General features: G+C 43.7%; 1 protein-coding gene across 1 annotated transcript; it reads left to right on the forward strand.

Annotated features, from left to right (window-relative positions):
- The first annotated feature begins 2,085 nt into the window (after positions 1-2,085).
- On the forward strand, positions 2,086-94,437 carry LOC120844229. Its single transcript, XM_042286290.1, has 5 exons — positions 2,086-2,217; positions 64,166-64,307; positions 65,753-65,970; positions 83,072-83,207; positions 94,013-94,437. The coding sequence occupies exons 1-5, from the start codon at positions 2,086-2,088 to the stop codon at positions 94,435-94,437; spliced, it is 1,053 nt and encodes a 350-aa protein (XP_042142224.1).
- The last annotated feature ends 49,742 nt before the right edge of the window (positions 94,438-144,179 follow it).

A 144,179-nucleotide genomic window follows, 5' to 3' on the forward strand; every position in this document is an offset into this window, starting at 1 on the left:
AAAACAAGGAAGCGCCCGAGTTGGGGACAAAACATTCCGCCGCACCCTCCTGGAGAGGCGACCTCTCCCGCTGTTCCTAATTAGCGGGAGCCGCGATACAGCACAAGCCGATGGCCCCAGCTCTCCCGCTCAACCCGTGGGGCAAGGGGCGGTCGACGACCGGGTGCGCTTCCTAACGAAATAGCCGAATTCTGTAACAACGTGGTTCAGCGAGTGGCAATCGGTGAAGCTGCAACTGTTTCTTTTTAAGCACCGGACTGCAGAAACTGTAATTCCGGCACTTCGGGTACACTGCGGTCTTTCGGCATAGCCACCGAGCGATCGATCACAAACAACGTAAACACTACTCGAGCAGCCAGAAAACGTAAGTCTGCTCCGCGAAGGAAGCGCGGCGAGGAGCAAACCCGTTCAGCAGACGACGCTCGGAGATTGACTATGCAGGCGTAGTAGTTTTTTTTTTTTCTTGCCTCGTTTACCACACGATAGATGGCGCTTGGCTCTGAGAATTATCTGAGAATTATCAACAATGTGGCAGATATGAAGGTATTGTTGACAACCTGCGAAGCAGAAGCGGCTCAGCTTCGACTGCATTTCAATGCCAGTAAGTCAGCCGTGGTGCTGTTTTCCGGTCAGGGCGAGGTCCTTGATCCCCTTTCCATCCAGGATAAAGCACTTCCTCTGAGTACCCGATACAGATACCTTGGTGTTACACTGACCTGTTCCGAAGATTATCTAAAAGAACACAATGAAAATCTCAAGGCATCGGCACTAAGAAAGCGAAACATGCTGCGTCGAAAAAGTCTTTGGAGCTGTGACCGGTATCTAGTGACTTGAGAACTTTGGAAAGCGGTCGCGGTACCAGGATTGACTTTCGCCAATAGTGTTACGTGTACACCCAGCGAGATCCGGGAATACATTGAAAGACGACAACGAGAGATTGGACGCCAGGCACTAGGATGCCACAGCAGGGTGGCCAATCAACTTGTTCAAGGAGATCTCGGATGGTCCTCTTTCGAGGCACGTGAAGCCAGCAGCAAACTCGAATATTATGCCCGACTTTGACATATGAATGGAGACTGCTGGGCGAGGAGAATTTTCGTATACCTGCATCTAAAAAACGTGCACACAACGTGGAGGCGTCGAGTCATTCGACTTGGAACAAAGTATGGTGCCTTCTCAAAGACCGACGAGCCATCTACAAAGAAACACTGGGTAGCCAAGGTTAGAGGGCAGATAAAGACTGTCGAGGCAGACCGCTGGAGGGCAGACATGCAAGAACATTTAAGTATGCACCTCTACGCGTCTTACAAGACCGACATCGCTCCTATCCACTGGTGTGGAAATACGTTGGGAAGTCGGCTCCTCGCCGAGGCCCGCAGTGGTGCCTTGCGTACCCGTCTGTACAGAAGAAGATATGACACCAACGTAGCGGACGTGCTGTGCAGTGCATGTGGTGATGCGGACGAAACTGTACAACATTTGCTTCTCGAGTGTCCAGCACTGGAACCTGTAGCAGGCGTCGGTACTTGCATTGAGCAAGCTCTTGGATTTACAGAAGAAACCAATTTTGTGGCGTGCGCGAAGCGGAGGCTCGAGGCTTGGTGGGCGATTCACCTGTAACGCTCGCCGAGAAGGCATTGCTGGAGACGCTGCTGCGAGACTCGTGCCAACAGATCGACTACTCCGACAAGGAGCGGGAGGCTCTGCTTAGGGTGAACGAGCGAATGGCAGGCAAGATAACTTCAATGCACATCACCATTCATGGTTTAGAAGATGCTTCCCGACGTAGCGCCATTGCTGCTTCCGAGGCAAACAAGGTGGCGGAGAAGGGGAAGGCGTTGGCAGAGGAGATGGGGGCATACCTGCTGGAGGAAGAGGAGAAACACAGGCAGGCCCCAGAGAAAATGTGGCAGGAGCTTGAGGAGAAGCTACACTTGTCAAACGAAGCACCTCTTGTTGAGCAAGAGCGTGCGACGAAGGTGACAGAGAACGAAGCGGCGCTGACGCTATACAAGCGTCTGCTGCCCACTATGAAGAAGAAGGTGCTTCAGCGCAAGCAAGGCTGAGGCACAGGAACGCGTGGACATGCTACAGAAAGCCATTGAGGAGTCCAAAGATGACCTGGAGCAGTGCAAAGCAAGGCAACGTTCGGACGTATGCGCAAAGCTCAAGGCGCAGCTGGACGATGCCGTAAAGGATCTCACCATCCATCTGGAGGTGTCAAACAACCAGAAGTGAGATTTTGAGAGAAAGCAAAGATGCTGAAGCACAGAGCACAGGACAACATCGAGGAGTGCAAGATGCAGGACAAGAGAGGATTGTCTAGGGTGAAGGAGTTGAAGAGGCAGTTCCAGACGGAAAGAAGACGGGCAGACAAGCTTCAGGAGAGACTTCAGGAAGTTCTCAACGGCACGAGTCTCGGGAGATCTGACGAGCTGTTTCGGTCCATTAACTACGAGGAGCGCCAGTGCGGTGACTCCAGCAGCAACAATACTCCAATTTCTTCTTTTTTACTGGGGGGGCGGGGGGGGGGGGGGGCCGTGTCTGTTTTGCAGACGCTCGTTGCAAAGAGCAAGCGCCGCATAAATACATACATACATACATACATATCACATTCGGCAATTTTCGTCATCTCTCTAATTATGCTACAAGATGTGGATCTGAATATTCTTTCACGAAACCTTTAGGAAACATTCGCCAGCTATTTATTGTTTATGATCGCGGTGCTGGTGAGTTAGGCTCTTACCCAATAGGCGACGTGAATTTGCCTGACGTGCTGCGGTTTCGCTGATGCATCGGTGTGAAAAGGCAGAGAGCTTTCCAAGGAAAGAAGGACCGAAAGAGTCCGGTTTTCTTTTATACGTTCTATAGCGAAGAATGTTTTTGTGGCTCCCCCTTTTGTGTTTTTGTGTTTCTTTCCACACCTTTTACGACATGCGGTGGATGAAATTCGATTTCAAAATCGCTTCATGGTGCCTTTAAGTGAATTATACATGCAGGTACATATAAAAGTATGGAATGCAAATTGTACCGGTAATACATTTTATTCAGAATTTCGATTGAAGAAAGATTAAAACAAAAATAAATGCCAGGTTCCATCACTGCACGCTGTAAACCGAACAGGAACTTGATGAGATTCCATGCCGAGGCCCGAGCACAGGGATTTGAGAAAGACAGAATCCTGGGCCTGAATTCAGGTGAAGGGTTTCCGATGTCACATCTCTACCGGTTCCTACTAGGTTACCTCATACTACTATCACCTAAAATATTATTTTGCCTTTTATCTTCAGTCACTGTCAGTTTTGTCTTACGCATGTCAATAATGACGATCAAAATAAAATATAGCTTCTATATTCATCGCCATTTAATAACTAGTCAATTAATCAGTTCACTCCTAAAAATCTCAAAAAGGCCCACGGACTTCTTTTTTTTTTTACTTTTCCATAAAGGAACTTCACCGATAAAACTAGAAGTTAGGACACTTTCTTTAGAGCGAATTTTTTTGTATTTTTTGTATACAATAAACATGATAATTTTAGGAGACAAGAGCACTGTCTTTTAGAATAAATAAATGCGCAGGTAAGACACCCGGGCGAGCTTGCTAAAATCAGCGTCTTAGCTGAGACTCCGTGAAGAAAAGCTATCCAGATGCCAGCGCACGAGAGGAGCGGCACGTGAATCATCTACAACAGGGGTGGCCAAGCTGACCTGGCCTAAGAGCCGCAAACAAAACCACGATACTTCCAAGGGCCGCGGCGGGGGGGGGGGGGGGGTACGTTTTTCTAGATCAATAAACTCGAACTACTTTTAACCTATCCGAGTCAAAAGCAGTCCAACTGTACATATAGTAGCAGTAGCACAAGACTACCAAACCGCTATCTGTCTTTCGATTTAGGACGCGTTCCACTTCTCTTTTTGGGAAAGTGCTCCTGTGAGCGGGAGGAAGACGGGGGAGAGGGCGGAGGGAGCCGGAAGCCGCACTTTAACACGCGAAAAGCTGCACTCAGCTCGCAGCTTGGCCACCCCCGATCTATAATGTATAAACATTTGGAATAAAACAAACGCCTAACCTTTCATGAAAACACGACATTGACACCACTGCCGCAGAAGCCTCTCAGGCAGTCGGAGACATGAAACATAATTTACGTGACGCACTTTCTGATGTCCAAAAGGTTACCTAGTCAGCCCGAAATTGAACTTCCCGATTCATCTTATCATCGTATCCCTACTCCACTAGTATTTCGATTCTAGACAATCAACTTATAATTCCATATCTTCAAAATGCGAGGAAGCTCTCTCAACTTTACATTCTGCATAAAATTTACTACCATTGCTCATAACTAAAGAGAGCCCTCCTATCACCCACAAATACAATAGCATCCCTCCTAATTAACTATTGGCCAGGCAAAAACAATTACGGTAAAGCTAAGGCAATTTACTAATCACTACTTCCTTATGCTGTCGCTGAACGTAACCAACTGCCAGCCTCCATCGTTAGCGCCACTGATGCAACACAGGTTTATTATCTCATATTAACTCGTTTATATTTAGTGGATGTGTGGCTTCCGCTGTTTTCATTTTTTATTGTTGACTTATGTGTCTCTATTGCATTGTTCAATGCATCGCCCTTTCCACTATGTCGTGCCCCGAACCGGGTCTTTATTAATGAATATTTTAAATTCAATTCAGTTAAATTAAAGGTGGGAGAAGGTATGTGCAACACAACTCATGCTGAGTCGACGCGAGCGGACATAATTTCATGGTTTGTGTCATATTCTCATCAAGAAAAAAGCTCTTCGTGCAATAGCCAATGTTCCTACGACCTCACCATTATTTCCTCTCTTTGATAAATTTTCCATAACCGACGTGTCAAAACTTTAGAGTCAACGCTTAATATTAACGTACCAATCGGCCCTAAAAGGTAAATCCGAAACATTTCTGAACCTCGCTGACCTTCATTTGCAAATTCCAATTTATCAAACCCGTCACATACATCCATGGGAAATACCAAGATCACGCACGAATTTTGGACATCAAAGAATTAAACATGCACTTCCTCACTTACTAAATCATATCGCATCGCTAGAAATTGATATCCCTTCACTTAATAAAAATAGCATCGTTAACATTTAATAAAAAAATGCACATTCTATGATTTATTAACATTGTATAAAAATGCACATTGTATTGTTTTTCTAGATTTATTTGTTTATTAAATGATCTCTTGTTGCGTTGTCTACCATGTAGGGGTGCCAGGGGCTCGTTAAGCTGCATATAAGCAGCTGTTCAGAAGATTATTTACGACAAAGCATAAATACTTTTTCATGCTACAGTATTTCGTTTGCGCAATAAAACCCTGACCGCTCCTTGGCGGCGTTAGAAGGTTCAGAAGCTTGTATTTTGAATTGCGTGTCAGGAATGCTGTCCTGAAAATTCATCGTTCAATCTGCGATAACGTAAGCCCTCAGTTTTAGCACTATCCTGCCCTAATGGTTTTCTTACCCTATTATAAAACTACCTTATTAAACATACAATTTCCAACTAAGCTGAATTGGGGGCTCTTTTTTTTTCATTCTCAGTATACAAAGTGCTACATGTAGTTATGTGAAAAAAAAATCAACTAAATATTTAGAACCTGCTTCTTTAATTTCGTGCATAATTTTGTGTGTTCCTATATGCTATACACGTTTCAGATTACATCCACGTAAAAACTCTGAGTACCAATTTTTTTCCATGCTGAACGTCGGGATAGAGGGGAGCGGTGTCTTCGTTGTGTCCTGATAACTTCTAGGGACCGGTTTTCTATTTCATTTATTTAATATATTCAGGAGACTGACTAGATCTTCGCATTGTTCTATCTTGCCTAATGGTCCGGCTAACTTCTGAGCGTGAGCGAATGCGGCTTGTTAATAGCGCCTTTGAAACACTTTTTTTTTTCCTGTTACTTCAAACGTTTGTCATTGCATTCCAGGAAATGAAGTTTGCGTACTGAAAGCTTTAACAAAGCTTTCAGTACGCAAAGATGTCTCTTCGCGCCCGCAGATTGAAAGCTAGTGCTTTGTGCAAAAACAAAAGAAACAAAAAAAAATCATGCAGGGTTTTTGCTTACCAATAAAATCAGAACCAAGAAACAAAACAAAAAGGATTGGTTACCATGGAATACGGAAATTTTCTCAGTTCCAAGAACAGTGCCCATGCCTATTCCACCCAACGAATATTTCAGCTATGCAGCGCAGAGTTGGCTGGGTAAAGAAGTAAGTATCCCGAAACATGTTAATATGACATTTCAAAACAACAGCCATACTTGCTAGCCTAGAAAGGTTTACATGGCATCAATATTTAGGTGGATTACGCGGAACACGTCCAGGCGATTTTCGGTGGTAATGAAGTAAACCCTATGTTCACTACTGGGCTTTTCCATGTTGAGCGAGAAATAAAAGAAAAATAATCATATGTTCGTTGCCGGACTTTTGTATGTGCACAGGCAAATACACTTGACAGTGCGATTTGCTTTTGGTAGAGAAAATGGCAACTTTGTATCCACTATCCCATACGTTTTTATTTAGGATATTTATAAACGCAATGACTTGTTGTGTATTGAAAGTGTCCAATTTGGGAAATATTTATTAAAGTAAATGGTTTCCGGGTTGTATATTTTATATTTTAGGAAAGGCATGTAATTAATTTTAATGCTAAACTTTCTCCCATTAAAAACATTATATGAATCAAGGTATAGGTTACGCTATGTCTTTTTTACAGCGAAGCTGTTAAGTGCTAGGTTCCCCAGAATCGTGTCCGGTATGTAGACACAAACTTACCTGGACAGCTACCACCATCTATAAGCGACGGCGGCAAGCACACAACCAGTTTGGTTGCCGCCGTCGCTCGTAGATGGCGCGAACCTTTCCAGCTATAATAAAAGAATGGATACTTGTGCGCGTTGGTGGGAATTCATCGCAGGAAACAGCGCGAAAAACAGACGACGACGAAGAAGAAGCACACAGTGTATCGAGTACAGCTCCGCTGGTCTTCCTTCTTCACGACAATGGAAAGGCTGAACGATTTTTTGTTTGTTTAGAGACACAATAATTTTAGAACTGCTTGGGACGGTTCGGATATTATAAAACATTGGGTCACGGTGCTCCCCTAACTTAGGAATTATCTCCCCCCTACATTTGGCTGAAAAATGTTTTATGCATTTTTTCGTTAAGTCCAGCAGGAAACATTACCCCCCCCCCCCCCCATTCCTAAATTTAGCAAGTCGATCACCACGGCGATCGGACTCAGCCAATCATTTTATTATTCATTCAATCAGAAACGTAAACAGTAAATAAATGTGTAAGCGATGTTGGATCTTTCGAACACTTAACCACCTGACGAAAAAGAGTGGAGCTTCTGACTTTAGTTCTTGTCGTTTTCTTTTAACACGGACCGTCGTAATATAGTGTCGTAAAAAAATTTATAAAAGTGAGTTTTCGCACATTATGTAGCACCTGCGGCTACGCTCTCCGAAACGAAGGGGCCGCCACTGTGCATAGTTTTCGTTAACCTCGTCTGTTTAATTCCGGAGCGTAAAGCGGGTTGCGTGGTGCATTGCGGGGCAGCGGATACGAACTGCGAAACCTCCTTGATGTGTTTGCATACGCATATACATTTGGAATGGTGGTGAAGTACGTCTGTGTGCCACGGGATTGTGGGGGGTGTAGGCAAAAACCACTAATTTTCGTTTAAACCAATGGCGTGCTAGCCTATTCCCGGAAGTTCTTGTGCACTTGGAGCCATCTTGCTTTAACCTTTTCCCGAAGTGCCCGTTGCAGTTAAACCGGGGTCAAATAAGCCAATTTAAATAACGCCCGCTTACATAACACCCCGTTTGCTAACAATCTTCCGCATTCTATACCGTTTGTGTGAAACCTTTTCCTCTTACAAGCGTTTTGAAAGTTTTTCTTTGGTTTTTGATTGCATTTCTAAAGCAGGAGCTTCTCTTAGTTCTGTGACGACGCAAGGTACTTCAACCTTAGAAACCTTTTTAAACAAACTATTCAAAATGAGGTCTCAAACACGCTTCTTTCGAAAGGTCATTCGCAGAAAGGAAAGTTTTTTCCTGGGGTGAAATAAAACAACGAAGAGAGAGAGGTTTGCGATTATGACTTTATCATCACTCTACATGTTCAGGCAGACATACAATCTCTATACCAAAAAAAAATTGAATACCTTAAATTGTTTTAGCGTTTTTCAGAATTTCAAACAAAAAAATCATAGCGCCAGAACCCAGATACTTCAGTTCAGACAGTTCGCGATATTGGCTGGTGTATTTGTGCCACTAGCCCGCAACTCACCAACGTTTGCATGTTGCAGCAAAAATATATTTCTCAATGCCTCATTCTTCTTCACCAAGTCTATAAAAGTGTAAACGTTCGCGTTGGCTTTCCTTGACATCGCGTTGATCTTTCGGTGTCACAATTAAATGAGGTTGTTGGCCCGTGGTCCTCGTTTTTTTTTGTGATTTGATAGTTCAATTGCAAGATGTGTGTCCATTCTGGTTCCATTAGATTACTGGAGCGCAGGGGTGATACCTGAAACACAAAGATAGGTACCTTTTTGGCGCAAAGAGCCGACCTCGCCAAAAGGTAAAAAATACGACGAACAACAGTGGCACAGCTTTTGTAGTCAGTGACGTCGTGTACAGTCCTGCGCTTACGCCCTCTGCAGACTGGCTGTTTGCACTGCTGCCCACACTCGCTTCGTGAAAGGGAAAGGCCAAGCATGATGGATGGATGTCGGAAAACCGGCTGCCCCGTGGCGTAGCCAGGATTTTATTTCGGAGGGGGTTCAACGGCATTATCCCCCCCCCCCCCTTTACCCAGTGACGAAGCAGTGTGAACTCGGTTGTACGGACGCTCACTAAAATATTAGCGAGGCGCTGCAGATGGAACGGGTAAAGTTGCATTGTCATTTTTGAAAACGGAGCAGGCTTCATTTAGAAGAATACGGGCGTGGTGGCTCACTGTTCTACCGTTGCCGTAATTGAGACCCTCCAACCTTAAAAGCTTCCTCACAGCACACAACTCCCTCCGCGTTTTGAGGTAGCACTGCATTACCAACGCGTGCCGGCCAGTCAAACCAAAAGAATAGCTATACGGTCACAAAAAATAAACAGCAACACATGCCGAAGAAGGAAAAGAAAACGACGCTGAACAATTAGAGCAAGCATTTACCCACAAACATTAGGCAATATTCCAAGCCGCCATTAAAATGGCCGAGACAGCGGAAGTTGAATTTCACATGCCGCGAGTAACAAGTCGGCAACATCACCGCTCTAACATTCCCGCTGGAAGCACGAAAGAGCATTTTAAGCGCTCCGTGTTCCTCCTTTTTTACCTGATCACACAGTTACATGGGACATTTTTGAAAGAACCGGCGTACGTTGTAATTAGTTTCGACGCTTCTGCCTGCAAAGATCTTGGAAAGCTGGGCAGCTCGCGGCGGTGAAGAGTTTGGAGCTCTTTTCAGGCCTGGTTTCAGTTCCTGTACTCCCATGCGAGCAGCTTATTTGGGCTGCAGAATTTGTAAGGGAGAAATGTGAAACGCCCGTCACATCTGCGCTACGGGCGGTCGCCCTCTGTCCGGAGGCCCTATTCCCAAACCTCCATCGTCTCCTCAAGATCTTATATACTCTGCCCGTAAGAACGGCGGAAACTAATCGCTCGTTCTCTCCACTGCGACGGTTGAAAACATACCTGAGAGCGTGCACTTCGAATGAGCGACTGTACGGTCTATCACTTTTGAATCTTTACCGCGACATTGAAGTTCATGCGGAGGACGTCCGTGAACGCAGGCGGCTGCATCTTAATGTGTAGGCGCTTGGCATAAAGGAGATGATCAAGAGAGCCTGTAAATTGCTTTTTGAAATAACTAGTCCCACTTAATTTTTTATTCGTGGTAATTTCTAGTCGAAAGCACGTAATTCTCATAAGTACTCAACGTGTGCGTGAGCGCAGCGCCACCCGTTGATTACAGTGCAGTTGTTTTTACAAATAATTTAATATTACTTACATCACTGACATTGTTTAACATTATCATCATGTGTTCGTTTTCTTATGTTCGGTTTGGTTTATTAAAGTGTGTATTCTAGTGAGGATAGTTCGTTATACTTGGCCTTCATATATCCATCCTTTACCCACAAATGTTTCTAAATATCCGTTCTCGATATATCTGAGGTCAGGTTCTGCATCCCACCAAATAAACATGAATGAAGAAATATTGCGTATTTTATTTATTTGAGCATTTTCTACTCCGCGAACACTTTTTCCCGAAAGCATATAAGTTGGAGATAGCCCGCTCTCCCCCTTCGCTCCATGCCCCGTGCAAAACCGACGGCGTGAGTGGGGGAGGGAGAGGGTCCCCGGAGGAGGGGGTGGGGGGGGTTAGGTTTGGCATTTCGAGGGGAGAGGGGGGGGGGGTTCAACCCCCCCTAACCCCCCCGCGGCCTACGCCACTGCAGCTTCCATTACTGCGATCAGTGCCTGACGAAAATCTGTAAAAAAAAAACGTAAGGATTGGGGTACGCGACACCTGCAGCAGTGACCACCTTCCTGAATTTTTAAATGCTCGGGCGTATATCTTGCGGAATCTACCAAACGTGTATTGTTAGAGCACAGGCGATAGACCCCATAGCAATGGGGCTCACGCCACATTGGCCCACTCGTTGAGATGTACGCTGCCGCCGTGAATATAGTCAACGGTTACAACGAGTTTCCAAATCGGTAGTGTAGCTTAGTGGCAAGTTGCATCCCTCATACACAGCTTGACGCTGGTTCGATCCACTGTTTGGGCTTACTTTATTTTTTCTTTCCAACATTTTTTTTTCTGTTGTGATATTTGGCGATATTTAGGATATTTATTTTTCTGTTACTAACACTGAAAAAAAATGAATGTGGTAGACGAATCTTCGTTGAACTAGATGGTATCTCTTTCCGCTATCCCCATTGAACTAAATGGTATCCCTTTCCGCTATTCCCATTGCACATCCCTTTCCGGATGTGCAATGGGGATAGCGGGGCTTGGGTGGCAGCGCTGGACGCCGCGAAGAAGAGTGTTCAGGGAAAAGGGGGAGGAGGGGCGGGAAGGGTGGCCAAGTGGGTTTATAGTTCTGTAATGAGCAGCCGCAGACTCGTCGCGAAGCGGCGTGAACGCGGGGGGCGGGGGGGGGGGGGGGGGACCTTGCTTAACACGCTCCACAGTGACATAGGCGCCGACTGAATCCGAAATAGAAGTTCCCGCACGTTGCTATATGTGACTGCGCAGCGTTTATTTCCGCGAGCATCCAATCCGGCGTGAGCGGCGTTGCTAGGGAGTCTATCGACTGCGCCGTAAAAATATGCCTACCGGACAAAAAGTGCACTACAGGTTAGTGCTTCCCATCTAGCATGGAATGAATTCTGAGCCGCACATAAAAATTGTGGGGCACAATAAAATAATTTAAGATCAACAAAGAGCAATATTGGAGGCAACACGCGCAACAGAACACCTACGGAAGCAAAAGCCAAGATAAGGGATTCATGGGGACTATTGTCAACGATTATTCGATTGCATTAAGTTTATTTTATTTAAAAAACAGGGTACAAAGTGGGGGGGGGGGGGGTGGATAAGGGTACAGAGAAAAAGCTGCAGTAATGGAACTTGAAGGACCCCTGCCCCCACATTTCTCACCTTGTCGGGCAGAAAAACTGCAAAAAATATCGCGACTGGAATAAAACCAGTTATGTTTGCGACATTATAAGAAGAAAAGGTGTAACACCTTTCAGTTTATAAAGCCATTGTGAACAAGTTGTTTTTTTTTTTTAAATGGCCATCAACGTGCTTAATTCATTCTAAAGCATCTGTAGCCCGTAATTTGTCTTTGAACTGGATACAGACCAGGACCCGGTACTGCCGGGTGCTGAATGTGTTTTCCAAGCTGTAGGACCGAATTCAAAACTTGACCTAACAAAAACGCAAAAATAAACGAATAATACGGGCATGACTTTTGAATTGCTTTGTGGTGCGAGATATCAGTCCCCATCATCTTTGTTGGGTTGCCAACAATAGAAGACACATACGAAATAAACATCTGTCCATTATCTATGCTCACCCCAAGGTCTTTTACAACAAAGTTGCGTTTGATTGAAGTTAGTTTCAATGCATGATTGTTATGTAAAACATTACGACGTATGCACAGGGAGAAGACATTTGTTTTCAGAAGGTTCAGAGAGAAGCTATATGCTTTACGCCACTGAACTGCGCGCGGCACATCATCCTGCAAAGTTTTTCAGTCTACAGGAATAGGAGCATTAAAAAAGAAAAAGAGCCTAATGTCATCTGCAAACAACTGGGCATTTTGAACTTATCTTGCTAAATCATTTACGAGGATAAATTGATGATTTATAATATCAAGTAATCCCGAATAGATTGAACCAGGTCTAAAATTGTTATATTTGTATTTTTTATTTATTTGAATATTTTCAGTAGGCTGAATAGATCTTCGTAGTGCTGTATCTCGCCAGAGAGTTCGGCTAATCTTTTAACCTGAGGGAGTTAGGCTTGTGTTTAGCGTCTCTCTGACGTAAATCTTTTTGCGTTACTTCAATCGTTTGTACATTCAATCCAGGAAATGAAAGCTTAAAGAAGAAAAAAAGACAGCTTGAGATTCATGTTTTCTTTTCTAAGATATAAAATATTGATTTGCCATGCGGTTGCTGCCTATGTCTGTTATATTACAGAATATATTTTAAAGAAGCTTCTAGAACTAAAAATAGATCTCTTTCATTCGTAAACATTACGGGCGAGAGCTTCGTGGCTTTTATAACATAATTAAGATCTTAAAATATTTCCTTGAATAAAATTAGAGTGAATAGATAAAAGAAATATAGGTTGGCATGGCATTAACGACTTTCCTCACTTCCAAAATACAGCACACGCCTATTTCATACAACGAATATCTCAAGATACCCCGTGCAGTGTTGGCTGCGTCAAGGGCTCCTAATCCAAATAAATGACACTATAAACTTTAGAGACAGCACCCAGATTTCTAGCTGAGAAATGTTTACATGGCATAATTGTTTAGGTTATATGCATCACGAAAAATATGTGAAGACAACTTTCGTTGGCAATGAAGTAAACTCTATATTCACTAATGTGCTTTCACATACTGAGCGCGTGAGAAAACAGAATCAATCACATCTTCCTCTTCAGTCTTTTTAATGTGCAAAGAAATTTTTTTTTTTTAAGTTGGAATTTCATTTGTTACGTGCAAGGAATACTTTGTTTTACACTGTTCCAGATAATTTTGTTTTGAATATTATACGAAGGAATTATTATTTTTAATGGAACTTTCTTATCCTGAAGACAATAGCTATTATAGAGATTGCTCGTGAGACTGCCTGTGTTGGGAAAGACAAAGTAAAATATAATGTTTCTATTCGTTCAAATCAAAACATGATTTAAGTCATGATATAAGTCACGATCAAACCATCATGCTTATTTTTTACACCGGTTTATATTAATGAGACTACCTTTACGCGAAAGTTGAAGTTCGCAGGACTGCGTTTCTCCTGAAGGAAAATATCTAAAACTGTTTGCTCTCGTCCCGATATTATAAAACAGTGGAACGCAATACTTCGCTCAATAGCATAACAATTAACCGCTACGTTCAGCGGGAAAATGATTTGTTCGTTTTTCCCGGTAAAATGAAAAAAAAACAAACAAATTTCAATCAGATTTTGCGATTTGTTCAATACGATGATTAGACACAACAAATGCACTCATTGTCAATCTGATAACTATATTAGACAGTAAATAACTGTTCAAGCCATGTTCAAAGGTTTGGACACCTCACCATATAACAAAAACAATCAAGCAGCTGACTTCGGTCTTTGTTATTTGTTTTAAACGCAGAATGGCGTAATGTAGCGTGCTCAAATATGACGCATAATGAAGGGTGTGCAGAGGTAAACAAAAATAATGGAGGAACTTTCGGGAGATGTACGCATTTGTTTAGATTAATCTGTCATGTAGGGCTGGGGGCGGGAGACAGGAGGGGTATATTGGTTACACGGGCAGATGTATAAATGACCGTGCCCGTGAAAATGCTGCTGCAACGCGAACTAGCCTGTCTGGTCATCTCGGAGTTCGCTGTCGTTAATACTTCTGTTTACCGGTGTTGCATGATGTTAAGATTTTTGCTATATATAGAAATAAAATAGGCAGAGAACTGAATGAGGCATTTGAATTCAGGCGAAGAACAAAGGTTGCGTGTGTATCAGCAATCGCCCTTTAAATTAAAAAAAAAGACTTTGATTTTATCAAATGTGCTATGCGCCGATATCATGATTACTAGCCTGGCGTTGTGGCCTACATATGGCACGTGTTCTTTCCGAATAAAATAGAGTTGCAAGAGAACCTTGTGTTTTTCTTTTTTCGTCTTCCTACTTGTAGTTTTAGACTCTTTTATACCTTTCAGGAGTTAACACTTCAGGTTCTCTATTGCTTTTTCTTGTTTTTGAGGACACGCAGTGAGCAGCGAGTAGGTCATACGTCTCACCGTCGAGTGGTAACTGCGTTACCTCTTAAAACATACTTATAGGGGATCGACATTCCTTCCTTGTTCCCTTGACTAAAACTAAAGAGCACTAGATTTCCGAAAAAAAATTGCCGAAGGTATGGTGGGCGCATCTTCGGGGGTACATGTTGGACCAGCCTAATTCATAAATCTGAGAACTACTTCAGACCTACAAAACCCCTAAACGCGTCGAATACTTCGTCCAAGGTAAGGCATCAATGGTGGGAACTTACCTCCTCAGGTGCCGAAGACATGCGCCGAGCTTCGGCGCATTGTCCGCACAGCCGGGTCTTGGTTTTAGCGGACAATGTTCCGAAAGTTTTTTTACGATTCGTTTGGCACGATGCGAGTCTCTATACTGCACAACGTTCTAGTTTCTTTTTCTCTTTTTTTACTTGGTAGCTTTAGTGATTAAAGTTCCTTTCCCGGATCATCGCGCACATTGCATTTGAGCATGACGTAACGGCCCATCGTGGTACGGAGGTATTTTCGAGCTTGTCCGTTGGTTCTTCTGTGGGTAGCACATCGAAGCAGACAATCACAGTCTGCGAATCTCGTCATTCTGGGATCTTCTAGCCTCGTCAGCGTTGGTGGAGTCCTCCTTTTGAGATAATTGAAATAACTTTATTTGTGACTTCTTGTTCGAGTCGGTACGCATCGTCAACTTAAAAGCATAACACACTCGCAGTTCTAGAGCTTAGCTTTGAAGGAACTGCTCGCCAATGAACCAAGAGTAGTCGCGCGTCTAAACAAACACTGCAATGAACTGGGTCCACACAATACACTGCAAGGAACAGGACAATTGTTTTGTAAGATACGCCACTATTACAACAAATGGAGCGTGGAACCGGAACAGTCATGGTGGCGCCCTTAACTCATTTTCGTTTTCTACTGGTCGTGCCGGTCTGTGTTGTGGCGTTTCATTCCTATCGCAACGCAACATCAGCAAAGCCACGGAACATCCCCCAACATCGCCTACTCCTGTTTTCGTCTTCAAAGTGGATTTTCTGGACGGCACCACTTACGCAACGTGTCCGGCACCCGATTCTGGCCAGTGTCTGATTCTAGCCTACGAACCTTGATAATACAGTCTTGGAGTGTTCAGCCTACGAAGGGCAGAACTCGTCAGTTTCGGCTTGGGTCGTGGAACCGGCACAGTAATGGCAGTGCCTTCCACGCCTTTTTGTTTTCTATTGCTCATGCAGGTTGGTGCCAGCTTCCCTATACGTTCTAGATTTCGTGTTGTTCTCCTGTTGGTTCCAGCCCATCTTGTATATGCTAACCGGAGATCACGCGTGTTGACCTGCCGATTCCGTAGAGGTTTCGTGCTTATAAACAATTATGCTTTCTATTTCTTGTTTTTAGTTGTATGCGGTGACGTTGAATTAAATCCCGCCCTCTTTCTGCCGCGCAAGAAGATCAACTAGTTGAAGCAATGAAACTGATTCCTAGTAGGCACAATGAACAAAAAACAGTAATTTACGAGCTGAAAGCCATCAAATTTATGCAAACCGCATTAAAAAAAAAGGAGGGCTTATTTTCTTGTATGGTTTTAAGTGAGAGCGATGTGGCTATAGTTAAACAATTGAGGGGAGAACTTGGAGAACTAAAATCGCCAAACCATAGACTCAATCAGCAGCTTAGAACAGCAACTTTGCGTCAAAAAGAACTGGAAAATCTATCACGCCGGAACACTCTGCTCACCTACTGTTTGCCAAACTTGGCGGCTAAGACATGGTAATATCCAAGGCAAAGGCACTGTAGGATCCTTTATTGCGTGGCAGATAGATGGGTGTCTGTCACCGTCAAGATCCGGAATCGTTCTGCCGTCCTCGAGCTCCTTTCTCGCGTCTCCGGTTTTCCTCGCGAGCATTCTCGTTGTCTTCTCGTCGGTTCGTATTACCTTGCCGCTACAGGGTTCCCCCTTAGCGTTGAGGCGCCTCAGAGGGGCCTCGAGCGATATCAATTGTAGGAGCGTGTCGTGATGGCAGGCCTGGAGCTTTGCCGAGATCAAAACGAACAGTTCGTTGGGCATGCTTAATAGCAGCGGAAGGGAAACTGCTTGACGCTGAACTTGTGATATTTGAGCTCGTGCGTTTTGGGATGGCCTCATCAATGTAAGCTGGTTTAAGACGGTCCAAGGAAACGACCACCTTTTTGTTTTTAATATCAAGTGTAAAAGGCTCTGGACCACGGTGAAGAATCTTGAAAGGGCCGTCACATGGATGTTGTAATGGTTTGCGCACAGCATCCCGACGTACAAAGACGTGCGAGGAGGTTGCTAGGTCGGGGCTGGCGAATACATGGGGTTGACGTTGTTCTCTCGGGCTGCATGGTTTAATCGCCTGCATCGCTGCACGAAGTCTGTATAAGCAATCAAGGGGATCAGGCGTTGTTGTTTGTGCGGAAGAACAAAAGAAATCCCCTGGTGGTCGCAGAGTAGTCCCATAAACAAGCTCGGCAGCACTGCACGCAACATCATCCTTGATCGCTGTGGGAAGTCCAGGCATAGTAAGAGAAAGGTTCTCTGACCAAGTCGATGATGAATCGGTCGCTCTCAGAGAAACCTTTAACTGTCGGTGAAATCTTTCCACAATTTCATTGGCTTCCGGGTGGTAGGCGGTTGTGTGAATGTAGTGAATGGCTAGGAGTTTTGATAAGTTTTCGAAGACAGACGACTGGAACTGTCTGGCCTGATCAGTTGTGACAGTCGATGGTACTCCGTAACGACTAACCCAAGTGGACAAGAATGCTTGGGTGAAAACTTCTGCGGTGATATTTGTGATAGGCATTACTTCAGGCCATTGTGTAAAGCGATCGATACAAGTAAAAATATATCGACAACCTCCAGAAGATGAAAGGGGACCGACTAAATCGAGATGGACATGGTCAAATCGGTCGTCAGGGGGTGTGAATGCAGCCAAGGGTGTGACGGTGTGACGACCTAGCTTGGAACGTTGGCAGCTCAAGCATGTTCGTTCCCAGTGTCTGACATTTCATTCATTTTTTGCCACATGTAGCGCGTTGAGATGAAGCGTTGTGTTGCCTTGATGCCTGGATGAGAGAGTGTGTGAAGGGCGTCAAAGGCTACCCTACGATATGCAGGTGTTAGGTAAAGTCCAGGAGCGGGACCAGAGACATAACAGATCAGGGGTTGTGGGCAATATGGCAGAGACACCTCTTCAAGCACTAGAGACGAGGACTCCTGAAATTGCCTCAGTTCCGCATCATTCTTCTGCGTCATAGCAAGAGCTGTTAAGTCGATGGAGTGTCGCTCAGGTGTGTAGGTGTTTATCGCAATTCTTGGAAAGGCATCGGCCACTGTGTTTTGTTGGCCTCTAACAAAATGTATGTCGTGCGTAAATTCTAAAATATAGGCCATTTGTCGGATCTCACGTGCTGTATACGATGTGTTGCTAGATGTTAAGGCGTATGTCAAAGGCTTGTGGTTGGTAAGAATAAAAAAATCTCGACCTTCCTGAAACTGATGGAAATGTTTGATAGCAAGGTAGATACCAAGGAGCTCACGGCCAAATGTGCTATAACGTGTTTCAGTTTGCGACAATGTCTTCAAAAAAAAATTAACTTGTCTACAATGTTCATCAACGAATTGTTGGAGCACCGCTCCCACAGCGGTATCGGATGCGTCTACCATAAGTGAAGCTGGAGTGCCACACTTAGAATAAGATAGCAGAGTAACCTTCGAAAGTTATTTTTTGATGCGAGTGAACGCAATTTCGGCGGCTTTATTCCACGTAATTTTATCATTCTTCGTCTTTGATCCACGGAGAAGTGAGTTTAGTCGTTGGAGAATTGTGGCGGCAGTGCGGAATAAATCGCCTATACAAAATTACAAGGCCTAGGAACTCACAAAGTTTCCGCACCGAAGTCGGAGGAGGGCAGTTTCCAATTGCCTGAACTTGAGACCTGAGCGGGTGAATACCGTGGTGGTCCAGGTGATGTCCAAGAAAATCCAGCTCAGATACTCCCACTTCACATTTGGTGGGGTTGATTGTAATTCCATATTCGTCCAGTCGAGCAAACAATTTTCGCAAGTGTTCTTCATGGAGCTTCTTGTTTGGACTAAAGATGAGAATATTGCCGATGTAGACGAAGCAGAAGGTCAGTCCTCGGAGCAGTTGGTCCATTAAATGTTGAAATGTTTGGGCCGCGGTTCGAAGACCGAATGGCATGCGTAGGTATTCGAACATGCCGAGAGGTGTTACTACGGCGGGCTTCGGGATGTCGGCCGGTTCCACGGGAATCTGGTGGTATGCTCGTGCAAGGTCGAGTTTTCAAAAAACGGTGGATCCTTCAATGGTGCCAGTGAAATCTTGAATGTGAGGTATAGGGTATCGATCGGGCACGGTGATGTTGTTTAGAGCCCGATACTCCCCGCAAGGTCTCCAGTCACCGTTCTTTTTTGACACCATTTGCAGAGGAGATGACCAGTTAGTGGACGATGGTCGAATAGTTCCAGCATTTGCTCGAAATCTGGCTTTGCAGCTTTTAGACGCTCAGGTGCGAGGCGGCATGGACGTGCAAACACGTGTTGTCCAGTTGTTGTAGTGTTGTGCGTCACCTGGTAAAGTTTAATGGGAGTGTCTGTGGTGCAACGAGTGGTCAAGGATAAAAAGTCCGTTAAGAGCTTAGCCAATATCGGCTCAAGGTTCAGATTGAGAATCGTCGGACTGAGATCAGGCGAACTGGATGCAATACCTTGGACGCGTAGGTGCGTTTCATCATCCAGGAGTTGTTGGCTCCTCATGTCCACGATAAGATTGAAGAAGCGGAAGAAGTCGGCTCTGATGATTGGATGCCGAACGTCAGCAACCAGAAATATCCAAAGCAATGTCTGACGGAGACCAAGATTGAGAGTTAGGGACTTCTCTCGATAAGTTGTGATTGCCGAGACGTTTACCCCTCTTAAGGATGTAAAGTCGAGCCGGTTGCGGCGATCCTGGAATGTTGGAGGAAACACACAGACTTCAGCACCTGTGTCAATAAGAAAACGCTGTTTTGTTTTCTTCTCGGTAACGTAGAATGACGGCTCGCGTGCAAATCCATTACACTTGCCGTCGTCAGTGATTGGTCCTGTCGTTTCCCGTGAGAAAACAAGGCTGCACGCAGCTGTTAGCCTGCTCGCCAAATTTCCAGTGACACCAGCAGAGCTGATCGGCTGGAGGCGAGGCTGACTGAGATAGAGTACTGCGACGGCCATTGGATGACGAACGCTCTTGGCGTCTTGACGGGGAACGCTCTGATTCTCGCAGAACGGATACTTCAGTTGGGAGTTGCTCAACCTTGGCGGAGAGTGGATGAACTGCTTCACTCAGCGTAGCCACTTCAGAGTGATACGAAGGAGGCGTAGGAGATGAATTACGATGTGTGGCAAACACAGCAGGCGTCCTAACTTCCATCATTTTGTCTGCCATTCTAGAAAGAGCATCAAGGGTTCAATCGCCCACCGTGGACAAAATCATTCTGACCTGTGGGGAAGGCACTGTAGGAATAGTTCTGTAAAAATGGAGATGTCTAATGTGTCCTCCTTATCTGCTAGGAGCTGTTGCATTTTCCCTAGCAAATCGGACGGCTTGCGGTCTCCCAGTTCTTCACTTGTGAGGAGTTGTTGTAGCCTGCGTTGCTCAGAAGCTGTTGTACGGCGGATGAGCTCTGTCTTGAGAGTGTCATAAGGAACATCCTGGGGAGGTGCGCGGAGCACATCCCGAACGATTTCTGCGGTGGCTTGTGGCACGGCTGCGACCACATAGTCGTACTTGGTCTTTTGAGCTGTTATCCTGTTTGCTCGAAGAAGGGCTTCAATATGAATAAACCATAATTCCGAGTCTGCCGGCAAGAGTTCAGGAAGCTCAAAGGTCATTGACGCGAAGCCAAAGGTAGGTAGTGATCCAAGTGCAGCGAGGTTCGGCTCACCAGCAGTGAAGGCTGGGTTTGGCAGTTACCCACTTGAATCTTCGTTACTCATCGTAGGGCAGCCTCGGTTGTTCCTGTGACAGTGTCACCAGTTGTAAGATCCTTTATTGCGTAACAAATAGATGGGTGTCTGTCACCGTCAAGATCAAGAATCGTTCTGCCGTCCTCGAGTTCCTTTCTCGCAGCTGTGGTTTTCCTCCCGAACCTTCTCGTCGTCTTCTCGTCGGTTCGTATTACCTTGCGGCTAGAGCACTATCTTTGTTCGCCGAAAAGTTCGATATACAGCTTGAAGCTACAAGCATTGAACGAGCGCACAGGATTGGCCGCTTTGCTGCTGATAAAAAATGTCCTCCGATTTAAGAATTCCTGCTATTTAAAGGCAAGCAGAGGGTACCTTCTCAGGCCTTCAAAATAAACAGCCGTGTTTCTCTATAAGGAAAACACTACGCCAGTGAACAGGACGTGCAATTTAAACTGCGATACAACAAATTACCTATGGGGAACATAACGTATATGTGCGATCCAGATAATGACACCGTGTTCAAGAAATTATAGGTAACAACAACGGCATCCAAGCGCAAAAGGTGAAGTAGCTCTCGAAATCTGGTCTTCATAACCGTCAACTGCAGAAGTGCTAAAAAAAAAAAACGAACTTGCCTTTCTTCTTATTTTAACCCAGACCGATGTGGTTATTCGTATGGAGTCGTGGCTTGATGATTCTACAGACAGCTCTGAAATATTTCAATCTAATGATGTGGTCTACCACAAAGACAAAAAATCAAAGGGGCGGGCGATGGCTCTTACTTCTGTCTTAAGTCCTACTAAACACAGTCCTCGAATTTCGCGATTGTATTGGCGAATCCGTTTTGTTTAAAATCAAACTGCGAAGCTCGAAATTTCTGACAGTCGGCTCACTTTATAGACCACGGGGTAATAATACACTGGATCTTCTTTTGAGTTTATCTAATACTTTGACAGCGATAACTCATGATGACGTCATACATAGTGGAGACTTTAATCTTCCCGATATAGATTGCATGAAAAATGTACCTAATTTGCGTAATTCACTCTCTCTCAACAGTTATTACAGGTTGTGTCCCTTCCAACAAGTTATACAGCACATCAATCTATGCTAGATATCTTTTTTTCTTACAAATCGATTTCAAGAATGTTATCACCAATTCACGCCCCAAAAAAGAGTATTTTCTTTTCAAGGTGGTTATGATAGCTTTTATTTTAACCTGCTGGCTTCCCTCCCCCAGTTTGAATCCTCATGCACGTCACTTGACATTGAAGGTTTGTGGCTGTACTTTCCAAGTGTACTTATGGCTCTTATCGGTAAATATGTTGCCTGTAAAATGTTAGCAGGAAGGCGCAGACACTATAAAGCATGGGTAAAAGGGACTTGCGTTGGATTGGAAGACGCATAATATTGCACCCGTTCATAAGGCAGGTGTTAAACGCGAGGTATGTAATTAAGGTTAATATCTGTGACTACTGTTTGTTTCAAAATTCACGAACGCATGATCTATTCAAATATTTATCTAATCTAGTGTCAAATGAATCATTTACTCCGCGGCTGCTTAGTTTTCGCTCAGGTCTCTCGTGCCCGACTCACTTGATTAAATTTGCCATGATTTTTCACTCTAATTAGTTAAAAATATTCAAACAAACAGCTCGCTTTCAGATTTCCCAAAAGCTTTTTGACGAAGTACCTCGTTCTCTTCTTATACTCAAATTATCATATTTAGGCTTTCCTGTTTATCATACTCAGTGGCTGAAAGATTACTTAGTTGACCGTACTCACCGTGTAGGTTTCAATTGTGTTAATACCCCGTATACAGCGGTTACGTCAGGAGTTCTTCAGGGGAACGTATTTGGACCTCTTCTCTATTCAATTTATATTAATGACGTTCCTCAAAACTTAACGTCTAGTATTCATTTATACGCGGATGATTGCATTATTTACCGGCAAGTTTGCAGCTATGATCATTCCTCCTTACTCCAGACGGACAATGAAACAGCCGTGGCGTGGTTGAACATGTGGGGAATATGCCTAAACAATAATAAATGCACTTATATACGGTTTACCAAGAAAGTATATCTTTCCTGGTAAAATATAATCTCAACGGCGTTGACCTTAAAGAGGTTACGGAGGTAAAGTATCCAAGGGTATCTTTTAACAGCACTCTTTAATGGGCCAAGCACATGGACACAGTAACAGTTAAGGCGCACCGTGTCCTAAATTTTATCAAATGAATTTCAAAGCGGCTCTCGAGGATATAATGCTTTACTATACACTACTAACGTCAGGCCTATCTTAGAGTACGCGTGTTCAGTGTGGGACAATAATTTCCTCAACGTTTCCTCGAATATTGATCGCGCACAAAATACAGCTTCCCGCTTTGTTACCAATAATTATACTTTCCGGTCAAGCACCTCCAAACTTAAAGAGCAGCTAGGTGGGCACTTGCTCTCCTCAACACTTAAGCAGACTACTCCGTCCTGAGTAGGAGGTTTTTCCAATGCCTTCGGAAAGTGACGACGCCGTGGGATGGTCCACAGATACGAACTGCCGGTGGGCACCTAATCACACCAGTCGGAAGGTGCACCGCTCCCGGCGAGATTCACGGTGAGATGTGCCCGGTGAAGTTCGTTATTATACGAGACTGTGCAGGAGACGTTGTATTCGAAATGAACTTTCTCTGCGAATGCGGTGCCGTCATCGACCTGGAAGCCAATTAGCTGACACTGCGGAAAGCTGCCATGTCATATGGGGACCAGGAAACAACGTCAGCCGCCTCAGCCACAGTCCGTGTACTGTCCGGGCGCGTGAAATTGCCACCACACTCGAGTGTGCTAGTGTTCGTCGGAACCGAAGCAGCACTCTGCAAAGACGCCCTGCTGGAAAGTAATGTTCAACTGCCCCTAGGCAGAGGGACTGGTGTCGCCAGAAGCGTAACGAAGCTCCAAGATGGACGCACATTCGCCAAATGTCACCGGTGAAGTGACGACGCTTCAGAATCAGTTCTCCCCTCATCTCCTGACGACTCATCAGATGAGGGGGGAACTGATTCTGAAGTGATGAACATTCGGTATGAACAACGAATACGGGCACAAATTGAGCTCCAAAAATTGCAGCGGGAGAGTGGTGGTGGTGCAATCGGGGTGCTGGGATTACAACAAGGATATGGGGTAGGCCACTAGCCTGCACTCTTGAGTAATGTGCTCACACGGATGCCCGGGGCAAAACCTTAGTGCCTGGCTGGTTCGAGGCGGTAGAAGTCATATTTCGCTCTTTTCAATTTCCTGATGAGATAAAATCGATTATGATAATGCCGTATATAACTGAAAAGGTCAGGTCAATAGTCATGTCCAGTGGCATGAAGGAGCTGCCATCTTACGCTCAGCAAAAAAAAAGAAAACGAATTCTACGTGAGCTAAGAGTGTCTCCAAACGAATATAAACGACTGTTCAATACGACAGGCAAATCGCGGGAAGATTCGTGGAGCCAGTTCGCCGGCTGACTTAATAGCTACTTCACTAATTATGTGAACAGTAGAAACGTGTATACTTACGATGAATTCTTGCAACGAGTTGTCGCGGATTGGTTGAAGGAGTCCCTCTTCAACGAAACAAAAGCATATGTTGCCTTGAACAAAAAGGAGGAGTGGCTGCGTCCCAAGGCGATAGCTAGGCTAGCTGAATGCTATCATGAGAGTAATTACCAGAGGGTCCGAAAACCCTTTCACAAGACAGACGCTTCTGGTGACTCTGGTCAGAGCGAGTCTGTGACGCCTCCGAAAGAGGAAACATACCGAGTATATCGGCGACACTCGGCGCTGTTTCGCCAGTGGGAGACAGCGTCACCTAGCAAGAAATTGCCCTAAGACCAATCGAAAGATAACGGCACGAGTAAAAAGACCTTTAGACTGCGGACATGCTGAGCAAACATTCGATGTGCATGCTAAACCAGTATCGCTGGCTGAACAACACGGAGTGCTCGATGGTGAACGATTTGTTCAACTCCGCTCAGGAGACAAGTACTTGAATGCCAGGATTGATTCGGGGGCAGACATTACAGTAATTCGAAGGTCGATGGCCAGCATTTTGGAAGAGAATCAAAAAGGAAAGGTTCGGTTGAAGGGCGCTTCCGGCCACGAGGTGGAGGCCAATCTTATGTTGGTCCCGTTTCGACTTGGTGCCAGTGCGGTTGATATAGGAGAGGATACGTTACTGTTCTGTGCGGTAATCGAGCAGGTTGCCGGAGTATTTGACGCACTACTCATACCCGAGGATTTAGCTTTAAAAGGAGCATAGCAGGAAATGCCCTCGCCAGACCAGGGAGATCTTCCTTGTGAGGCTGCAGTCTTGAAGAAAGAGCCTGTGATAGAGGCATTTGTGGTGAGCACACAATCAGAGGGAGAAAACGGGATTGTAGAGTCTGAGGACGAGCGGAAAGACATGCACGAAATAGAATCTGAAAGTGTCCTTCAGTTTCGAACAGAGCAGAAGAACGACGAGTCGCTGAAGCCACTATTGCTACAGGCAGAAAAAAAAGAACTAATTAAATGCAAGTGATTGACTACAGAATTGGTGGCAGCATTGTGAAGCAGTTCGTTTTACCGGAAAATAGGCGTAAGACAGTGCTAAAGGTAGCTTATGACAAACCAGTTGGAACTCGTTTCCTTGCAGCGAATTAGGAATTCGCTTTACTGGCCGAACATGCAGGAGCAGATTAGTAAATACTGCAAAAAGTGCCATTACTGCCAGGTGTACGCGAGACCTATAGGACAAAAGACCCGGTGCCTTTTACCCCGCTGGTAAGACCAGATGTTCCATTCGAGATTGGTGTAATGGATTACATTGGATCTTTCGATCTGGCCTCCTCGAGGCGACACAAATATGCCTCGTGTCTGGTCGATCTGTGTACGAGATGGCAGGAGGTGGTTTGAATCAGATCGCTAAAGGTAAAGGCAGTGTGTGACACGCTGGTTGAAGTATTCGCGCGAATGGGAGTGCCAGAAACCGTCCGATCGGGGCACAAACTTCACGGCAGAGCTAACACAGGAGTTGCTGCGTAAATTGGGGTCGTCACCAAGGTTCTCTACACCAGAACACCCAGAGAGCAATGGTCTAGTTTAGCGATGGAATGGTACGCTGAAGCGGATGCTGAGGCAAGTGATCGCGGAACATGGGCGGGGATGGGATCGCCTAGTTCCTTGTTTACTTTGGGCCTACCGCGATGTCCCGAATGAAATTACGGGAATGTCACCATTTAAACTCGTGTATGGACGCGCCCCAAAGAAACTCCTCTCCATCCTAAAAAAAATCGTTGACTGGTGACTGGACGCCCCCTTCACGCTGGTTGAGTCAGCTGACAAATATCTGGTTAGATTAAGGTGACAAATGGCCGACATGATTCGAGTAGTAAAGGGACAGGCAGAGCACAAACAAAGGTCGTACTCCGCGTGTTACAATCTCCGTGCGAAAAAGAATGCCATCTGTAGGGGCGATCTGGTGATATTAAGGGACGCAAGCGGTAAAACGAAGCGCTTTCCTTGGTTGCGACCAGGGAAAATACTGGAAGTGTGGAGAGAAAACAGCTATGTAGTTGAGATGCCTGATAGGGGCCGTAAGTCGATCCACGCCAAAAAACTTAGACCGTATGTGGCACGCGTTGATGCTGTTGGTGTTATCTTTAATGATCCCGACTTCGGTTCGATGGAGGAACTCCCCACAGATAGGCGGGGAGCAGGTGACCCTGAGTCACAGAAAATCGCGGGGGAAAAAGAGATGTATAGCGTGGTACAGCACTTTGTACATATCTTTTCTAGGCGCCCAGGAATGTGTGCGAAAGGACTGTATAAGATAAGACTTCTTGAAGGCTCAAAACAGAAGTAGAGCTATGCTCATAGGGTGCACATAAAAATGAGAGCGGATGTAGAAAAGCAGATTGAATAGCTTCTATAGTGGGGAATGATTTACCCGGTTGAATCAGAGTTTGCTCATCCGGTGGTGTGCGTAGCGAAGCAGGATGGGAGTGTGAGATTGTGCATCGATTATTGACAATTGAACGCAATCACTGAAGTCATTGCCTTTCTGATGAATAATGCAACCGAAATAATTTAGATGATCGCGAAGGCGTCGTGCATAAAAGTACTGGACCTAACCCGCGGGTATTGGCGAATACTAGTTGAAGAACTGTCTCAGAAGTTTACGGCATTCTTAACCAATCGTGGGCAGTACGTTTGGACAGTTATGTCCTATCGGTTGAAAACTTCAGCGGCAACTTTTTATCGTGTGATGAATGAAGTGTTGCAACCACAGAGAGAATATGAAGGCGCATATATAGACGACATTACAATATATCCGTCTAAGTGGGAAGACTACCATTTGCATGTAAATAAAGTCCACGAGACATTGAGTCGTGTGGGGCTTACGGTAAAGTTGGCCAAATGCAGGTTCGCCATGGGAATGTGCATGTACCTCGGCCACCAGATCGGCTCCGGGTGGCATGATCCTCACCCCGTTCGTGTCAAGGCGATCCAGACCATGGAGTGGCCAAAGACGAAAAAAGAACTCAAGAGCATTTTAGGGGTAATGAACTACTGCGGAGACTATATTGCGAACTATGCTGAAGTGGTGTTGCCATTGACCGGGAGAACTGGAGACAAGACTCCAAACGTGTTACTGTGGGGTGATGAGGGAGAACTTGCGTTTCAAAAGGCAAAGCGTCCCCTGATAGAAGTTTCGATTATGAGAGCGCCAGATGGCAGCCAGTTCTTTCTTCTGACCTCTGACGCATCGGATAGAGCAATAGGGGCATGTCTCGCCCAAAGTGCAGATGATGGGAAAGAATACCGGGTGGCGTAACTCAGTAAAAAACTAAACTGCTCCCCAAACCAGGTGGGCCGTAATCGAACGTGAAGCTTACGCGGTAGTGTGGGCCTTGGGCCAGTTGGAAACGTGGCTATTTGGTGCAGAGGTGGAAATTGGCACCGACTATAACCCTTTGCAGTATTTGGTGTCAGCAACACCAAATACTGCGAGGCTGACTCGTTGGGTGCTTGCGTTGCAAAAAAAAAAAGATATTAACCTTAATGTAAGCTAAGTAAAAGGGACGAAAAACATCCCTGCTGATGTGTTGTCAAGGCTGTAGTGGGGTGGAATTTGGTTGGTGGTGAATGTACCTTCGACGTTTTCAAGAAGTAGGCGTGGCAGTCTTTCTTGCGATCATTCACGCCGAATAGACGAAAATGTACGCGCAGTTCGTTTTTTTTTTTTTTAATGCTACGATTGTAACGGATACAGTATTATAATTTTCTTTTAAGTTTAAAAGAAAAAAAGGGAAGGGCGTGGCGTGTCAATGCATGCGGCATGCATAAGGCAGCGGACTCAGCGCCGTCGCCGACGGATTATCGGGCTTTGTGATTGTTATCTTTTCGGTACCCGTGGCTTGCGCTGGTTGGTGCGTCGAGAAAAAGCGAGGTGACGACGGAAAGAAGGATGGACGAGACGGGCAGTTCTGGCGCTGGAGCTGGTTCAAGCAAGACTTGGAACCTGAATAAAGCATTTCCCGCCCCCCTCACCCCCCCCCCCCCCCCCCCCCCAACGGCTAGCTCCCTGCCTCCCTGCCTGTGTAATAACCCGAAAGAGTGCACAAAAAAATGACTGCCAATGAGCCAAAACACGACTGGTTCACTTTTTATTTTTTAATCGTGTTTGCACCAGGTTTTACTAAATTCTTTGTAGACGATTGCAAACAGACCATTCGGCGCCGCCATGTCTCTGCTCGTGAGGCCAAGTGCGTCCAATTACAAGCTTGCCAAAGGCTAAAGCTACGTTCACGCGCACGCTGCCCATGTTTGCACGCATGGACACCAATGAGGCTTCATACTAGAAAGTGCCCGTGCACTCTTTTCATGGCAAACAACAGGCGGTGCTTTAGCCTTTGACGTTCCGGAGAACTTTTCCTTCATAGAAAGATTAAACAAACCCAAGCTTAACATATAACACTGCTGCGTTATTCCACGTTAAACGATCCAGCCCAAAATTAACTCTCACGGATATGGTTTTAAAAAAAGTGTAGGCACTTACTGCGACGTAAAAGTGCCCTTCCCAATATATTTTTGCAGTAAAACTTTTTTCGGTCTTTTGGCAACCCCTTAGTACCACGAACGACTGGCTCCAACTTACATGTACTTTCAACCTTTTCTTGCAATTCTGTGGTACTAAAAATAACCAAAGTTACCGATATTTACCTTTTGTTTCGCGGAAAACGGAAAAATTATCTGGCATAACTTTTATTTGTATTAATAGCACTTAAATGGAAATTTATTATGAAAATATTTTCAGTATAATATTTGTTGCAATACTGCGAGAAAAAATCGCCAATCTTAAAAACTAGCGCAGAAAGAGCAAGTTTCATATAAGAATAACGGTGTGAGGTGATCGGTCTAAATATATAAATTTTCAACGGCAAAACGTAATTAAGAATCCAGACATAAAATAGGTAATGGTATAAAAAAGTGGCATTTGTTAAAGGCGAAAGAAATTTTTTTTTCTTAATTTCGGTCCAACCCAGGTCGTCTACGACCTGGGCGGCCACTCAAGCTGATTATGGGTAGAGAGTCTTCGGCATACTTGCTCTCTATAATCTTCTGAAACGCATTCAATTTGAAGACGTGACGTGTCGTGATGTTTACTGGTCGTGAAAGAGATCTAAATTCGTCGTTCCATTCGGTCAGTAAGGTTGGCTCGAAGTGATGGAGTCCCCTAGACCCGCGGATAGGGACAGCGACACTGAACGGGGTTAATAACATCTCCCGCCGCACGTGTACAGTCGGGAGCAAAAGTTTGCGGGGCACGGCAGCGCGTGCCGAAATGCATCGCAGCGCCGTGCAACGGCGCGTCGCCACATTAAAAAGCCGCGCTTTGGGCATGCGCGCCCTTCACGCAGGCAGTCATGTCTTTTTCGCTCGTCTCTGTGCGACTCATTCCTGATAACCGGAGTCGGCGACAGGTGCGCAAGTTGCCGTTTCGCTGGTGGTCATGCCTTGCGTTCTCTTCAGCTGCCTCAGCAGCCGCGGTGGGTGACGAAGCGCCTGGTTACCCCACCCCGCGTGCTCCGTTACAAATCGCGGCGGCCGAGGTGGCTGAAGCAGACGCCCAGCATGACAGCCAGCGAAGCGCTAACGCGCGCCCCTGGCGCCGACGTTTGTTATCAGGAGTACGTCGGAAAGGAACGAGCGGAAGTGACATGATGGCGAGCACGAATGGCGGGCATGCGCAAAGCGCGGCTCCTTAATGTGGCGGCGCGCCGTCGGACGGCGCGGCGATGCATTTCGGCACGCGCTCACGTGCCCCGCAAACTTTTCCTCCCGACTGTACATCACTTTCCGGCACCCAGATGGCTCGAATTGGTGTCAGGTTGTCGCGTACCCGTTGAAGGGATTTAGTGGTGATTCAATTTGTCCGCTGAATGGTCTTTATAGGCTTGAATTCGCAGTCAGTCTCTTCACAGTTCCGCCCACTCCATCGCAGGCACTTTTCCGTGTGATGTGGCAAAAAAGTTACATGTTCCGCTGAAGTCTTCCATGTAATAAGAGAGGTTTACAAAGTTTTCCTCTTTTTTTTGTATCTACACTCCGTACCGTCCGAGATGTAATGAGTGTCTTCTACGTGAGAAAGTAGGGCTTTCAAGTTATCCAGCAACATTTTCTGGAAAGTCGAAACCGTTGCAGTGGTATGATTCAAACAGTTAGATATCATTGCATGGGATATTACGTGGAGCTTGTAAGGGCAATCCGGTGGACGAAAATAAGGGACCAGGGTATGAACTGTAACTTCGGTATTGTCCCAATAATTTGATTATGGAGCCTCCTGAACGAGAAAGCTGTAGTTTTCAGCAAAATGTAGCAGCGCTGTTGTTTCAGTTGGCGTAGGACACGAATTTAAGTCGCGTAGATCACGCACCTAAACCTTGCTCACGAAGTGATGCGTCCTTAGTTCTTTCAAGATCTCTAGCAACCGCTCGGCTTTTGCCGTGACAACCATTGTCTCGAATTTGCGCCGTGCTAAACTTACCCATTGAAAGGCGGTAACATTGCTCACTAAGTCGGTGTCAAGGGCTGCGGAGTTGATAATCAAAGGTGTGACGTGCGTAATGCCTGGACATTTCTCACACCTGCCAAGCCTGTAGTCCTTATTGTTTAGGTCCCACATTGTCGTTCCAAGCAAAGAATCAATTGCGTGTTTCAGACCCGCGGAGAGAAGAATTAACTTCAGGTCCTGGTGATAAAAACAAACGGAAACTGAGCGCGTTCGTGAAGCTCCAGCAAGCAGACAGTGCTTAGGCCGTAGAGCAGCGAACTTTGAAAATACGCATTTCACTCCGTTGTTGCTCTTTTTACATTCTTAATATGCTTCCTCGGGTTCATTTAAAGCAATTGTGCTTGGCTCCCACAAACGACGTCTTTTTTGCCTGGACGGCAGATGGAAACACGCTCGTCTTCATAAACGTTTCTGCCAGAGGTTTTAGCAGATTCGTATATTGGTCCGTTCAAACTTTGCGTTGAGCAACTCAAAGTGCCCTTCGCTTGTTTCCTTGACATGGAAAGGCGGACCTGTCTCCCAGGGGCACCCAAATACCGTGCAATTCGTTTTCGCGACAACGAGCTTGGAGCCAATGGTCAAAAGAGAATTTTTTTTTGTCCTTTTTTTCGTTAAGCGCGTCTTGACGTATTCCATGAGCCGTCTGTAGTCGTCTGTATGGAACTGATAACTAGGTGTTCGTCGAGATGTTGACGTGACATTGACGTCAGCAGTGTTGGTCAGTTTACTGACATTCCGGCTTCGACTGTCCAGCGTCGTTAGCATATCCGTATTTGTTTGTCCGTATTTCTGCCCCATTGACAGAAAAATTTCCCCAACAGCTGAAAACGTGAAACTCAACGATGAGGTGAATGCTTTTTCCTGGTCGCTAATTTAAGAGGAGGTCATCTCTTCAGTAAGTGTGTCAGTAGTCTGGTTGAACCTAGCGTCCATTTCGGAACAGCAAACTTTGCACCTGGGGCACGTCTTTTCTCAAGGAAGAAGCTTCGATGACGGCAGAGTTATCGCAAGCTCAAATTTTATACCTTATATGTCCCTCACCGGCTTCTGGTGAGTTCAAGGAATGGGTCAATACAGAATTTTGAAGCCACAAGTGTGCTCTGCTTCTCTATGTAAATATGATAATGATGAGCGCATATTATGTTGAGTGCGTCTTCATCTTTGTTTGCACGCAGAACTAAAAGGCGCTAAACAACCGGAAAAAATAAACACAAATTCGGGACGAAAACTGACGCATACAACTCTTTCAACTCTCAACGACATTCATTTCGGCTGCGTTCAAACGACGGCCTTGGAGCAGGTTCAAGGGAGGGAGCAGAGAAGGAAAGGGGGAGGGGGAGGGATGAAAGAGGAGGAGGAGGGGGAAAACAGGTTATTCGCGGCATTCCCTCAAGGCCTCTGGTCCCTTCGGCCCAGTTGAAGGCATTCTTCTCTTTCTGTCACAGTTGAAATTCTAACGAGAAACTTCCTGCTGTCTCGCGTCGTTTTATGGCACCCTTTTGGCGCCAGTGAACACGGCACAAGATGGTCTTCTGAAAAATAATGTATTGTTGGCTCAGCGCACTAAAAGGATCGAATTTCATCTGATTTTCTGGAATTACTCTAACAAGTACGCGGCTAAAACCTCAATTTTAGAGAGTTTAAAAGCAATAACTAGTAAAAATTCCGGCTAAAGCCTACCTCGAGATTTCTTGGCATGATCCGTTCAAGCCAGATTACCTGTGTTATTCGGTTCTGTGGAAAAAAATGTCTCCACTTTCCAGAAGTAACATGCGAACTCACGCACGGTGGGATTAGCAGACGATGTCACAACATTTTGTTTTTGTTTTTGTTTCTGCCGTCTGCTTTGCGCGCTTTCGTAGCAAACCCGTCTGCTTTGCTGCCCCGTGGCCTCACCGCTGCAATACGTTCCTGTTTGACGCCTCGAGACGTGGACGTGGGGGTACGACTTCAAAAACAATTTTTCCGCGTTTAAGAAATAACTTTTTCTAACTTTACCAATTTGATGTAAGGGTTCTAAATTATGCATTGCCGTTGGCACTATATTTTTAGGCCGACCATCTTACACCGTTATTCTTAAGTAAAAGTTGCAGTTTTTGCGCTCTTTTCAATATTGGCGATTTTTTTTTTCTCGAAACACCGCAACAAATATTATAAGAAAATATTTTGATAATGAACTTTCGCTGAAGTGATAATACCACAAATATAATTTATGCGGGATAACTTTGCCGTTTAACGAGAAACAAAAGGTGAATATCGCATTTTAGGTGATGTTTAATGCCACAGAATTAAAAGAAAAAGTTAAAACTGCATGCAAGTAAATATTGGGGCTTTTAAAGAGAACTTTAAGTCAGAAAACATGATTGCGCTTTGAAGACGGGGACATAGAAAGGACAGACACCACAGAGCGCTAACTTTCAACTAATTTAAATCAATAACCTCAGCGCATAAACACACTGCGTCACCGTACGACGTCTCAACCAATCCGTGGCCCTGCCACGGACCGCAAGTACGCCAGCTCCTTATCCGCAAGTCAATTGACGCCACACTGACACAACACGTGCCGGAACTATTTATAGCAAATAATGGTTTGCAATGCGGGTGTAAACCATTATTTGCTTCGTCTACTGTTCTTGCTAGGCAAAAAGCACCGCCCCAAGGTGGTGGAAGCTTTCACTAAAATCGTGTAAAGATTGACTCGCCGAGTAAACCACGGAAAACCAAAAAAAAAACATGTTTTCTCTATAATTTGCGTGTGCACTGAAATAATATTCTTTATCACTGTAGTGCTTATTTGGGCAAAATAAAATAAAGAATGGGTAAGCCCATTCTACTTTATTTCTCTTTAACTTATTTTGCAGCTGTAATGAAAGTAAGAATGGCCAAGAACGATGCATTTTATGTTTTTTTTTAAAAAAAAAGGTTAGTGAGAATGTTTTCAGAGACAAAGTATTTTTTATATTTTTTTTTACTCCGGAGGTTTTATGTATTCTACTATCACTTAAAAATGCAGTATCTTCAGGAGCTTCTCTAGGGAATCAGAGCGCAATGCATTGAGGAACCGATTTTTGCGGAGCGTTCAAAATGGGATTGAAGCGTTAGCAATAAAAAATTAAACATTCAAAGTAAGGTTTCTTGTAAATGCATGACGCGAGTCTTATTTGTTTCATTAAACTGAACTGTTCTGACAAGTTTCATGACAAAAATAAAACAAAAAATCTGCAAAGTTGGTGTTTGGGTGACATATTTGGAGCCTTGTGTTTTAGGGTTCGACATAGATTATGCTTATTGAATACCATACGCGTCCAGCACTGTACATATCCTATTGAGTGGTATCATTTTAGTTTGATTTATTTTCGTGACCAAATTTATGTGAATTTTTTCATTTCGTAAAATATAAATTTCGTTCATATTTAAAGAAACAAAAAAAAAACTTATAATTATAAAAGGCAATTTTGTTTTAGTTCTTACAATTTCAGGATAGCACAACATGTCGGCCAGAACTGAGCCCATATTGGCCAGTACAAGGAAGTTTACGGCGGAGCCTGGCCAGCGGCGGCCAGGCTCCGCCGTTCAGTACCCGTTATCGGCCGACGTAGACCCATTGAAGGCAGACATCCTGTGCAAGCTGTGTTATTTATATTGTTCCCAGTAATATTAACTTTCTGTGGGAATAATCAAAGTGCCTTCTTTTATTTTGCATTTTAATTAGAAGCACCTAAACATACAAACATGCACCCCAATGGTGAAAAGTGTGGTTTCGCGAGTTGGCACGACAGCAAGGTTTTTCGCCTTAAACTGCTAACGGCAGGTGGTTCGGACGTGTTTGGTAGACGTGGAGGGGCGACGGAGTGAGTGAGCTAAAGTATACATTTATTTTTATCAAAGTGTCGACTGAATTTACCGTGTTATTCTCACGCAAAGAGGGGGTGGTTACAACTCTACCGAAGAAATACATTTGGCATCTGGATAAAAGTAAACGGGTTGACACCGGTAACAGTTTAGCAGACATGTACAAGATTCTGAAAACAGTATTTAAGTTAAGTTACTAAATATTACCCTCAAAAGTAATTTCAATACAATAAAAATTACCCAAATAGAAAGTAATTGAGTAAATTACTAATTACCGTACACAATATTGAATTACCTTTGAAGTTCCGTTGATATTTGTTTATGCTAAAAAGGAATTACATCGGTCTTGATTCACTAACGAAATTCTGCTAGCCAAATATATAACATCTTGTGTTTTTTCAGAAATGCTTTAATAGCTCGTTCTGCTTCTGCATTCCTAATTGTTTTGTATTTCTTTTCCTTTTGGTCAATAATGTACTGCGGACGTATAGTTTCTCCTAGCATTGCCTGAGCTTGATTTGCAAACAGTGTTTGCTTTTTTCAGAGTGCTGCTTAAAGTATGTCTGATAACTAGTTTGACGTAGAAAGTAAATTAGAGGTTATATGCATCAAGTCAAGTATTAAGTACACCGAGTGAATTGTACTTGAAGTGAAGTATTATAAGTACAATAAGCTTTCAAAGTAAAGTACTGTTTAACAGAATATCTCTGAATGTTCTCTCATCCCTATAGAGCGTTTCTTAATATGCACGAATTGCTCCAGGGGAAACCGGAGGCGCGTCAGTTTTTTTCGGAAAGGGTGGCAAAATCAGAGGCGCATCATTTTTTTTTCTGAAATGGTGGCAAATAATACAAGTTGTCACAGAGTAATTGTTTTGTACGCTCTGACGAGCTATTTAACACTGTCAACTTATAAGGCACTTACTTTTATTGGAAAAATGACTGTTTAGAGCTAGTCTCTTTGTGTTGGTGGTGGCTGATTGGAGGGTGTGGTCTTTGAACTGGTTAGAGGTTGCCCCTTAATGTTGCTGGTGCCTGATGATTGGCTATATAAGGAGGCGGACTGAATAAACCTGGTAGCTGAGTTAGAGACGTCGTCTTGTCCTATTCTTTTCCTTCGACTTATGTGTTCATTCCAGCCCCAGTTTCAGCTTTATTAAACATGGTTAAAATGTGTTCATATTTGTTTCTACTCACCTCGTCTAACACTAAACAAATTAGCCTTACTACTGGAGCCAAAGAATCTGATATAACTTGTCACTCAAAGGTTCCTCATTAGAAAACTTAATGTTGTTCAATGGGAGCAGTCACCCATTTTAGCTTACAAAATGTTGTCTTGGTTGCGATACCCCTGCTTCGTTTGGTTCTGTTGTTAGGAGAATGCAAAACCCACAGAATTCAGACTCACAGGTTACAATAGCTGAGAAGAATTCACCATGGGTCTTACTGCCAAGGCTCATTCATATTATTGAGTCCCAAAACGTGACGGATCATCAGCTAAGTTAAACAATCAAGAAGTATCCATTACCCGTCACGTAAGTGCTTGCAAGCAAACTGTTGATGTTTGATGCACACTCATATTTGTGGTGTGCTTCTCAGCCTATCTGAGGTTAACAATAAAACACTACGAGCAAAAACATAAATGTCTTCAAAATGCCAGTCTGTCAGTCCCGCATCCTTGACGAGAACTTTGGCGTGCTTCCTTGGAGGCGCAAAAAAAAGCGAGCAGCCTGCGGAGGGCTATAGTTTATGACATCTTGAGAAACCCAGTGCTCTACCTATTCTGCAAACACTTCTTCTGTGGTAATTTGTTCCTCTGCGATCTCATTGGCTAATTTCACAATAATATTAGCTGCGCTCTCGTGACTCACCACAATATGTAGTTCTTAATTTGCCCGTTTCTTGGGAAGCGCGAATGCTGGAAAATTAGTATATTTTACGAAACCATTTTAATAAAATGGCGCCTTTTTATTCTACAAAATGTACAGGAACTGGACCGACTCTGCGCAATAGAACGGTTCTCTTATTCCATTTCCTCTTATCTCAGTAAAGTAAGTTTTGTGTTTTGTACATGAAGACTACTGCAATAAATACTGGCACTTTGCTTTCCCTGTGCTTCAAGAGGCCTTGGCATTTAACCCGGGGCATTATTTATGGTTGTTGGTAGTTAAATATTAACATTTCTCATCAGCTTAACATATTAGTTTTGTTGGTATTCTAATGTTCCCGAAGAAAACTAACTTCCCAACTAAGCATAAATATTTGTTTTTAGTTTGTGCTGAAGTTTCTGCAATTAATTGGTTTAAACAAAAAATTAAATAAAAGCGTTATATAAATATGCCACTTAAGTCGATACTTCCGTCTTAATGAATGGAAGGCGTGTATACTCCCTATGAAGGGCTCTGTACTGCATTGTGGCAGGAGTGGGCGCGGACACATGGTATTAGAGTGTACTTTTAATACCTCATTGTTTTTTGTTTTTTTTCCAAATATTGAAGGTTGTAGAGCTAAGGTCGCGCGCCTGCGTATTTAATAGCACAGTATCTAAATACAGTTCAGGAAATTTATGTATTTCTTTCTAATTACTCCCAACAGTTTACGGCGTAATTCCTGGAGGGATAATTTTTCCTATTTTTATCCACTACACGTGTGCAAGTACGGATTGAGGGAGTCGCGATCTTGTTTTGATGGGGTGCGCTTGAGGGTCATAATTTGATTACGACTCCTTGCTTAAGCGCGATAACTGGATTATGGCCGCTGCCAAGCGCACCCCAAATTAGGAAGTGTGTATCGCCCTGAGGCTGTACTTGATAAACGTAAATAGATCAAACATTTAAATAGTGGCCATGGACACGTAAAAGAACCAAAACTCAAATTGATAAAGGTAGCACGTAGCGTTCTACATGACCAGGAACTGCGGTTCAATGGTAACACCGAAAAAAAAACTAGGTGCAATATTCTTTCCTAGCAGAGTTCTCTACATAAACTTTTCAAAATGATCATGCGCAAGTATAAGAATCATGTCTACAAGCGCTCCAATACAAAAAAAAATATAGTGTAGAGAATTTGAAAATAAAAATTTCGAGTACGTTTTTACGTTTAACGCTGATAGATCTATCAGTTGACAAGCCCAGCGAAAGTGCTATCCGGATGCTAAAAGACGAAGAGACCACTCGGGCGCGTTATGACGGCCATATTATCGCGTTTGCTGCAGGAGTGGTAGCTTCAGCAGTCCAGCGTGCTTTTTACGTGATACGATTCTTTATTTACTGTTTTTATGGTGCTCAGAAAGATTGTATTCGAAATTTTCTTGTATGTACCAAAATTAATTGATATTTGGTAAATAATTTTGCGATTTATCGTAATGGTTAAATCCCTATATAATCTCCTCCTTGCCATATGCATTACTTGAATAGACCACACTAGCGTAACTTTCACATTTTGTTTGATAAATCTACCAAACTTTGCACTTTTTGCACTTTTTAATTAAATTAATCTTAGTTGCTGTAAATGGGTCTCTTACTATATCAGCGTACTCAAGAATTGATCTAACAAATGTTTTATACGCTGCTACCATAGTTCATTGAATGTAAGGCGTATGAGATGAGTGATGTTGAAGTTCTATCGTAGATCGTTTGTGATAGTGGCTCCAATGTTTTATATGACGTAACTAGTGAGAGGGGGTGATCGCGTACATTGTATTTCAAAGCGAAGTCGTATTTTCTGCGTTATACGCATATATACACATTTGTTTGAAGTGTAAGAATATTTTCCACTCCTCACACCACTTATTCACTTTATTTAAACCAGCGCTGAGTTATTCTTGATACGCAATCGATCTTATTTCGGTGTACATGATTATGGTGTCAGCAAAAAGGCGTATAATCACAAGTATATTATGCGCAAGGTCGTTGATAAAAATGAAGAATAATAAAGGACCGAGCGCCAATCCTTGGGAAACCCCCGAGGATACATCGGACTGGGATGACTTGCAGCACTTTACGTCAACATATTGACGTCTGTTGTTGAGGTATTCTTGAAGCCATAACATTAACTTTTCATTTAATAGAACTAAAGATAGTTTGACTAGAAGGTTACGGTGAGCAACTATGTCAAACGCTCTTGCGAAGTCTAAAAATATAGCGTTCACCTGATGTCTAATATTAAGTGATCGCGAAAAGTCACGAATGATCTCAAAAACTTGCGTTGTTGCTGATAATTACCGCCGGAAACCGTGCTGATTCAGGTTAAAAAAAATGAAAGCCGTTCACAACTCTCTGTAACGCCGAATTAGAGCGCAGCTCTTGAGGAGGAGGAGCGGCAGGTACGGAGAGGAGGCTATGGCCCTCCTCCTCTCCGGTTCACCTCCCATTTTTAGAAAAGTTTTTCCCCTAAATTTAGCGGGAAACTGTTTCCGCTTAATTTAGCGTGAAAATTTTCTGCCAAGTTTAGCGGGAAAAAATTCCCGCTAGATTTCGCGGGGAAGCTTTTCCGCTAGGGTTAGCGGTGAAAATTTTCCGCTAAATTTAGCGGTGAAAAATTTTCGCTAGATTTAGCGGGGGAAGTTTTCCGCAAAATTTAGCGGGGAAAATATTCTGGTAGATTTAGCGGGTAAAAATTTCCGCTAACATTAGCGGTCAAAATTTTCTGCTAAATTTAGCGCTGAAAATTTCCAATAGAATTAGCGGGGACAATTTTCTGCTGGATTTAGTGGGGAAATTTCCCGCTAATTTTAGCGGGTAAATTTAATTTAGCGGTGAAAATTTCCCGCTAGATTTAGCGGGGAAATATTTCCGCTAAATTTTGTGGGGAAATTTTTCCGCTAGGTTTAGTGGTGAAAATGTTCCGCTCAATATAGCGGGAAAATTTTCGGCTGGATTTGGTGTAAAGGGCCGAGGTCTTTTAAGGAATTAGAAACGTAACTATGGTTAGTAAAAGGTTTGTCTCCAAGCAACGAAGCAATGTGTGAAGGGAGGCGGGCGTTATAAAACTGGGAGAAGTGAAATTGGCGATCACTGTCATATGCAGGGCATTCAAGGGGAATGAGCACCACACTTAGGAGTGCTGCTGAGTATTCTCACATAAGTGGATGCTCTTTTCGGGGCAGATACCCGTGCGTGAGATGTGTGTGGCCGATTCTCAACCGGCAAAAACTTACCTCATAGAAACATTCCCCGTGCCGAAATAAAGTTTGTTGATAACCTCACTGTTCCAGTCTTGTTGCCATTTAAATCTGATCTGTTTTCTTAGGGCTGCGCGGTAGTTGCTCTCTTTGTCTTTGTCGTCTTTAATACAGTTGTCTGGTTGTCTTTAATATCCACATTTCATTCATTACATTTGTTTGTAGTACGATCAGCCTCTTCACTTCCGGCAATCGCTACCTGGTTTGGAACCCAACAGAAGACGATTTGAAGATTGTTTTCCAAGGCAGTGGTCACTTGAATTGTGTATCAGTAACAAGAGGATTTTTTGTTGCCTCAAGCGGTATGAGTGCTTTTAAAGTACTAAGGGAGTTTGTGTAAACTATGGAGCAAATAATTCTATTTTTTGTGATATGATTTGTGGCGAGAAGCACACCATATAACTCGGCTCTTAAAATTGTCGCGTTGGTATTAATTTTCCGCGCACATTCGTACGAAGGCCAGAATTGCGGATCAACCGACAGAGCAGTCACTTCTTTCGATCAGTGTGAAAGCTGATATAGTTGTTATACTTCTCTTGCAGTTGAAAGAATTCCTGCCTTAAAACTTCATGAGGTGTGTCTTTCTCATTGTATTGGGTCAAAGACAGGTCGACAGCAGGGAAACATTGCCATGGTGCTATTGTTCCTAAAACTGAAGCAACAGGTAGGTTGATGACAAGAACTGCCGAGACGGCTGTCGCCTTATTTATCATTAAAAAAGGAGGAACCATTGAGGGTTTACTTTGGAAAGTTCTTTCAAAACGTGATTTCTCTATTACTTCCCGACACCGATGTTGCAGTATCGAACGAATCCTAAGTGAGTACATGAAGCCTGAAGAAGTACGCCTTTTCTCAGGAGACAGCTCATTTGCTTCAGTATATAGGCACAACACGGGGGATGTGCAGAAAGCACCAGTGGTGAGACGCATTCCCTTATGGTGAACAGGATCTAACATCTTTAATATTGATGCCCTTGCCGACCAATACACTGTACTCCCATAATCAAGTCGGGATCGTACAATCGAGCCGTACATTCTCAATAGACATACACGATAATAACCCCATGACTTGTGTAAAGGGATGTTCAGGGCTTTATGGTATTTTCTTTGTAAATCAGATATATGAAAGCCAAAGGACAATATGCTATCAAAGGTAAGGCCAAGAAATATCTGCATCGCTTTGTTCTGGATGGAGTCTTTATACATGGTCAGGGCGGGCTCTCGGGCAGGTCCACATTTTTGAGAAAAGAGTACACAATAATTTTCCCGGTGAAAAATGTAAACCCATTATTATTTGCCCACTATACCATTTTGTTAATTGTCAATTGAGCTCTGCGTTCACAAATGAAAAAAAAAATTGCAAGATTTGACAGAAATTCGGAGGTCATCAACATACAAGAAATATTGGACTGAATGGGAAATTACATGAGAAATGAAATTTCTATTTACTATAAAAAGAGTAGCACTCAGGATACTACCTTGGGGTACGCCATTTTGTTTGCACAAATTGTCTAGAAACAGTAGTTCCTAACTTGACAAGAAATGTGCGTCTTTGTAAATAGTCCTGAAAGCACCTAGCATTCGTCCGCGAATGAAGAAGTTATATAGATAATTTATAATGCCATATCTTTATGTTTAATCATATGCTTTTGTTCAAATAACAAAACACCGGCGAACAAAACTGTCTATTTACAAAGACCTCACGTACCGTCGTTTCAAGTCTAACAAGATGGTCAAGGATAGACCTCGAGTAACGTCCACCACATTGATACCTTGCAAGTAAGTTTTTTCCTTCAAAGACAAAGGTTAGGCTTATCATTCGTTCCGGGGTTTTTTCTAGGCAACTTGCTAAGGCTATAGACCTGCAAACTGGTTACCTTAGAGGTTTTTTTTCTTGGTTATAAGAATGGAACTATGCTGTCTACCTTCCATTAAAGAGGAAAACATCCTCCCTTACAGATTCGGTTACAAAGGTATGCAATTTATTCTAGTGTAGAAAGGTGAAGATGGTTCAGCATTTTATAATGAATACCATCAGTACCAGCAGCTGAACGTTTAGTATATTTCAATACCAGATGAAATTCGTACAAAGTGATAAGGGAATTGTAATGCTCCCTCGCACCTCCAGATGTCTTTACAATGTGTCTTTCTGGTTGGAGCATATATCGATGGAATACAGCTGGATAATGTTGAGAGCTGCAAACAAATTGAAAGTGCTCCCCCAGAATAGCGTCCTGCTCCTCCAATTTGCAGGGCAGTGTCCACTTCTGGTCAAGAGAGGGACACAAGAAGCACGATAGGTGCAATTCACTTTATGGATTCTGTCCCACATTTCCTTGGGTGTTGTGGTACTGTTAATTGAGGAGGCATACTTCTGAAAACTCTAACGCTTGGATTGCCTGTGGATAAATCTCTTTACTTTCTCTGTGCACTTATCCAGAAAACATTAGAAACAATTTTGATATTTTTCAAAAATATTCTGCAACACAACTTCTAATTTCTCATACGCCCGTATTACGGTAGTCCTTGTAAAAGTAAAATATTGTATTTCAGACAAAGTGTGTAAATGCACTCCGTTCACCTGTTAACTGACAACGTACCAAAAGGTGCAACCATACCAACCATCCCGCTTGCTTACACCCACCGCAAACGATTCCTGGAGTTGTGCAGAGAAAGCTAGCGATGCGTATACTCAGTAGCAGCATTTACCTCGGCTGAGAGATTCATAGCTGTAGAACCAAACTACGAAAGGTCCCTTTTGACTCGGGTGTTTCGCCCGTTATTCACAAGAAAATAAAAAAAAACTTGGTTCTAACGTTACAATGAATAACCAATGCAGAATGCAGGTGTCCCAGCTTAACTTTATGTGCTTCCGTAGATTAGAGTTTGTCGCACTTGCTGATAACAATGCGAATTTTTTTTTTTTTTGGCAAGCAAAGTGTGCATTGAAAGTATAGGTTTCCGTTTTCGTAATGCCCTGAATTTTGAACATCTCATTAAGAGATAGCCATGAAGACGACGGACACTCAATGACCGAAAACTCGACCAGTCAGAGAAAATGTGGTGGTTACGGGTTATCCACCGTTCATCGGTTCTCACTTTCATACCAATATTCGGGGAGGCCAGGGGAGGGGAGGGCATAGAGAGTGAAAGAAGCGGTGGCCATCGGTCTCACAAAACAGTAGAGCATCACACCACTTTTACTTTCCCTCTCTCTCTTTCAGCACTCCCTACATTGCCTAACCTCCCCCCTTCCCTTTGCAAATTGAGGAGTGGACTCGACCACCATGCCCACACAAGTGAACCAAAAGAAGTATCGTCCGTACCCTCAAAATCGATGCGTTTAGCCTAGCACCGGGCGCTTTGCAGCATGCCTGAAGGGCGTGCTAGAATAAAGTAGCTCACATCAAAGACACAGAGAATTCGACACCCTCGCGCGAGGCTACGTCATCTGTTACGCAAGTTGTGAACCTGCGAATCGAGGCGGTACGGACCCATGTTTGATGTGAGTGCAGGTGGTGGGAGACGTTGAAGAAGTTGAAAAGGGTGAAACGTTGTCAAAGACAAAAACTAATAAACACGAAGAGGTACGTTTCTCCTGCCCTGGAGAAGAAAATACGATGGAAGGTGACGGAGAGCCTACTCGGGGTGTTTTTACTTGATCCTTGTCTTTTGTATATTTCTACTACATGCCTTGCCAGTTTTTCTAGTGGATCTAGTCACCCGCCATACCGTAACTGTGCTTTCTTTTCGGCTATTCCCCCCTTCCTGATGTTTTGTATTTTGTTGAACTTGCTCTGTTTATGCTGCTGATTGATTTAGTAGAGCGTTCCGCTCTCTCCACTACCTATACTCGATACTCCGCCGACGTACTCTCATGCTCATTGTATCGTTACCCGGTGTTGCTATCGGAACAATCTACTAAAATTATCTGCAGTGTCGAAGCATATAAACCTAGATCATGTATTTATGAATATTTGTGACGACTTACTCGGGCCAGTTTAACATTGCATTTAGAAAGCACATTCACAGATTCACACAAACATCTGTTCGAAGCATGTTCCAAATTACCCTCGGTAGTATATTAACGGAGAGCGCCTGTTTTACTCCAGGTCGCTCACCAGCTCGACGTTCCTGCGAAAGCTCGTGCAGTTACCAGTTGGGACAACGCCTCGACCACTACGCGTTCGTTCTTCCGCGTTCTTTCCAGAACTGCAACGCTCAACCGCCAGGATTACGACATCTGACCGGACGCTACACTCCGATTTTTGCGGCGTCATTTGTAGCCACTTTGTGTCCTATTTCTATTCATGGGTGAAATAGAACGCTAAATGTAGAAGTCGCAGAGGCATTCCAGCCACCTTTGTATGGGGTAAGGATCAGCGCGAGAGGCACGCACGGAGTAACAAATGATGGGAACGTTCTCTGTGCTCCACCTCCACCCACATCATCATCTACCCCTTCACACTAAAGAAAGTGCAAAAGAAGTGTTGCACAGAGGGGATCTACTCTAGCCAGCTCCAGTGTGTCGTCTCTCGCTTCCATTGTTTGCTATTCAGACGGTTATCGACAGCTAGTTGCAAGCTTCTATTTAAGTTGCTGGCGACGCTGCGCTCTTTTGAACAAAGGCCTACTTACGATAAACGTACGTGAAAAGTTTTTATACTGATAAGCAGCTAATAAACCACGGGCGTGGATAGCTCCGAACGCCTTACTGTCGCACAGCCGCCGATGAGATTGCGGTTAAAGACAATAAGAAAACAACAGAAGGAACTAGGAAGCGAAATGTGCGAACATATTAGGCCCCACCCGGTTTTTCTGAAACATCTGTAAGCTACATGCATTGCGGTACAATTGATTCACCTTAAAACGCAATTGAGTACATTTACAACGCATTTATATCTACGCCCCCGACACAAACAAAACAAAATTGTTCATTAGATCGTGTGAAATAAGATAATTTAACGACAGGCCAAGTATTACTCGTTCATAATGAATACTGCCAGCGTTGTTGTAATTCTTTTTTTATTTTACTAAAAGATTTTAAATTTTTCCGAAAGGGACAAAACAAAAGCCTCAAAGCTATTCTTGCCGTGCAGTCTTTCTGTTTCTTTTTTTGCGCCAAATTGTTGTTTGCCTCCGGTTTCCTACCGTAGTACTCGGAACTTAAGGCTAATGTCAAGGCTGATGTCAAGGGAAGTCATTGTTGGTGTCGAGAAAGACGGCAACGTCCTAATTTATGCTAAATGTGTGTGTTTGCGGCAAGGGGAGGTCTATATAAAGAAGTAATCTCATGCAACTTCTTTTCATACGTGAAAGAGGGTTGATATCGCGTGACGGAATGGCTAGAACTCACGTGAGCCTGGCTCTGCTGCAGCTTTTACTCCTCACAGGTAAGTGTAACATCTTAATCTTTTTATGTCACAACGTATTTCTGTTAGGTTAAACTTATTTAAACTTATCGGTCTCAGCGCTTTTTCTCCGTAGATATTGTTTCATTTCACCAGGCTAACGTTTTATATGGATTGTGCTTTTCGAGTGAATATTACGGTTACTGGAAGGTCGAGAACGACAAAGAGTAACTTCAGTAGCTCCCCTGAGCGTCATACACTCTCAGAAAAAAAAGGGATATTCTTTCACCTGTTATCCCATTCAAGACACCCCAAATCTTCAGTTCAACGTGCTGCGCACTGACTTCAAACCGACGGTATCAACTTCTACGAGTGCCTCGATAGCCAAGCGCTACAACTTACTAAAATAACTAATGCACCTGTTGCTGAAAGAACGAAAAAATAGTAATCGGAGTTTTCGTGGCCTTACTGCAAAACCTTGGAGTTTTTTCTGTGGTTGTTGGCACGGTACTTCAGTTGTTTAATAAGGTATATTGCATCATTATCAAGTCCATAATAAACTTTGGGGCCATATGTTGGACGCCAGTGCGATGTACGTCCAACTGAAGTTTTGGGTTGATATGGGACAAACGGGTGTCAGACTGCATCTTTTTTTTAGAGTGTACCTTTGAGGACACATCAACACCTTGTTAGCTTTAAGCATACACGCACAGCCAAATCATGTGGGAAGACAACAGATGAATGCTGGTATCCGGGCATCGGAAGAATACGGTTACCATCTTTTAGGTGAATATTGGTGACGGTTGCAAACGAAAGCTTCGCGGTGGTCGGCACTCACGATTGGTCAAACTCTCACTAGGCCATCTTTATTTTGATTAATTATGCCTTTATCGAAGAAAATAAAAAAAAAATCAGACTGGAAACTTTGTTGATGTTTGTATAAGAACGTGAACCCGAGCTTTCACCGTGCTTTTTACACGTACCAGAAAAATTGTAGTTTGCAAACGCCGATAAGTCACGAGGATTACATCTTCTGACTGAACGTGCGAGAGGAGGCGGGGGGGGGGGGGGGGGGGGCCGGTTCTGGCGAAATCGGACTAACGCTATAAACTCACTCCCAGAGAAAACAAGACAATACAGGTACGATGCCTGGACCCCCACAAGGCTGAAGCACCGACACCTCAGCTGATGAAACTAATCAGGGAATCGACCATTGAAATATTTTCGAATCCCTAACTAGTTTCCTCTGCTCATAAGGCGTCCCCTGCCACATGTAGCCTCCAAGCCCTACCTTTTTTTATAATCCCCTCTCACCTTCCTCCGTCACCACTGGATGGCTTCATGCAGAGATCCGGATATATCCACTCTTTTAAAATATGCGTTTATTACTTTCTCACTTACCTTCAGGGCGAGGCAAAACTCTGTTCATGCCGTCACGAAGAAAAATCAGAGGAATGCGCCAACAATTTACCACTGCGGTAATAATCAAATTACTCGAAGGAGTAGAATGTAGATCGGTTTATTTCATCCTTTGTAGTTAACAGTGATAAGCAACTAATGGATCGTTTTATTTTAATTAGCGATCCTCAAATATAGAATAGGACAGGCTTTGTATCCTACCAACACATGCCGAATCGGCAGTTTTTTATTTGCAGCTCCTTGCAGAATTAACTGTTCACAACGCATTACATCTTCATTTTGGGTCAACAAGGAAGACCAGTTGAGGCACGTTCTTATTATTCAAAAACGAGGGGCCGATCGCTCTTCACAGTTGGCAATGATTAACTGTAAGGGGACGCTATTACGCTATTCCTAGTGCAGTATCCCCCCCCCCCCAAAAAAAAAAAAAAAAAAATCTTATTGAATGTTGATTTTTGTAAACGGTATGTACGAGTGTTTTGATAGGGTCGCCGTGGCAGGAAAATGTCTCCCCTGCATTTGGCCGGAAAACGTTTCTCCTATATTTAGAAAAAAAATTTCTCTATTTTCAAACATTATGGTGTCTCGAGACATCATGTGACAGCATGACTTCACGTGATATTGTGACGTCCCACGACGTGATGGTTGCCGTGCAGCATGATTGAGTGTACCGTATATTTTTGCGGACCATCCTCCGCACTCGATGCGTTAGTCCTTCCCTGGTACGTATAGTCTGAACGTAAAAACGCCTGACGGGCGGCATGCGTTAACCACGGACCGCTTCCTTGCTCACACAGAAGCTCGTACGATACATGAATCGTAACGAAGGAACTCTGTAATTTACAACACTCTGTCACGTCTCGTTATAAAGAACTATCTAGAACAAAGACATCCTTATATATATTGCACACCTTTAGGCTCTCCACGCGACTTCAATTTTAATCTTTTAAACGTAAATTGTCGACAGATTCTTGCCAGGAAAATATGAAACTCTGTGAGCAGCAGATTTTGCATCGCATCGACTGTCGGCGCCGGACGTGACAAAAAACCGTGATTTATTTGAAACGGATTTTAAATCGCTAATAATAATTCGTATTTCAGTCAGGCGGTTGGCACGTGACAGTGAAGACAGGATCCCTGCTCTTCAGTTCACATTACAACTACCACAGTCAACGCTCCAATTCACAGGAACGAAGCAAGCAGTATCCCGAAGTGTTTCATCATGGCGATTTGTATTTCTTCGCGCTTGCTCACACCATGCTAAACCAATAACACATTTCAGTGACGCGTCGTCATTCTGCGCGTTTCGTTTTTTTGTGTGTGCCATTGGTTTTGCTGTCGATAGGAAACACACAAAGACGACGAGCAATCGCAATAACGATGCAATTTTGGAACCGCTTGACTGGTGTCAACTGATCGTAGCATTTGATTTCGGTCTGACTCGACGAATAACGGAGTATAGGAAGAACGTATCGGCCTTGGGGTCACTCCTATGCAGGGAAGCTGATGACTGCGACGTCGCTGAAGCTCCTCGGCGTCCATATTCCCGCAAGAGCCGAGGAGGGCGGTTCAGTTCGCCTGCACTGCACGTATGATCTGGAGGGCCAAGCCCCCTTGTCCACTTCATGGTACAAGGACGACGTGCTCTTCTACAAATTCCTCGATTCCGGCGGAAGGGCCTACCCGTTGCATGGAGCCGATGTGAACGTATGTCTATTGAATGCGTGTGCTTGCACCCTAAACGAGGCGCCAGCAAAGAACTTTTGGACGTCAAATTTAACAACAATTATTAATTTAGTAGCAAAGTGAAAAGTTTTGCCGGTTTATTTATATCCAAATATATAAAAGCACCAAAAAACGCCAGTGGCAAAAGAGAGTGGATACAACACAGCAGAATATGCTACGTGAGTGCCGCAGAATCAATACTCTCCAGCCTAAAATCCCTTCATACTTCTTTTACAAGTAGCGACAACCAATACACCTGACAAAGCAGATTCCGTTGCAACAAAATGGCGACATTCAATTCAAAGCTCTGCTGTGCGACACCCATTCGCTTCCTAAAACCTGCACCGTCACGCAGTCGGCACTTCAAAGAATGTCGCTACTTGTAGGAAGCTCATATTAACGCACACTACAGCGCACTACTGCAAAGGTAGACTCACACTGTATACATTCACTCCTTAAAAGAAAAATAATGAAAAAGATCAGACAAATCGCGCTGACCCGCAACTTTCTTTTTGTACTTTGTCTTCTTCTACGTCTAAAACTACCGAATTTTCCAAACCCCGTGTACCTATTTCCTAGACGCCAAGAAGTTTTGTTCTTTTTTTTTGTCATCTTCAAAGATGATGTCCTACTACATTTTTATAATTCCTGACTATGTTTGGCTTCAATAATTCCCCAAGAAGTTGATTACTGCGCCTATCTAAAATTGTACAACATGGCAGGTGAAACTTACTCCCACAATGACGGCAGCGGATGCTCAATCCGACAGTGTATGAACACATCGTCAGGAGTTATAAAAAAACTCTATTAGTTCACCATCTTTGAACCCGACAAAAAAAAAAACATTTTCTTGGCGTCTAGGAAATAGATGCACGTGAATTGAAATTTTTTTTTTTTTTTCAGATGTATAAAGCAAGGCAAAGTACATAAAAAAGAGTTGCGATTCAGCGCTGTTCGTTTCAGTTTTCCTTTCTTTTTCGCTTGTAAGAGTGAGTGTACAGTGTGTGTGCACTTTTTGAGTAGTGCGCTGTAATATGTTTTTATATGAGCAACCCATTCGCCCAAGCTGCGAAGTTGTAGGAAGCTCTGATCTAGAGACTTTACCCCAGCCCACTAAGGATCTGTGGAACATAAAACCGTGATCCAAATATGCTGAGTGTTCAGTGGCGTATCAACTTGTTTTAGAGCGCAGCTCTTAGGGGCCGTTTCCGGCTTGAGCGGCATCGCCGTCGCCGTCGGCGTCGGCGTCGCTGTCGGCGTAACCGCGAGGTCACGTGACCCACCCAGGTCATGTGACACCCCCAGGTCACGTGACCCCCGAGGTCACGTGACCCACCCAGGTCACGTGACACCCCGAGGTCACGTGACCCCCTGAAGTCACGTGACCCCGTTGAGGTCACGTGACCCCCTAAGGTCACGTGACCCCCTGAAGTCACGTGACTTCTGGGGGTCACGTGTCCACCCCCTGGTCACGTGACCCCCTTGTGGTCACGTGAGCCCCTGAGGTCACGTGACCCCCTGAGGTCACGTGACCCTCTTGAGGTCACGTGACCCCCTGAAGTCACGTGACCCCCTTGAGGTCGCGTGACCTCAAGGAGTCACATATCCCTCAGTACGCTTTCATCTTCCTCCTTAAGAGCTGCGCTCTAACCGGCGTTACAGGGAATTGTAAACGGCTTTCATTTTTTTTTTAGTAAGGGGGCAAACCAACCCCCCCCCCCCCCCCCCCCCTCCGCTCCGGGTCGCATATTTGTACCAGTGATGGGCCGAACTTTTGTCGAATCTTGGGATTCGGCGGAGAACTTTTGCCGACCTTTTCTAAAAAATCGGCAAAGATTCGGCAAAAATGCACTGTTCATCATCATCATCATTATCAATTATTTTCCTTGAGGGCCCGTGGGGCATTATACAAGGGAATGGCAATAGAACAAAAACAAATAGAACAGTAAACACAATTATAACACTGTAAGCTGGCTAGGAAGGTTAGATAAAGAGAGGGTAATGGCTTCAACAAAGTTAGTAGTATCAGTAACAGAAACGATGTTATGAGGTAGTAAATTCGAATTCTCGACGGCCAATGGTAGTGTGGACGTCTGGTGAGAAACAGTTTATAATAGAATTGGACGTAATTTACATAGGTTATCTAGACGCGGGAAAATACGATGGGGGGTGATAGCAGTGATTCTTTGAGGTAGACATTGTGATAAAAAATTCGATGAAGGAGAGAAAGGCGTGATACTCGGAAGCGAAGGGAAAGTGAAGGAAGGTTAGCTGATTGGCGTAATCCTGATATGTTGGTATATGTTGAGTAGCTGTTATAAATAAAACGAAAGGTTCTGTTTTGGACGGATTCTATATTATTTTCAAGGTAGGACTGCCATGGGGGGACCATGTAGATGAGGCTATTTTAACGTCGATTTTTTAAGAATAGTATACGCTAGTCGTTTTACGGAGGGTGTAGCAAGTTTGAGGTTACGGCGCAAATAGCCGGGAGAACGGTAAGTATCAGAAAAAACAGAAGTTATGTGAGTAGTCCATGATAAGTCAGAGGAGAGATGAACACCCAGGTATTTATATAATGAGCATGCTATTTCTTGAGTGTTAGTGAGGTAATTCAAAATTGATGTGGCACGCGAACTGCGGGAAAATGATAGGGATCTACATTTATTGAAGTTTAACGTCATCTGCCATTTTTCACACCAATGAATTACAGACACAAGGTCTTCCCGGGGAACATGATGATCATGGTATAAAATAATGAATCAGAAAATGACACAATCGTCGGCGAACACGCGCACAGAATGACCTATATTAAGGTGGAGATCATTACTGTAGATTGGGAGCAGAAGGGGGCCTAGTACGGTTCCCTGGGGGACACATGACGTTACAGTAGAGGTGGGAGATTTTACGTTGTTAACGGGGGAATATTGCTTACGGCTAATTAGAAATTCAGAAATCCACTTAACAACAGAGGGATGAATATTAATATCGTTAAGCTTTGTTCAAAAACATTGGTGTGGTACTTTGTCGAATGCTTTGGAGAAGTCAATGAAAATGGCGTCGGTCTGAATATTCGAATCGAAGCTTGAATAAATATCACTAAGGAAGGCGGTTAGCTGGGTTTCACAAGTGTAAGATTTACGAAATCCGTGCTGATGTTCAAAAAGTAGGTTATGAGAGTCAAGAAAGTTTATTACAGTTGAGTAAAGTATGTGCTCCATGTGCTTAGATGGAGCACTGGTGAGAAAGATGGGACGGTGATTACTTATTAGTTGGCGATCACCAGTTTTGTGAACAGGTATTACGTTAGCTATTTTCCTGACTTAACTTTGATATTTAAATTTTTCTCACGAAAAAACGTTTATGTTTTTTTTTTTCTTAAGTTAAATACAACATGCGGTGCCTATTGACACAGTTATTACTAAATGAGGTGAAATTCTGCAGGATAATTGTATCGGCGTCGCTTCTGTGGGTTTACTTGCGATTTTAGTGTCTGGTTCCAGAAAGTGGCGTGTCAACGAGGTTGGGTAGTAGCCGGCGCAGTCACGAATCAGGCTACCAGAGTTTTGATTTTGAGACTTCATCAGCGCACGCCTCCAAGTGTGTTTACGTTGTTAAAATAAAGGCGATCACTGCGTTCTTACTTTCTCTGGAAGTCGCCGTTTCGTGCATGAAAACGAATGGAACGGTTGCTGAGCCTTCACCAAAAGAGATAACGATATTGTAAATATGCATGCTTTTCGATTTGAGTCACCTGACGTCAGGTTTGCGTGAAAGTGTGCGTTCCATATTCGCAGCGTGGCGTTTTTAACCTTTGAAAGTCCGGTTTCTGGTGTTAGGACACACACGGACGTTTCGGGAGGTGGGGAGAGTTAGGAATATCGGATGTGCAACGTCGAGCACGATAGATAATTCTTTGTTTAGTTTTATGCAGATACATGAAAATCGCGAAATAACGCGAACTATAAAGCAATATTATTCTCCTTTGGCACAAACTAATTGTGAGCCGAAAATAGCATTGTTATAATAATAATAATAATAATAATAATAATAATATTTATTCATGAGAAAAGAATTACCAAGTTCAGCTTCGGACCTGGTCAAAGCCGGCAAGGGCTTGTGGGACCAGATCGAGCAAGAGAAGAATCAAGAGGCGAGCTCGCATATTGACACAGAGTACGTAAAAATAAAAGAAGAGAAGAAAATTACACACAAAATTGTCATTGCTCCCGCAGGACGAACAATGGAGTTAGCCGCGGGGCCAGCAGATCAGTCGGAGCACTAAATAAAAGAAACGGCACTCATCGGCGCGCACACGCACACACACACACGCACTCAATTGTACGTCCGTACTGAAGAAAGGCGAAGCAGAACGTCGGGACGAACAGACCAAGACTGTAGTTACAAATAGTGTAGGGCACTAAAAAGAAAAGGAGCACCTACGAAAAAAGAAATCACTGGGCAAACTTGCATAGGTCTTAGGGCCTCACGATGATGCAGATAAAAAACAATCTACTTCAGGACAAAATTTAGAAATGAAAAGGAAAATAATGTCGCAAACAGAATAGTCAACGTTTTACCGATATCACAGTCACTGTCGCGATACGTCAGAAAATGTTGTTTTTAGAGTTTTCTTTAATTTCTTGTTTGAGGTAATGAAAAATATTGAGTCTGGTAAATCATTGAACACTTTTGGCACATAAAAAGCTCGCGTACTCTCTCCATATCGCGTTCTCACTTGTGGTATGTCGAAACAAGAGGTAGCCCTAAGCTCACGCGACGAATCTGATGTGACATTAAATTCGCTCTCCCAGAAGTGGCGCCAGATCACAGTTTGGAGAAAGAGGGAGTGGAATGAGGGCAGTTCAAGCGAACCAAAAAGTTAGCGCTTGACGAAAATGTTGTGTTATACGTGACGTTCTTGAGGGTTGCGTTTAGAATTCGGTCAATTCTGAAATGCCGGAAAAGTGGACAGTTAAAAAAAATTGTGATCCCGTACCTTAGTACACCGTAGGCCACTGCACGCTGGTGCACTAGATGGCAAGAAAGCAAAACAGTGTCATCATCGTACTGAAACATTATTGAATTGGTAATGGATGATGAAATATCGTTCAAAATATGTTAAATAAAAGTAGTGACAAAATCGAACCCTGAGGGACTCCAGATCTTAGGAGAGCCTTTGCAGTATGGACACTGCCTACCGCTACAACCTGTGTGCGATTTGTAAAAAACATTTTAGCAGTGCGTGAAATGGGCCACGAAAGCCTAATCTATACAGCTTGTCTAGGAGGATGTCATGGTCTACTGAATCAAACGCTTTAGCGACATCGATAAAGAGTGCACACACATACATGTTCTGTTCGAAAGAAGAGTGAAGGAAGCCTGAAAAGGGGGGTTTCTAGAAGATTGGTGGTACCACGACCAGCAACAAAACCGTATTGCTTTGGCGATATTACTGCGTGTTTCTCAAGAAAACTTGATATAAAGACAAAAAGATGTTTCTCCAGAATCTGTGAAATACAAGACAGTACAGAGATAGGCCTATACGAGGAAATCTCGTTTGGTACACCACTCTTAAAAAGCGGAACTACCAGAGCTTGCTTTAAGTCGTTGTCGACAATGCCAGAGTGCAGAATATTATTTATCAGAACGAGAGTACGTCCTTTAACGAGTCATAATTCCGGCATAGGTCACCGACTGCAATGCCATCCACACCTGCCGACCGGAAACGTTTAAACCCAAAAAGATAAGAACGCAAGTCTAGCTCTGTAAAAGAAGGAAGAAATGCAGATTCCGAGATTGACGAGGCTGCGGGCGTTTGATCCCCAGCACCGTGAGATGCGACAACGCCTGCGCCTGCGAACAAGCGATTGAACTTGTTCACAGTAAGAGTGAGATCAGTGCCGAAATGTTTAATTAGACTATCGGCTACGTTCATTTTTAGGCAGCCACGAAATTTGTTGATGATGTCAGGAATAAAGTGCGAAAGACATCTACGACGAAACAGTCCAATCCGACGTCCGACCGCGCAATACGACGGTCGGAGGCGAGGGTTTTCAACGCTCTCCGATGCTAAGAAAACTCTCGCCCCCCAAGGTCATTCCGGCAGTCCGCACGTCGGATCGGAAGCTTTCGTCGTACATGTGTTTCGCGCTTAATAATAATAATAATAAAGTTTATTGCTCCTCTTTGAGACTAGTCGAAATTATTGCAGGTTCGTCAAAGCCATCGAGGGCTTGTGGGACAGAACCTAAGTTGAAGTGACATGGAGTGAAGTATAATGAACAGAAATGTTAAGCATCACAGTAACGTCAAGAAAAGTATTAGAAAAAAAGCTGGAGCATCGCGTCAGTATCAAGTGAAGAAAAGAACGTAAAAAGCTTGAGCGTCGCAGTAACAGGAAGTGTACAAATGAAAAAAAAAATCAGCTTTGTCACAGTCTTGAGAAAAGTTTGTGAAGTTTCAGAGGTTGGTTTTGCGACACAGAATGTCAAATGTTTTACATACAAACAGGATGTACTCTTGAGCATCAATCAGTATGATCAATTAGCTCTGGTATATCCATATCTATCAGTCTTCGGTCCTTTTAAACCACAATAACTTTACAAAATTAGAAAAAAGTAAAGAGTAAAAAAATACAATGTCCCTATTGAAAATTCCATCAAGGTACGTAATTTGGGACACTGACTGCCAGTCAGCAGCCTTGGTGGAACGTGATGGACCATCAGACGTCATCTGATGGTCCATCAGATGACGCCTGACTGCCACTGCCAAGGGAATTTCATCAACAAGGGCAGCATTTATATAAGAGTAAAGCTATACGCACTCATAAACATCGCCAAATGCCTCAATAAAACAAAATGCTCAAAAAAAGAGGAAAAAAAAAAAAAAAAAAAGCTCGTTTACCGCGCATCGAACCCGCGACCACTTGCATAAAAATCGGGCATCTTAACCACTACGCTACACCTCCGCTTTGGAAAATCGATTTGACTATTCAATTTATACGAGATGCTTCGGCTACAAATGCAGTTAAGTCGTCAGCGTGTTATGCAAAGCACTCGTACATCACTCGCCATACTTCAGTTCTACTCACCTGCCATGTAGAGTACTTTCGCGTCGTAGAGCGATCCTTTTGTTCGCGCGTCACCGGCCCAGTAGACCTGGTACACCTTGTCGTCTTCAACTACACCGCCAAAGTCCCTTACATCGTCGGAACTCACAACAGGCTGGGTCTTGTCGAGTAGAAATTCTACAAAAACGTAAGACATTGTAGAGCCCGGGCAGGATCGACAGGTTAAAGCAAGCGGGCAAACAAAACGAGTCGAGAGCGATCGTTCATGAAAGCTCGGCGAAGTCACTATGGGCGAAGCGAAGTCGGCGAAGTGTCGTGTCCGGCGCTTCGGCGGGCTTCTGATCAAGGTTGTCGGTCGGTTGCGTGTCACATCTCTAACGTCAGCGGTTTTATGGGCTCACGTCCCGAGATCGTTTTCTCGTGCATAGATTACTTTTCGTATTCATAGATTTGACGAAATAGTGGTATCCGAACGAACTTTACGTCCTTTGACCGTACGTCTGTCTGCACGTCAAAGCTTTTTGACGTACAGTCAGAGACAATCGATGTACAGTCACAGTCGCCACCAAGACATCCTGATGGCATTTCGCGGCGGCCTACTGCCACCAGGAAACCATCAGAAAGCCCACAAGCGGAGTCTGACTGGAGTTTGACTGTAGGTCAGAGTAACTTGTTGGCCAATCAGACATGCTTGACGTACAGTCAGGCACAGTCAGCGGTCCACTAGAAAACATTGACTGCCAAACAGCGTTACATTGATGGATTTTTCCTTCGGGGTGCATCATAAATAAAAATGAAAAAAAAAATTGTAAAAAGAATGTTGCAAAAGAAAAGCTGGGACGTTTGGTTTTCAAACACGACAAAAACGTAAAAAAACACAAAAAAACAAAAACAAAAAACCGGCCTTTTAAGGGGTTTCTTTTAAGGAAGTATAATGACGTAGAGCTTTCCTCACGCAGAGCGCCTGCCAGCCCGCCACCGGATGTGAAAAAACAAAACCGATATATAAATGTACAGAATACACACACTACAGAAAGTGCGTAAAGAGGAAAGAAAAGAAGGAGGAAAACATGTATCACATTATGACGAGGATGCCACCTGCGTCCCATACATTCTGGCGAGCTCTCGTGACTCTGCCCAGTTTGACGGCGGTGGTTTGCGCACACTGATAGTAATTGTCAGTTGTCAGTCAATGTTTAAACTACCTCGTTCAATGGAAACGTCGAATCAAAATTGCGTTATCCAGAATGCACCGCATCATTTGTCACTTGCGCAGTTGACTGCGTAAATTACTGGTAGATTTTCTGTTCTTGAGGCAGAAAATATTGAAGAGAACCGCACTCGCGAAATATCACAAACGCACAGTTACCGTGTCGCCTACTCCACACTTCGCCGTAACCGCTGGTTGTACTAAACTGTACGATGGTAACCGCGCGACTGCGCGGCGTCCATTTGCGATCCATGGCCCCTTCGCGTTCGCGGGCACGCTCAAACATTTGCCGAACTTTTTCAGAATTTTTGCCGAACTTTCCTTCTAAATTTCGGCATATGCGGAACTTCGCCGAATCTGAACTTCGGCAGATTCGGCCCATCACTAACTTTTCCGGCACAGGTGATAAACCCCCTAGCAACGACGCTCACGCCGGATTGGCTGCTCGGCAACGCGCGGGAACTTAAATATCGGATTCGAACAGCGCGTGTATATAACCCGTCAATCCCTTCCCCCCCCCCCCTCTCCCCCCACGTGCATCCACGCCGCTTCGCAGCAAGAGTGTGCGGCTCATAATTACAAAACTATTAACCCGCTTGGCCCCCCTCCCCCCCCCCCCCCCCCCCCCTCCCCTTTCTGCCCCCGTACACGCCGCTTTGCAGCCGGCAACCAAAGCCCCGCTGTCCCCCATGCATATCCATAAAGTCCCATACGATTTAGTTCAGCGATGTTTCATCGACAACATATTTTTTTTTCAGATTTAATCGTAAAAAAAGAAATGTAAATATCGCCAAATGCCTCGACAAAACAAAATGTTCGAGGAAACAACAAAAGATAAGATGCCCACACCGTGGATAGAACGTGGGTCTGCCACGTATGAGGCAGATTCTTACAACTAACTTACGCTACCGCTTCGGAAACTCGCATTATGACCACTGCCTATGTTGACGGCGGCAGCACCTATCTCCAGGAACCAGCCAATCCGGCGTGAGCGCCGTTGCTAGGGTTTGTAACGCCTTCGTGTTAAAAATATGTCCCCGCGGGTCGGGGGGCAGTGCCCTTGGTATTCCTTGGGCGCCGCCGGCCAGTGTTTGCCTTGCCCAATGGCGGCTGTTTTAGGCGGGGGGGGGGGGGGGGGGGGGTGCAAAACACATGCTTTGCCCCCCTACTCTGAGAACTGGAGGGCCAAGCGCACCCCTTGCACCCCCGGTTGAGACGCCCATGTGAGTTTTCCATTAGAATTGTGTACAATACACCGCCGACATGCGGTTCTGTGTAGATTCGTCAGACGGGTACGTGTGTCAATCACCATTGACACACGTACCCGCCTGTACCTGTGTCAATCAACATGCGGCAGCCAACACAGCAATCCCTCCTGGTAACCTCCATTTATTGAGGCGATTGCCCACCCTCACCAGTTTTGTATGGCGTTATGATTCTAGTGACAATGAAAAAAGGTGTACCGGGAAGTTCACGAGGCGTTTGAGATTAGGGAAAAAGGAATTGAGTGCGTAAGCGAACCATCCCTTGACCTCTCGGAGAAAGTTCAATTTTATCAATGGGTTTCATTAATATTTGTGACGAATAAGCGTTCTACATCGAATTACATAATGTTTTTTTTGTTTTTTTTTTTGTAAATAAACTTCAGTTGTGAGTGCGCCTTGCGTTGTGTCCACTCTTCTATATCACTGTCGCTTTTGGCACTTCTCTATAATTGATTAAATGTTTACTTGCAACCAAACGGCCGTCCACACACATATCACGCCACTAAATCAACACTACCAACAGTACTGATTCAGCGGTGACTTGAATGTAACTTAGCCGTGATTTATCCGTCTATCACTAATATAGCGGAAAGCCAGCGCTGCATGAGCAAGGTCCGTCATATTCTCAGCACCGACTAATACCATCGAGGTAGCGCTGTAGGATACCCAAAAAATTACTAGAGGGAATACACCCTACTCCCCAATAATGCAGTTGCCTGAGAGCGGACAAGATTGCGCACTTTGATTGGCTGAATGAGCAGCATCCTTGTGTGTGTTTTTTTTTTCCGCATTAAATGGGGAGTGGTGAGACGCGCCACCTATTGCCATATAATTCGCGGCTAAGAGAAATTCCCGCCAGTGGGCTAAACGCGCGCCGCAGGCGATCCGCTTGCTGCTAATATTTGTTCAATATTTGTAGCAGCTTGTTTCCTAAACACTTTTACAGCAAAAAGTTGTTTGTCGTATTACCGCGAGGCGAGGCGTCCAAACCAAAAGAGGAGAAATCGGCGCAGTTGGCGCGCCGTCTAATGCAAATTAGCTAAGTATGTAAGAACAGTAGTACGACCGAGTCTGCTCATTTTTCGTCTTAGTATTATTATTCTTGTCGGAGGGATGAAGCAATCATTACTTGCAATAATTACAGCGACTGTTTAGATGCTCATAGCGACACCAAAAACTATCTAGACGCGAGACAATTTATTTCGATGCGAACGAACAATATACAGCAAGGCTCAGCCTTTTAATCACAGCAACACGATGCACAGTCACCAATTCGATTTGGCAGTATACTTTGTCTTCCGCTAAAGGAGTATTCACACGGGGAAGAAATCCCTGCCTTTGCTCCCCTGGAAGCGGATCACGTAGCAGCGACTTCACTCTTTTGCGCGGAGCCGCTCTGACGTAGGCATCCCAGGGGAATGAAGGAGCTTTTACTTGGGCTGCAGAAGCACTCCCCGCCTTTGCGTGGGATTTCTTTGCAATTGGCGGTATTTTGATCGTATGCCTGGCAAATTTACAAATTTCGCTTAGCGATATACCGGCGATGGCATCGGAAACGCCGAACTTTGGGACTGAGCTATTTCGAACGCCCTCCGAGGTGCCCGAAAGATTCTTCAAAATTAATTAATTATTGCGGTCTTCGAGCTCCTCCTTATAAAACTGGTTTCCGATTGCACCTATATTAGAGCGCAGCGCTTAGGCACTCGTTCCCGTGTTTAAAGGCGTCGGCGTCGACGTAACCGCGCGCGTTTTATTAAGGGACGTCACAGAGCTATACACCAATTGAACTCCCGCTAAATTTAGCGAAAAAACTAAATTGGTGTATACAGCTCTGTGACGTCCCATAATGCAACACTGTGCATTCAGTTTCCCGGCTAACTTTAGTGGTAAAACGTACGTCACATGACCTCAACACCAATTCAGTTTCGCCGCTAGATTTAACGGGAAAACTGTGGGGGGAGTGGAGGGAATAGAAAAAAAGGAGGGGAGGGTCTTCCGTACTCTCCCCTCCCCTCCTCCGCCTGATATAAATATTATACTAAATAATGAATATATATCTATCTATATATATATCTATATCTATCTATCTATATATATATATATATATATATAATGTATGTATATATATATATATATGTACACAGGAGCGCGAGGTGTACATAAATTTATTTCTTCCTCAAATTCTTTAGCACCGCATACCGCAAAATAAAGATACCTTGAGAACTGCTCTCTAATTTCGCGTTACAGAGATCTGTAAGCGTCTTTTAATATTTTCGTTGCACCGATTCAAGACACATCTTTCTTTCAGCCTGAAGCAGTTCGTGGTCTTCTGCGTCTCACAGCGCTGCTGGTATAATCGCGTCTCGCCGTTTCCCATAGGCCTTCCTTCCTCTACGCTCATCGGCTAGCACCGAGCATTGTTGTCCAAAGTGCGACCGCTATATGCGTCTGATATGGATATTACTCAAGGCTCCCCGTCATTTGTGAATCGGGAGGGTGTCCCGCTCGTTCCGCCCATCATTGACGTCACGCTCATCCCTTACTCAGAAGCTTCCTCCCTGTGAATACCCTTTAAGCTCACAGGGCGATCAAAGCTTCATGTTGGTAAGTACAAAACGAGCGTATTGGTAACAGTAATTAAACATGAGGAAGATACATAGAAAGGGCGACGGACAACGAAGACTTCCAACTAGCAACAACTAGCAAGCACCAACAAAAAGGAAGCGATGGATCGTTCCAATCCATCTCTTATTTTTTTTTTATCGTCTAATCCCGTTCTTGAAGTATGCGTAAAGTGCGCGATCACGCGATACAAGACCGACGGTTGACTGGTCGAACCAGCGCGTAGCTTGAGCCGCCCAGGCAGCTTAGCGGTGAAAGGGGAGTATAGTATGGCAGGGGTCAAATTGCGGCACGGCAGTGGAAACACACTTTGTCGCAACATCTAGGCTGCGCTCCATTTTAAATCCGGCCTCCGCTGAAGCTACGTTTTGATGGAGGAAATTAAGCAGGGCCAAAATTTAGATGTAACCCACTCATCGTCTTTATTTGTGCTTCATATTCCCAACTAAACCATCCACGTGCAAAAAAGGCCCCGTGATCCTGCGTTTTTTTTTTTTGTTTTTTTTTTAATTGTGCATGATTGTTTTAGCGGTTGATGGCAAACACAAAGAAAACGTGTGCGCTGTCACGAAGCACTTTTTTGACGCCACCTGATTGCCTGTAGTTCGTCGTCGATGGCTGTCCAACTTAATGTGAAAGGGGGTGCATAATATGATCAATTTCATCGCTCCGGCGACTCTTAGGTATAGTTTCCGCAAAAGCACCTGAGGGATGGTTAACAAAGTTTTATTTTAAGCGTGTCTCACTGCGGCGTGCTCGGTTACGGCAAGACAACACACTGGCACGTTGACGTACTCAGCCTGGTTACTTTGGAATCCTTCCAATTTTGTGTAACTAGAATCAAGCTTTGACAATATATAAGATATCAAATCTACGTAATACGGATAGGTATTAAAATGATCGCTATAACAGGCGAGGAAGAGTAAAAAACGAAGCAAAGACATTCTCTGCCCAATTATGGGAGGGGATGCGGGGCAATGCCAATTGGAAGTGCTCTTTGTTCTTTTCTAACCACATGTATGTTCAAAACTGTCGTGTTGTCCTCGGGTCTGTGCGAGGAAGCGGCAGCGGGAGGGGTCCCTTTCTGGTGTCGTGCCGGGGGCCGCATGAAACTGCCCTGCGGGCCGGATGCGGCAGTTGGGTCGTGGATTGCCGACATCTGGCCTATAACGCTGTAAGAATCATTTGAGGCCTCCGGTTAAAGGATGCTGCGTTAAAACTGGTAAATATATGTGCAGATGGGAAGACAATAAGAAAGATCAAGTTGAGCAGATACCCTAGTTACACGAGCACTCTTAGCTGTCGTTGAGCCAACGCTTAACTCAATCGCGGGCTGCCGGAGTTACGCAGCGGCGTCAACTGTCAATGAGCAGCTAACGATCATTGAGCTCGACTCAGCTGGCCTATTTCAGTTAACCGACGGGGGTTGGCCCCAATTGAGCTAAACATGGAGGCGTCTGCCGCATCCGCCGAAGGCAAGTGCCAGTGAAGCGCTTTCTATTATGGAAGGTTGGGGGAGGTATATGTATCTAGAAAGGATCGTTGTACCAAATAAGCCGGAAGAGGTATGATTCGAAGATAGAGCTGCCGCTAAAACGATCAGGGTACGTCGCGGATGTCGGTGCCGATAAGACTGATACGATTGTGATGTCGGTGCGAGTAAGACTTTCCTTGTGACTCTTTTGCTTGAATTCGTGCGAAACGTTTTAATTATTGTTTCCCCACTCTAAAAATAATAAACTAATAAATATATATTATTTTGTATTGAACGTTTATAAGAGAAAAGTGCATTAAATTAATTTGTATCACTTAAAAAAGTTAATGTGATATCGGTTTATGCTTTGTTTTCATTAAATCTGTGGTCGAAAGTAGGGGTCGTTATACCTATGTAACTTGTAACATGGGACAACTCACTTTAGCTCAATTAGAGTTGGAAGACGCGAATGATCGTTGGCTGGATGACAGTCGCAAGCGCTCGTGTAACTATGATATAATACGCTCAGCTGTAAAATAGACAGTGCAGACCAGAGGTGTGCAAATGTTCTCATTTAATTTATTTATCGGGTTTGTAACCAAAATATTCTACAGGTCCACACCAAAATAAACGCCGCCACTTACTTCATCAAATATATATCCATTGTCGGCCATTCAAAACCTAATTGGCCAATGTGGCGACTGGTATACTTTCGCCCGACTTGGACTCTGATCCCAGAGCCAAATAAAGCTTGACACGTAATTCGAACGGTAGGCAAAGGAAAAGTTCAACCAGTGCTAAAAACAAACAAATATTTTGGCAGTATAGTGAAGGCCCAGGGGAGCTGATGTGTATTTACTGTCTTGATGAATTAGCTGGGTTTGGGCTAAACACCTAGAAACACTAACCGTGGAAGAGGGAAGAAAAAAGGTGACAGGAGGACAAACTCTTGACACTGTCTTCCTTTTACCTTTTCCTTTCTCTTCCGCGGTTGATGTTTCTAGGTTTCTCCCCGCAGTCTCGGGTAATTCATTAAAATGAGAATCTTATGACGTCCTTAAGTTTGGGGAGCACTGTACATCAATATCAATACCAAAAACCCCAGCATAATTTGTTGCTTTCTAGATTATAGAACGGGAAATATATCCGGATTCTATCTGAATATCAGGTTTTCAGAAATCATACCTCAGTATGCAATCTGGCTTTAGGGTTTTTATTACCAATTCCAGTTCGATTTGCAAGCTCTATATTTGAGATAGTGAAAAGTTATATTGGGTTTTACGGTTTAAAACGTGCAAAATCAACCTATAAAACAGCAACAAATAGGAGTGCGGACAAAGCAAATGACTTCAGCGACCACATTAAGGGCGAAGCATTCTATATTGCATTCTGTGCTTTACTGTGCACACTCTTAATCGCTGTAAAGTGTAAACAACACAAAATTACTAACCGGCATTCTTCACCCTTTTTCTTACACTATATCAAAAGTAAACAAAAGATAAAAGAAAAGGCCTGAGCCAGATAATGTTACAAACACTGCGTTATGGTTACTTCCTCTTGGCTTCTTAGAACAATGGCCTTTGTCCGCGATGATTCAAGGAAATTAAGCGGAGCTGTAGCGCCTCCATACCCACACGTGCAAGACGACCTCCCGCCTGGGAGCAGTTGACAGGACAGGCTAAATCATGGAGGCCTCTAACGGAAGATAACCGCGTATCAAAAGACGTCGACGGTTCCTGGCGTAGCTTCGAAAACTTGAAGTGCGTTTTTTTATTGGCACAACAGATAAGAAATGAGGGATCGCTCCTTTTGTTTCTAGCATAGTTCCAAGCTTTATTCATTTTTATTTTACCGAGATGAGTCTCACAGGGCTGAATAAACCAGAAAAGCACTAGACTGTCCCGAGACGACGTTAATTGCAGATTACACAACCTTAGGAAAAGTGAAAATTTCAGCACATTGTTCTGGTAAAAGTATGAATGTTAGTTTGGTCGCGATGCTGCGTGCAATTTCAGTTGTTACTTAAAATGTCCCTGAAACCAGCTGTACCCGTCCGCTTTCTGTAAGCAACATATGGCATCGCTGCGGTGAAATACGTTTGTGGACGACTCAATTAAGACAAAACCTTGCGAATCTTGCCGCGGCGCCACCAGCGGCAATAATTTTCACAATGGAATCGAACCGCGTGGCACACGGTTGGAGCTGCAGAATGTTTCAGAACGTGCAAAGGCCGGTCTACATAGTGCCCCAAGGTTCATTCTTCATGCATTATCAGTCCTCGGATTGGCTTCTCAGTTCCTTGTTTTGCTTCAAGAGCTTCGTGTTCGTGTCTTTTTATTTTTTCAGTTGCAACGAAGCAACAGGACATCGGTGCTGCTAGAAAATGTGAACCAGGCCGCAAAGGGAGAGTACAGCTGCGAAATCGCCAGCGGTGCGCCACATTTCCGCACAGTAATGGGAAACGGATCGATCACCGTTATCCATAAAGGCATGCATTGTTCTGTTCTTTACGCCTAAGCTCCATAAACCCGCAGACCGTCACAGCGTTTTATGGAAAACCAGTTAGGTTCTTTTTACCTTAGAAGCAATTTCGGTAAATTACGTGTGCAGTGAAAAAAAAAATTACTGCCTCTTACCGTGGAGCCAAGCCATTTTGATATAAGAATGCAAGTTGTCGCGGCCATCGACCCACTCAACGATTTGTTGTCATATTGGAAACTCGAAGCCCTATCTCAAGGTCAGTCTAACGTCTGAGCCAAGCATGTTGCCAGTGACAGCTTAAAAGACGCAGGGTGTGATAAAAAACTAGAAATTTACGATTGCTTCGGAGCAAATGAGATTGTGACAGCTGCTGTTAGTAATGCAGGACAACGAATAACTAAAAAAAAGCTCATATGCAACGATCTTCCCCCTGCGCTTCTTTAAGAAGGACACTAAACAACAATAAAAGCAAATGTAAAAAAAAATTATATTGTTAAATCTTATGTTTACATCCACCAATATCTAGGGAGCATTCTTAGTAAGTTTCATTGGTTTATACTGCATACTTAATTTTTTTATAAAATATTTTCGGTCCACTGATGCTGAAGAAAATGCAGGGGTTGGAACACTTTGAACGCATTTTTCTCCATGTCAATTTTGGCATGCTTTTCACTCTATTACTTAACTGGAATTCATTTTTATAAGCTTTTGTAATGGCACTTTAAGAGGAAGATGGCTATGAGCATGTATTTTATTTTATTTATCATGCTATTACCTAAACTTGTGGACATAGGATAGTAATCTAAAAAAAACAGTATTTGTGTTTATGTGATTTTTCGTCATAAAAGATGGTATAATATAGAAAAATATCTTCATTGCTCTCTGGCTCTCAACTGTCCTAAAGATACATCAGATGAAAACGACAATTTTCAAGTAATTTCAAAGCGATAGTTTTCCTACGGACACACTCGCACTTTCATTTCCAACATTTGACTTTTTTTGGAATTCACCTAGGTTAGCAAATGTTTGCAGAAATGTTCACGGTGTAATACGCCAAAACCACAGGGACAAAAAAAAAAAAAAAAACGAAGGGCGAACTAGGCAGGACGCGGCGTATGTTCTCAGCATCAACAAAAACAAGCCCTGTTTCGTCATTCATATCTGGCAAGTGATTTAAACATTTACTTTCATGGGTAGTGTCCCCCCCCCCCCCCTAAGCTGACATTGACTAAAAGGAAAGACACTGTTGGAAATGAGGTGTCGATAGTGCACGGGAGGGCTAGCAATTTGGTTGTCTGTACTCAGTGTGGGTGCGCATTGGAAGAGTTGGTAGAACGAAATTCATCCAGGACAATTGCGCGTTTGATGGGAATTATGGACTGAGGTTGTACAAATAAATTCGTCAAAATACCAGCGTGCGTCCACGTACAATTCTACCTGCATCCTCTGCAGCCCCTGGCAGGAGCTCGGCTGAACTGCGACTGGTCAGCGTGGATGCCCCGCCATACGCATTCTTGGGAGGCAGCGCGAAGTTGCGGTGCCGCTTCGAGCTGGGCAATGCCCCACTCTACTCCGTCAAGTGGTACAAAGGAAATCACGAGATCTTCCGCTACGTCCCTAACGAGAAGCCGCCCGAGAAGGTCTTTCCACTCAGAGGAGTTACGGTAAACGTAAGTGCATGCTTATACTATATTACATTTTTAAAAGAAAGAAAATTTTTGTACACTTATGTTTCCACAGGTATAGTGTCACGACGGAATCGTATGCCTGACACCATTGTTCACTCCAGGTCTGGAGAAATCAGACCTGTACGTAACGCGTTAATTGTAAAGCATGACTTGTAATCTACTACATTTTCCTGTAATTTTGTAACGCTTCAATTATTTCCTTTAAGGAGTATCGATCCTTGCAAGTGAATTCCTTTTTTGGTGTAATCGATTACAATATTACCTATTGCAATTTTTCCCAATTCATATTCTTGTGTGTGTGGGGGGTGCGGCGGGGGGTGGGGGAGCGTGGAGGGGGGGAGGGTTAGATGTGCTGGAGTCACTCAGCTCTGTGCGACAGCCAACTTTTTTTTTTCTCTTTCTAAAGCACTAAGCACGTGATCTCAAGGATTGGTAGGCCCCATTACTATGCTTTGTTTCCTGGGTACATTTTTTTTTGGTACACCGGAGGCAACGTCCTGCTATGAAAAATGACCTTATCCAGCCTCTTGAGAGTAATGTATTTAAAGAACGCTCTTTTAGTTGTATCTTATTTTTTCCCCACGAGAGGGATTCGGTGTGTTGGCCGTCACTCACCCAGCTCTCAACAAAAACATTCAAGGTTTTTTTGTTTTTTTTTTGTTTTTCGGAACAACTGAGCGCGGGATTGAAAGAATTATGCTACCGTAATAAAGAAAAAAAAAAAAAAACTGGAATGAAATTTAACGTGGAGAGTAATGAATTACTTTGGAGCAATTTTTCGATTACGTTTTTGAGGCTGTAATTGTTATGTAATCGGTCACTTTTTTACAGTCAAGTAATTGTAATTGTAATTAGTTACATTTTCAGTAATGTGTACAAGTCTGCTCAAGATTCATTTCCAAATGCATTAGACCACTAACTTACGTGACTTGTGCATAATATGGGGTTCGTTATAGTAGAGAGTTTTAGGGAACCGTTTTTTTTTTGTATATACGATATGGTACGAGAAGCCCTCCGGTACGAACTGTGCATGTGCGAGTCTTCTGATGTAGCCTATGATGAGTTCATAATCAAGGGCCCATCGTGCCCTATCGGAGGTGCAAAGATGGTGCCCTAAAACTCTCTCTAATATAATACGTATTAATCGTCCGCTTTATTTTTCTTTTTTTTTTTAAATAAGTATGTTTTTATTGTTGAAATATGCCTAATATATGTATCTTAATTTGTGTAGTTCATTAAGTTCACTCTTTAATTTGGGTAACTTGCTCCGCATTATTGTATGTTCTTAAACTAACATACCTACTAACGTATAATCTTCAAAACTTCGTATCCACTCTACTAAATTTTCTTATAAAGCTGACACTAATACTTAATAAATTATTAATTAATACTCTGTTTTTATATATAAAACAAAAGCGGCCACATGGAGTAGGTCAAGAACCAAGTATGAATAGAACTTTGTCCCTCAGCTGTTAGGTTTGTTTTATTAAGACATTTAAAAGTGCGCTGATAAATGAGCGATGCACAAGAATAAGTGTCACGTGCAAAAACTTTCACTGGGTGATTAATTTTAATTCGAATACATAAAGGCCGTAAACGGCACAAAAGTGGAGCCTGTGGAGGTGAGGTTTTCGCCAGGGGTACATAGTATAGGATGCGTATCGTGAAGACAAGTCTCTTAATTACCAAACTTTGTTCATTTACCGTTAAATTAGTCCAAAAACATACTCTTTAAATTATAACCTTACCGCGCGTCATCAAAGCCACTAGATCAGTTAATTTGAGCAAGACTTTAGGCACGTGGAAGAGCGGGGATGCGCTTAATTTACTACTGCTGCGTCAGGCACAAGGCGGGCGGTGCAAAACCAAGGGTCTTATCATCCACGACCTCAATCTCCCTAGGTAACCCATAATTTTACAGCACTCGCCTATGAGAACAAAACCAGTAGCAATACGGAAGCTGCAATGCCGTAATATGGTTTAAATACGTTCTTCACACAAAAAAATAATACATACACTACTATTACAACATCAATATAACGGCAAGAACTCAAAGTATAAATATATTTATAGATGCACAACAGAGAGTTTGTGCATAATTTTTATATCTTTTTACTGTAGTTTCTTTTTTTCATGTTTGCTATATCACAGTAGGAGGCGTATAAACATTCGTGGCTGCGTCGACTGACGTAGTATAAATAAAAAAGAATGGCTATAATCATCACGAACCAGCGCAAGTAGACAGTTATTCAAAATCCAAACATACAAAAAAATACACTCACACAGCGCTGAACTATCAACTGAATTGTATTTCAAACTTCCTCTTCTTCGACCCCAAGGAATAGGTTGCCAAGGAAGAAAAGGGGAAAGAAAAGGCAAATGGGGGAAGGCGAAAGAAAAAGAAAAGGCAAACAGATGAATAGAAGACAAAGAAAAGGAAAATAAAGGAGAATAATACTGAAGCACCAAAGTGCAAGAGTTACAAAAATTACAAAAAATAATTACAAAATTAATCACGAACAGGTATAAACCAGGTGATAAGCTGGCCTACTGTTGACTACACTCTAGGCGTAAATAGTTTGAGTGATGAAAAAAGTCCAAGAGTTACAGAAATTAGTTGTTAAATAATATAAGATGTAGACAAAAATCAGTGCTTATACTGGCTTACTGTCTTAAACACCTTCTGTCTAAATAATGTAGTTCTTTCTCCGATAAAGCTAAGGACGGAGTGCTAACGCACTGGGCTTCTCGTCTTGCAATGTTCTCCGCTTCTATAATTTCTCGGGTGAGCTGGTTTTTACTCCTGCCTAACACAGCACAGTTGTCCAGTCGCGCAAAACAGCCACAATCCCTACAGTGAATACCTAGGTGACCGGAGTTGGCATTGGCAATGTTGTTGTTGTGCTCTCGCAGGCGGTCGTTTAAACACCGCCCCGTCTGTCCAATGTACTCTTTTCCACAGGAAAGGGGAAACGAATAGACTACTCCTTCAACACATGGGACAAAGTTGGATCTGTGTTTCTTTGCGCAGCTGACGGTGCTGATTGAGGAGGTGTTTACTTTTTTGCAGAGGCTGTGAAGTTTGTGTGGTGCTGAAAACACTACATCCACATTTACTCTGTTCGCTATTTTCTTTAGACTATGAGATAGATTATGCATATATGGCACGACTACCGGTCTGGTTGTCCTGTCTCTGGGTATTTTTGCGGCGCTACCGAGCTTGATTTCTCTGAGGAGAACCTCGGTTACCGACGTCAATATTTGTAGAGGATATCCAGCGGACCTTAGCCTTGATACTTGAGCGTCGAAGCTCGCCTGCATTGAATGTAAGCATGACTTGCTAATAGAGTTCTTAAGGCATGACCTCACTATACCTCTTTTTACAAGCTTGGAATGTGCAGATTTGAATGGTAGAAGAGGTTTCTTGCCCCTGGGCTCATAGGACCAACAGATGTGATATGGTAGCACATACAGTCGAAGATCCAGGAATCGTAATGATCTTTCGACCGGCAGTTCGTAGGTGAGCTCCAGAGGATTCATACAGTTCTTGAAATTGTAGAGGACCTCTTCCACCATGGCTGTGAAGTTTGTATCATCTGTAGCAAGGAAGATTAAAAAATCATCTACATATCTACATACTTTCACTGCTTTTGATGTATCCAATATTCGTTGTAGACTCCTGTCTTGATGTGCAAGGAAGATGTCACTAAGGACTGGAGCAATGCTGGATCCTATGCATACTCCCGTCTTTTGTAGGTAGGCATTTCCATCCCAAGCCGCGAAGGTGGACTTCAAATAGATCTTCAGTAAGTCCAGAAACTGACTTTGGGACAGACCCGCCGCGTTCATAAAGGGTATGACGCCAAAGGCGTCAATGCATTCTTCCACACATTTTAGGAGACGTTCTTGGGGTAAGGAATAATATAGGTCCTTGATATCGATGGAAAATATCTTCAGCTCTTCCTGACGATGTTCTTCTAGAAAGCTGAAGACCTCGTAGGAGCTTCGAACCAGGTAGGGATCGTCAATCTTTAGCAGATTTAGCCTCTCCTGAAGGAATATTGCCACCGATTTTTGCCAAGTTCCTCTTTCTGAGACAATGACTCTAAGGGGACATCCTGGTTTGTGGGTTTTGGCGCTGAAGAATAATTCAAGGTTTTGATTTCTGCTGCGATCAATAGAAGAGCAGAGCTTTTTCAATTCGAGTGACTGACAAAATTGTCTCGCCTCTCTTTTAATCTTGTTCAATGCGACCTCTTTGTGGCAGTTGAAGACTGAGGCGATGGCTTCTAATGCCTTAGCACCGTACGTTTCTTTGTTCATGACCACAAAACCACCTTCTTTATCGGCTGGCATAAGAAAGAGCGAGTTTTTCTTTAAGTAAGTCTCTACTTTCTTGATGGAAAGAGGTGAGAATGACGGTTTGTATCGAACAAGTAAGTCCACTCCTTCTGAAGTGCATCTATCGACCTCAGACTCCGGAGCGCGTCTCGACACTTGTCTGACGATGGAAAGCTTCTCCGATGCTGACAGCTTAGGTTCTACTGCAAACTTTGGTCCAAGATTGAGGACATCCCTCACATCTTCTGGCAGATGGATGTTGCTGCCGATCGTGTGGACTGGGTTGCTCGAAGCACACTCTTTCTTTGGTGTACTTGCTCTGAGGTTCCTTAAAGTGAGCCGCCACAAACATTCTGTCGTTCTTTCACTTAAGGAGGCGTAATCTCTCCATTTTCTTTTGCCTAAGTAAGGAGGAACGTTCACATTCAACTGTATGTAGAGGCTGTTTCTGTAGTGTCGTGCCTGTCGATGCCATTCAGACTGGAGAATCTTGCAAATCCTCTTACCGTGGCCGACTGATGGCGCGAAGCCTCCAAAGAGGGACCAGATTTCCGGTGGCAACATCTGTAGTCGAACGCAGTACCCGAAGGAGCGTGCTTGGCAGATGGATATGGCGATCATAGTGACCAGCTCTCCTGGGGTCAACGGAAGGTGCTTAAAAGGGCCCGATGTATTAGAAATAAAGCCTGTTAATACTGCAGATTGGGCGAGTTGGTAAGGCATCATCACGAACCAGCGCAAGTAGACAGTTATTCAAAATCCAAACATACAAAAAAATACACTCACACAGCGCTGAACTATCAACTGAATTGTATTTCAAACTTCCTCTTCTTCGACCCCAAGGAATAGGTTGCCAAGGAAGAAAAGGGGAAAGAAAAGGCAAATGGGGGAAGGCGAAAGAAAAAGAAAAGGCAAACAGATGAATAGAAGACAAAGAAAAGGAAAATAAAGGAGAATAATACTGAAGCACCAAAGTGCAAGAGTTACAAAAATTACAAAAAATAATTACAAAATTAATCACGAACAGGTATAAACCAGGTGATAAGCTGGCCTACTGTTGACTACACTCTAGGCGTAAATAGTTTGAGTGATGAAAAAAGTCCAAGAGTTACAGAAATTAGTTGTTAAATAATATAAGATGTAGACAAAAATCAGTGCTTATACTGGCTTACTGTCTTAAACACCTTCTGTCTAAATAATGTAGTTCTTTCTCCGATAAAGCTAAGGACGGAGTGCTAACGCACTGGGCTTCTCGTCTTGCAATGTTCTCCGCTTCTATAATTTCTCGGGTGAGCTGGTTTTTACTCCTGCCTAACACAGCACAGTTGTCCAGTCGCGCAAAACAGCCACAATCCCTACAGTGAATACCTAGGTGACCGGAGTTGGCATTGGCAATGTTGTTGTTGTGCTCTCGCAGGCGGTCGTTTAAACACCGCCCCGTCTGTCCAATGTACTCTTTTCCACAGGAAAGGGGAAACGAATAGACTACTCCTTCAACACATGGGACAAAGTTGGATCTGTGTTTCTTTGCGCAGCTGACGGTGCTGATTGAGGAGGTGTTTACTTTTTTGCAGAGGCTGTGAAGTTTGTGTGGTGCTGAAAACACTACATCCACATTTACTCTGTTCGCTATTTTCTTTAGACTATGAGATAGATTATGCATATATGGCACGACTACCGGTCTGGTTGTCCTGTCTCTGGGTATTTTTGCGGCGCTACCGAGCTTGATTTCTCTGAGGAGAACCTCGGTTACCGACGTCAATATTTGTAGAGGATATCCAGCGGACCTTAGCCTTGATACTTGAGCGTCGAAGCTCGCCTGCATTGAATGTAAGCATGACTTGCTAATAGAGTTCTTAAGGCATGACCTCACTATACCTCTTTTTACAAGCTTGGAATGTGCAGATTTGAATGGTAGAAGAGGTTTCTTGCCCCTGGGCTCATAGGACCAACAGATGTGATATGGTAGCACATACAGTCGAAGATCCAGGAATCGTAATGATCTTTCGACCGGCAGTTCGTAGGTGAGCTCCAGAGGATTCATACAGTTCTTGAAATTGTAGAGGACCTCTTCCACCATGGCTGTGAAGTTTGTATCATCTGTAGCAAGGAAGATTAAAAAATCATCTACATATCTACATACTTTCACTGCTTTTGATGTATCCAATATTCGTTGTAGACTCCTGTCTTGATGTGCAAGGAAGATGTCACTAAGGACTGGAGCAATGCTGGATCCTATGCATACTCCCGTCTTTTGTAGGTAGGCATTTCCATCCCAAGCCGCGAAGGTGGACTTCAAATAGATCTTCAGTAAGTCCAGAAACTGACTTTGGGACAGACCCGCCGCGTTCATAAAGGGTATGACGCCAAAGGCGTCAATGCATTCTTCCACACATTTTAGGAGACGTTCTTGGGGTAAGGAATAATATAGGTCCTTGATATCGATGGAAAATATCTTCAGCTCTTCCTGACGATGTTCTTCTAGAAAGCTGAAGACCTCGTAGGAGCTTCGAACCAGGTAGGGATCGTCAATCTTTAGCAGATTTAGCCTCTCCTGAAGGAATATTGCCACCGATTTTTGCCAAGTTCCTCTTTCTGAGACAATGACTCTAAGGGGACATCCTGGTTTGTGGGTTTTGGCGCTGAAGAATAATTCAAGGTTTTGATTTCTGCTGCGATCAATAGAAGAGCAGAGCTTTTTCAATTCGAGTGACTGACAAAATTGTCTCGCCTCTCTTTTAATCTTGTTCAATGCGACCTCTTTGTGGCAGTTGAAGACTGAGGCGATGGCTTCTAATGCCTTAGCACCGTACGTTTCTTTGTTCATGACCACAAAACCACCTTCTTTATCGGCTGGCATAAGAAAGAGCGAGTTTTTCTTTAAGTAAGTCTCTACTTTCTTGATGGAAAGAGGTGAGAATGACGGTTTGTATCGAACAAGTAAGTCCACTCCTTCTGAAGTGCATCTATCGACCTCAGACTCCGGAGCGCGTCTCGACACTTGTCTGACGATGGAAAGCTTCTCCGATGCTGACAGCTTAGGTTCTTCTATTCATCTGTTTGCCTTTTCTTTTTCTTTCGCCTTCCCCCATTTGCCTTTTCTTTCCCCTTTTCTTCCTTGGCAACCTATTCCTTGGGGTCGAAGAAGAGGAAGTTTGAAATACAATTCAGTTGATAGTTCAGCGCTGTGTGAGTGTATTTTTTTGTATGTTTGGATTTTGAATAACTGTCTACTTGCGCTGGTTCGTGATGATGCCTTACCAACTCGCCCAATCTGCAGTATTAACAGGCTTTATTTCTAATACATCGGGCCCTTTTAAGCACCTTCCGTTGACCCCAGGAGAGCTGGTCACTATGATCGCCATATCCATCTGCCAAGCACGCTCCTTCGGGTACTGCGTTCGACTACAGATGTTGCCACCGGAAATCTGGTCCCTCTTTGGAGGCTTCGCGCCATCAGTCGGCCACGGTAAGAGGATTTGCAAGATTCTCCAGTCTGAATGGCATCGACAGGCACGACACTACAGAAACAGCCTCTACATACAGTTGAATGTGAACGTTCCTCCTTACTTAGGCAAAAGAAAATGGAGAGATTACGCCTCCTTAAGTGAAAGAACGACAGAATGTTTGTGGCGGCTCACTTTAAGGAACCTCAGAGCAAGTACACCAAAGAAAGAGTGTGCTTCGAGCAACCCAGTCCACACGATCGGCAGCAACATCCATCTGCCAGAAGATGTGAGGGATGTCCTCAATCTTGGACCAAAGTTTGCAGTAGAACCTAAGCTGTCAGCATCGGAGAAGCTTTCCATCGTCAGACAAGTGTCGAGACGCGCTCCGGAGTCTGAGGTCGATAGATGCACTTCAGAAGGAGTGGACTTACTTGTTCGATACAAACCGTCATTCTCACCTCTTTCCATCAAGAAAGTAGAGACTTACTTAAAGAAAAACTCGCTCTTTCTTATGCCAGCCGATAAAGAAGGTGGTTTTGTGGTCATGAACAAAGAAACGTACGGTGCTAAGGCATTAGAAGCCATCGCCTCAGTCTTCAACTGCCACAAAGAGGTCGCATTGAACAAGATTAAAAGAGAGGCGAGACAATTTTGTCAGTCACTCGAATTGAAAAAGCTCTGCTCTTCTATTGATCGCAGCAGAAATCAAAACCTTGAATTATTCTTCAGCGCCAAAACCCACAAACCAGGATGTCCCCTTAGAGTCATTGTCTCAGAAAGAGGAACTTGGCAAAAATCGGTGGCAATATTCCTTCAGGAGAGGCTAAATCTGCTAAAGATTGACGATCCCTACCTGGTTCGAAGCTCCTACGAGGTCTTCAGCTTTCTAGAAGAACATCGTCAGGAAGAGCTGAAGATATTTTCCATCGATATCAAGGACCTATATTATTCCTTACCCCAAGAACGTCTCCTAAAATGTGTGGAAGAATGCATTGACGCCTTTGGCGTCATACCCTTTATGAACGCGGCGGGTCTGTCCCAAAGTCAGTTTCTGGACTTACTGAAGATCTATTTGAAGTCCACCTTCGCGGCTTGGGATGGAAATGCCTACCTACAAAAGACGGGAGTATGCATAGGATCCAGCATTGCTCCAGTCCTTAGTGACATCTTCCTTGCACATCAAGACAGGAGTCTACAACGAATATTGGATACATCAAAAGCAGTGAAAGTATGTAGATATGTAGATGATTTTTTAATCTTCCTTGCTACAGATGATACAAACTTCACAGCCATGGTGGAAGAGGTCCTCTACAATTTCAAGAACTGTATGAATCCTCTGGAGCTCACCTACGAACTGCCGGTCGAAAGATCATTACGATTCCTGGATCTTCGACTGTATGTGCTACCATATCACATCTGTTGGTCCTATGAGCCCAGGGGCAAGAAACCTCTTCTACCATTCAAATCTGCACATTCCAAGCTTGTAAAAAGAGGTATAGTGAGGTCATGCCTTAAGAACTCTATTAGCAAGTCATGCTTACATTCAATGCAGGCGAGCTTCGACGCTCAAGTATCAAGGCTAAGGTCCGCTGGATATCCTCTACAAATATTGACGTCGGTAACCGAGGTTCTCCTCAGAGAAATCAAGCTCGGTAGCGCCGCAAAAATACCCAGAGACAGGACAACCAGACCGGTAGTCGTGCCATATATGCATAATCTATCTCATAGTCTAAAGAAAATAGCGAACAGAGTAAATGTGGATGTAGTGTTTTCAGCACCACACAAACTTCACAGCCTCTGCAAAAAAGTAAACACCTCCTCAATCAGCACCGTCAGCTGCGCAAAGAAACACAGATCCAACTTTGTCCCATGTGTTGAAGGAGTAGTCTATTCGTTTCCCCTTTCCTGTGGAAAAGAGTACATTGGACAGACGGGGCGGTGTTTAAACGACCGCCTGCGAGAGCACAACAACAACATTGCCAATGCCAACTCCGGTCACCTAGGTATTCACTGTAGGGATTGTGGCTGTTTTGCGCGACTGGACAACTGTGCTGTGTTAGGCAGGAGTAAAAACCAGCTCACCCGAGAAATTATAGAAGCGGAGAACATTGCAAGACGAGAAGCCCAGTGCGTTAGCACTCCGTCCTTAGCTTTATCGGAGAAAGAACTACATTATTTAGACAGAAGGTGTTTAAGACAGTAAGCCAGTATAAGCACTGATTTTTGTCTACATCTTATATTATTTAACAACTAATTTCTGTAACTCTTGGACTTTTTTCATCACTCAAACTATTTACGCCTAGAGTGTAGTCAACAGTAGGCCAGCTTATCACCTGGTTTATACCTGTTCGTGATTAATTTTGTAATTATTTTTGTAATTTTTGTAACTCTTGCACTTTGGTGCTTCAGTATTATTCTCCTTTATTTTCCTTTTCTTTGTCTTCTATTCATCTGTTTGCCTTTTCTTTTTCTTTCGCCTTCCCCCATTTGCCTTTTCTTTCCCCTTTTCTTCCTTGGCAACCTATTCCTTGGGGTCGAAGAAGAGGAAGTTTGAAATACAATTCAGTTGATAGTTCAGCGCTGTGTGAGTGTATTTTTTTGTATGTTTGGATTTTGAATAACTGTCTACTTGCGCTGGTTCGTGATGATGCCTTACCAACTCGCCCAATCTGCAGTATTAATGGCTATAATGTCATACAAAAGTTGGTTAGAAACAAAATATAAAAAATAGAAAACAAGTCTTATTAACGTAGTTTTAAGAGAGGGGGATAATGATGTTACAAATAAAGTAAGGAGGCAATCACATAATTGCCTCATTTACGCCGTGGCAATTTCTGACATAGTGCGGCAAGGAAAAAAGAGCATTGTTCCCCGGAATGAAATTAGTTTCTTTTTGTCTGTTTGTTGTTTTCAATGCATGATACTCGTCACATTAGATAATCCTACCCTTGCCTCTAGGTTTCATGTACAAGGAAAAAAAATCAAAATAATTGTTCGACTACATTGCGTAATGTTACAGTCTGAAGAATACACACAGCATGGAGAGAAGTGAAGGCTCGGTCGAGTGAAACGGGGGATTCGGTTCATTTGACCTCTTATTTCAAGTTCGTGACTGCACTGGAAGGTACACTGGTAGAAACACACAGCACATTGTGGGGACAAGGAAGAAGCGATCCCATGGGCACGTACGCGTGCGGTGTGCAAGCTTAGCTTTGGCTCAGTTCGACCCAAGGCGCGAAAAACCAGACGTCATATCCTACAGCATCGTACCCAGGCAGCGCTGCAGCAAACGCTTCAATTTTTCTAATTTTGGCAATCCAGGGGATCTAACAACAACAGCAACAACACCAACAAACACAACAAAAACCACAACACCAACAACACCAACAAGAACAAGAAGAAGAACAATAGAAGAACAACCATAATAATAATAATAAAGTTTGTTCCCCATTCACTACAGGAATGTAGAAACAGGGTGAAAAAGATGTTTAACAGCTTAACGGAGCCCCGCTCTCTAACAGTTTCATATGACAGATTAAAAGACAAAGCAACAGCAAAATATCAGTATTGTATGCAAAAAATACATTACAACCTATCGCAGAAAATCAGTATCAATTGATATAACAAAAAAAAAAATTTGCATTGTGACAGACATTATATCAACATTTTTTGGTTAAGAGAAATTTAGTGAAGTAGGTAGCATATACTTTAGATACTGGACAGAGTGGTTTGTCTGGCAAAGGGACACAGCCCAACGTGCCACCGGACGAGTTGGATAGGAGGTAACAGGTTCCCTTAGTTTAGAAAGTTTAACCAGATTATCCATGTTTCTTTTCTTTTTACTTTAAAGTTGATTATAAATTTATACGTATGCACATGGAAAACACGCAATAATTTATATTTTTTTCAAACAAACCCTGGCTGCTTGAAATATAAGAAGTGAGGCGCACATTTATTTTGTAATATATGTAATTTTTGTAGATTTGAACTGGTGGTTGTACCCCATACCAGGTGGCAGTAGCTTGAGTGGGACGTAAATATAGTTTGATATCCCTACCGAAAAATCCGGTATAACTTTTCACTATCCGGATTATGGAACCGGAAATTTGTTACCGGAAACCCGAAATCAAGATTGAAGACAAAGGAATAATTTCTGAAAACCTAAATTCCAGATAGACTCCAGATAGAATCCAGATAGATTTCCGGTTCCATAATCCGGATAGCGAAAAGTTATACCGGATTTTTTCGGCAGGGATATAAGTAGTTTAACGTTGTTTGGTAAAATAAAACGGTTTCGTGAGACTAATCCAATCACCCTGGACAATCCAGAAAGTAAATAACTTGCATGGTCGTCCCAAAACAAATACTGGTTAATTTTGCGCAGTTGATACGTTCATCGCTAGTCTTAGCCGAAAATAAAATGGTTCTATCATCTGCGGATATAACAAATTTAGCAAGAGAGTCTATGTCAATAATATCGTTCATATAAATGTTAAATAGCAAATGTCCCAAAATACTCCTTTGTGATACACCGGAGAAAACAGACCGTTTGAGATGAAAAACCCTTTAAATAGACAAACTGCTTACGATTACTCAAATAGGACTGAAGCAACATAAATTCTTGGCCCCGAATTCCTTAAAGATATCGTTTTTTTAGCGATTCATTGTGGTTTATATAATCAAATGCGGCTAACGCCATCTCGGTTTGTCTCAAAACTCTCTGAAATAAATTATTTTTGTTACAGTAATGCAAGATCTGTCGAAAGATGCTTCATGAATTCAAATTTATCTTTGGTTATTACACGGTGCTTGTTAAAATAAATAGACACACGAATGTGTGCACGTTTTTCTAAGCCTTTAGAAAAACCCAGCCAGATAGAGATATGTCTATAAATATTGATGTCGTTCTTGTCTCCTTTTGAATAAAGTATACAGATGCTCTAGCATTTTGCATAAGTTGCGGAAACACCCCAGTTGAAATATATAAATTAAAAATATAAGTAATGTTTCACCGGCACGTTCTGTATACCTTCGGCATTACAACTATGGCTATTATTTTTTTTTCCATGAAGAGAGTAGGGCACCTTTGTACCCGTAACTTACATTAAAAAATGTAATCCATACTTTTAGAAGATACATTATCACATGTGGCTTCTCTACAGTTAATATGAGGAAAATTAACAAACCTGTCATTAATTGCGTTTGTGAACGACACGTCAGTTAGTTTGTCCTCTGTAGAAGTAATGCATTCTACTCGATGGGGTGTTTTGCCCTCTATAACTAAATTTAAGTCCTTCAACAGAAGGTCAGAACGGCCTACATAGTTTCTAAAGTATTCATGATGATAACGCTTTCCTGCTTTTCTTGGGGCGTTTTCATTTGATTACGGTGCGATTTAAAGGTCCGGAGGTCATTGGGATATCTAATTTTCGTGAACTTTCTATATAGCGCATTTTTGACATTCATATTTCCAAGTAGATCTACAGTTATTCATATTTTCCGAATGCGCTTCTTCACATTACTTAGTTTGTAGAAAAAATTACTTTTATAAAGGTTTTCAAACAGCTCAAGAAAAAAAGTGTACGCTTCATCGGGACCGCTCATTCAGAAAATATCATCCCAATTCTTATTTGCCACACATTTTGTTAATCTCTCCAAACCATCCGGTGTAACACACTGGACTTGCGCAGAATTAATTGGAACTTTCTTCTTTATGTTATTGATGTTACACACATAAAAATCGGAAGATGATCACTGAGGTCATAATTTATTATTCCAAATCTTATACGACTGTCCTCGTAATTTGTTATAAATCAAACACTCAAGGTATTTTAGGTAACATTAACTCTCGTTGGAGAGTTAACTACGATACGACAACAATTTATAGGTATTAAATTTTCCAAGTGCCTTTTTGAGAGAGTATTGATTAATATCTTCACATTAAAATCGCCAGGCAAAGCGCCTGGAGGGGGGCGGTAAATGACCGAAACAAAGTCGTTTCGGGGTCGCAATAATAAAGCTTAGTAATCTTTAGTGATAACAGTAAACGAAGCCAGCAACTCGCAATCAAGGCTTTCTTTAACCAAAACTAACACCCCCTCCCCTCCTCAAGTTTCACTGCGACTGGTAAAAAAAATACATTGGCAGAAAGGCGATCTGAAGACATCGGTATGTTCTGTGTACCAGCTTTGAGAACGCGTAATAATCTAAAAAAAAAGAAAGCTCGAGAAAAAAAAAAGAACAACTCCAGATCAACATTTTTATTTTTAGCTGATCGAATTTTAATATCTAAACAGCGAGTTGATTAAGAAAACTCTTCTCCAATACAAGCTTCAAACATAGAAGGCAAAAGATATTCCGAGACTGCCATATCAAAACAAAGTATAAACATAAATACATTAAGAAAAAGGGTGCACACACCAATTTCTCATCTCATGTATGAAAAGTCGTGTTCGCTTGAGTGTTTTGGATGGGTCACCGGTTTTCCTTGTGACAAAGATGCTACCATTTAGGTGCCAAACATACTAAAAATTGTGTTCACTTGGCCATTGTTTCGTAGCCCACAAGAGTGTCTTATCTTGACGAGTCATATTTTCAAGAATATACCCGTTATCTTTGGGCCGTTTAAGGTTACGTCTCTTGTACAGCCAGCGATCGCGAGTCTCTCCTTGCGCGAAGTGCAGAATTATCCTATGGATCCTATCTGGTTTAAAAGGGAGCCTGTGCATTGATACAATCTCGCATGGGACAAGTGTCGGGGACAACAAGTTTTCACTTGCAGCTTGTGGGACCCCGCGGATTTCCAGGTTTTGTTTAATATTGTGCCATTTCAGACAATTCAACTCCTGTTTCAACTCTACAAGTTGTCCTTCCGTCCTAGCGTTCTCCACTTTTTCCACACGTTTTGTTAAATTTCTTACGTGTTTCTCATGGAGGCCAACACTATTCAGTAGTTCATCATATTGGTCTGACATCTTTTGAACGAAAGTTTCAATGGCGGATATTGTTTCCTTCATACTCAACAAGCCGTTCAGTTTCAGTTTCATGCTTGTAAGCAAGCTGGTCACGCCGGTTTCGGAGTATTTTGCCTGCGCGGTTTTATCTTCTGTAGCTGCCCATAAAGGTAAATTGCTTAATTTGCTGCTGGAACTTGAACGAAGCTCATAACTAAAATGTTTTACAAAAATAAAATAAATAAATATTCACCATCATAATGCAGTCAATGCAAATGTGCAAGAGCTGGACAAGAATAGCGGTAATAATCCTTGTAGAAGATCATCAAGGGTAACAATTGGGACAGTCCTTTGTCTTCCTTTTTATTTTACTCTAGGGATTAGTATCGTTATATTTACCAGCTTCTGCGCTTGACCCACGCCTTCCTTTTAATATTAAAGAGGCTTATTCATTCAGTCTTGTAAAACTCTCCACGGAACACTTCGGGAGTCAACCTCCCCAGCTGAAGATACTTCTTTACTGTTTCGTCCTCGAAATTCATACCAGCGGGGCTACTTCTTTTTTGGCTTTAGAGCTACTGAAGAGAGCTTTGTCCATTTGGCACATGCATGTTTGAGCGGCCACCTCGTGTGCTGAGACCGTGGTGTAAGGTAAACAGGGAGTTCCCGAGAAAAGAGAACCGCGTTTTCCTGGCCCAGGTAAATAAATTATGCATCGGTGAAAGCTCGATCTCCGCTGAATTGTGGCACAAGCGTTTGAATAAAACGCGATAATTTGAGGACATACCGTTACCTGGATCAAAGGATAATTCTGAAAAATTTAATTACTTTGTGACCCACCGTCTAAATAATCCTAACATCGCACGTGGGATGTATACTAGCCAAAAAAAGAAAGCCCATCAGCAAGAAAAATTACAGGAGACTGCTTTCGGTTTTGCTGACAAGTTGTTTTCACCAAAACAGTTAATGAAGGCGCCCACAATGTCATTTACTTTTTGGACGATTTTAGCCTTGGATGGACCGCGGCTCATAAAAAAATTTCGTTTTCCTAAATCAATTATTTTTTTTCATCCAGGTAACATCATCTTCTCAAACTTTCGCGCTCTCTTCAAAACGCTTGCGTCACATTGTAAATATGTTTGAGCCTTCTGAGAGGCGCAGTTTATTTCCTCATGCTAAAAATCACGTTTTTTTGGGTGTTTAGGGGGGGGGGGGGGGGGGGGGGGGTCTCCGCCGCCCAAAATACGTAATTGAAAAAACAAAAAAGTGTTTTGTGCCTTTTCCATCCCGGCGCGCGATTTTTCAGCTCGAAGCGTCTGCTCTGACCTGGACGGAATCTGGATTCAACACCGAACAAGAAAACTCTCCGCTTCAACACGTCTATAAGACTGTTTTGGCCATCGTTGAGACACGAATATAGAGTCAGTGCCGAAGCACTATCTAAGTGTAGTACACAGTTGGGTTATTTGGTAATGCAATTCGGATCAAAATTGAGCGGAAAAACGAAACACGAGTCAAAGAAACTGCACGGACCAATCGCTTGGTCAGCCTCATTCCTCCGATTAGCCCTTAGCTTTCTTCGTTTCTTTTTTTTTTATTTCCTTTTTCGCACTGTTTTTTTTTTTATTATTATTGTATAAAGGCTCGTTCAAACAGTTGAGTTGGAGTGTGACTCCAAATACTAGCTCTTAGTTAAGACTGCTTGCGTAGAGCTGTTGCTATGGCGGCCCTTGCGACGAGCAAATGGGAAGACGCTGTGCAGCAAATCGCAACGCAGCGTCACGCAGTCGACACAGGTGTGTGAACGAGTATTAAGCAACAGCGGTGATGCAAGTTCTGCATGGCATGAGGCGCCCCAAACAACCTCAAAAGTAAGAATGTCTCCCATAGAGAAGCATGGGAAACCGGTCCCGCAACACGTTGCTATAAACCGCCTATCGAGGAGAACTCTGGTGGCAGCGCTTGCAACCAGGGGGACGAGAGGTCCGGATTTCGAGAAAAATTTATTTTTTGACACGCGTGTCCCACCCAGACTGCTAAAAACAAAAAAAACATTTATTTTCCTTTTTAGGGGTCTTTTACGGGCGAGTCACACACTTGCGTTGAGTATGACCAAGTGCGAGGTTTGCTATGGGAACAGCTCCGCCGGCTTTAACGAAGCCGGGTAAAAGCCGCTTTTGTCGAAGCCGACAGCTGTTGCCATGGCAACCCTCGCCCTCGGTCATGCTCAACGCTAGTGTGTGAGTCGCCATTTACCTGGCAGCTGCGACGCGCGTAGTGGCCCCGCCTATAAATATACCTTAAACCGTGGTTGAGACTCGCCACTTACATTTTCTGCAGGTTGCTGAAAGCGATGTGTCATCGGTGCTTCTGGAGCAACTGGCCTTGTCGAGCGGAGGTCCATATCGATGCGAGGTCTCCGGCGGCGCTCCTTTCTTTCACCATATTTCTGGTGAACGGGACCTTAACGTCATAGGTAAAGTAATGGGCTTTGTCCTTGTATGATTCATGGTACTACGTTTTTATCCTTTTTGTGTTTTTTTGTGTTTTTATGGCTCGTTGTATTACACCCCCCTTTCCGATATGTAACGGCCGAGAGGACCTGTTGTGGATTACTGGGGTGCTTGAGGCTGTACCGTGTGCCATGAAATCTTACGAGAAATAAGAGCGTCAAATAGCTGATTCAGGCGCACAACACAATGAAATCTTATTTTTAGAGTCGGAAGTTATTATTCAAAGATGTGTTTTATTTGGGCAACCTAACCGTAGCCGATAATTCAGCCGATCCTCTATCGGGGCATTTAAGGGCCTTAGAGTAATCAAATAACTATACAGGGCGTTTTAGCGAAGACGGACAAAATTTCCTACAAATTCTGGATTCGAGGTATAAATATCATTTTTTCGGGAACTCGTGGTGGCGGAAGTCGAAAAATGCGCGATACTAACTAATTAGCTCGCTAGTTATTTAAAACTGCGTAATTAACTTTTTAATTTGTGAAAGTAGAGATAACGTTCTAATTTGAAACTTGCTGAGCGCCATCGAAAATCTCTAAATCAGCAATTTTCAAAAATACTCTGAGCACGTGGGACGCATAGTGGTGCGTTAAAGTTACCGCACGTGGAGCAGGAACAAAGCTGGGGCTCTGATAACAGACGAAAAATCACGCGGGCGCCTTATCGCAACCGCTAGCCTTGTACCTGCTCCACGAGTGATAATTTTAGCGCACTACTACACTTCTCGCGCGCTCAAGGTTTTTCAGAAAGTTAGAGATTTAGAGGTCTTCAATGACGCTCAGCAAGTTTCTAATTGGAACGAAATGTCTATTTTAACTAGTTCAAATGTTATTTGGTAATTTTTGAGTGAATTAACAAACTAATTATTAAGTATTGCACATTTTCTGACGTTCGCTACCACGGGTAATGCGCCCTGAAAATCTATATTTTTACCTCGAATACACCAACTGTAGGAACGCTTGGCATTCTTCCCTGAAACACCCGGTACATGCCACACATGAATAGAAGCGGCAAACCTCAGACGAATCCAAAATCGGAGGACAGCTAGACAATCAAGAAAACATATGGAATTTCAAAGGCAGGCACGATGGACCTGCCTTTGAAACGCGCTTTCTGTGAAATCAGAGCTGGATAGTCAAAACTGCTTCAAAACAAGATGTTCATTGCTCCGTGCAATTTAAATTTCGACGATATTGCTTGTACAGGCCACATATGCAACAAGGCACTTTGTTTTCAAAATAAATTTAAATTACTAGAATTGAATTAACGCCAGATGGAATTGCTGCAATAGAATTACTGCCGGACTATTTTTTCGTTCGAATATATTTTTATTAATGTCTCCTTTTTCGTTCACCCAAGTGCCAGGGCACGTATTTGCCACATTACAATATGTGGGGCGAAATGAACTGGACATTAAAACCTGGAGCGAAAAAAGAATATATATATATAGCAGATTAAAAAAAAGTATTAGAGTTGCGGTTAGAGCATAAATCGTTCGCGTCTCCAGCTTGTTTCTCGCCCTCCCGCGGCAAAAACGGGAAGCGCTCTAATGAGGATTCCCAGGTTTCCATACTCAGCGGGCACGGTGGAACTTCTCGCGGTCGTGGCTGGCGAAATGTCTTTTCCAAATGCAAACAACACTCTTAACTGTCCCTATGTAGTACTGCAGCCGGTCTAGAATTATACCTTACGAGAGAGGTTCAGTCTTGCGTATAGAAGCAAACACAAGCACTGTGCCTCCGAGTTAGTGTTGCGTAGCCGCAATCTGGTGCTCGCAACGCTGACGCATACACTCGGAGCTTGCGTTCGCTCGTTGACGCAATACTAAAACTCACGGCCATCACCGCTTTCCAACGTCAATGAAACGCAGACGTGCAAGTGGGTAGGCGTTCCTTCTAACTGTAAATGAAGAACATTAGCAAAGCAACGGGGCGAAAAAATTAGAAGCTAAATGTCCTAACCAAAAATATAAACTAAAAACGAATTTATTTTATTTTTCTTCTGCAAAGGGGGGGGGGGGGGGGGGGGGGAGAGGGGCCTTTGGTTTGGAGCGATTGGCGGTGATTTTAAAAGTTGTGCCAATTTTCAAAAGTCGCGACTTTTGACAGTTGTGGGTAAAGTATATGTTTTACCCAGAATCAGTGTAATATTAGATGGATTTTTCGGACTCGCGAGAAAGTTTTAATCGATTTTAAACCCTTTGTTTTATAACTTGTTAATTAAAAATGCTACAATTGACACCAGTCATAGAGATCTGCACACTTTTGACTGTCATGCTTCTTCGTGCGTCTGAAATTAGATCATAGCCAAAAATATTAGAAATTGAAAAACTACGTATTGAAATATCTTAATCATTTATAAGAATTGTGGCAATATAGGCCCCCCATAAACGTCGCGATACCAAATTTAGCCAGCTGACCATAACGACCTTTCCAAAAAAAAGTCGCTTTTCGTTTTACACCTGCAAAACTGTGACATTGTAATGAAGACAGATAAACAGTCAAACACAGGACATAATCAGTGTTTTTCCCTTTACCGAAAATAAGTAATAAGGAAACAGAGTTTCTCCTTTGCTTGAAAACAAGCTACGCGTTACAGAGATCGGTTACCATTTTTCATATGTAAAAAAAATATCGGTGTCGTTACTTGCCATGACTAGCGGACGTTACTTTTACGTTAGTTTGTCGTTATTTTGTGTTTTAATGTTAGTGTATGACAGCTGTTAGTATGTCTGCATAAGATTGTCAGACACTTCTTGAGAAACGAGAGCTTGATGAATGCGGTCGATCTTCCTCTACTTGAGCAAGAGCGTGTCGGGAAAGTGAGTTGTAGTTTCGGTTTTTCGTTTCTTTGAAATTACCGCGAACTCTGATAGCTTCTGCGAATGGAGGGACTGGTAAAAATAAAAACATATAGGACTGATGCGAATCATCACTGCTGATTTGTAGTTATCAGTGGAGTAGAACAACGAAATATTAAACAAATAACTGCATCACGAACTAGTATAGAAAAAACTCTATAATTAAGTCGGAAATTTAAATATATATATATATATATATATATATATATATATATATATATCAAATAGGCGTGTTTATATATAACTGCCATGATTGATTTACCCTTTTTCTGAAACATACACGTAAACTAAACTAAGCCTACGAAGAATATTCGCTAGCTTATATTAATGAGCCTTGTGAGTTGTAACTTTAAAACTGCGACTAACAAAACGATCGTGAGAAGGAAAGTGCATTCTCTTGGCTAAGAAAGCTTAACGACAACATTTTAACGGAACAAAAGTGTCGTTGAAGAATAAATCACCTTAAGGTGCTTTTCTCTAATTAGGGTTGGACGGTCCTGAACGGGCTCAGCAGCTTAAGTTTCGGCATACAGCAAATTGTCTGACATCGTTTCCCTCAGTTCAAAATATAGCACTTAGCCTGTGCCATAATAACGGAGTTTCGGTGGGCGTTGCCATTTTGCACGAAAAGTGAGTGGGAAATGGCAGTGAAAGGGGCTTGTATAACAAGCATTCCAAAACTGCCTTGTTGGTTAGAGGCAGACGTTTTATGAAAATGGCAACTATACAGTACACGGACTGCTCAAAAAGACACCTCATAGCCACACCGGCTTTAGTCACAGTCCGGTTTAGGCTACACAATCGATAAAAAGAGGACACCGATCGCTTATTATAACCAATATTTATAAGCCAAGAACATTATTGGATATTATAAACACAGTAAACGCCGGGCATACCTTGGTTATAATCGCATGCATACTCGTAGTATATTTCCGTGTATACATGATTAAAAAAGGTGGCAATCGTTTAGAAGCTCTTCACCCTGTTTCTCTTTCACTTCTAAAAACCTTTTTGTCTTTCTTTCTTTTTTTTTTCACGCCGGCAGCAGCAAAGCGAGTAAGGGCGAATCAGACGAAAGCTATCACTATTACTGCTGCGAATGTTTCTCTAGAAGAATGGTACACTAGCCTTCACACACAACCAGGTACTGCGAGAAGAATAAGGCGGGCGCAGCGTCCAGCAAGAGATAATTCGGTCTTTGAGTGCCAGGGAGTTGGAGGTTAACTGCGATACAAAGAAGGTGCCGTCCGTGGTGTTTACGCAGTCTTTTGTCTAATTTTTGAAGCGCCATGGGAGAAAGAATGCCCAGAGGATTTAGTGAGACGAAACCTTTTGAACGAGAGTCGTCATCCACCAAGATACCGCACCTCTGTACCACGGTGGCAGAGATTCTAAAAGATGGTTACGGCTTTCTGGGGACGGACGCCTTTCAATCCTGCGATAACCTTGCCACTTGTATTATTTCAAGGCGTGGGAAAGTCAACGCTTCCAAAGTTAGAGTTTATCCTCTCTGTTGTTGACAGAACGAGAATTTATTTCTTCCAAAAGAAGGATTTGACCAGTTAAGTAACTAGGGACGATTATGCAGAATCCTTCGAGCGGCGGCACTCTGTTGCCTTCTAAGATGACGTCGTTTTCCAGCGATACGGCTGCTTCTTCGGGGCTCAGCGACGGTGGTCTTAGTAGCTTGGATACAAAGACTGCACCCAGGACGCTTAGGAACTTCTCAATGCAATAATCTCGTGTCTTTTTGGCCCGGTCTTGGGAACGTTGAAACTGTCGTCTGAGGGAGTTAGAAATGACACCGATTATGCATAGCTTTGTTGGGGCTTCTTTGCCACGTTTTGTAGTCCGCAGAATAAAAATTGCTTTGCGTTTAAACTATCATGCGGCCGTTTTTAATCAAAAGTAACGAGTAACGGGTAACGTATATTGATAGCAGTTACCGTACAATAATAACGACGCTACTTTACTCGGCACTCGTTTGGGATCCTAACAAGTACGTTAGTACATCACTAAAAACTAAAGCGTTACCAGTAATTTCTCTACTTCTAATGCGTTAGTTCCAACACTGAATGTAATATAAAGTACTATGCGCCAGGTCTTCCTTAAAAAAATAAAAATACAGTTCTGCTGCCTGACTCAGATTCCGCTTTTGAGCTTTCGTATTGAGAACAGCGTTTCTAAGTTTATATATTTTGTCATGATTTTCTAATCTCATCACCGGTGGTGATATTTTGTATAATTCAGATTTCTTATGTAATTCTTGTGATGGGAATAATGTTAAAGCAATTAACAATCTAAATACCCCAAAACCCAAGAAAATACGCGCAGTTCATTAGTTTACATGACAATTATCTGAGGGAGCGAAGGCAGCAAGGACACAGAAATATCAGGACTGATTTTTTCAACAAATATGATATTCTATGTTACCTCTAAGTTATATCGAATAACTTAAAGGTAACATAGTATATCTTATTCTTCGAAAAAATCACTCCTGATTTTCGTGTGTCTTTTCATGAAAGACCCGGTCATTAAAGGGACACTGCACTACCCAAAACATTTAGTAGTGCCTAGATCGGAAACGTACGTTTCTAAATATAGTTTTCGCGAACAATTTGTTTAGAAAAACTTCGCATTAGGACATTCCTTGAATTAGAAGAAAAGGCGAAATTAACAGCTATGTTGAAAACTTCAATCGAAGCTTGAAGTTATCTTCGGTTTCGTTTTTTTTTTTTTCAGAATGAAGAAGTGATTTGCGCTCATAACAGCGTAGCTTCATCGTATAAGCAGGAATAATTTGTGTCGCCGATTTAAGCGAGCACTCCAGATATGCTCAGCACCGGTTATACCGGCACGCATCTCCGACACTAACTGTAACCGCCATTTTGGAAGACGAGTTGCGCCACCTATGGTGAGTTCGAATGGAGAAGAGCAGAGCGATGTTTCGCACATAGCGGAACTTCCGCCATTCAGAATAGGACGGCCACGTAGCTCAATGTCGAGGTCAGCGTCACGGGGACGTCAGCATAGAAGCCAATTTATAAGGTCTCAAATTGGAGGAAGGAAGCACGGATTGCAGCCTGATCTATTAGTACGTCCCTCTGTGTGCTGGCAAAAGGCGCGAGAAAAATAAGTCGACATAACTTATCTTAACAGTTGTATGGAATTTGTCTTTGGGGCATCGATATTGCATTAATCAGGGTTGGGCACTATCGCGATAGAAATGTATCGCGTTAGTATTTTAGAAATACATTTCGTATCTGTATTTCTGTATCGCGATACATTTTTTTCACCAGTATCTGTATTCCTATATCGAAATACATTTGGAATGTTTTTTTGTATCGCGATACAATCAGGATGAAATGTATTTTGTTCCATTTCCTGAGAAATACTGCCCCCCCCCCCCCCCCCCCCCGAAAAAAAAAAAGAAACGAGTCCGAACGCATTTTTTTTTTTTCTACTTTTGAGGGCACCAGAGTCAAGGAGATCCGGGGGAATTGTTACTATGCTGACCAAGGTTTCTTTTGATTCTGCAAAATATTTTTTTATACGTCCTTTTCTCTCTTCTGAGAATTGTTGCATAGTCGGGGACTCGAACCAGGTGGCGTGCCAGGAGTGGAGTCAGAGCACCTTGTGCCGCAGGTCCTTAGGTAGGGATTTCTTGAGTCATTGTTTGCTGGCATCCAATGCCCGCTGCTAACTGTCTCTCTCGCCTTAGCGTACAGAGCACACCCCGTCGGCAAAGCTGAGTCATATTCCGTTGCAGCAGGGGCCTGGCGGTGGTTGACTTGAAATGGTAGGAAGAATCACGCTGTGGAGTTCAACACTTATTCGAATGCATCTGCCGCTGCGCCCGTAACATTGCACGGCTCAAGGGTACGTCATCAGCCGACGTGAACGTGACCCGCTTCTCTGGTGATCCGAAACCCAGAAGCAGGCCAGAAGTGGCCTCGCTGTGCCATCCCAGACTACACACTCCCGCGACTCGTCTGGAGACCGCCGTTTCTCGGACAGCTCACACCTGTGCCGACAATATCAGCTCGCACTCCACGAGGTCTCTGTTTGGATAATGCTAGGCAAAACTTGAAGACTGCAATCCGTGCGTCGGTGGCGGAGGGTCGGCAGTAAGGACCTTCAGAACAGGGAAGCTACCGTATTGTTTTTTCAACCGTAACAGAAGAAGACATGTATTCCAAGACACTTCAGGAGGTCCACTGTTCTCAAACATTCCAAATGACACTGCCTGCACGATCTCCAACGAAGTAACCTACCACGAAAGTACGTAATGTCCTTTCACACAGCAGCGTGGTAAAGTTCTATGTTAAAGGCCACACTTACAGATAAAGAATAGTAGTTCATTCCACCGTAACATCACGTGATCAATGTTGACAGGATTCCCTCTTCAGACAGACAGGATGTCATGGAAGGGACCGCGGTCAGCCCTTGATGGAACGTTTTTCTGGGCCTATTGAAGACTGCTTGTCGTCCGAAACCACTGCCTTCAAGGCAAAGTGCCAAGCCTACAGGAAAGTAATTTCGGGATCGAAAACATCCACTTCAAACTTCAAGCTTCATCTCAGTTGGCGTCTCAAAAAATTTGGAAAATGTATTTCACTATCTGTATTTCTGTATTTGTATTTCTGCCCTCCCTAAAATGTATTCATGTATTTGTATTTCCAAATACTTTTGCCTCTTTTTTAAATGTATTTCCGATACATATCGCGATACATTTTTACAGATGTATCTTAGTATCAGTATTTTAGCTACTATTTTAATGTATCCCAGTATTTGTATTTCCGAATACATTCTTGAGTATTTCTGCCCAACCCTGGCATTAATTCGCATTAGATCATAAATTACGTTTTAAACGAAAGCGTTTATCCCTGAACATAGCCTGTTTGCCGTCCCTCTGGCCTTCAAGTTTAGCAGGGGAAATTGTGTCACATAACCTTATACCATGGCTTGACTCCGTGATGTCACTCGCCTTGTGATTGCAGATCACCTGACTCATAGTATCGCGGGTGACTACAGCTTGAACTTGGGACGTTAATGTCCATGATAAAATGATTGGGGAAATTGGCGTCACGTGCAGCGACCGAGTGTCGCGTCGAGTCCCTTCATTGCGTGAAGTACTGCGCACCTAGATCTGCGTGATATTATTATATTACATGTCAAGTATTGTGACCTAAATTTCCCCTCTAAAATTAGCAGGGAAATGTATAACAAGCCACTCTACTTCACTCTCCAAAACAAATGTTTAATGTCTTCTAAATAAATGTTAACAGTCACTCCTTGAACACCGCCTTCCAAGCATTATACAACATGAGTGAAAAGGAGCGTTGGATATCTGTCTAGATCGCATACATCGGTTTCTAAACTATCAAGCTAAGACTTAGCACATAGGTGGCCTATGAATGTACAATAAGTGCACCAAATTTTCACAGAACGAAGGTACTTGAGTAACGGTTTAGAAATATAACAATGGGAATTCCCTTTTACGGCGTCCGTCTGTTTACGAAAGGCATCTGCTTAACGCAACAGTCCACATACGTTGACTGTACTCTCCGCGCCGACAAGTAGGAGTGGGGGGTGAAAGCACCGAGTATCGCCTTTTGTACTGCCAGCATCGCTGACGACACCAGTGCTATCGGTGCCATTGAAAGTTTCCGTCACCCAGCGCGGGATTGTCGGGAGCTGGGAGGTCGGAGCCGAAACTTCGCCCGAAAATGTCTGCGGAAGTCTTTTGTCATCTGGCGCTATACGTGCCACAAGACGTTCACTCGCTCATTTGGAGCTAAGCACCTTGAAGATGCGTCACGTCTCAACACAACCCAGACGAATGTTGCTTATAAGAAAATACGCGGTAACAACGAGAGGGTGCATAGCAGACGAGGACGTGTACCCAAAATTAATTGATAAAATCGAGAGCGCCATATTTCGTTTGCTCTCTTCTCGAGTTTAGAAGTTTATTTTAATGTAAATTTTATATTATAAATAAAATTTGCACTTATAACTGCCACAAAAAAGAGCGCATCACTTCTCCCTCAGAAACATCACGTTATTTCCTACATCGATGAACGCGCCTGTTCAGGACGCCTTCCATTTTACTTGCCGCCCTCAGAAACATCACGCTATTTCCTACATCGATGAACGCGCCTGTTCAGGACGCCTTCCATTTTACTTGCCGCCCTTAGTTGCGCCAACCAGACGCCTTTTCGGAATTAAACGGACACCTTAGGTAGTTCTAACGTTCTTGATTACTACCTTTTACTCAGGTAAGCGTGTTGAGTGAAACTTGGTGCACCAAAATGTGGACTCTGGCGTTTTCCTTCACAGTTCCCGATTTTCCTGAAAATATTTAAAACACACCAACCCACATCGCTGAAATAGTAATCCAAATATTGAAACCAGCTTTCTTTTTTTTCTCACGGTGTTACTTAATTTATAATTTTGGTCCTCACCGTGTTCTTCGAAGTAAAAATCTCTACCGACAACAATAAAAAAGTGACGAAAACGGATGGCAGGGGTTCACTTTTTAGGCCGTAGACTTTGTTTCCAAAGAATTACAATCAGTTTCATGGTGTCAAATGAACGCTATGGAAGCTCGCTCCTGCACCCACTCAGAAGCAGAAGACAAATGCTCGGCATTGTTCAATTTTAGACTGCCCGCTGGTCCTGCAAGTCCGCCTTTCACTGATTTCACGGCACTCAGAAACCACCAGTATATTTAAATTTTGGTTTTGGCATCATTTTCAATAGCTGATTTCACAAATCCTAGTACGAATTTTGTGATACCGAATATACTAACGTAAAATGTTAAGGCAGGTGATTTCTAAGAAATAGTCGCTAGAGGCAGTTCGAAAAATTACCGGAGTGGTACCCCTCTAGAGGGGCTGCACAAAGAGATAGCGGGAGAATATTTCTCACTTTACACCAGCTTACTCGCACAATTGGGACCCAAAAATACTCGAGGGCAACGCCACTGACCATGACGCGTCTTTTTCTGGGTTGGATTTCAAGGACAAGAGCGGAGCTTTCTCTCAGTCTGTCCTTTGCAAAACTTGATGGCGAAACTACGTGCATAACGCCATTGATACGATTCCGGGGTGTGCGTAAACAGGCTTTGCGAACCTCGCTGTGACGATATTTTAATGCGGCTCACACTGTGGACACGAGCACTGCGTAGGCATTCGATTTGGCTCATGACAATTGATGCCCCAACATACATTCGGGTAGTGGCTCCTGCCCAACCGCAGAGATGACGGAAATCTCCGAACCTTTACAATGTCTGGAACTCCGTTCGCAACCTGTGCTTTGCAAACCCCAGCACGTGGCTATGTTAACGACAATGGCAGCCTATAATCAGCTCCGTATAACGTGGTTGCCTTTTTTTAGGCTGCGAGTTAAGGGGGTAAAGGTATTTGCTTTTGTGGGATTTTGTCTGCGACTACCAATACGTGAATAAGGAAAAAACACACCAAAAAAACTGTTTCCTAGGTTATAAATGACATGGTGTTAATTCTAAGTTGTATTTATTGACAGTACAGAAATTGTTAATTGTTCCAGCCACCCCCCCTAACAAGCTTAATGTTGAAGCAAAGATATGAGCTCCAAAACATCGTTGCCTTTCACCTTTAATGCACATTCGTCTGCCGACTCTATGGGAAATCTTAGTTCGATACGTAAAGAAATTGACTTATGCGGTTTTTTCAGACATCCAGTAACCTTTTTGGACTCATGCTTTAATACTTTGAAGATAGTGATCAGTGGTAATTTGTGTTTTGTAAAACGCACTTTGATAACACTTAGATAACTGCTCTGTTGAAGCAGTCTCAAGATATGCCTTATTGCGATGGTCGTGTCTCTTTAACCGCGCTGATACTGCACTGTATGGTTTTTCGCAGCTTTGCCCGAGGAGGGCCCAAAAATAAAAGGGGCTCAGACGCATTACGACATAGGCGACACCGTTGGCGTCAATTGCTTAGCTCCCGCGTCCAAGCCAGGGGTCAATTTTAGGTGGTTCCTCAACGATCTTCCTGCGGAGCCGCCGAAATTCGACATCACCAACTTGGCAACTCTGCACGACGATGGGCTCGAGTTCTCCGCGAGCAGAATCCGCTTCGTCATCAGCGAGGACCAATTTGCCAAAGGAACCGCGTCGATCAGATGCGTCGCCGAGATTCCCGGCATGTACATGAGGGCCTATCAGACGATCATCTGGCGAAGATCCGCCGGTGTCGGCACGACAGCCCCAATTAAGGCTACTGATGATGACTGTCTCAAGAAGTTGATCTCGGTAATTAGAAAAGTATGGACTACTTATCAGTGAACCCTAATTTACTCTAATCCTCTTCCTCGCATGTGTAACGTTAAGATGGCGCATTTACCGGTTTGCTTTTAATGTGACATGCAACTCTGGGTTAATGGAAGAGCTATCTCCTTTTAAGTCAAATAATAAAAATTGAAGTTAAAATGCAATTTACATGCTCGTAGCTGGGTTCGAAAGTGATCTGGGTTTTATCTCAGTACTGTCAATTTTAATCTCTATTTTTTCACTTTAAGCCTCACAGGCAAAGTGTTTGGTTTGACAATATGTTCCATAAACGTGTGCGTGTGTTCTGTTTGTGACCCGACACAAATAAGAACGTTCAAGCAAGCAACAAGGGCATCGGTCGTCGCCGATGTCGGTTTGGGACATATGCGACTACTCAAAATGTTATCTCATTTTGGTTTTTGAGAGTGATGACACGGTTACGTCTCGTTCACATTTGTGGTCTCTTTATAACTCCTTTACCGTTAGACAGCTGAGCATCGGACAACACCCTACTAAACAAATTGTTTGAAATGCAAACAGGATCCCATTATGAACCATAGACCGGTTGAAAATTTCGCTCAGTGGTATAACCTCACTGCTTACAGGTTTGATAGAAATGCTCATTGGTTTGGTGAAATTGCTCAATGGTTTGGTCAAACTGCCGACAGGTTCGAATAAAACGTTTTTCTCTGTGAACGAAGCATTATTCCAACCAGTTTACACTGCACAGCGGCCTGGCGAACCAGTTTAAAATCGTTCACTCGTTCGGTGAAAGCGGTGAGCAGATTGATCAAACCTATTAGCAGTCTGGTTATACCGCTGCATCGTCGCCAGGTGAAAGAAAGAAAATGGGCCCGACCTCGGGATATCTTTCTTGGGACTTGAAGCCGTTCTGGCGTGCGATGTATGCTCTTTGCCAACTACGTGCGACCGGGCTCTCGGTAAAGTACTGCAAGGTAAGTTCTGTTTGCCATTGGCGTCACTATTCTTTGTCCCCCCACGATGAACCGCAGCGGACGCTACAAGTCATCTGAGCCAATTCAGCGGAGTATACGTTTCATGTGACCACACATCGCTTTTCATTACCCGGAGTGCCATACGTGACACTTTCACGGCTTTGGATTGACTCTGATGGCATAAATCGTCCAATGCGGCCCTTCGTAAGGTGAAAAGGAATATAGTGTTAATATTTATTCCGTGATATTGGAGCATAAAATACCACGGATGTCCTTCCACTTGTTTGCGTCCGCGTGCGTTCCTTCGAGTGTTGCATACAGCACGTCCAGCAAGCATATGAACCTGTTTTAGCGGTTAACGTGATCTGCAGCGGGATGGCGGTTCTATGGTTCACTTCCTCGCGCAGCTCCGCGGATCGCATTTAGAGCTCCACAAGTCAAAACGAAACAATGCTGCTCCTCTCCGTGGCAAACTTGTTCCTAGAATTAAAATTGCGCAATGTGTAGCGCATATATTTATTATTGGCATATTTTATTTTTCTCTTTATATTCGCTCACGCAAGGTTGCCAAATTAAAAAGTATAAATCCCTGCATTGCATTCCCCTGTCGAACGAAGCATTACGGGCTCGTTAATTGGGTGTGCTGGGCCCATCCATTTCAAACATTACTCATTTCGCATTAACGAAGGATTTGCCTCAGCTCCTGGATGGCATTTTTAAAATGTTGACTTATTAAACGGATGCCAATAACAAACAAGTTCCCGTATTAAGGGCAATTCAAACGCTCGTCGCGCAATGGTCAAATTTCACTACACAAACCAGAGTTTCAGGGATGCACCAGAGGATTCATTCCTTTGGAGGTTAATTATGAAGATGGAACAAAGGTGCTACGCCCCTTGGATTTTTTCCTTGAGGGCGCTGGAGATTTTTAATAAAATCCAGAAGTATGACCGTTTTGACTGTTTTGAGCGCGTTTTGAGGCTTTCTTTGAAAATACAAATATTTAGATGACAAACATGACACAACCATTGGCCGTGCGTACTAGGTGTGCCTAAATACTGTTGTATTCACGCATTTCTGTGGACACAATCACCCTGTTAATTTTATTTCCAACTTGTTTAACGAGATGGCAAGAGTAGTACTAAATGCCCAAAGCCGGAGATTTTATTGTTTTGATGTTCTTCTCTCGAGCTCGAATTCGACAGCGATGTCTGGTTGCTCGGGGATCGGTAGCACATCTAGCGAAAGCTCGCGCTATAAAGCCCATTGATCGTGGATTCAATCTGCCGCCCCTGCCTGTTTCAATCTGGATGAGCTTCGTGCCGGCTAGCTATCTTGTATAACTATTGCGTGATGCACGTTAAAGGCGTTTGACAACACTGGCTTTCATATCTAATGAAGACACAGGACGCCCTCGGGGCTGACTAACCTGCCGCTATCTAAACATACGCACAACAAAATTACAAATGATGGCTTGGTCGGCACTTTCTGAACGTTGCAAAAAACAATAACTAACGTGCCCATAAGCGACCGACCCGAGGTGCTGCAACTCTGTCGCGAAGCTGTAACACACTTGCGTTTAACTTAGACCCATCCTTCGTGATGCCGTACTGTACATTATCAGTGCCCCACATTCTACCGAACTGTATTATCATTACCACCCTCCATACGGGCCTCTCCGGCATTCATTGTACGGGCTGCATGCGTCCCTGTGGCGTCTGCGCAGCACAAATAAATACAAAACTACCTACAAACAAATAGTTTGGTTTCAATGCGAAAACATTAACTGTCCCATGGAGCGAGCTGACGTCATCACTTTGAAGCACGAAAATTGCACCTAGTTTCCCCGATCCCAAAGGTTCCATTGGCTGGCGCGCGTCGACGGGGCTCCCATTGGCCGCTGCGCTAATCAGTTTCCACGACAGATCATCCCATGGCGCTGCGTGTCCATCAGTGCGCCGTTAACACGGAGCATTCATGGTCTCCGGGCGGTACGCGCGCTGACCGCTGATGAAAAGTACGCACCATACGAAAAAGGGAGCGGACGAGCGGCTTTTATGCTTTCCCATACACGAAAATTAAGAAGTGATTAGGTGTAACTCAAGCTTTTATTTGTTACATCAGTGAGATCGGTCCAAGCAAACCAATGGTCCGAAGATGAAACAACTCACGCTATTGCGGCGCTACTACAGGAATCAGCCATCGCGATATTAGCCCGACTTCAAGGAAGAGCTCTATCCTACCAAACGTTGGTAGCGGCACTTGAAGACCGCTTTCTCGACAAACATCTACAGCACGTCCGCTATGCCGAGTTACGTTGCCGTCGGCGACAGCCGGGGGAAACACTCCAAGTCCTGGCAATGGAAGTTGAGTGCCTAGCGCGAAAATCATTCGTGGGAGTTGCCGCAGACACTTTTCACCTTCTCAGCACCACTATCTTCGTCGACGCCATTGCGGACACTGAAGTTCAAAAATATGTTTGACTTGGAGGGCCAAAGACTGTTCGAGAGGCTTTAGCCAATGCGTCAGAGATCTCAGCCATCCAAAAGGCAACAGCAAACGCCCAGGCTTCTTGCTCGGCACAGTTACAGCCAGCTACTCATTTGGAGAGGCCTGGAGCACGCCAGTAACCTGAAGGTCACCAACGAGTTAACAGTAAGAAACGCTGTTTTTAATGCGGACGACAAGGACAATTGACTGCAGAGTGTTACAGCGCGCCGAGAAACGGATATCCCGGTCCACAGGGACGGGATCGGGTATAGAATACCAAGTCCCCCTCGTCTCACTTTAAAAGAGTTTTACTAGTCTTCCAACGACCAAAGTGGATATTCAAGGAGCTGGGATCAAAGAAAGCCTCCTCGATACTGGAGCAGTGGTTAACATAATTGACGCGACGCTTGTACCTGCCCATTGTAACGTTTCCCGGATTGCTCTACAACTTTTCACTGCCAACTGCGTCAAAGTTCACACCGGTGAACAAGTGAAGTTACTGGTCACTGCGCGCGGTGCGAAGTCGTTAGTGGATTCGAAATTTTGTCGAATTCCGTCTCTCCAATCATTCGGAGTTATGAGTGGCGCCAGAAAAACGATTTTTTTTTTTAAGTTGAACCCCGAATAGAACAAGGCCACCAAAACCCCGCATCCACCCATGGAAACATTAGATGCCAGCATTCCACGATGCGAAAGTATATTTGTGTGGCTTGTGTACCTCGTTGACTCATTTTACCTCGTCACCGTGGAAAAGTGGCACCTATTTCGAAAGTTTTCCTGCCAATATACCAACATCATATGTGCTCAAGCAAAACTATCGGATGACTTAAACGTATGCGTTAATGACTCTGCTACAATACCTGCCGAGACTGCTTCGATGATTCGCCTGACTGTAAACAACAAAAAGGTTTATGGTGAAGCTGTTTTCGAATCGTGGCTCTGTGCTACACCAGGGTAGGAACTAGCTGCACCCCGGATATTCGTGGCTTGTACCAATGGAGAATTCGTCGCTCTTGTCCTTAATCTAGGTACCAACGACATCACTCTCAATCCAGGGAAATAGATTCGTGTACTCCACCGTTGGCGGAAGACAAGATATCAGCACTGGCAAGCATTTATTTAGGGTCAGATAACCAGTGCCATTTTTAGTCAGGATAATTCTTTACCGCAAGAACAATTTAAGTTTGGAACAGAATTGAGTTGCGAGCAGAAAACAAAAATCAAGAGAGTATTGTCACATCGACACTGCATCGCCCTTAATCCGGTCGAAGTTGGATGCACACCGTATGCAACACATACCATTGACACCGGTGACAGCCAACCAATACATCAGCCACTACGCCGCCTAGCCCCAACAGAGCGTGGAACCACCAAAGAGCAAGTGAGTAAGGTGCTCGACCACGGTGTGGTGAGTCCACCGACGAGCCCGTGATCATCAGCAGTGGTGTTAATGAGAAAGAAAGATGGCACTCTGCGGTTTTGTGTAGATTACAGGAAGCTTAATAGTACAGCCGAGGTCGATGTGTACCGTCTTCCACGTCTTGATGACACCCTTGACCGACTGGAGGGAGCGGAATACTTCACAACATTGGATTTGATGTTGGGATACTGGCAGGTGCCACTGTGTAAAAGGGACGTTGAAATGTCAGCCTTCATCGTACCAGATGGTCTCTAATAATGCAACCGTCTTCCCTTTGGCCTTTCCAATGCCCCTGCGACTTTTTAAAGACTCATGGACCGAGTTTTGGGGAATCTGAAGTTGAGAATGGCGCTGGTGTATTTGGACGACGCTGTAATCTACGCAAATGCTTTTGAAGAACATCTTCAAAGGCTCTTTCTCGTACTTTACGCCATAGGTAATGTGAACCTTCGTCTGAAGCCCCAAAAGTATTCTTTTTGGCTTCAAAAAGATCATATACTTGGGACATGGGGTAAAAAAAAGGGTGTTCAGCCTGATCCCTCGACTCTTGAGGCTTTGTGGCTTTGTCTGAATATCCGACGCCAACAACCATCGAAAACGTCAGAAGTTTTTTTGGGGATTTGCGTTATATTTCCGCCGTTTTATTCTTATCTTTGCTACCCTTCGCTGCCCCCTTGAATTACTTACTCCGGAAGAACGTACCATGGCGATGGGGCACCGAAGAGCAGTCCGCGTTTCAAAACCTAAAGATGGCTCTTTTAAACGCCCCAGTGCTTGCTCACTTCGATCCGTCCTTGCTTAAGAAAATTCTCCACACGGATGGTAGTGGGCAAGGACGTAGAGCTGTACTGCTTCAAGAATTTCTTCAAGAATTTGCAAACGGTACTTAAAGATTGATTTCGTCCGCAAGTCGCCGGCTTACAGAACAAGAAGAGAGGAAGCATTAATCTGATTTAGGATGTTTGGCTCTTGTTTGGTCGGCGCAAAAATTAGCTCTCTCCTTTATAGTCGCCATTTTACCGTTGGGACACACAATTCAGCATTCACCTGGCTTCAGAGCAAACGAAATTTGACGGCAAAACTGGCACGCTGGGCGATTCAACTGAAAGAGTATGGTTATTTAAGTTATACATCGTAGCGGACGTAGTCATCAAGACGCTGTTTTTCTATCCCGCAACCAACTATACAAGAGATCCCTAAGGCTCCGGAGTGTGACACTTGTTTTCGTGGTGCGACTTTCGGCCTTCGTCACAGTCAATGTCAAGATAGCATAGTACAACATATCGTACAGCGCCTCGCATTATAAGGCTCGACAGAGCCTGATAATGCGAGGCGCTGTACGAATCTCTGACGACTTACAGTAGCGCAGGAATTAAATCGAGGGGACATCCTTTTCGGCGTCCAATGTCAGCACTAATTATTCGCTCGACACTGTTCGATTAATGAAAGGTCTTCGCAGCTCCCGGCTGTCCCTGAGCATAAAGGCAGCATGTCACGAGCTTCAATTGTCACAAGAACGCAGAGATAAAAAGTGTACACTTCTTTCTAGACGCGACGATCATTGTGCCGACAATTTTGATAGCCTTCACTCTCCTGGAAGCGAAGTATGCCACTTCAACACAACAAAGAATGAGGTGGTGTGGAGGACCCCCATGAGTGAGCTGACGACCGACTGGAACCCTTTGTCTAAACAAACAAGATAGCCACAAAAAACTTAAGAAACGTAATACTGATTTATTGGGTTCACGCTTCTTGGATTGTGATTCGTTCTTTGGGGTTGTCATCGGCTAGCTTTACACATTCTGGTTGACAAAAAAGCGTTTTTAAGGTGGTCGGACCTTGCCACGCCTACGTTTCCAAACTTGCCAGCGTCAATGGCCACCGGCAGCTTAAAGAGCAGCTCCGGTCAATATTTTTGAATTTTGTTTTGCGGCTGTTTCAGCTCAGTCAATGTCGCTGAGTTAATTGCAATGCTTTTTTTTTCGATATTGCCTGTAGCTTTATACATATCACGGCTAAAACGTAGATTGCAGAGCCTACGGCAAAACCGAAACTATCTGCTAGAGAGAGATGGCAACACGGATCATCAGCTGAAGGGTCGCGACGTGACGTCACGGTGGCACTGCGGTGCACGTCGCACAGTGATGCTTGACTAAAAGCTAACCCGCTTGCCACCTTCTAAAAAGTAGCTGGTCGCATCTTTAAAATAGGCTTTATAGAAGTAGACGGCTTTAGGTTGACTTAATATTTCTGCTGTGATAATACTTTGTGGCACTAAATATATCAATTATATACGTTTGTTTGTTTTCGACTGAAGTTTACCGTTAAGCAACGCAGGAGACGCCTCCTGATGTTGACGCTTCTTGGTTTGTAATGTGTTTTTCGGTGTTCTCATCTGCTAGTGCGGAATCCCTTCGACAAGAGGCGATAATGTTGTAAAACGTGAAACACGCCGAGTACTGCGAATCTTTTATCACTCTTCAGCCACAAATATTTCCACATTAATAAAAAAAATAATGATGATAAAGCTTCAACGTATCAAACCATCAAACGCATTCCCTTAACACTAATTGATTTCAATTTCGTGTGAAATTAATACCGCTAAAATGGTCACGGCAACAATACAGTCTGAAGAGGTTTTAAAGAGTGCAAAATTAAGATTTTTTTTTTAAACAAAACAAAACAAAATAATTTGTTCTACTACACTTCTTGCTAAACTTTCATAGTAATATTTGTATATATTTACTCCTGTCTTTCTGTGCTTGTTTTGCAGATATGCAGTGGCATGCGAGAATTCCCGAACCTTAATTTTTGAGTGGCACTGTTTCGCTTGGAAGCTCACGACATTGACGCAGAAACGTGCGACGTGAAACTGATTAGTTACGCTACATTTTTGTGGCTTAAATCGATTTCAGCATTTTACACATATACCCCAGAATAACAAATATTCCAGAACGAAATGCTAATTGCAACAACTCATCACCACGTGCTCACTACTTTACATAACAATAAATCTGGGATAATTGAATAAGTAAAATATAAAAAACAGCTTGTTTAACTTGAGGGTTCATTTTATGGTGCTCTTTTCTTTCTTTATTTAACCTTCATAACTTATTACAACAAAGGCCGATGAGTATTCAGGATGATATGAGCGTCAGTAGCCGCGCGTGCACGGAGGCGACTGTACATCATCCAATCTATATGTGATGATCGTGATTGGACGTGGGAAGAGGCAGAAATACGGCTGCGTGTGAGTGGTTCGCTTACAATTGGATGCACTACTCTCGAAACCATGTAATTGCAGCCAATGACATTTCAGGAAGCGTAAGGGACAGCGAGTACCGATCATTCTGTCATTGCTCCTCAGTCGAAAACACTGCGTCATTCGCCTATGAGTCCACCAGAGAACAATTCAGGGATAAGAACCTTCATACCTAAACTAACAGAAGAAAGTGCGTTGACACAACTTTGAAGGGCGACACGACAATGTTTGCGAATTCACGTGACCTAAAGTTGTCGCGACAATAGAGTTAGTGACAACTTAAGGACGAGGTTGCGTGGAGAGAGTTACCCAGCGTCTTATTATCGCTCTTCAGCCGACGTTTTCGAATCTTCAGAAGATAAGAAGGTGGCAGTGAATATAGTTGATTGTCTCGCGTTTGCTTACCACTCGCTCTCTGTAGAAGATTCTAATAATCGCCTTCTGAACGCTGTCATTGTTTTGTTTATTGGCTTGTGAAGCACGTTCTAAGCTTGCGGACTATTTTCCTTTTCTTATCGAACGCCACACTTGCATTGAAACCCAAGTGATAGGGATATTTTGACCTTGAAGATATTTGGCTGAATGGTGTATAGACCAGTGTCTCTCTTTTCCATAGGCGCCAGCATGTGTGTTTATGCCCACGCCATCGCATAGTATGGGGTGCTTCGCTTTCGGCAAAACTGTGTTTTCTATAACCTTTTGTCCACATCCTAGTGCAAGAATGTCAGAATTGATAGTCACGAAGCTCCAAGAAGAACACCGATGTCAAGAGTGCTGTAAAAATCGAAATCATGTTTTATGCGCAGCCCCTCTCTACACAAGAGACTGCGTTTGAGATTACTATTTCCGATGTCATCGCTGTGGCCTAGGAGTTCGCACACTGGTATATATCCACCGGGCAATGAAGTCTGGTTTAAAAGTGGTGCCATCTTAAGGGTGATTTTTGCAACTCTCAGACATCCCGCGGCTTATACGACTGGAGCCGATCTTGAGCTCGAATCTCCGAGGGCCGTCCTGAACTGTGCCGCAGCGCTCGTGTCTAATCACTCGGCAACATGGCCTATTCAAAGTTGCCGTTTTTGGGCACCAGCCGCGCTGACTATACAAGCCGACATCCTATTCACTTACCCATGTCTATAGCACCCACTGCGTTGTTTCGGGGGCTAAATGTTTTAAGGTTCAATCTAAAAAAAGGTGTATTCTTACACCCTTTGTCCCATATAATACACCCAAGAATTTCAGTTCGACGTACAGCACACTAATGTCGATCTGACGGTACTAACTTTTACGTGAGGTTCGATAGCCGGTTGGTACTGCTTATTAAAATAGCTAATGTACGTGTTACTGACTACAAAAAAAAAAGCCGGGTTTTCTTGGCCCTAGTGCATAACCTCAGTGTCTTCTTTCTCTGGTCTTCGATACTTACTTTAGATATTTATTGAGTTATATCGCACCGTTATCAAGCGTCTGTTCGACTATAGTGCGCTGTAAGCCGAACTTGTTCTTTTATACATCGGGTCCCTCATTTTTTTAGTTTTTAACACCAAGTACATTTTTACGCTTGTTTTTTTTTTAATAAACGAAGTCTCCAACGTTTGATTATCGCGTTGGACTGCCACGTTCGACCGTTACATGTAGGTTAAAGGTGCACAAAGCACATACATAAGGGGCGTTTCAACGAACAAATAAAACACTTCTTCCGACAAGAAGCGAACCTCGGGCCTACCTCTTCACAGGCTTATACATATAGAAACAGAGGGAGATGAGGAGATTAGAGCGCGCAGAGAGAGGTCAGAACATCCTGCTCTATTTAGAACAACTCGTGGATAGACGCAAAGTTTTGTCTTTGCTTCGGGCATTCGTCTCTGCTCACTGATCGGACGCTAACGTGGACCGCCGGAGGCCGGAGTTTGGCTTTCGGATTCGTTAGAAGAGCGACTGGAGGTTTTGCGTGAGCACAGTAAGTCTTCCAAGAAGTGATCAGCGATCTGCCATTCCCGCGCGTTCTGTGCCATTTTAATACCTCAGTTTTTATGTGATGTTGTTTACTGAGTGGGAGGGCCAAAGTAGTATTTTTTTTTATATTTACTAAGCTAAGTAGATTGTACATCGTATGTACGCGTTTAACCTTCGGCTATGAGCAGAGACCATTTGATAATAGGCGTTTGCTTGTTTATTCTCATGTTCACCAAGAAAACCGATCACATATCCCCCAGGTAGCACCAACAATTGGAACATTTACTTGCGTGAAACAAGTTACGGAGAAAAAGGGATAAAACGTAAACGTACGGAACTGTTGAATTAAGCGAAATGGTGCAGTGTACGATTTGAATAATTCGAGTCCCTTAGTTTTGATGCGAATATGACAATATAAAAATTTCAGAGATGGAAATTTTCAGCAATTGTAGTCATTGCTTGTTTCTATGTTTGTGATATATTTGTTTTCTATTTAGATGTTGTATATTGAGGATTTCTTACTTTGTATACAGAGTGTAAGTGTACTTCTTATGCAGAGACTTATACAGAGTGTAGAGTACGCCTTCGTAATCTTAATTTGAAATATTTTTGAGGAGGAAGGAGCTTTTGAAGATGAATTTTAAGCTTTTTTCCCCCAACCTCCCCAATCGATGGAAAATAATGGTATTATTAGGCGGGGGAGTGGGCAGGGGGAGGACAGTTGGTCTATACTGTCAGTTTACGTCACATCCCGTTAAAGATTGCCTCATCTGATTTCAGTCTACGTCACATATCACACCACTGCCATATCAGCAGAAGCGAGCTGTGCCCCATATGTGTTACGAGTGGGATCGCCTCGATTCAGTGCATTACCATGGCTCCGAAGCAGGCTACATCCGAGAGCATGTGCGCATACCTGCAATGTCTGAAGCAGCAAAAACAACCGCAGGCAGGCGGAGATTCCACTTAAACCGAAGCTCGCGTCATCACTGTGAAAGGCTCCAAAATCTACAGCTTGTACTGTAAAATCATACGGAAATTTATCCTTGGAATCGACTTTTATTGTACGTTTGTTTTGTATTGAATTGTACTTTTAGGTGTTGCGTTCATGTATATATTTACTACTGAGTAATTGATGTAAAATTGTTTTTTTTGTGTAATTCATCAATTATTGTGCATTTCCTTCATAACGCTTCCGGCCACGAACTCCAAAAGAAGGTTTGCAGTATTTATGAATTTATAAATAAGTACAACACATTCAGGGCTCCTTCGAGCTGTGCAAATGTTCACTGAACACCGCTAGGCTTAAGTTATATATCTAAACCAGGCAACTATAAACAGTCTCTTACACTTTACCCAAAAATAGTAATCGCTCACAATTAAGATTACTCTTGGTTAAAATGATTGAAATATATTACTTGATCACTTGAAAAGCAAAGCAATTGGCCGTGACTTAGAAAAAGTAATCTTTACTTTTCTTACTAAATTAGATTTTCAAAGCCACATATTTTTCAGTCGCTTTGAAAAGGGGTCTTTTGTACTGTCCTACATTGGATTGGAATCATCGAACTATAAGTCACATATATTCTTAACCCACCAATTTTGTAAACCACCCACCTCTCGGACACTTCGTTCGAGGAATCTTCTGTAGGAAACTTGTACCAAAAACGATAAGGAGAGGAAAAAGAGTAATGGTGACAAGTAATTTTAGTACTTCAAAAGTAATAAGAGTACCTGTGCAATTAGCTTCTTATAAAAGTGATTACGTTATTCAAAAATTACTCAAACATTTTTTCGATCACCATAATTGTATTACTTGCGCTGAATGCGGTACAAATATTCTATGGACCTATCTTTAACCTGCCAGCTAAAGATATCTATTCATAAATTGCCTGAAACAAAGTAATTATTAATTAGCGTAAGATAATACAAAAACATATTATAATACCAACCAACCAAAAAACAGTATAATGTTTGGCAGACTGGAGTATGGAGCTGGAAACCTATCTGTATTCCATCTGTATTTTACGCCTTTAGAAATTACTTTGTGGGGGGCCGCGAGGCCCTACCATGTTATTTAAAGTGAGGACATTGAACGAGACAAGCGAAAGACATGTCTGCCTGTGATGGCGGCTTCGAAGCATTCTCTTCACGAGCTCTCCGAGGCGCGTGCGTGTGCTGCGCCTCGGGCCATCTCTTTTATTTTGATGAGAAGAATGGATCTGTGGGTGGCGCTGCTGCCTACAGATATGCCGCCTTTAGCGAGGAGCCCCAACGAGCGATTAAATAAAACAAAAAGAAAAACGACAACACACAATTAGGGCGCTAGCTGTGGTCATGAGTTTTGTCCGGTGGACTTGAGCAGACTTCCTGCTAGACTTCGGACTTTCTTCGCGCGTCTCACATGTGATGAGGTTCTCGGGTGCGTGCTCCAGATGGGCTGGCTTTAGACGCACGAGAGCGATAATGTCTCGTCGTCCATTGATCTGTACAACGAAGCCACTTGGCTTCTTTTCCAGAACCGGGAACGGTTCCATATAGTGTGGTTGGAGCGGTTTCCGCCGGGCGGTTTGGCGCACGAACGCATGCGTTGCACTGTACAAGTCTTGAGAGACGTAAGGAGTATTCGCAGATACCGCGCGCGTAGGAACTGGTCGTACGTCTGCAAAACCCTCCTTCAGCTTTGTGACGTAGTCTTCTGGCCTCGTGTTTGGAGACGGGTCGACCTCGAAAAAGTCCGATGGTAATCGGAGGGTCGTCCCATAGACGAGTTGAGAGGTTGCACAGCCGAGGTCCTGCTTCAACGCCGTTCGAACTCCGAGTAAGACGAGTGGAAGCTGTTGTACCCACTCCCTGAAGTTCGCGTGGGCCATGAGCGCGGACTTGAGGTGTCGGTGGAAACGTTCCACCAGGCCGTTAGACTGCGGATGGTATGCCATTGTCCGGCATCTCCTCATGCCTAGGATTCGGGACAACTCGGTGAACAAGCTGGACTCGAATTATCGCCCTCTATCGGTGACGATTTCAGAAAAGCATCCGAAGCGCGCCACCCAAGAAGACATGAAAGCCTCGGCGACGGTGGCTGCAGTCATATCAGGCAACGGTGTAGCCTCCGGCCACCTTGTGAAGCGGTCGTTACGCGTCAGGATGTATCGTTGCCCTTGGGAAGTCGGAAGGGGTCCGACAAGGTCAAGGTGAACCTTGTCGAAACGGGAATCGGGCTGCAGGAAGCTCGTGTGTGGAGGGACTGGATGTCGGTGTATCTTGGCGCGTTGACATGCCAAACAGGTCCGTACCCAGTTTCGCACGTCGGACTTGAGCCGTGGCCACACATAGCGATTTGCCACTAGCTTCTGCGTCGCCTACACTCCGGGGTGCGACAACGAATGAATGGCATCAAAAGCTGCCTTCGTAGAGCAACCGGAACGAATGGGCGATGCGTTCCTGTGGGTGTGTCGCAGACGATGGTGATGTCTCCAGGAAATTGGACGTCCTGCAATTGTAAAGCTGTACTTGTTGTGCGTAGCCGCTGCAGCTAATGGTTGGATGCCTGATGTTGAGCCAGCAACCTGATGTCGACTTGTGTAGAAGATGACGGCACGGATCAATTCGGCTCAGTACATCAGCGGGGATGTTGGATGTACCTTTGACGTGCCGAATGTCGGTCGTGAACTCTGAAAGAAACGAAAGTTCCCGAATCTCTCAAGGCGTGTAGGTGGAACCGGAATTTCGGATGGCGTACGTCAGTGGCTTGAGGTCCGTCTAGATGACAAAGGAGCAACCTTCGATAAAATGTCGAAAGTGCCGGACTGCCAAGTACGCAGCTAGCAGCTCCCTCCCAAAAACACTGTAGCGGGTCTGAGTGGCCTTTAACTTCTTGCAGAATAAAGCCAGGGGTTGCCACTCGCCATCAACGTGTTGTTGCAAGACGGCACCTACAGCAGTGGCTGAGGCATCGGTCATAATCAAGGTTTGGGCGGAGTGCTCTGGATGTCGCAAAAGCACGGCATCGGCAAGTACGTTCTTCACTGCGCAGAAAGCTTGCTCCGCGTCTTCATTCCATGGTACGTTAGATAAGGGACGCGGAGATTTGGTCAGGAGGGAGTCAAGGGGCTGGACCAGTCTCGCGCAGTTCGGAATGAACCGGCGGTAAAAGTTTACCAGGCTGAGGAGCTGGCGGAGCTTGGTGATCGAGGTAAATCTTGGGAAGTCTGATCACTTCAACTTTCGACGGCAAAGGTCTAATGCCGTGACGGTCCAGTCGGTGTCCAAGGAAGTCAAGTTCTGTGCTCTCAAATTTGCTGTTTGCGGCGTTGATAATGATGCCGTGATCTGAGAGTCTTTGAAACAAAAGACGGAGGTGGTTGTTGTGCTCCTCCGGTGTTGAGCTAGCGACCAACAAGTCGTCAATGTAGGCGAATACGAAGGGAAGAACGCGCGTGACAGCGTCGATGAACCACTGGAATGTTTGAGCCGCATTACTGAGGCCAAAAGGCATACGGAGGAACTCAAACAAGCCAAACAGGGTAGTTATGTCTGTCTTCGGGATATCTTCGTCAGCGACGGGTATCTGGTGGTACGCGCGGGTAAGGTCAACCTTCGAAAAGATGGTAGTGCCTTGGAGGTTGACAGTAAAGTTCTGGATGTTCGGAAGAGGGTATCTGTCGGGCGCTGTGTTCTTATTCAGTGCGCGATAGTCGGCACATGGTCTCCAGTCTCCGTTCTTCTTAGACATCATATGCAGCGGAGACACCCAGCTGCTTGACGAGGGTCGGATGATTTCAAGCTCAAGCATATGCTCGAATTCTTCGCGAGTGATGCGGAGTTTTTCTGGAGCCAGACGACGGGGTCAGGAGTGAACCGGTGCGCTCGTTGTTTCGATGTGACGGTGAACATCGTGCGAAACTGGTTCAGTCCAGTCAGGAGCTCGCGTGAGGCTTGGAAAGTCCTGTAGAAGAGGTTGGAATGGCCTGTCGATCTTGAAGCAGACTGACGCGAATCCTGCGGTGTCAGCTGTTGAGACGCCTTGCACGGAGAGTCGCGTTGTGGAGTCGAGCAGACGTCTCTCCTTGACGTCTACGAGGAGGCTGTGGTGTTGTAGGAAGTCAGCACCGATGATCGCGTTGCCTACGTCCGCGACCAGGAATAGCCATCGGTAGACTCGTCTGAGGCCAAGATTTATGGTGATGGACCGTTCCTTGTAGACGGGCATCGACGAGTTGTTCACAGCCCAAAGGTACTAGATGGGCGTTTGTGATCGATCCGCGCGTTTTGCAGGAACAGCGCTTACCTCAGCCCCGGTATCGACGAGATAGCGGGTTCCAGTAGCCCTGTCGGCGATGTAAAATAGGCGACTTCCTGGTAGGCTCTGACTATTCGTTGGCTCTATCGGTTTGCTCCAGGAGCCCGGAAGAAGGCAGTGCCGGGCGTAGAAGCCAAAGCGGCGATGGTATACGCAGACGTCCGCTGAACTTGCGGAGCGGGAACTTTCAGCATTTCTCCAACGAGATGTTGAACGTCCACGTTGTTGCTGAGTGCGTGGATGATCTCGACGGTGACTTGCTGTGGTAACACTCTCTTCCAACCGCTGGCAAAGCTGCTCGAGGTTTCCTTCAGACGATAAAGTGCCTGGCAGGGCAGGCATCGCTTCGCTACCGTCTTCTGCCGCCGATGTAACGCTGGTGACGGATGGAATGGCAACTTCAATAACGGCGTCTGCCAGGGCTGCGAGGCCTGTGAGGTCGAGAGCCGTAGCGGCGGCTGACACCATCTGGACGTTGGTTGGCAGGCGCTGAATAAATAGCTCCCGCAGCAGAGCGTCGCCGATCGTGTTGGCGCGATCTCCAAGGAGCTGAGTCATCCGCCTTAGCAGCTGGGACGGACGTCGATCGCCGAGTTCTTCCGCCGAAAGAAGTTCTTGAAGGCGGGAGCGATCTGATGCCTCGGTTCTCTGCAAGAGAGCCGCCTTCAGCTGGTCGTAGGAAGCTGTGGCCGAGGGTTGCGCAAGGATTTCGTATACTTCGTCGGCTGCTGCCAGCGACTGCGCCGAGACGACATGATGATACTTGCTCTCCTGGCTCGTCACACCGCTGAGATGAAACTGGGACTGAGCCTGCAGGAACCAGACCCTCGTGTTTCTGTCATAGTATGGCGGAAGTCGGACTGCAACCGACGAGATGGAAACCGGGGATGCAGCCGCCGCTCCTTGGGGTTCGCAGTTGTCCATGGTCCTCGACCGGGTCATCAAATATGTGGGGGGCCACGAGGTCCTACCACGTTCTTTAAAGTAAGGACATTGAACGAGACAAGCGAACGACGTGTCTGCGTGTGATGGCGGCTTCAGAGCATTCTCTTCACGAGCTCTCCGAGGCGCGTGCGCGTGCTGCGCCTCCAGCGATCTCTTTTATTTTGATGAGAAGAATGGGTCTGTGGATGGCGCTGCAGCCTACAATTTTTTTCTTTCGAATCTGGGTTTCCGGCTTCCAGAAACAATTCCAGTAATATTTCCATCTTCATAATCCAAATAATGAGAAGTTATGCTGGGTTTTTCTGTGGGGAATCTTCCATTAATATTAACACGTCAGCTCTGATCCGTAATGGGAAACTCTCAGTCCTTCAAATACCTTCAGCCCTCCAGACACTTCAGCATTTGAGAATCTCTCAGCCTTCCAACCCTGTGAGCCATATTCCAAAAATGAAGCTTAAAGCTGTAGTGCAAGTTTATTTCAGACATTCAATTTTAAGTGCATGCCGTAACTCAAAAATACATTAAGATCCAACGTGTACTCAAACATGGGCCCAAGCAGCTGTAAGCAAAAGCGTTCCAACCAAATAAAAAGAAAAATTGTTTTATTGTCGCGAAAAAAATAATTATATACACATATATATATATATATACATATATATATATATATATATATATATATATATATATATATAGATATATATATATATATATATATATAGAGGACAAAGTAATGTGCGCAGACACAGCAGCAGTGGGATGATAAAAAATAAAATTCTAATTTAATGGCGAAAAAAGTCACGTAAGAAAAAAGGATGAAGTGCCAAAAATAAGTTGTACTAGTTTACGGCAATAATGAAGACTAGGCCTGAAGAAGGCAGTGCCACTGCCGAAACGTCGGCGGTCGTCAGGCCCCTTTCTTATTTTTATTCATTTTTTTATTTTTAATTCGTTTATTTTATTTTTCATTTAACAATTTATTTTTGTAAGTTCTTGTGTTTTAACTTTGACTTTTATTCCGTCCTTTTTAAAAGTTTCTTTCCCGCGTAATTACTGTTCTTGTGACTAGTCTTCATTATACCCGTAAACTAATACAGTTTTTTTTTCGGCACTTCATCCTTTTTTCTTGCGTGACTTTTTTCGCCATTCAATTAGAATTTTATTTTTATCATCCTACGGCTGCTTTGTCTGCGCACATTACTTTTGCCTATATATCAACGGAAGCATTTGTCAACATTAGTCACTCTTGCTATATATATATATAAGTCCACGATGCGTGCTGTCGGAGTAACTAATTTGAAGTTTATTACGGCGTTTCGAGTGGGGACCGCTCTTATCAGGAGAGGAAGAGCGGTCCCCGCTCGAAGCGTCGTAATAAACTTCGAATTAGTAACTCCAACAGTAAGCATCTTTGAATCATTAACTTTTCCCGGTCCATTGTTTCTATATTTACCTTACTTCACCTATATATATAAAACTGAGAAGAAAAAAACCCTTCGTGAAAACAGCAAAAACGAACGATTTAATATTCGACGCTTCTGCCGGAGTCCGGCCTTCGTCAGGAAGACTGACGAAGGCCGGACTCCGGCCGAAACGTCGAAGATTAAATCGTCCGTTGTTGCTGTTTCCACTAAGGTTTTTTTCTTCTCAGTTTTATACCCACGCCTTCGGCCTCCCGCCACCATGCCCGTTATATATATATATATATATATATATAGGGCTAAGTAGGCTGTAGGCGTATTTTTATAAAAGTAGAAGCCACCGAGGGTCAAACAAACTTGGAAGGTTTAATTCAACATGTACAAGTCATACAAAAATCGTGACATTTCGAAGGGGGACCCTTCTTCCTCAAGAAGGGTCCCCCTTCGAAACGTCGCAGTTTTTGTATGACTTATACATGTTGAATTAAACCTTCCAAGTTTGTTTGACCCTCGGTGGCTCCTACATATATATATATATATATATATATATATATATATATATATATATTTTCGAGGCACTTCCAATGCCGCGTGACAAATTCCTGCGATTTAGGGCAGTTCAACTAATAAAACCAAGCAGGTGCACCCTCTACACGCATACACTTTGTCAGTGGCAGGGTTGCAGAGGAATACTCTCGAAAGCATTTGGAAATATAAATGCTGGGATACATGCAAAAACAGCTAAAATGCTGATACTGAAATACATTTATAAATGTGTGTCGCGATACGTAAAAAAAAAAAAAACATACGGAAAATAAAAAAAATCTTGAAATACAGCAACACGATTTTGTGGGTTAGAATTACATACACTGAAATACATTGTTTAAAATAAAACATCGTATGCTTTTGGCGCAAACCTTAGTGCTAGCGAAAAACAAAAATGATAATCTAGAATACGGGCTTTCGTTTTTATACCGGCAAACGAGTACTCACTTCGATATGAATCCTGAATTTTTGGACATCGACGTTTTGGGGCGCAAATTAAATGTATTGCATAATTACCGTCTTGTATTAAAAAAAACGCATCTGCACGTGGTGAATGATGTTGATTGGGGCGAAGCTCTGGTGGTACTTGCATAGAGTAACAGAGTAAACGAAAAGAGTGGCCACTCGAGCCTATTCGCGGCCCAGGAACTAGGGACTTCGAAGACCGTTCAGTGGCACTGCAGTCACACACTTAATTTAGATATTTATGATATTTTCACCCTTGATAAATAACTCTACTCTGTAACCTAACTTTTCAAAATTAATAGCAGCTTCAAATTCTTTTAAAAACAATTTGAACAGCTGCGGGTTTCGCTGCGGCTCAGTGGATGGCTCACTCGGCGGACGGTGGCTTTCCGGTCACTTCGCGCGAAAGGTCTTTTGGGCTGCGCCTGAATAGCTCGTGCGGGCGTCTCGTCGTTCTTCCGTTGTTAGAAAGGTGAGTCGTTTTACTGACACCATCTTTTGCTTGCTTTTGGCTATAGACGCTTTCAGGCAGCTCTGCATGGGCGCCGCAATAACCGACCTTCAGTTTTTGTTCCCGCTTATTCCGTTCGCTCCATTTCAGCATTACCACAACAGGACAGGTTATTGCCCCTTTAGATGCTACTGTGTCCTTCTCCCCAGCATAGGCCCTTGTGGAGACTCGTCAACACCCGCTTCAATGGCTCGGCATCTCGGTAAGAAAAGAGAAGGTCGGTTATGGCGGCTCAATATGGCGCGCGCTGAAAGCGCCTATATACTAGTTTCGTCTCTCCTTAGCATCGACTAACCGCGAATGCTGTGCTAGCGCGAGCGGCTAGCCTTGACTGCCTTGACCGGAGCACTCGCTGCACGAGCCCTCGTGCAGCCGCCGAGGCTTCATTCGAAGCGACTATCTCGCGCTTTTAGCACGCGAGGCTAACAATAGTCCACACTGACGTGAGACGAAGTATAGATGGACGCACGGGTTAAAACGCGAGCTAATTGCTCCGGATGAAGCCTCGGCAGTTGCACGTGCGAGCGTGCGCTCGTGCAGCGAGAGCGACGGTCAAGGCACTCAAGGCATACTCAATTTCATACCGCATGTGCATCGCTGTCAATGCTGGTGGCGTGAGCGCGTGGCTTTCGCGCCAGCAGCTTTGACAGCGTTGAAAGCGTTGTACCTGGCGCCAGGTATGAAGCAGGGTGCAGGTAGTAGGGTGCCTAGATGTCTGTCTGTCTCAGGGTGAAGACATCCATTGTTGTCCGGAATGTGCCAGCGCGTGACGCTCTCGCGCACTCGGTGCGTGACTTGGGCGGTAATATGGCGTCTATGCATCAGCCAGAGCTACGCGCTCGAGCTGAGTGACACCGGATTGCGCGCACTTCAAAATGCATAAAAAAACGATTGGGCGGGAAAATGGCTGAGATGTCACCACTCAAGCAAAAGCGCACGTGTGTATGAAGGCACTCTAGCAGGTAGCCTTCATGCGCGCTATGCTTAGGGCGAGGCCATCCTAAGCAAAACGCACTCAAGAGGAAAATACAGAGAAATGGGGTGTGACAATTGTCGCTTCAATAATCTTGGTTTCCAAATTGCTATGAAATGAAGGCACTAAATTCACGTAATCTCAAATTGACTTGTGCTATTTTCGTTTCCCAGCTGATACCGCCAGGCTGTTTGGCTACGGCAGCTACTGTTGCGTAGCCTGGTGCGGAAACAATGGAAGAACGCGCAAGAAGCCAGGAACAAAGTTCTTCCGAGTTCCACGAGACGACAGGTTGTTTGTGAATTTACTTTTCGCACTCCAGAATGTTGTGTACGGTTTTTAAAAATGTTTTGCAGGATTTCATTGTGCTGGCATGTCCGTTTCGTGAATAGAAACTTGGATAAAGTTCGCTTTCATTCTCGCGTATCTTGTGTACAGCTTGAAAAGTTCAGTGCGTAGAACTTCATTCAGGTGATGTGCATTTTATGTTTCATTTAATAAGATATCTGCAAGGTAAAATTAATTTTATTGGAATTGCATTGGGCCGTGCAGACTGCATACTAGCCATTTGTTGGGATTATTTGCAGCAAGTAGATTGCACTCTACTCCTCTCTTGGGCTATTGTAGTGACTGCTTTTCTAAATGGTCATGTCTGTTTTTTTCCTATTAAGGTCTTGTGGATTGTGTAAGTTCCCATTGTAGTTTTTATTAATTCTCTCTTAGGTAACTCATCTTGAATGCAACTTCCTTTTCTTTTTGGATATTGTTTCTGCTTTACACATATGTGAAGCGTGAAGGAGATTGAGGTCAGAGTGGCAAGCCTAAAATTATCAGGGAATGTTGGATCACCTGGAAAAGTCAGGGAATTATGAGGGAAACTGCAAAAAGTATGTCTAAATCAGGGAAAGTGACCAGTAAAACTGGCACGGTGGTGCGGAGCGAAGCCCGGCGATCAGGTGTCGCCATGGCTCTGCTGAATAGCATCGCCCAAAATGTCATCCTTCGAAGGAAGAAACAGCCATGGAATTTTATCGAAATGGTCAAGGAAAACCTGGAAAAATCATGGACTTTGAAAGAAGTCATTTGGTAGACACCCTGTAAGATGTACTTAATTAGGCAGTGCAAATTGCATGCCAAGCCTTGGTGGAATCATTTGGGATGAGAGGGTCGCAGGTACACCGGGCACCAGTCTGCTTGTAGCAGTCTTTTGTCAGCCATTTCATGTGCTTTTTATGGTAGTGGTCATGTTAAAACTTGCATCTTAAATGTGACATGTTAAAGGAGAACTCCGCCGATTTTTTCGTAGACTTCGCTTTGGCTGGAAATTTGCAGGCCACAGCACTGATCCTTTTTAACTGATAACCAAAACAGTTTAAAAAAATAAAATTTTTTCGTGAAGTTATTAAATTTTCAAGTTACGCCGGCCGCGAGGGTTCAGGAGGCGACCTACTTTTCCCTACCCGCGCACGTCACGCATGCGCAGGCGGACAAGCGAGTCGGGCAGCCCCCAAGTGGCTTTCCGGACGCCTGCGATCGAGATAATTTTTTCGCAGTTTCAAGGTTGAAAGTTCCTTTGCAATGGGTAGCAATCTGTGCTCCGCAATAAATTGTAGAAACAGTGCCGGAAAAAAGCTTCCTTTTTACCCTTGTTTTCGTGGGAGAAAAAAAAAGCGTTCCCTCGCAGGCAATAAAGGCCAGTCACGTCAAGGTGCTTTTGCGCGAGCTGTGTGCCGAGAGAACTAGTGTCACGTGAAACATTTTCAGTTTTGCTCGGAATACTTTATAGCCGCGAGCTACGAGTTGAGTATCCTTCAGCAGCTGGAAGAGCTTCAAGAGCGGCAAGCGCAAAGTCAAGCCGGCTGTGACCATTACGACATCCGCCCAAAGAAGAGCGCTAACAATATTGCGAAAAATAGTTCACTAGCACTATAGTCGACATTTGGCAAAGTCACGTTTGTTATTCACAATTGGTTTAGTGTTTTTTTTTATTTTTTAGAAACACTATATTTGTTTCGGACGTCGAATCTAGCGCAGGCTACTCTCGGAGTTCCACTCGCGTGGCCGATATGTTGAAGACGAGAAGTGAAATGTCTAAACAAAGTTCAAGACTGAATTTAGACATGACTTTCGACATACTGCTATTCCTCTCTGCTATTACAGATGTTCATGGAGCAGGTGTTGAGTTCCATTAACATACGATAGAGCCTCGCCTGGTTTGTCAAATGGTTGGCATGCAATATTCGCTGCAGAAGAAGTGATGAAAACGTCTTTAATTTGTTATATTGCGGGGAAATTTTATATAGGGCTGAGATTTTTTTTTAACTGTGAAAATATTAATGCTGTTAAAGGAAGGCATCCAAATTTACAGCTGATGGAACTGTGCTAAACCAACTTAAAAAAAAAATCTTATATAGAGTTACCCGGTTCCCATGTGCTCTCGTGGATGGGTGTTTGAACGTGCTGCATTCAACTCCAGAAGTAAAATAAAATATCGGTACACATGTTTCTAGTAACTTTTGTTAACATATTTCGAATTAAAAGATTTATGATGTCTTTCTGTACCTCAGACACTATTTGTATCTTCAAGCAAATATTTTTTATTTAGAGATATTAAAAATTACTTTGCTCTGTATGTATATACAGCCTTGATGTAGATGCGGCTCAACGTGTAATCAATCTCTTAGCTGTAGATGAGAAATTTAGCCAGTGCAGTAGTTTTTAACGTGCATCACGCAATTGTGATCACACAAACGCGTGCCGGTACGAAACTCATCCAGATCGAAACGGGTGGGGGGGGGGGGGGCGGGGATCGAACCCAGGAGGTTCCAGCGCAAGCTTACGCTCTGAGCTGAGCCGCGTTAGCCCACTCGGCCAGTTCCTCCCCTTTGGAGATCAAAGCGTATTTGTGTATTTTATACGCATTCCACTGCACGTTGATGTTTGGCTTGGTGGTTGTGAAGTTCTTTTAATCGTCATTTTAGCACGATCTTCATGACCAGTAACCTGCCATCTCATCTACACGAACGCAGTTCATTGCATTCTATACATTTCATTGTTTACGAGAATCACAGTCTACATGTCTTAGGTCCCAGCCCAGCATGCACATGTTCATCGCTTTGGAAGGCGAGCAATGTACGCGCCACACGCACAAACGCTGAAAGTGGCATCGACCAATACGCTTTTCAGAAATGGTCTACAGATCTTTTGCTAAATTACTTAAGCACCAAGGAGCATATTCACGCCACAAGAGTAGTTACACGTGCTGACGCCTGCAACAGTAACTTTTTAAAAGAAAATGTAAAACAAATGGCACATTCCTTCAAGTCATACAAGCGTGAGGCATCTGTACCCACATTCCAAGCTTTTTCCGCGGTGCTTTAGCAATTCGTCAAAAAATGTATTGCGCGACTCTTCGACCTTTCTTCGCCAGCCATCTTCTAATAACAGGGAACGGATTTACCAGCAATATCACGAAATTAGCGAGGCGCGGCTTGAGCGTAGCGAGTTGCAAAAACGGTTTTATGAAAATTCCAATTGCTCCCGTTTTTCTTTTTTACTTTCTTATAGTTATGCACGTAGACCAAGGCCATACTTTGTGCAAATATATATAATTATAAACTTCAAACAGCACGAACTCCCAGATTTTCTTGTTGTTAGACGTGAGAAAGGCGAGCGCGAGCGTACCCGATTGCCGGCCGTGCGCCTCGCTGCACACAAGTGACGTCACGCTTGGGCAGCGGTGAAAACTGGGGAACACCTAGGGAGAACGATGTTTCGGTTTTAGCAGCAAACAAAATATCACTTTCTTAATTAACTAGAATGAATCTGGGAGAACGAGATAGTATTTCGGAATCAGGAAGCCACCCGCATTCAGATTATGCCCTTGGATTAGGTAGCTCGAAAAGTCGGCAGAGTTCCCCTTTAAGTGTTACATGAATGTAAAACGTGTATTAGTCCGTCGGTTGGCGTTCAGTTCTTATTATTTTGGTCATTATTCTTACTTAAATCAGCAGGAGCAAGGTATGTTTAGTTGTGCAGTGCAGGCTGTGTTAGGGTTATTTAATGACTATGTCGCAAACTAAGTAGGTCTATACTAGTGGCAATCTCGTTTAGTCATTTACTTGTGTGTTTTTTTTTTTTCATTGTGGTCATTGTACATTTCAGAATTGTTCAGCTGAACTTTTTATTTACATACAAATTTCATTAGATCAAGAAGCTTTGATACTGCGTGGCAAGTTTTTTTTTTTTTAGTATTTGTTGCTGACGCTGCATAAGTTATATATCTGTGTGCGCCTTGCATGGCACTTACTTGAGAATACAAAATAGGCTTTCAATCCAATTGCAGTTGTAATTCCAGTCGTTTGATAAGCTTTTCGTGCATGCCATAATATGCTAGTCATAGTTTTGTAGGATGTACTGTTTGTGAATCCTTGATACACGGTGCTTGTGTTTTGTAGTTTTTGTATTCACATACGAGGCACCAACTGTCCATCATATTTTTGTTGCGAAAATAAATTTTGTTGATTACTTCCTGGTGGTGTTCTTCTGGGCAGCACAACCTATATGGGTTTCCTGGCTTGTAAAGGTAGTGTTAACTGTATATAGTATTGTCCATTAGTTGTCCGTATTAGAATTCACACATACGTTTGAAGTAATTATAGCTGAAATGTGGCATGCGGGAATAGTAGGAAAAACATAACTCGCGGCAAACCAGATGGCGCAGGCTACCGCCCAATACACTACACCACTAGATATCTTCATCCGGTAATTTTTTTTTATTGTGACTCCATTCATTCAGTTGGGGACTACGACGGCCGCTGAGCGCGCTCCCTGCCAGCTAAATGGGCCGCTGGGGCCTATGGAAGTGTCCGCTCTTTACCTTGTGTAGATTACTCTATGGTACTTGTCTGCGTAGACGTTGAGCCGCAGCATGCCGAGCCTTTCGTTCGTTTTCATCCATGTCACGCTGCGGTCTAATGCTCAAATGCGTATATAATCACGTTCCATACCACACATTCTCTTTCTGACACGGATGAAAACGAACGAAAGCCTCGGCATGCTGCGGCTCACCGTCTGCACAGACAAGCACCACCAGAGCTTCGCCCCAATCAACATCATTCACCACGTGGAGATTCGGTTATTTTTTGTCTGTTTTTTTGCCCTACACGAGCACGGGAGCACGTGCACCCGACGGCGGACGGACATACGGACATGGCTAGCCCCTAAGGAGCTCCGCCCCTAAAAAGTAGTAAGGGATCGATGCAAGGGATTTTTTTACCATTGCTCAAGCAGTGTTTTATTTCGGCATCTCTTATCTTTCTGAGAAAAGACCCTAGGGCTTCTAAACGAGTTTTGTGCCCTCCTAAACAACCTCAACACATCACCATGATTATGTCCAATCCGAGCTTTTTTTTCAGCAGTGACCTTGCAATCATCACCGTCAAATGAAGTTCAATGGACCCGTAAACTTTTATCTATGAGTAGGGCGCGCACGGAGAGTATTTAATGTTCGGACTAAATGGTCGACCGCCTGAAGTACGGGAAGCATTTTTTAACTCTTGCGCAGAAGGGAGCCATGTACAATCAAATACGAACAATTCCCGGACGAACCTTGGGGTTTGCCCTCTGTGTGGAGGTCAATAATTACTTCAAAATTTTCACGAAATACATCTGCCCTAATAGAATTACAATACCAGCAATGCTCATTAAAATGTATTCCGTAATTGAAATGCAGTATACGGTTGAAAAATTGTATCCTAATGGAAAAGTATAAATACATAACGTATTTCCAAAATAATATCGCAATAAATTTGTATTGCGATACTGCCCAAGCCTGACTTTATTACGTTTCGCGAAAAACACGAACGCGAAACCAATGTCCGTCGCCGTTGAGAAACCTTGAGCACGGTAACGATGTCGTCCCTAGTTTCGACGCGGTGGCCTTTCCGGCGTATTTTCGCTCTCTGGATGTGCTCATGAAGCCTTACGGACGTAGAGGCCGAAGAAACAGGCCACGGAGAGACCTTCTTTTGGTCCGAACACTGAGCAGGTCCAGAAAATAAGTCCCACGCATGGAACGGAAAGCCGACACGGAGTATACAGAGGAAATACAGTATAAGGATGTAGGTGAGCTGGTGAGCATTAACGGTGTTGAATTTACATGAGGCTGGGGTAGAAGACAGACATCAAAACGTAGAAAAAATAGAAAATAGGCAGCACGACGTCTAAAACTCTGCTATCTCGTTTATTTAGTCGACCCCTATATATTGTCTCAAACTGAAGGTCATCACCATTAACTCTGAATTACGAAGTCTGTGCAGTTCAAGTTCCACAATTTTCAACTCACAGTATAAAAATTGAGACAACATTAGAGGTGGACACAATAAAGCAACACCCATCCTCCTCCAAACTAGAACAAAGTGATAATTTTCCCCTTCTTATTGGTTTCTCCACTTGTAAGGTTGTCCCTCATTTTACATGGCGCGATGAAGATTGTGGCTTTTGAACTGTATGGACTTCGTCCTTCAGCGTTGGTGGTGATGACATTGAGTGTGAAACTCTATAAAGTGGACTAAATAAACGAGTTTTCTGGGTTAGAGACGCCGTCCTGGCTCGTTTTTTGCCTTCCACATTTTGATGTTTTCCTTCTACACTAGTCTCAGGTGAATTCAACATGGCTAATTCTGTGTCCGCTCGCTGTGGCCGTTCAATACAAAAAGACCGAGTGGCTTCCCCGACGCAAACAACCTGAAGGGTCACGTGCCCTCTCCCACACAACTGTTAAAGTTATTTTGATGGGTGCCGTGCTTTCACAGAAAAGATTAGGGCAGATCCCATAGGCTTCTCAAGAATAAATGACGGGTCTCTTACACCATTTAGAAATTACTGTAGGTTCCGTAAGGCGCCTTATAAAATTTTAACGGACATTTCAAACCTCTCCAAAAGGTTTTGATGGGTGCCTGAAACATTTTAGAAATCGCGGTCGGGATTCGGTCTTTGAACAGGGACTTGCTCTACTAACGCCAGCCGCGGCGCGTACAGTTATCATGAGAAAATGATTTTTGTTATTTTTAATGTTTTTTCTTTCTAAATGGATCACCCCAAAAAGACGAGATATACACAAAAATAAATTAACTTACAAATAAGATTGAGCGTAATATTTTACTGCAAGTGACATAAAAGAAACTTCTTTGTACATCATGCAGACAATATTAGGGGGTAAAGTTAAGTTTTACTGCCGGGATAAGTTTCTCTATTTAGTACGGAATTTTCGCTACTTTGGTAAGATTCGCAATCTTATTCAGCGCTTTGCTGAATATTTTATTTCTTTTAAGACAACTTTCTTTATCAGGAACATATAATTGTTGAGAAATTAATAACAGTGTAAACAATTCGTCCACAGTCAATACCACGTAAAGGGGAAGACCTGAGCCTCGAACGCCATTACTAATGGATGAATTCAGCGCCGTGTAGCTTGCGCCAGCATCAGCACCTGCGTGTCTCGTTGGGCATCAAAACGAGCGCGATGGAATCACGCGACGGTGCCACGACACGTCTACTGCTTTTATTGTGTCTTTCGCCGAGCATAGGCGAGTTCGACGCTTGGAGTGGGTACAGGATCTACTGATAATGACGTCACGAAAAGGCCTTGTCTTCAGGGTCGTATGCTTCTAGCACGTGTTCGTTGCCTACCTACCGGGTTCGGCTGAGCATCCGATGAAGAAGTGTAATCGACATGCATGTATGCCAAGAAAATTTGTCATATGTATCAAGTGGCTCTCATATGCATAGTTAATGAACAGTAATAGTAACAACGGAGGGTACATTTATAACGATCTGATTGAAATGACGGCGGCAAAAAACGCAGGCCATGGCATAGCACCTCAGTAGGTCCCAGGACACTATGACCTCACGGGCAACGATGCAGCAGACTGGCTCGCCAAAAACGTATAATGGGACAGGCAATATCAACGAGTTCCGTTTACCGAAGAGACACTAGGGAAATAATTAAGGTCAGTAGTCCGCGCAAAGTGTAGTTCTACGGAGTTTTATGAACACTCCAAACGCTCCATCCTTTATGAAATCAACCATCAGATAAAATCCTCCTGCCCATTTCTTTCACACGTAGCATAGAAACACTACTACGCAGACTTCGTCTGAATGAGGCTCGTGCCCCTAGCTTTTTATACCGCATACATCGTGCAGAATCTTCAGAATGTGCATGTGGAGAGTCCGCCGCAGGTGAAACTCATCTCCTGCTAGAATGCTCGATATTTGAAAAGTGTCCAAAAGGGCTGAATTTACGGCTTATGTTACTTGAAGACCGCCCCATGTCTCTAGAGAAGCTGCTAGGACCTTGGTTTATCCTAGTTCTACAAAAGAGTGTTCTGTTTGGCTTACGTGATTGTATCTTGGAAACAAAAACATCGCAGATGCATTGAGAGTAAGATATCTTCATAAATAAGAGCACAAACACGGCACCAAAGTAGAAACGTCATTATATGATAAATTTACATTACATACGTCCTTAAACTGTGGAATTCTGTAAACTCTGCTCATATAGCTCGGTTGTATTTTATTGGGCTAAAATGAGCTTTTAATGTAAAAAGTGTTTAGGTAATTCAATGTGCATAACACCTCCTTTTTTGCACAGTGTACAGAACACGACGTACTTTTTAGGGTAGGAAATATATATAAATAGCATGACAAGTCATTGCGCCCAGATGTAAATAGTGTAAATCTATAACCTGGAATGTATTGCCCAGCGTTTTGTGCAGTGTTTAGTTTATATGACAACTGGGAATACTCAATGTCTCCTTGTTGGTTATTTTTATCAGGTATTAAAGAAAAATGGAGAAACTCGCACTTGGGTGGGTCAGCTAATAAGGTATAATATATAATGATCGCGACCTACATTGATCTTGCAGGTCGTCTCAATATTGCAGTGCCGGACTGTTTTAGAGCGCAGCTCTTAGGCGCCCATTTCCGGCTTGAGCGGCGTCGGCTTCGGCGCCGGCGTAACCTCAAGGTCACGTGACACCCCCAAGGTCACGTGACCCTAAAAGGTCACGTGACACCCCAGGGTCACGTGACCCCCCGAGGTCACGTGACCCCCAGGCCACGTGACCTCCCTCTGAGGTCACGTGACCCCCTCAGGTCACGTGACCCCCCGAGGTCACGTGACACCCCAGGTCACATGACACCCCCCCCCCAGGTCACGTGACCCCCTCGCGCCTTTCCCCCTCCTCAAGAGATGCGCTCTAATCCTGCGTTACAGGCAATTGTAAACGGCTTTCATTTTTTTCTTCCGTAGATTATGCCAGCCCAATTGCTATGGGTTGCAAAAATATGTAGCGAATGCAACATGTTTGTGCCAGTAAACATTGGCTGCTACAGATGTAAATTCGTTTGAACACTCTACCAGAGATCGTAACCATATCCTGTTCAATATTTTGTTTTATTGTTCGTCGATTGTTGCTGAACGAGGTCACAAATTATCAAACGGCCCTGCGTCGGACAGACTTTACAGCTGCGAAGGTAAATCATCGCACGTAGCTTCGATTCAGCGCTGTGGGGTGGCGCTCCGCCCGACAGAACACATGCTTTGTTGTGATATACTGAACGGCAGTGCTGCGGCCTCAGAATTTGATCGTGTTAACATAACCTATATGGCTACACTCTACTTATTGGGTCTCCGTTAATGGTCGTGTGCGCTCATTTTCTCTAAGTTCTGTAGACGGTCATTCGTTCCAATCATATCCGAAAACGATTTTACAGTATCAATTAGCCTATCGAAGCTTTTTCTTCTTGAGCGAGGGCACATAAATCAGTTAAGATAAACTGGTAGTGCTCCCCCTTCACCACATCATTTTGTTTCTAAACTTTATGCTTGTTCCTAAGGTTTTTTTTTTGTATTTTCGTTATGACAATTTCAATACCAAGTCACCTAGGGATTACAAATTGTATCTCCCTGTTGTTCAGCTTTTTCCTCTTCCACTTGAATGCCAGACGACTTCTGCTTTCTAATCATTTTGAAGTATGGGTCGTTCTATTTTATGGTATTTGTGCCAAATGCTCCAGTCATTTTATCTTTGCGCAAGTACCTTACACAACAGTGGCTCCGGTTGGCCGAAAAATGAAAATATATGAGTATGTCAGTCACAATCCATACCACCTGGAGTGAATGAATCACGCAATTAAAATGTCAAGTTTTTTGAAACACGTTACAGGTTTTGAGAGACGTGGTGTTTTATTTATCTACCACATATGGCACCGCATTCACAGGAAGCGATATCTCATTGCGGTTGACAGGCGCTTTTTTTTGTTTGTTTTTGGCCGCCTACAACACCTGTTGTTTATGCCTTGAACTGTACCGAACCTAGAAAGCGAGAATGTTATCATCGATGTGTGGCGTCCTTATAAGCCGACGTGGTACCCAGAAACAGCGCTCTGCGCCCTACTCGTTTACATACCGCTTATGTAAAGTGTAATAGCACGTGGGAGCAAAGATGCGTATGTTACGAATTGGCCTTGCGAAGCTCAGCGTAAAACTTACGCAAATAGGACTTTTACTCGTGCGCCTACGACACTATCGGCCGTTGTCTCTGAAAACAAAACTAAAAATGACGCGTAGGTACTCAACTTGATACCAAATACGCAGTTGCAAACGGCCATACAAAGTATGACGAAGATAATCCCCGGAGAAGGGGAACAAGAGGGACAAAAGGCAAACACAAATTTCCAAGCACAGCTAGGTGACTGGTGCGCGACCAAAAAAATCCGCCTGGTCCCGCTATCGAACGCTGGACCTCTCCATTTCCAGTGGAGCGCTCTACCAACTGAGCTAACCAGGAGTTAGATGCCACTAGAGAAAACGGGTTTTCTCAGCTGCCACCAGTCTAACGCCAACAAGGGTGAGAGGCTTGCACTCTAAGGTTACGATTAAATTGAAATTAAATACAAACGTGAAAGAGAACTGGACAAGAATGACGAAAATAATTCCTGGAGAAAGAGAGAAAAAGGATAAGAGAGAAAAAAGACAAACATAAGTCTCTAAACGCAGTGACTGGTGAGCTCTACCGACGTCTAACCCCAGGTTAGCTAAGTTGGAAGACCGCTCGACTGGAAATGGAGAGGTCCCGGGTTCGATATCCGATCAAGGCGGATTTTTTCAGTCTCGCACCAGTCACTTAGCTCTGTTTGGAGATTTGTGTTCGTCCTTTATCTCTCTTGTTGCCCTTTTCGATGGATTATTATCGTGATTCTTGTCCAGCTCGCATGCGCCTTTGCATTTAATTGATATTTAAACACAAAGTGTGATGTGATTGAGATCGGCAGCTGCCGTTTCCTGAGAGACGTGCTTATGAGATTTGCTTTTAATCTATGTCCTTTCGCGTATTTTATTTAGGGGCATTGCTTTTAGTGAAATAGTGGTAAATGTGCTTTATGAGGTGTGTAAACTGCGCTTGCGCGCTACCCCTCCTGCCGGTAGGGGACCTCCGTGAACTCTGCTCAGAGCGCCGTGTTTTCAATTTTCGCGCATTGGGACGGTCAGTGAATCTTGCATGGTCTGGTCAGCTGGCTCCCGAATGTCGAAGCGTACTTTACCACGTGAACTCTTGACATAAAGGAGTAAACCATAGCATACCGATGATTAGGGCAGCGTTAGTGAAACGTCACAACTTGAAACAGCAGTCAGCAGATAGCGGGGTTAACAATGGGGCTTATTTTTCCCCCTGAAACGTTTTTCTGTTTGATGGGGATGACATCTAATTAGGGTCCATTGCGTCTTCCGTTCAAGAAATATAAAAGGGGCATGAGGTTTTCCAGACTTCAAAGATCACGTGCGTGATCCCCGTACGTAAAAAATATCCCCGTATAAATGACGAATTAAAAAAAAAAAAAAAACATGAATAAGGATGTGATTACTAAGGAAGCAGCAGCCTCGCGAACGCTTGAGTGTGGGCTGTTATTGTTCAATGCCAAACTAAAACTGTAGATACATATTTCAATTTTTGCAAAGTTTAGGTGAGTTTTTTTTTATTTATTTACGGCTGCTCCGATTCAGGGCTTTATCGGCATTTTTTTTTATTTTGATGAAAGCACATCGAGGAAGAATTTTGGAATATTCATCAATACTTATCGAAAGCACAGCATCCTATATTTCTTGTTTCTGACTCGAGAGCAACCCACTATTTCTAGTTGATTTTCAAGTTGAGCTAGCAGCTAGTGTTGTGTCAAACTGCCTCCTTTGTTAAGAAAGCTAAACTTTAGAGGGAGTTGTTCTCAATCGTTCCTGTCAGGTAAACGCTTCAGAAATTGTGAAAAAAACAACGTGAGTCACCGCGATAAAGGGATTGTGTTTTGCACGCCTCTAACTTCCTATAGAAAAGTGTGGACTAATATTACCGGTGACAAAATAAAAAAAGTAGAGAAATTGCTTTATTGGCACTATCAATGCCAAAAGCAATACAAATTTTTCGTTTTTTATGGATGTTAAAATCTGCGACTTCTTCCTAAGACGACCTTTGCAATTTTTTACTGCCAAATGAAATACTATGACAGCTGACTGTGTACATCTAAAAACAACGAAGAATGCATTAGTGTATGCGCTATGTACGATAAAAAGTTATACAATGTGTTTTCTTGCAACTTGAAATTATTATTATTTTTCCCTTTGTATTGCTATGTGCATATCTTACCTGCTTTTTATATACAGTCGAGCCAACTTATAATGGCCCCACTTAGAACGAATACTCGGTTATTACAAACAACTTCTTATCTCCGAACATACTTCGCAACAATCGTTCCGAAGAGGGTCCACTTTTTACGGCCGCTTCTGTGCGGTATTCTCGGATAGAACGAAGAAAACGAAGCACCGGCGTCCGCCATAATGTGGCAGGGGAGATAAACAATACACGAAATGACTGCCGACAGCGTCGGGATTGCATTTTAGGGAGGAGGGGGGATTACAGAGAAGAAGAAAGGAACAGGGAAACAAGACACCAAAGGCGATCGGTTTGCACACGCTCTATACTCGGTTAAATCTTATTGGCGCATTCTCTCGGATGGAAAAGAAGCATTGGGGCCGTGTGCGATGTCTGTAAATTTTATGTTTTTTTTTTTGTTTTTTTTTTTTGTTTTTGTTTAGCGTTTTTTTTATTTTTGGTTGTTGCGGCTTCGAGGTCTTTCATGTTTAGTTCGTCGGAAGCCTATTGTCTCTTCTCGTTTGGTTTCGGCTCGACCTCAGAGTTACCAGGTTGGGCTATTAACAGCCAACTTGGGCTACTTTGTACTGGATTTCGCGTCGAAATTGGGCGGTCGGCTATGTGGCTATTTTTGGGCTATTTCACAGCATAACGCGGCATTTTTTTTTTTCTTCTGTTGCTTCGTTTAGTGTAGGTTACAAAATACACTTCCGTAGGGACAAAAAGCGACAGTCCACCCTTTCCGAATTCCCGCTTTGAGAGTTTTTTTTTTTTTTTTGTGCGAAGATGCACGAGCCTGACGCTATATCCCATTAGCCCCAGTGAGCTACCATGCCCTACATTCAGCTCCGAAGAGATCGCTTTTGTATTCATTGTGGCTTATGCTCTCAAGTTCTTTCTTCTTCCTACTGGCGTCTCTTTATTTCCTCGAGTTTCCCCCATCCTCCTAAATTAGGCACCTCGTCCGAGGAAAAAGGACACTAAAAGCAACTCAAGACATCCACCAAAATTTGATGTCCAATAACGAGTGCGGTTCCGGATATAAGAAAAAAGGCTTTTCTGCGAAACGTGGAAGTTACTTAAAGTACAATGAACCATAATAAAAGACAACCGATATACAACAATGAATGATCCAAACAAGGCCAAGTTCGAAGCGAGGGAGCAGCCATGTTTCGGTTGCTATCCGAGCTTGCTACCGCGCTCCTGACACTGCCCATGTTGAATGCCGCCATGGACAGAGTATTTAGTAACGTGTGCCTCACAAAGTCAGACCTTAGGAACAGGATGTCCCTTCCAACTTTTCAAAAGATCCTCTATGCAAAATTTGCTCTCATTATGAAGAACGAGTGCTGTAAGAACGTCAACCCTACTGAAGTATGTTTTGCTCCTTTTAAAACGAAAATCAATCGAATGCAGTCAGCCGAGCACGAATTATTGTTTCATAACTATGTGACCGTAAAAACACGCGAAGATTGCTTGTACTTTTTTATTTGAAATAAAACGCTTTCAATACGTTTCAAGATGGCATAGAGCTTTCAAGCTGGCCCTAAACTTTAGATATACGGACGCCATGCTTTCGTCATGAGCTCGTACATTTGAGCGGACAATTTTTTTGGTCTCTGCAGATATATTAAATATCGCTACTTTCAGGCTATATAAATTTCTTGCATTTGGCTACTTTTGGGCTACATCGTCTGGCATTTGCCGGTTTTAGCTAGAATCTACTTGGCGACCATGCAGTCGACCTGCGTGCAGACTCCATCGGGACCTTTGGTCACTTCCCAAGTTGTTGGTCGTCATGTCGGACATTGCTTATACTTCGAAGAAACGGAAAGCGATTGACATGCGCACGGAATCTTCAATCCTTCATGAGCTCAGCGTTGGAGCGAAACACAGCGACCTTGCAAGAAATATTGCTTATCAAAGTCCACCATTTCGTCCATCACCATGGACAAGGCCAAGATCATTGCAGCAATGAGCATGAAGGTGACTGCAATGCTCGGAAACAGTTGCGGCACGCCATGTTCAAGGAAGTCGAAGACGCTCTCTTCAAGTGGTTTCTCGTCGCAAAAACTATAAAAGTCCCCATCAGCGGACCTTTGCTGCTCGGGAAAGTCAGACACTTCGCGTCTCTCCTGAATTTCCCCAAGTTCAGCCCTGGAAACGTGTGGCTGCATCATTTTAAGCAGAGGTACGGGTTTGCTTACAAGTCCATCGTTGGGACGCGGCATCGGTGGACACAGAGAGGGCGGAGCAATGGCTTGCTGACTACCTTGACGAGATCTACATCTACAGTGAGCACGACATCTACAACGCGGACGAGACTGCCATGTTTTACGAGATGAGGCCTGTGCGTACGCACACCTTGAAAGGCGCAAAATACGTCGGTGGCAAGCACAGCAAGGTGCGGATAATTGTTCTCCTGTGCTGCGATGTGGACGGCAGGGGCAACCGCTTGCCGTTCGTCATTGGAACGGCGAAGAAACCGCGCTGCTTCACCATACCCCCCCCCCCCCCCCCCCCCCCCCCCCGCACGGTACCGAGACAGTGCCAAGGCGCGGATGACTCGGGTACTCTTTGCCGAATTGCCCACAGAGCTTGACAAGGCCATGGTCGAGCAAAAGAGGAAGATCCTTTGATCCTGAATAATTACTCGGCGCATCACATGAACCCGCAGCTGAATGCTGTCACTTTGATGTTCCTCCCTCCAAACGCCACTGCCAAGCTCCAACCGCTCGACATAGCGAGCGCACAACGGCCTCAGCTGTAGATCTCCCTCATGAACACGGTGGAAACGCTGAAGGCCTCGTGGATGGAGATAAATGCTGGGAGCATCATGAACTGCTATTGGAAAGCTGGAATTCCGCTTTCTCCTGCGGAAACAAGCCAAGGCGACGCGCGAAGCACAGACTCGTGCCTGTGGACCCAAGCCGTTGCCGCCAGCTTGGCAGAGAAGGGGAAGATCTGGGACGACTTCATTGACGCCGACGAAGATGTTGTCGTCTTGGAGAGGGAGTCGGACGAAGCTATCGTGCGGGAGGTGCGGCCGACCATCCAGGCAATTGTGGCGTCCGACGACGAGGGTGACGACGAAGACGACTGCGACGATGGGGTTGCTCCCTCTCCTCATGGTCTCCACGACGACGGCTTTGGGGCAAATAGCTTCGCTGAAGCAGCTGCTCTATGCACGGGGTCTGAGGGATGTCCATATTGATCAGCTAGGCAACCTGGAAAGCGCTATCATAGGGTCCGCGTTATTGAAACAGACCGCGATTACAGACTTCCTTGAATAGATGCTGCGCACGTCGACCCCGGGGGTCGCGCTTTGAATCTGTGCCCTCACTTATTTATCATTAGTTTTAAAGATAGGTTCATTCATAACGAACTTCTGTTATAGCGAACGCGTTTCGTGTAGTGGAAGGATTCGTTGTAAGCGGGCTCGACTTATTACGCGGTTTTATGGTTTGCATGTACCTTATCGCGCTTAGACTTCCGGACGCGTGGAGGGGTGAACAACAAAATTAAACAGTAAAATACTAAGGTATTTTCTTTTATTTGAAATGTAACACGCGTAAAGGGGTGGGTAGTTCTAGTTGCATAAAACAATTATATATTGTAACCCCGCGTCGTCAATAAACAAAATCTTTTTTTTTTCTAATTTTAGTAGCTGAAACGTCTCGTTTACGATATTTGATTTTTGTACCCAGTTATGTCGGTGGTAATTATATGTAAAAACGAAAACGCTCACAATAATTTTTGTTTGTAAATCAATCAAGCACGATCGTTTTTGTTTTTGCTTTGCTTCAAATTAAAATTGAAAGTAAGTCAACTGCGTTGAGATGTATCAAGGAAAACATATAAATACCAAACATCGTATCTTTGACATTTTGGTGATATATTGTAACATTGCATCTCACGATTCATTATGTATTTAGCCTAATAAATACTTTATGCCTGGAGGCCCATACCTGTGGTACCGACTGGTACCATTTCAGTTTGAATAATGTTCAGGAAATCATATATATACACATATATATTATTTTTATTAAAAGGCACGTTCACCTTACTTTGAGCCCGCATTATTGGGAGGCATTTCTTAGTTGCGTCTTATTTTAGAGCGCAGCTCTTAGGGGCCCGTTTCCGGCTTGAGCGGCGTCGGTGTCGCCGTCGGCGTAACCGCGAGGTCACGTGACCCCCCGAGGTCACGTGACCCACCCAGGTCACGTGACCTAGGGGTGTCACGTGGCCCCCAGAAGTCACGTGACCCCCTTGAGGTCACGTGACCCCCTAAGGTCATGTGACCCCAGGTCACGTGACCCCCAAGGTCGCGTGACCCCCAAAGGTCACGTGAGCCCCTGAGGTCACGTGACCCCCTGAGGTCACGTGACCCCCTGAGGTCACGTAAACCCTTAAGTCACGTGACCCCCTTGAGGTCACGTGACCTCACGGAGTCACCTATCCTTCAGTACGCTTCCATCTTATTCCTCAAGAGCTGCGCTCTAACCGGCGTTACAGGAAATTGTAAACGGCTTTCATTTTTTGTATTGTTCCTAAGTTTTTTTCAGTGCATAATCGAAGTTCTCCATTTTAGTTGGATTTTCGGTACAAGTGCACCAAAATCGGCAGAAATGTTGTATCGCAAGTTGGCTTTACTGTAACGTTTTTGACCTTCATATCATAAGGGCAGGGGGTCGAAAGTGTTTGGGAGGTAAAATGGCCAAGGAGTGAGTGAGCTCAAACACGTATGTAATCTTATAAGAAAACTTGCCTGCCGTGGTCAACTTATCTTGATGCTTAAAGCACCTTTATGCATCAAGATAAGAAGATAAGAATCCTAGTCCCTGAGGAGATTTTTGAGATCGCTAAAATCTTGCGACAATTTAGTCTTCTGGTTCTAAGCATTCAATATATTCCTAAATAATGACGGTACGCGGCCCATTTCCACATTGAAAAAAACCATCGTAACGCACCCAGGTTATCTTCGGCGGTAGAAGGGGAATGTATGAAACCGGGACCACTGTCAGCCAACCGAAAGCGTACGATCCTCGCGTCTGCACCCACTGTAACCGGGGAGTGATATCTCGCATGCACACGGCATGTTGCCTATACAACCCCAACTACGATTCAACACTGCGTGCGTGCGCTCGAGAGCTGACGACCGGACACACAACTCCCGCAAAAAAAAAAAAAGAACAACAGAAAAAAGCAAAATAAAAAACTGTGCATTTTTTTAGACGATTATTGCAATATTATCTTCCCTCTCCGCGAAGAATGACAATTTTTCTACCACTTTTATATGCTTTTATCATCTACGAAAACATACACATTTCGTAATAACAACGCTCGAAATTTCCACGAAATTTCGCATTTTCATTGGTCACAAGTCGTCCTGGCTGCCAGAACAATGCTCCTCCTCCCATCGCAGGAGATGATCTCGTTGTGTTCGATCGTTGATTGTTTTTTTTTTAATAAGGAAATCGGCCGCGCATCTTTATGATGTATAAACTTCCAAGCTGTTTAGACCCCGCAGAGCAGAGAGTTATTGCCATATTTAGTCGAGCTCAAACCTCCTTAGGGCAGCTTTAAGGAATTGCGGCAGTTTGGCGGGTGATTACGTCAAAGCTATATTCCGTTTCACGGCAACCTGGCGAACGGGCTACGGCCCCCGAGACTCAAAAAGAGCGTCAAAGTGATGCATGCGACACTACGTCACGGGAGCGTTTGTGTCACTGCGCCAAATGCGAGGCCGGGGGGAACCGGCTGTCGTCTGCTGGCCAAGAGTCGTCTGCTGCGAAACCAACCAACTTCGAGTAAACGTCCACCGCCGCAACATTGCTGTCCCATAAGGTAGCGAGCTATTCGGGTTAATCAGACGATCAAACACTCAATTTACCTGCGAATCTGTGGGGAGTGCTAATGTCGGGGCGATGTTTTGAGCAGAAAAGCTCGGTAAGAGGCCTGCGATCGTTCAAAAGCCACGTTGTTATCGGAAGAGCGTTGATCTGAATTATGTATTGCTGAAAAGTAATATGTCTTATTTATTCCGTGTCATGTCGATAGAGATGCAATCACGCGAGTTCGGTTACTGTTAAGAAAGAAGAAGCCTAGAACTACATTTTGTCGCGGACGGTGCTGCTGCTGTGGCACATACGAGGCCTCCATGACCCCGATGATGGCGTGTTGTCACGTGCCTTGCTTCAACACTCTCATTCCGTCGCGGGGACAGCAGCCTCCACACTCTGCCAAGTTACTGTAAAACAAAGTTTTACAGTAACTTGCTGATTACAAACATGCTGATTACAAACATGAATTGCCTCTTGCATCCCAAACGACTTCCGGTCACTCCGTCTTAGCGAGCCTGTCGATCTTGCCGATTTCTACATTTCAAGTCTGCATAAATGTTCCACGGACAACAAAGTACAAGATATTATATAATGAGAGCCTTTGGTCGTACAATTCAACTTCTTGAAAATCGAAAGTTGGTTTGAAAAATAAAAATATTTAAAGATCTCGAGTCTCTTTGTTCTTTTTACGCTCACCTGAAGAACTGGTAGTTAAACGTTTCATCAACATTTCAAGCAGCTGTGTCAAGGTGGGTTTTGTTCATTCTTTTTTATAAACCGGAAGTTCTCTAGGACGTCAAAGACTGGAGAACCTCCTGGTTGCGTTTGCACTGAAAATGGTCTATTCGCGACCTTAGAGCCCTATAGGGGTCACGAATATAGCGCAAAAATGGCGGTGGAAAACAGGTCGTTTCGTGCCATGTGTCAGCGCAACGCACAACGATCGGTGTTTAGCTGGAGTGCCTTACTCTCAAAATGGCTTGCCCCGATATTTATTCAATACGCTTCAAACCCGCGGCCTCCTCTTGGGGTAAGCGAGCTTACAGGAGCTTGACATCGTTCGATAAAGTGGTGGAAGGCATCTATCGCTCTACGGTGCTGCTGCACGTTGTCGGTAGACGCACAACGTCTGGCTGACTGACGCGGTAGCGTAGGTTGCGTTGAGAGGAACCTGGGCAACACGCTGAGGCCTGATTCACAAGCTGGGATTTTACTTGCGATTTCGCAGTTGCCACGCGGCTCGTCCGGCATTTAAAAAAATGGGGGAAGTTCTGGTGACGATGTCGCAGCTGCGAATTCGCAACATGACTAGGGCTTAATTCGACAGTAACGGTAAGGTCTCCGGAACAACTGTTCCACATCGCGCCAACGGCCGACAACATGAATCACAAGAGTGGCACCATGACAGAACAGCACACGACAAAAACAGCACGCGACAAATTAGCACGGTCAAAACAGCACGCGTCAAAAAAGCACGTCGTCAAAACAGCACGACGACAAAACAGCACGCGTCAAAATAGCACGCGACAAAACAGCACAGCGTCAAAACGGCACAACGACAGAAGAGCACGTGCCAAAACAGCACGGCGTCAAAACAGCACAGCGACAAAACAGCACAGCGTCAAAACAGGACATTGACAATAGAACTACGGTTTGGCGTTTTCGGTTTTAATTGTTTTAATTATTTTGAAATTCGGCGTACATTTTTCGGTTTTTATTTCAACCAGAAGTTTTCGGTTTATTGCTGAGTAAATTTGTAGACTCAGAAACTTTTCAGTCCTTTTCGATTTATTGTCGAAAACCAGTATACTGACGAAAATGCAATATTTCAAGGCGTTTGTTTAAAATGAATTGTGAGTAAACCGGGTACTGGATTTCTTGTTTGTTATTGTCTATGGCAGCCGACGCGACCTGTTCTGCAAGACGCACCGGGGCCTTATCGTGATCTAACATTATCGTCGTGGGCTCATATTTGTACACAGGACGAACATGAGCTTTAATGCTACTGCGGTCGGAGAGGCAAATATCAAAATCCAAAAATTTGCAAGCATTGTACTCAGTGCGTCTTTCCCCCATTTTCACGACTGCGAGAGGTGGTTAATTCGTACAGTCCAAGAAACGACAATAAATCAATTGTATTTATGCCCTCCTCTAGTAGACGGAAGCTAGGGGTGTTAAAAAAATGTGCGGCATTTACGGATGCATTTTAATTTTATTGTTCAGTTCACGATTAAACTCTCTTTTTTGAACAAAGAATTTGGCACACAAATCCCTATCAGGTAAAAAACCCACATTTCGTCCTGAAGACCATAGCGTCTGTTCAACTTTTGTTGAAAGTTGAACTCTCGGAGACAGGCTAAAAAGTGCGGAAGGAAATGGTCATAAGGTCAGTAATGAAGCACGTTCCCACACCCACCCCTCCAAACGCCCTCGAAAACACTGACCTTTTTCAGTTAAAACCTAATTTTTGAAAAAGATGTTGTGGTACTTTTACCAGTTTTATTTGCTTAAGCCGAAAACGCTGAACCCTAAATATAGCAAAGGAGTTAAAAAATGCATGTCTCAAAGTATACGCACTGTAAGGGAATGGAGGGTCTAGGCCAATTCCTCGAAGGTCATCTCGTCGACGGCCAATTTGTCGAATCCGTTCTCATGGGAGCAAGTTGGGAGTGGGGAGTATACTCGATGCGCACATGAAGGCTCCCTGGGCAGTACCGAAGCCCCCGCTGTTGCGTATTCTGGCTATTTCTCGAGCAGTTCTGCTAATATTGACGATCAAGTTTGCTGGTTAGGTCGTCTAGAATAAATGCATCAATCACACGGCAATGTGCTGTTGTTAGTTGTTAAAAAAGAAAAAAAAAACAGAAAGTGTGTGCGGCAACAATGTGCTTAGCCCGTGCTGTACGGCAACAGAATTGAGGCTGTGACATGTTTCTGCTTCACCGGTTTCCACTCGGTCGAGGCCTTCGTCGGCAATAATCTGTGAACATAACTCAACACAACTTCTCGCCTGCAAGCTGCAGCCGCGTGTTTCCGGAACAGTTTAGTGTCGCGGTAATCGGTGTAATCGGTGCATCTCCCGCTATTTTTTTTTTTTTTTTTTTTGGGGGGGGGGGGTGGGACGTTTTACGCTTAGGTGGTAATTATGAAACGACGAGTACTGCGGAACCTCACCGGATCGCCGCAAACCAGACGGTTCATAACTTGAACTTACGGATTTCGTTTTCACAACAACTTTTCGTCTTTCGTTAGATCTAAAAAAAAAAATAAATAAAAAAAGAGACAACGCTTCCAAAATCGACTCGAAGATATCACCTCTAACTACCCAATCTCTTCAGAGATCAGCGTAGTTAAGTAGTAGTAACTGCTGCTAACTTCGTGTGTTTTTAGCAATAACATAGCAGCACCAGTCCAGACACTGACTTAGCAATGAAATAGCCAATAAATTACTTTATAACCGAGCGACAATAAATGAAAGGGTTAAGGAGGTTCGAAAATATTCGTGAGGAGAGAGGTGAAGAGCGCGCTCGAAGTTGCTACATGCGTGCTGTTTTGTCGCTGTGCTGTTTTGACGCCGTGCTGTTTTGGCACGTGCTCTTCTGTCGCTGTGCCGTTTTGACGCTGTGCTGTTTTGTCGCTTGCTATTTTGACGTCTGCTGTTTTGTCGCCGTGCGGTTTTGACGCTGTGCTGTTTCGACGTGTGCTGTTTTGACCGTGCTGTTTTGTCGCGTGCTATTTTGTCGTGTGCTGTTCTGTCGCGTTCCCCACAAGAGTCACAAGCGACGAGCAGAAATCGCGGAGGGACCTGTTCCGGCCAGTTCAGTGTTCCCCCGCTAGGGACCGCTTGCCCTGTTGAATTCGCGAATAGATGAGATGATGGTTAGGAGCTCTCCATATGCAATCCACTAGTAAATAAAGGATGACTTTCCTGTGTTCTGGTGAGCCTCTGTGTCGTGACCCGTTGTCTAGCGTCCTCGGTTTGTCATATGCTTTTTGAAAATCGCTGAGTTCAGGGGGAGGGGGGATAGAATTGTGGGGACGTGCCCCCATTAGGGAAAAAAATGTCTGTCCCTTATTTGTCGCTGTTTTGATGTTATCGGCAACAAATTTTTTAATATTATTATTATCAATATTATTATTACTGGTACCCTATCCTGTAATCATCTTGAAAGAAGCAAACCAATTCGAAATTCCCCACTGGTTTTCCTCGTACTTAAAAAAAGCTGTTGAAAAAAAAAAAAAAACCTTCGCTCACCGCAAATTTAAAAGGACTGGTATTCTCAGGTGGGAGGTTGAGTTCATTCATTATTGACACCTTTGTAAGCAACATCCGAGGATTGATTTATAATATATATGTGGAGTCAGTGGAGTCCAAATTGAGGAGAACGTCAAGAAAACTCTACCGACATGTTCGTTCTGGAGGTCGAAAATTGATAAATCATGATATTATTCTGAACGAGGAGAATTACCACATCCAGTGTATGCTATATATTCGCACGTCATTTCAGTTCGGTATATAAAAACAATAAAAGTGGACACCAACACCCGCCATCTCCTGGTGTGAGCGGATTCATTTCCTCTCTGCCTGTGCATGAGGGAATGGTTCAGGAACGCATAAGAAAACTGAGGCGTACCATGTCCTCATGTCATGACGGTATTCCAGCAACACCTCTAAAAGCATTTCACGAAATTTTCACACCCATCCTCTATGATATTTTCAACAACTTCTTAAGAGCAGGAGCGTTTCCCGATATGTGGAGGTAGTCAATCGTTGTCCCAGTCTACAAGTCTGGAAGTCGTACCACTGCGTCAAACTACAGGCCAGTGTCTCTGCTGTGTACATTTTCGGAGCTTTTCGAAATGATACTTCACAAACCAATGTGGTTTCATTTAAAAAAATACTAGGTGCCAACCAACACCGATTGGTATCAGAACGATCGACAACAACATTTTTTTTTCATTTATGTCCATTGCATCCAAAGCTGTGTGCCACGGAGGCCAGCTTGACGTAGTCTACTTTGGTCTGAGTAAGGCCTTTGACGTGGTTGACTATGGCATTCTTTTATCAAAACTTAGTAATAACGGTGTCTGTGCAGGGCTAAACGACTGGTTTCACAATTATTTGTCTAGTAGAACATCTGTTGCTCGTGTGAACGGTCCGTATTCCTTTAAGTACACGGCCTCGTCTGGGGTGCCTCAGGGATCAGTACTGGGCACGCTTCTTTTTCCTATCTTTGTGAACGATGTGAGTAAGTATATTGTAAACTCTTCTTTTTTGTAATATGCTGAGTATATTACTATATTTAAGGAGATTAAAAATATCTCAGATTGCACGTTTCTACACGAGGACATAAACTCATTGAACAAATGGTGTTCAGTGAACGGTCTTCTACTAAACAGCTCGAAAGCCAAGGTCCTGTCCTGTAGCCGCAAAACCCACACAACGTGTTTCCCCTACAGTGTTCGCTCAATCTTATTGTGCCGTGCCGATGGAGTGTTGGCTTTGAGGGTGCTTTTTGACTCCTCCTTGAGATTTGATAGCCACGTGGTTCGTATAAGTGCCTACGATTTGCGCGCGCTTGGTATTGTCTGTCCAGCGACTAGAGTACTTAGAAACCCCTCAACGTTTGTAAACCTGTGACGCTCTTTGACAAGATCTCAGCTCAAACACGCGTCTCCTGTATGTAATGGTAGGTGTAAAACCACACTCCTAAGGCTGGAGCGAGAGCAAAACAAATTTTTATCTATTTATAGATATCGATATCTGCGCGATGAAACACCTGTATCACAGGGTAATAGTGTGTTGGACGTCCTACGTATTAAAGGCTTATATCACTGTCGAGAAAAGGCAGATCTGGTTTTCCTTTTCAAAGTCCTTCAAAGCATGGCCGACTGTTCAGAACTGCTCTCACAGATATCCTTACGAGTTCCTCGGGCGGCGACCCATTTGACAACGTCTTTGCACTCTCCTCGGACGTTAAATATCCTGGACCCCGTGTTTCGTATGTGTCGGGCGTATAATGGCATTGCAAGGCATCTTGATATTTATTGTGTGACTGAATTCGTCAGATCTCTCAGACTCTTGTATGAGTCTCGCTGAACCTCTTGAGACTGTGATGTTATGATTCATTATTTTAATTAGGTATATTTGTTTCTGTGGTAGTCCTCTACCTGGCGTTTAAACCCTATGTTCCGTTTTTGCTTGTTATGTAAATCGTATTTTTCTGTCAGCATGCGTTATATGTATCATGTCTTTTACTCAATGCTTCGAGTTTTTTTGTGTTTTATTATTCATTTATTTTTTTTTTCATTTTTGTAGTGAGCAAGTATTGGTGTGCCAGTACCAAGACCGCATGGTCGTTCCTGGTCACCTTATAAAATGAATATTGATTCTTGATTAACACTAATAATATTTATACTATCATTAATATTGTTATTGTTATTTGTATTATTATTATTATTATTAGTCTTATTATTAGTATTACTATGATTTCTGTTAGGATACTTGAGTCCCGGTGCATATTGCTTATGTCACTTTAGTATATATAATATTTTTGATCCCCAATCATTTCTTGTTCCTTTATTTGTCGTGTTATTTTCTTCCCGAAGTGTACACGGACTCAAGCCTAAGGGTTGTTAAAACAGGTATCTACAAATGGTAGACCCGGTGTTTTCGCTAACTATCAAATGCCTTTGGCGCTCCAGCATTTTTACACTCACACTTAGTTTCATTTCGAACTAACAATGACTTACGATCAAAGATTTCGAGTAGTCTCCATATCCTGGAGACTTGGCATAAAAAGGTGTACAAGAATGAAGGTTTTCACCTTGTAAAACAACTCATCATTATTTTCTGAGGTCTGCTTTGTAAACGGCATATGGAAATGAATTCTTACTATGCAACTGCATATTTGAGCCAGTACAAATTAGCAAACACAAATTGGCTCATCCCATCTCGGCACATATTGTAAATAAGAATTATAGTTCGTCTTGCATCGTTTTCAGCACTGAGATCTGGAATTATTAGTTATACGCCGAACGGAATCTTCATGCAGTCGTGTTTAGTCCGCCGTCTGGAATTCTAATAACTCTTTCATGCCTGGAAACTACACTCGGGATCAAACTTGTGCTGCACTTACTGCCACAGCAGGATAGTTTTCAGCCAGGCGCCCAAGAAATTCAGGCAAATGCACGTTCGTATAGACCGTTTTATCATGAGTAGCGATTATTTTGACCGCGACAAAGAAGAGATGAAAGGGCTACCCGCGCTTTCACCCTTCTGGAGCGTTAGAAAGTGTGAAAGCCTCGGATAAGAGGCTTCGCCGGTGTTGGGTGTGCGCATTGCCCAAAATTCGCTCGCGCTTTCTTTTCTGTTTTAAACTCCAAAACTTAATTTGAGGCACGGGCTTAGGCGGCAACAGTCCCCCGGTCACCAGGACACCACTGATCGGTTATAAGGTGCAAGAATAGCGACTGAAAGCGTAGAATACAGTCCGGGGATCTATGTAGCTTGCACAGAATACGGCAAGTCAAGCTTCAAAGTCTTTAAGCTCCATCGTCTTCCACATGATCCCAGTCTCCGGTGGCCACGGATTGCGTCCGTAAACCGAAAAGAATTTTCCCCACCACCGTCATCTCGGCTGTGCGCGGAACATTTTTTTTAAATGGAGCGCGCATCGAAAGCTGTACCGCCGATTAACATCGGGTACGCTCGCAAGGTGCGTGCAAGTTTTGTCGTGAAGATTGCTGTTTCAAACTGTAACGTCTTGTAACTGGATTTAACTTAATATTGATATTTTGAAGTGGTGAAGCTCAGTCTATTTGATTAACTAGAACACTTCTTTGAAGGCTCATTTCCGCCACCAAGTGTTGCTGGAAATTCTCGAAAGATTAGTTCTATCGGTTTGTCTGAATCGCGATCTCCAGCGTGATACCAGAGATCCGTGAACCAATGCTGACCGTCGCAGCGCGACAAGATTCTTTTTGTTTTTAAAATTATGACATAAAGTAGCTAAAAAGAAGACTTCAATTTTAGTTGCTTAAATTTGAAGCATTCTCATGCATTAATTTTGAAGCGTTGATTCGTTGATCGACTCGCTCTGGCAATAGGCCCATTTTGACTTTGCTGTTTTTAGTTCTCGATAAACGACACTCTCATCGACACGGAATCCTCAAATTAAATGTTTATAATTACCTTCAAGCCGTAGTGAGCTGCCTTCGGTCATTGCCGCCAATATTCTTATTTCGCGCGTCCTTGTTCACATTATATTTCACAGTTGTGGACGACACGAAATGTCTAAAACACTTTCTTGGTGTATGGCATCTCAAACATGAAAAAAATGGCAAGTCAATTGCTGTCCAATGATACAATATTGGGTTACTCACCTCCGATTTCGTTTGTTGGCGCGTTAAGTGCCGCACGCCTGGCGTAGCCGCACTGGCGGATGGCATATTTCGGGGCAACAAGCATTCTCAATGAGCTCAAAAACGCCAAACGGCGGTACGCAAGAACACAAGATTCACGATATGTCTGATACTCAGCACTTTGAAGCACCCTACTAGCACACCCAAAGCGGGAGCGGCGCGCAAAACAGCACTTTCGGCAACGTTTCTAACCACTCAGCATGGCTGCGGAACCTGACGCTTGCTAGATGGCGCTACAATATTCAAAATGTCGCTACCTACCATAAACTGTTTACCGTTTTGTCATATAATGATCGAGATACAGCAGACTCCGGCTTGAAGGTGTTCATAAGTGTATTATTTGGAGGTCCCGTGTTGACGAGTCTGTCTTCTGACGAGAACGGAAAACATCAAAGTCAAGGAGGGCCGATTGCTGGAGGCTCCCCCCCCCCCCCCCCCCCAAGTCGAGAAATGACTCAACAATTCAAAATCAATGCATAAGCATCTTTCAACATTCAGCAACGAAATTGAAGGTGTTTTTCCAGCTACATTTTGCACCAATTTTGAAAATAAGGAATCGAATTGGGCGTTGTGACGGTCAACATAGATTTACGGCTCTCTGGTATCGCGCAGAAGAACGCGATTCAGAAAAACTGATACAACTAACTTTTCGACACTTTTGAGTTACATCCAGCGGCGGAAATGAGCCTTCAACTAAGTGTTGGATATCATAAAATCGAGTCAGTGTCAGCACTTCAAAATATCGATATTAAGATAAATTTAGTTGCAAAAAGTTAAGAGCTGAAAGAGAAATTATCACGAAAAAAACTTGCCTGCACCTTACGAGCATACCCGTGGTTCATCGACGGTACAACATTCAGTGCGCGCTCCATTCACAATATGTTCCGAAGATTCCAGAGGATGGCGTTGAGGAAAAGTATTTTCGGTTTAAGGACACAACCCACTGCCCCGGAGATTGGAATCATGCGGTAATTGATGGGGCTTAAAGACATTCCAGTGGCACTCGCCTTGGCGGATTTAGTGCAAACTACACAGGTACTCGGAAAGTGTTCGACGAGCCCTGTTGTTATTCGTGTAGCATATAACCGAAAAATGTTCCTCCGTTGACCGGGGAACTGCCGCCATCGAAGTCATCGAGGCCCGTGGCTCTAATTAGGTTTGGGAGTTTGAAAAAGTGAAGAAAGCGTGAACTAATTTCGGGCAATGCATACATCCAACACCGTCGAAGCCTCTCATCCATGACTTTCTTTCATTCTAATGCAACGGTAAGGGCGAAAGCAAGGGTAGCCCTATCTCCCTTTTTTTCTCCAACTCCTTTCGTAAAACAGTCTACACCACATAGGAGGAGAAGTACAAATGTGCGTCTCAAAATATCCTATTTTTATTTAAAGCATCATAAGACGACTTAATTTAGTTTGCGAACGACATGAATTGAGAAAAATGAACACAAACTTCGACTTCAAAAAGATTGAGCAGAGGATGGAATGATGGAACACAAAAACGCAACTGTTGGAGATCTTGTCGTGTGGTTTTAACGGCAGAGAAACGCAGACGACAATAGAAATGGATAATTATTATACATGCCAAATGAGTTAGACAAAAATGAGTAGCCCGACTGAACTTCACTAAAAATATCTACCCGCTCCTCCCCTAAAAAAATAGAAAAAACCATGCGTCTTCAGTTAAATTGGAGCAGTGGAGTAAGCACAGATATATTTGTCTAATAGGGGTTCACACAACTGAGTGAACGCCTCCCTCTCCACTGCTACCTTCTGTCATTCCTTTACGTCCCAAGCACTTCCGTACCGCTGCCTGAAACACATTAAGGCTTAAAAACATTCTAGTGAATCCAACATTTGAAACTACCCTTTTGCCAATTCAGATGCATGTATACGAGTTTCTGCACTTCTATAAAATACAACGAAAAGGAGAGAATTTACGGAAAGTGAACGTGATTGTAGCAATAGAAACAGTAGAAAACAACAAATTCCCTTTTTAAAAAACCGTGTTTAAATTGCGGGTATTTATTCTTGGCGAAATATAAAAGTGTACAATTTATTTCCAGAAAATAAATCAGTGCTACCAGTCTATAGTGCCTACTGGTGTATGGTATTTAGAAAGCAACATATGTGACGAATCCTAAGATACACGGCTATACACATGTCAACGACACGTCAAAGATAAAATGTATGAATATTCTTTATTTGTGCCATTCAATGCGTCAAAGCATTTAAGTTTGAACGAAAATAGGCCATGGGTCACACGTTTATAGGAAAACGATTTTTGTGAGTTTTTTTCTTACTAACTTTTTTATAACAACCAACAGAACTGGTTCACCAAAATAAAGCAGCGTAAATGTAGCATTACACCTCGTTCCACTTCAAGAAGTTTATGAAGAAATATTATTTAATTAAAGCTAAAAAGGAGGCCTTGTTCGTTACAGAAATGGGGCTATTTTATTTATTTTTAGGCAAATTAAAATATCCACACCGACACCGCGTTTTTGATTTTAAAGTAAACCACCCAATACTACCAACAC

This window comes from Ixodes scapularis, unplaced genomic scaffold, assembly GCF_016920785.2.
Source record: "Ixodes scapularis isolate PalLabHiFi unplaced genomic scaffold, ASM1692078v2 PGA_scaffold7__128_contigs__length_106722199, whole genome shotgun sequence".
NCBI lineage: Eukaryota > Metazoa > Arthropoda > Arachnida > Ixodida > Ixodidae > Ixodes > Ixodes scapularis.

Bases quoted from the DNA above. Each gene is read 5' to 3' on its own strand.
- LOC120844229 (XM_042286290.1), top strand. From the start codon at position 2,086: ATGCTACAGAAAGCCATTGAGGAGTCCAAAGATGACCTGGAGCAGTGC. The intron at 64,308-65,752 runs GCATGCATTGTT...CATCCTCTGCAG, and splicing joins GATCACCGTTATCCATAAAG to CCCCTGGCAGGAGCTCGGCT. The intron at 65,971-83,071 runs GTAAGTGCATGC...CATTTTCTGCAG, and splicing joins TCAGAGGAGTTACGGTAAAC to GTTGCTGAAAGCGATGTGTC.